This window comes from Miniopterus natalensis, chromosome 7, assembly GCF_054644295.1.
Source record: "Miniopterus natalensis isolate mMinNat1 chromosome 7, mMinNat1.hap1, whole genome shotgun sequence".
NCBI lineage: Eukaryota > Metazoa > Chordata > Mammalia > Chiroptera > Miniopteridae > Miniopterus > Miniopterus natalensis.
The window spans coordinates 41,259,274-41,361,921 of record NC_142087.1 but is presented as its reverse complement, the minus strand read 5'-3'; the positions used below and the strand labels follow the sequence as shown (position 1 = coordinate 41,361,921).

The window sequence follows — 102,648 nt, the reverse complement described above, 5'->3', positions numbered from 1 at the left end:
CAGTCTTTATCAGAACTGAGCAAGCATGGGAAACAATTAGGGGACACAACCATCAAAAAAATTTAAGTGGATTGAAACAAGAAACTGAATGTTTCAATCACTGAGCCCATTCTTAATTTCCATCTTTCCTAAAGTGAATAATCACTTAATATTGTAAATCTGCAAATAACATTTAGCAAATAATGCAGTGAAGGTCTGATGCTATGCCAGCTCAAGTACATAAAAAAAATTTTACGTGGTTATGAATAAGTAAAGCACACACCATTTTCTTCTTTTATTTTCAACTCATGAATAATTTCTGAAACTAATGATGATAAATCCCCTTCTCATCAGAATACCTAAAGAACTAGGCTTAGATTTATAGTTAATCGCGTGAAGAAGTATTTAAATAAGCTGAAGTTAGAAAATGCTACAAATGGCAACTATTGTAAATACATTTCATTTAGGAAAGAGAAAGAGATGAAAGACATTTAGAGTAAACAGTTTAATTTCAGGGAACAAGTACAAGATGGGAAGCAAACAATAATTAAAAGAAAGCCCTGGAAGTGCACAAAGTGAAAGGGAAACTCCTTAGGTTTCCTCGCAGTCAGGTGATGTGAATGTGGACTTCCTTTTTATTTTTCACATGCAATTGAATCTGTACAACCCATGAAGGAGTTAGAAGAATGTATTAGAGCTATAATGCTGACATAGACATTTGCCTAATATCTGTCATTAAGTGTGAAAAGAAAACGAAAGAGCAATATTTACTCATGAACTCTTTTATGGAAGAGCACTTTTAACCAAACCAATATATCACTATGTGTATGTAAATGCATGGGGACCGATGCACACCAAATTGTAAAATGACTTCCTCTCAGAGAAGATTGTGATTGGTGTGGGAAGAAGGAACTTTGATATTTATTCTAGGTATTTGTGTTGAAATTTTTAATAAGAATGCATTTATATATTACTTGCAAATTTATATAAGGAGTACAGTTATATAAATGTTGAGTATATACGCACAACCTCTTCTTTAATGGGTAGAGCTATAGACTAGAAAACATCAAGGTTAAATTCTAATCCAGCCTTAGTGCTGTTTGGAATTTAGACCAAACCCCACCCTTATTAGACATGTAACCTTAGACAAGTTACCAATCTGAACTGATGACTTCAATATCCTCATCAGTACAATAAGAGTAGTAAATTCAGTGATATCATAAGCTCTTTTTGCCTACATGTTTATAAATTTACAATGAGAAGGAAGACTCTTATTTCAGTTTCTGTTCTCTTGGTGAGTTTTTCTCTCTCATTAATAAAAGCTCAGAATCACTTATATAGTTCATAATTTTCCAATCTTATATATACATTCACACCATGCACTTATATGTGCACCTATATCTTTCAGGAGCAGCTCAAGACCAAGGTCACCTTCTGCACCCACTATACCCTTGACTGCAGTATTTAATGAATGAAGTCTTAGTTTTGTTAATAAATGTGAAGAAGTAATGATTAATGTTTATCTTTATTCACCCCTATTCTGTTTCAACCCCAACTGGTATACTTAAATTTACTTCCCTATGAACTACCTCAGTTAACAAAGACCCCACAAGTTAAAGGGCAGGTCTTCAACAAAACTTCCCTCTCTTCAGACTAACTGGTACAAACTTGGGGGGTCCCACAAGCCCCCTAATATTTGATAATTTACTAAAATGACTCTCAGAACTTAGGAAAGTACTACACTTATGATTATAGTTTTATTATCAAGGATACAGCTCAGGAATAGCCAAATAAAGAAACACAAAGGGTGAGGTCTGGTAGAGTCCCAAACACAGAGCTCCTGTGCCCTGTCTTTGTGAAATCAGGGTACATCACCTTCCTGGCATATCAATGTCTTCATCAACTGGGAAGCATCACTAAGTTTTGGTGTCCAAAGTTTTTATTGGGGTTTTATTATTTAAGGATGATTGATTAAATCATTGGACCTGTGATTTTAACTCAAAGATCCAATCCTCTTATCACATGGTTAGTCTTTCTGGTAAACTTCCTGAAGCTGTCTAGGAACCCACCATATGCCCCCCTTATTCACCTAAACTCAGATGTGATCCATGTAGCTCATGAATAACAAAGACTCTTCTATTACTTGGGAAGTTCTAAGGTTTTTAGAAGCTCCATGCCAGGAACTTGGGACAAAAACCAGACAAATTATTACACACAACTCCAAACCTATGGGGGAAAGTACCTGAATTTGAAAAATTCAGCGTTTTTATGTTATCTCTAGAACTGCTACCAGCATAGCATCCTTAGATCATCTATTCCACTGATTAAGTGACTTCCATAAAAATAGTTTATACTTCAAATTTGTAGTTGCTTTATCTCTCTACAATCCTGTTAGGAAGGCCAGCATTGTGATTAAGTGCTATAAGCTCTAGAATTAGATTTTCTGGGGTCAAATCCAGCACTTCACTGTATCTCAGTTCTCAGGCAAATTACCCCTTTGTGCTTCTGTTTCTCCTTCTCCATCAGAGAAATGCAATATAAAAATTACACCCATCTCCTGTGGTGACTACAAGGATCAAAACTGCTAATGCATGCAAAGTGTTTAGAACACTACCTGGGGCTCAATAAATGTTCACTTTTATTGTTTTAATAGAGCTAGTAAATATTGGCTTGTCTTGTCACAAAGAGCTCTACTGTTATCCAAATTATCTTCAAAGTTGAAAATTCTTCCCCAAAAGTAAATATATAATCAATCTCCAAAAATAAGGGAGTTTGAAGGTCTCCTCCAACTCAGAAATATTATAATTGCAAAATTGGCCTCTTACCATCTAAAAGAGTTCTATGTAGCCTAACTGGTTTCACAACGTTATATATCCCCTAATTTCTCCAATGCTGACAACTCCTTGCAAGTGATCATATAAGAATTCTAATGTAATAATTCAGAACTGGTTTTTCAGTATTTTTATTCAATGTGTGAAGAAGGAATGTTGCCAATATATCCCACATAGGCTCCATTTCAGAATCATAGAGCTGAGATAGACAAACATTAAGGATATGCCCAGATCTGCAGTCATCTATTAAAGTGGAATAGAGCTTTCTACTCTTTTCTACAAAGGAAAGTCCACTTCCTCCCCCTGCTTGGGAGCAGAGGATGGAGTCTACCATCTGCCAAACTCATCCTCCATTATTAAACAATTCTCCTCTGTGTTTGTCTTTCACTAATCTTTTTCTTTTTTTTTTTCTTTTCGTGTCTGGACCTGGTTCATAACACTCGATATGACAGATCCTAACTTTTTATTAAAACCATTTAGAATTTCTAGTATCCTACCATCTCTTTGCCTCTGATCTTTTCTTATTATTTTCCCCATAGGCTAGAATCCCACAAGTTAAATCTGGATAGGAGAAAATTAAATTTATTTTTCCACTTCTGTAGATCAATATTTTGAAGATAGAAACAATGCTTTGTTTTGTTTTATCTAGAAAGCTAACATTCAAATGTTCTCCATTTAAACTTTGGGATTTTTTTAATTGCACAAATATAGCATGAGGAGATCTATTTTAACTACATTTTTCATGAAAATTATCTGCTAATTTGTTTAAAGGTCAAATCAGTATAAACCAGTTTAAAGAGGATAATGAAACTTAAGCTTCATTTGTCAAAAAAGTGGTCCAGTTCAAGAATTTGAGAACATTGTGTGCTTGTGGTATTATAGTTTGTGTTCCATTTGGATAATTAACATAGGTCATTAAGAGAAATACTGACCACCCAAACCAATACAAAATAAAATTTAAAAATAAAAGTAAAAATTTTAAGATTATTTAAATTTACATTTCAAATCAGTTCTAAGGCTCTTTATTATTTACTCTGCATACACAGTTTTTCCCCCAATGCTGCTTAGAAACCAAGAAAAACAGGCCTATTTCTCCTCCATCATCTATTTGTTATGAAAAACAAAAAGAAAAAAATGGGAAGGAGCTAGAGAAAGGGCACTTCCTCTTTTGTTAACTTACTTAGCAGTAGTGAAGGTCAGAGATATCCACAGAAATTAGAAATGAAAACCATCTTAGAAGCTGCTCCACCCTGGAATAGCTTTTTAGAGGATCTTATCTCCTGCACCGGATGGAGTGAGCCACCTGAGCTGTCTTCCCCTCACCCAGCGTGGAGGGAATATGTGGCCCCATTTGTCTTTGTGCTGTGGAGTCCCAGCTGAAATGGTGGTTTTTATGTGGTATCACAGATTTTCTTTTATTTTTGGCACACACTGTCAGTCCTCAACATGTGTGTAATATTTTTATTTAACAAGCATTGATATCACCCTCTTAGTAAATATGAACTTGCACTACACAGATTTCATGTATATTTTTAATACAAATGACTTTCTACTTCATAATTTTACTAACACAACAGCTCATGTTCATAAACTATATTTGCATTGCATTCTCAAAGAGGGAGCAAAGCAACTTAAAAAGGAATTGAGTTTATTTTTTTAAAAGTAGAGATTACAAGTTAAAATTTCACTCAAAATTGTTTTTCAAAATAGAGATTACAAAACAGGAAAATGTAAGTGGAGAAGATTTAGGTTAGACACACCTCTAAAACTTGTTAAGACTCTCAAGGAAGCAGTAATAGACATACTTACTTTATATCAACTAATGAGCAAGAATGACAATGACAGAGTTTTCTATTTAATTAAGAAAAATTTTCCATAATGAAATGAACTTCAGCCGAAATAGCAAGTTTCAAATCAGTGCAAGCAGGAGTTGGGTAATCTTTCCATGATATTGTAAGAAGAAATAAAATTTATGGGGTTAATGCCTAACTAGAGAGTCTCTAAGGAATTTCCAACATTTAAGGGTCTGTGATCTGTGCTTATGATAAAGCACAACAAAAACTTTTAAAATGTGAAAATTATCAAAGGGAAAATATCGAGATTTTGCTGTATAGGTTTACAACAGCTTTACCTAAAACACGGCTCCACTGATGAGTTAAACGGTAGTAATATTATATACCGAGTAAGCTGCAGTACACGTTCTATAATTTTAAAGATTGAGGGTGTAGGAGGATGAGCCTTGAGAAAGAATGACAAATTTGTGAAACCTATTTTGTTTCAAAACACAGATACAACAGAGGGACAATAAGACAACAGGAGATTTAAAAATTATGTTTAATGCGCTCAGAGAGAAAAAAAAAGAGCAAATAAAACATTACCTAAATGATAACACATGAATACAGTCCTTCTTTAAAAACTACTAAATGATAATTCCAATCAAAGACAAGGTGAATCAAAATAAAGAACCCCAAAATGAAAAAGCTGTTATAAAATTAGTGGGAAGCTTTGAAATTATTTAAATAAATACAGAACAAAATCTAAAATAACCGGAGGGATTATAGCTACATGTAAAAAGGTGCCCTCCCTGTACCAGGAGAATAGAAGACATGCTTCTCACCAGCGACAGGGAATTTATGGACCAGAAGGCTGAATAAACAAGCCTTACCTTCCCAGTTACTTCAACACCATTTCCCATCCATCGCCCAAACTCCTTTGTCTTGTCAATTCTTCACAAATTTGTTCCTTTGTCTAAAAGATATAAAAGCTCCCTGCTATGGTCACCTCTTCAGGTTTGCATTCTCTTGTGAAGATTTCATGTACATATAAAAAGTGTACATGTAAAAATTCAATAAAATGTGTATGCTCTTCTCCTATTGAACTGTCTTATGTCAGTTTAATTCTTAAGCCCAGCCAGAGATCCAAACAGGGTAGAGGAGAATTTTTCCTCCCCCTACATAAGTAACTCTATGTAAATATGAATTCTTTGCTTTTTTCCTCCCTGGGTCCTTAGGTGTCGGTATTACAAATAAATAATTGCTCAGAATTTTATTAATTTTTTAAAATTATGAGTCTTCAATATGAAAGTTTAACCTTGATTAATTGCAAAATAAATAATTCACTAATAAAAAATCTTCTTAGTTATCTCCTGCAACAAATCATTAGGATTTTCTTAGGCAGGCCGTCCACTTATGGTAGAATATTAAGGTCTCACCATCACAAGACAATGATAACAAACATTAGTCACAGTGAATGAGGCTATTGTTCATAATTTAAAATGAAATTCTTTGTTTAAAGAAAAAAAAGCTTTTATTGGAGACACTTTCAAAATATAAGAATGTGCTCATATAAACAAAAGGAAGCAGAAAAGTGACAAGTGGGCAGAAGACCTAAACCAAGGCTGTCGCCAGGGTCTTCTTAAAAAGGAGACAAATCTAATAAGCCATGGTCAAGACAGTGCCCTGGTCCCATACCCCAGGCATTATGAACCTATGGCTGGCTTACAACACCCACAGAAATTACAAAAATATCTATTGGTTTAAGGGCAAGGAAACACTGACAGAAACCCAGGGAAAGTAATTTCTTCTCATATTTACTTCTAAAGAAATATCTACAATATAAGAGAAAAAAAACAAAAACCATTTCTCCATTGTAGCAAAATAGACTATGACCTTATAACGTGATTAAGTTCACTGGTGCTGATAAGAAAAGAGACACTTAATTATACACTGCTTTTCATCTTCTAAGCACTTTACAGGTACTGTGTTAACTAATTAACGATAGAAAGCCTGATGTTTCTTAGAAAAGACTGTTGTCGCTACTTTTTTTTTCACCTTTTAGATGATCTTTTTATAAATCTTGTAATACCACATGCATGAAACGGGTGATATTTAAACTTTTCAAACTCATGATTATGCTAAGCACTTCGTTTTCCTAGTACTTCAGAGTTAAATTACAAGAGAAAAGAATGTAGGTAAGCTACGTTAAAGAGAGAAACAACTTTACTGGCTCATAAAAACCCCTCTGCTGAGCACCAGTGAGCCCTTAGATAAAAATTTTCCTTAGATATCTGAGTTGGAACAATACCTAGAGAATCATTAGATATCTAGAGCTCACTGTATCTGTATTCTAAAGCTCAGCTCACAGGGTAAGTAACAGGCCTTGTACTACCCCTCGGAGTTCATTCTGGAGCTGCTGAGCTGAGAAGAGTGCACTGGCTCATAAAAGCCCCTCTGCTGAGCACCACTGATAACAGCTGTATCAGCAAGGGTCTGTATTAGAGCGTAATTGGCTTCGTTCTCTTGATTTTGGAAAAAATGCTTTTCCACGTCTTATATCACTAACTGGGTTCCTTCTGCTTAAATGGTTGAGGTTTCTGTACAAATTATGAATAATAATAATTTCTTTGCAAGCTTACAGTAAATATTAAGTAAAATAATGTAAGTAAAATGCCTAGCCGATGGTATAGTACCATAAGATATACAGGATTTGGGGTCAAAAAGACCTGGTTGTGAGTCCTGATTATAGCATTTAGTTAGTAGGAGCCACATATTATGCCTTCCTGACATCTCACAGTATATTTCACAATGCTAAGTATGAAGTAAACATTCATTAAATTTTTGTTCACTGACATTGACTAATAAGCCAGTACAGTAAAATACGCATGTGCATGTACACTTTATTTATCTCCCTCCAGCTGTACAGTAACAGGTTCTAGCAGAGCCTTTGCGCTCTTCCTGGTTAGGTTACCCCTAACGTGACTGGAGTCAGGAAGAAGTCTACACCTTCATTTCTGAAGTACACTTACTCTCAGCTCAGCTCCAGAATGAACTCCGAGGGGTAGTACAAGGCCTGTTACTTACCTTGTGAGCTGAGCTTCAGAAAGCAGATACAGTGAGCTCTAGATATCTAATGATTCTCTAGGTATTGTTCCAACTCAGATACCTAAGGAAAATTTTTTCTAACCTCTGTTTGTATGCCCTTCCAGAACCAATGGATTGCAAAAGCATGGATTATAATTCTAGTAAATAATTTCTTAGAATTGTTTTTTCTTTTTCATTCTTCCAAGTCATCTTTTAATCAAAAGGAGACCTGAGTAATATCCCACTCAGAAAGGAGAGTGAGGAAGGTAAAGGGGGTAAAAGGGGATAAATGGTGATGGGAGGAGACTTGACTTGGGGTGGTGAACACACAATACAATATATAGATGATGTGTATTAGAATTGTACACCTGAAACCTATATAACTTTATTAACCAATGTCACCCCAATAAATTAAATTTAAAAATTAAATTAAAAATAAATAAATAAAATGATGCCTGAACAAACATGCACAAATTCTAATTTGTTCTATCCAGATTTTAAATCCCTCTTGCCTATTTTTAACTCTTATTTATATGCATTTATGACATAAGATAAGTTATATCTATATACATTTAGTGAAGAGAACTTGCAAAATTTATCAAGAATTCTCTAAAGAAAACAGCTCTCATAAAAAGTACAAATTGTCAGCATCTGTCACCATATGATGTAATCATATAAAATCCTTTTCTAGCTCATCCCTATAAGGTACCTCTCTATTACATTATAATGATAAATTGCAAAATGTTTTGCATGACACTTAAACTAATACAGAATTCTAGGGGGAATGTTAGGATACTACCAAAGTTTTCTGATAAGTAGCTACAGCTAAAAGTCAGCCTCACATTCTTAAATCAACTGATTTCTTTCACAATATTTAATTCTGGAAAAACAATTTACAACTGAGCCTAGCTATATATTAAGGTCAACACAAACATGTATCAGAAGTAAATATGCCATTGTGTGTTTGAAGAGAACAGTGAAGTATTCAGCTTGGAGATTTGTTTCAGTCCAGTTAAGACAAAGCCAGTCATGATATTCTACCCTGCAATGCAGCTAACTCCCAATTATCCCTGATGATTGGATGTGAGTAATTAGGGTTCACAGATAAAGCCCAAATTTATATTAGCTAATAGTTAAGTCCCAACCATCCACCACTACTTGAAGGAAGCATTGTCTTTGGGGTAAATACAAATATTGGGTAATTTCTCCCTTAAACGTTTCTTCTATTTCCTTTCACTCAGATTACCATTAAATCACAATTCACTCTTTTTTGTATGATATTTTATTCAATTTATATTCAATTTATTTACTGGATTTGTTTTTCATCACCAGAGCAAACACACTTAAGCTGTCTAGTCCTTAAAACTATAGAATATACATATTTTTATATCTGTAGGATGTTTTCATAAGCAGCTTTCTAATTTCATTCTTCTCAAGCAGCTAGGACGCAGAATAGGTGTCACTCAGTCTAAAGGCAAATTCATTTTTTCCAGTCAGAAAATAAGGAAAAGCAGGAAGCTATAGATGGGATTTCATGGCACTACTGAGCTGCCAGAAGGATTTTCTCTTGTCCAACGCTGACAGGATCTCTAAAAGCAAGTGAGCGTGTGGAGCAAAGACTCATACAGCAATCAGAGGGTAAATATTGAATGGGTGATTAAATGGAGAAGCACATATGCAAAGCACATTTAGAGCCAGGAAATCAAAAAGCAAGGAAGCCCAGAGCACTGGGGTGGATGTGTACTTGGGTGCCCAGACGGGATGGACAAGCACCTGGGCCCGAGCTGAGCCAGGCCCTACAAGAACTGGGAATGTCAGGGTCCTTGCAACCTTCTGCAGCTGGGTATCCCATACCCTAGAGCACACTCACTTCCAGAAAGGCTCCTTTCATCAGCTCTTCCCATAGTTATACAAGAAATACTCTCTCACCTCTTCTACTCGCCATTTTTATAAGACTTCACTGAGATTTGCAAACAGAAACATCTGTACTTACACCCTCTCTGGTATCTCCTTTCTTGTTCTATTTATTGTTAAAGGAATTATTACTCCTTTTTTTTCTCCACAGGATTTTTGTATGTGGGAGAGGGTACATTCTTATGACCACAATAAAGGTGCCAACAGGGTTTTGCCTTCTTTCCATTTACCACATCCCTTACAACGAGTCCCAGAGATCTGACATCAATAGATCCACCTCTTTAAACTTTTTTTTTGGTCTCTTACTGAAAAATCAGAGCCAGAGATAAAGCTAATGAAAAACTACTCAAGAGCTCAAATTATTTGTAAACTATCAAATCAGTAATTGAATATTAAGCATGGTAATTCACATGGGGCATCAAGTACTTCATAGTTTGCCAGCTGCCTCATGCTTGTCTGTGTCTAAGAATTAGAATAACAACTATGTCCTTAGAATATGAGTTATTGGTCATGAACATTTTAAGGCTCTTACATCAAATTATTAATTTGAATTCCAAAACCTTTGACCCAAATTATAATTCCAGTAACAGTAGAAGAGCCTGTTTACCCCACCATCTCTTCACCACATAGAATACTATCGTGGTTGCTTCTAATCTGTGCTAATTTGTTGGGTGAAAATGATAAAATTTTTATTGTTTTAATTTGCATTTCGTTGATGACTAATGAGGATTGATAAACTTCATTCCTATTAGCCACTTGTACTTCCTGTCTGCATATTTTCCATTCACTTCCTTCACTTTAAGTTCAACTGGGTCTTGATGTTTTGCTTGATGTGTATGTGCATTTTATAAATTGAGGATATTAAACTTTTATCACATCATAACAAATACTGTTCTCAACTGCCATCCACTTTCCCATTTTGTTTATGATGCTTTGATATCCTAATTGGGAAAAGAGCTTATTTAGGGAAAGGTTACAAATTCTTTGAGAATCTGATGAGTCTCTCATTAGAAAAATGAACATATGCACACACACATTTGCAAACAATTTTAAAGGGCTTATGGACCTCTTGAATTCCATCTATAGACTCTTTAAATTACATTACCCATTCATTACTCTTTCATCTGGGTCCTAACTACCTCATAACCCGACAAGGTGATAAAAACTCACTGCAACTTCTTACCAATTTGATGTGTGAACATTTAGAGTACATTATATGTAGAATTGTGTTGGGGAAAGGTAGTGTGCAATGGAAGGAAAAACTATTTTAGGAGCCAGGAAACCTAAGTTCTCAATCTAATTCTGTCACTGGCTAAATGAGCTGAGAAAAGCTACTTAATCTTTGTCTCCACATCTCCATCTATAAAGTATACACATATATGTATGTTCACTTACGTGTGTGTGTGTGTGTGTGTGTGTGTGTGAGATGTAGTGGGAGAATTACATTCTCTAAAGTCCTTTCTATTTCTAAAAAGTGCACATATTATGTAGTAAAGTGATGTTCTGTTATACAACACTTTTATTTTGAAGTCATTAAAGACCATACTGCAGAAAAGAAATGTAAACTCCAAACAACACAGCTGTGACTATTCAGCACTCCTTAGTTACAAGTAGTTATACTACCATTTAATGGTGCTATTAAAAATGCATTGTCACCATAGTAATTGCAACATTATAAGACACCAAATTTTTCCCTGAAATACTCATGCTAAGCAGCATACATTATTTTATGTAATAGGTGCTTCCACCTTTCATTTTCTTAACTGAAAACACAAAGCTTTCCTTTGTTTCTTAATTTATTTGTAACCACAGAAAACTATACTTTTAAAGAATCTGCTTTATTAAAAAAACTTTCTGATACATGAAAATATAGAGTATCAGCTGTCAACAATGTCACTATCCTGTAGACTCAGAAACAAAAAATGTTCCCACTCTAGACAAAATTCTAATTCAGTCTCCTCCTCCCACCTTGTCATCTTTTTGTACCTATTTTTTCTCCCTATTTCCCTTTGCCCTTTGACTCTGTTTTTTTACCACCAATCCTTACACTCTGTCACTTGTACATCCTACATCCTATTTCTCCCTAGGTGGTCACTAAGAACCAAAATATGAGTTGATTTGAAAAATGAACTCACAAGGTTATTTGCATTTTAAAAGGGAAATCTTGAAGGCTACAAATATTTCAAGATGATCTTGACCTTCACTAACTCTGTCATACTCTAAGCATCAATCAAGATTAAAGCCAGCTTTCTACCTACTCCAGACCTGAACATAAGCATCTGAATATGTCTGGAGAAAAGGACTCAGTTGACAGGTCTCGGTTAAGTGCAGAGACACTAACTTCAAGGGGCCTTTGGTCCCTCTCTGTGATCCAACTGAATTTCCAAAGTCAATTTCTCGCCCACTCTTCAAAACACACCTACTCCTTTAGCTCCAAATCTAAGACTCCCTACCGCCTTTATATCTTCACACTAAGAAAATTAAAACAATCAGAAGGGAACTTCAAAGCACTCCCCGCCAAAACTTCCCACTTACCTTCAGGCGCGCCCACACATCCTGTCTTCCCTTCTGCCATAGAAGATGAACTCTTCCATGTATCTAGTTCCCTCCTATTTTTATTAGATTTCACCACCTCTTTCCTACTACAGAACATTGTTCTAGAAATTGCCCCACTCTGCCTTGATTCATCCATTTTCCCTTTCTACTAGAGATACATGTGCATTTGTTCATGATTCCACAATTTAGGCTGGGCTCGGGCGGGCCGTTCTTCCGGTGTGTGCACTGACGAGGTCACTCATGTGGCTGCAGTCACCTGGCAGGTCAGCTAGAGCTGTCGATCTAGCATGGTCTCACTTCCCTGTCTAGGATTAGCCAGCACTGTTGGCTGGGGTGTCTCAGCTTTCCATATGGCCTTTTTAGCAGGATGGCTCTGATTTCTAGCATGATGGTGGAGAATTCCAAAAGAAAATGAGCAGAAACCACAAGACATCTTAAGACCTTGCTGAGCAGAGGCACATCGCTTCCACTGCACTGTACTGCCCCCGGTCTTTGCCAGTAACAGGAAATAAGACACTCAGAGGCTCTTTCCCACCCCACTGAGAGCAGAGGGGATTTTATCATTGGCCCAGCATGGGTAAGGCGTCCACCCTAGACCAACCACTGCAGGCAAAAAGATAACAGCTTCCATTACATGACAGTGGAGGTCTAGGACCTAATCTCACTTATATATGGAATCTAATTAACAAAATAAACTGACAAACAAAATAGATCCAGAGCTATGGAAGCATGCAACAGACTGACGAATCTTGGGGGAGGGGGAGAGATTAACCAAAGAACTTATATGCATATATGGAAACCCACAGACACAGACAATAGTGCAGTGAAGGCCTGGGGAGGGGGTGGGAGTGAGGAGGAGGGGGTCAATGGGGAAAACCCCCAGAGAGGGGGGGACATCTGAAATACTTTCAACAACAAAGATAATTTAAAAAATAAAATAGGAGGAGTTTTGACACACACAAAACAACAGTAAACTTTTGCTCCAGACTGCACAGAAAATACTGGAGGGTCTAGGTCTGCATGCCAGCTGGTTCAAGAGTAAGAAATAGTCAACCAACATTCAGTGCTAAAAGCCAAAGATGGAATTACTTCTAATACAAGAAACACTTTAAACCATATACTACTCATTTTCTCTTTAGTCATCAAGTAGAATATTTTGTCATTTCTGTTTTCTATTTTTTTCAATAAGAGAACCTGAGCAGGTGGCAATAGACCAAGGTTCCATATAAGGATATATTAAAAAGTAAATGGAAAAACACAGATTTTTTTCTGGTCCCATCTGGTCTTGATATATGAATGCATCCATATTATTTCTGTTACTTTATTAATACACACAAATGTTCAAAGAAAATTTTAATAACAGATATATGAAACACAAAAAGGCAGGAACCTTGTATCTTTTATGTAATGAAAGAAATTATAAATTGAAATATGGCTGTTTTGCCTATTAGCAGATTTCTATCATATATGATATGAAATCAAACCCATTAGGCTTCATCTAAATTACTGACTCCACATCTTTCTTTTTATTTGACCTTAAAATAGGAAGCAGTGATAGTTTGGGGCAGCTAAATATGAAAAGGAATCCAAACCAATCAATATCCAATTTTAAATGGTGAGATTTACATGTAACAATAACTGTCATATTATACAGGTAACCCTCTAACTTCTAGCTCTACCTGCTGTATGCCCCAGGGCACTTACCTCTGTCAAGAAGCAATTTCATGACCACAAACAATATTTCCAAAAACAGAAGAGTTAGCTATGACTTCTGGGTAGTTGGTGACAAGAAAGATCTCAGTCTTACAATAGGAGGCACCATGGCCACTGCCGGGGTTTTCATTGCTGGTAAATTACCAGGAAAGTGAGAAACCACGAAGCTACCTTCTTTTATACCATCCCTATCAAAAAAGACCCTCTCTTCCATGCCTTGTTACATGTCTATCCAGGAGGATAACCCAGGAGACCAAAGAAAAAATAAGTATACTGCAGAGAAAGAGGGAGACCGTTTAGATACTTTTTTGAGCTGGAGTAATCACACCAAGGCTCATCTTTTCTTATCCCTTTCAAGGGGATGATTGCCTGAGATAAGCCTGGCACTCTTTTCCTCCTAGGTGTTCAAGTGGTAGTTGTCCAGAAAAGATTTTAAACAGAAGGCGTGCTGCCTAAAATAGAGCCCTATCAGCAGTTAAACGGCTTTGTGTTCTAGTCACTTGTATTGTACTTGTTATTGAAATACTCATGTTGCTGATTCAAGCAAAGCTACGTGACACACGAGATAGAAATAGGCCTAAGCAGAGACCTCTCTGAAAGGGGCTGCATACCTACCGGAAGAGATGATCCCATCCAGAATAATATCAGAAGGCTTGGGAGTCTTTGATTGTTGGTTAGTTAACTGATCGGTTGGTTGGCTCAACATTTTAAAACTACAACTAAAAGCAATGTTGAAAGTGACTGAATGCACCTAATGGAGTGTATTACAAAGAATATGGGACTAGATAAGAGACAGACACAGCATATACAGACCCCGTGCCACTAACCTAAAAGTCACCCTGGGGTTCACCACCAGCACCTCTCTGCTGAGGGACTGATAAAAGTGTTAGCCAGGAGCGGCTGAGGGAGTCATGCCTATTCTGACTATGCACAAACCCTTTTTTCTTTCATCATCTAATGTATATAATATACTATTTTTTGGCCATTTAGAACCATGTTCTATCTACGCTGGTCACTTCCTTTCACCAAAGCTGTTGAATTTACTCTGTCAAATTTTCCAAAGTTCAGATTCATAAACTTTATTACTGTTATAGCCTTTACTCAACTGCCCGTAACAACATGCCCCCCCCCCCCCCCCCCCCAGTTCTCACTGCAGGTGATCTTAAGGGCACCACTCCTTCCACACCTGGCAAGAATTAACAATTTCTGGGCTAAGTGCGACCTCAAAGACTCCTTTCTCATTATTCAAAATTAATATCACTTTAGGATTTCTTCCTCTGTTAAACATGCCCATCCTTCACTTTTGCTGTTGAACAATTTCAGACCAACTAATGAGGGCATTAAAAAAGTACACTACAGAATTTATAGATTAAGGAAATCTTATTTAAGATTCACTTAAAGAATTTACTCTTCAAGCTTCTTTTAATTTTCAAATTATTTAATTTACATGCCCCATTTTAGGATCACACTATTATTAAATAAAATTAGTTTGCTACTCTTTCTAAAAATACATTTTAATTCCTTTACAAATATGCTTTGCCTATAGGGTTCTAGAACAAAGTACGTACCCTCAGTGAGAGGTGCACTAGGAAAATGTATGCTCACAACAAAGAAAACAAGAACTCTTGTCCATCTCACCTTGACTCTATCTACCACTTAATAACCACCACCTAAAACTTTGTGGCTTGACTGGATGGTCTTTGTGTCTAACCTAAGTCCATCCTGCACAATTAATTCTACCTTGGTGTCTGTTTCTAGGAGGACCTGGATTAACAATAATTCACGAAAAGTATAAATTAGGAAGGGGGTAAATAATGAGTTTTCTTTGAGCATTTTTCCCTTTTTAGTTTGAAGTTTTTTAAACTTCAGAGAAGTTTAATTACCATGAGCCCTGCTTCCTCATTCTCAAGCACAAAGACATAGGTATGGTGGAAACGAAGAGGACCTTCAATTCAGGCAGACCTGGGTTTGAATCCTAGCTCCATTATTTATCACCAGCCCTGTAAATTAACCGTCACATTAATTACCTTACCTGAATGCTTCATATTTAAAATAGGCCAATGGCACCTAACTCATATGGATATTACAAGCATTAGATCAGTGCCTCAGACACCTACTGTGCCTTCCCTCACATTCTCCTGAAACAACTTTTTACTCCAGCCAATGTGCAGCCTCATGTAGTGTACCAGCTTCATGCAAAATCATCCAACAGCCAAAGAGAGCTACATAATTTAGAAGGCCTAGTGCAATATGAAAACAAAAGGCCCCTTCCTTGTTCAAAATGTATTAAGAATTTCAAGACAATGACATGAGTGAATTAGACCAAGCACAGAGCCTGTGTGGTTGCGCATGTTGCATGTCCATGGAGTTGGTCCTGCTGCTCCTCTCTGCTGTACCAGTCAGCTCTCCCTTTCTGCGCCAGGGCTTCATTACTCTGTGGCACTGGTGCATGGGCAATCTGGAAGACTGAGTTAATTACAACCCACGGGGCAACCCTGCAGCAATGGAGGCTGGGAACCAGTGAATAAATGCCGCCCGCCTCTGTCACCCAGGTGGACAATTCAAGGTGCATTCTACGTGGCTCCTTAGGGGGTCCAGTAGGATCCAGCTTTAGCCGCCTACAGTGGTAAATAGCCTGATGATGAACCCATGAGTCAGCCTTCCCCCTTTCCTTCGCCCACACAAAAGTATGTCTCTGACTCTACTCTCAGGTTTAGACAAAGGCACATTTTTGATAAAGCACTTTGTAAAGACCTGGCTCATCAAAGCTCTCCCTCTCCCTTTCTGAGCTGCAAGAAAAAAGTGACCAGAAAAGAGAAGTGGGTATCAGATTCTGAACACAGTCCAGAAGAAGAAAAGAAAAAAAGAACTTTATGCTCATGGAACTTTACGTTCCATCTTCTCAGTTCACCCCTTTCCCCAACCATCTACCTACCCTTCTTTGCCTCAACACCATAAGCTCACATTCTTTAAAACTCATCTGTTTACTCCTAGATACAAAATTCTAGAAGTTCTATTTATTGATGTCCTGTTTTTCCTGACATTCATTTGGCCTTTATCCTGTAACAATCTCACTGAAAAAGAAGGCACGATCATGACTCAGGCTCTAAATGAGGAAGGAGAACAACATTCATTATTTTACCAATAATACAATAAACTAATTTAAAGGAAGTATAGCACTCTCAAAACACCACTTTAAAAGGATAAAGGACAACTGGATTTTTTTTTTTTTTTTTTTTTTTGCTACCTAAGAACCACATTCAGATAACTATGAAAAATTTATACATTTTATTTGCTTTATATTATATGTTACAGTATTGTACTTTGCTATCCCTAAATAGTATCCTTTCTTTCATATCTGTTATTCATCAGCAGGGTTATTCAATAAGCTCTCTAAGGGGCCATATTAGAGCAGGAAAGCTGTATAAAACAGTAAAATAATCTTGGCTGACCAGGTTGGCTGACCTTCCAATCTGGGTTCTACCTACTAGAAGCCCACCGTAAGGTAAATTTCAGTAAAAACTCAGTAATCCTACAGGGTCCATGCTGATACTACACCACATGTGGGTGTGGAACCAGCCCATTCAGAGTCTCCACCTCTCCTGGCAGTCTCCATGTAGCTTCTTCTCTAAATCTTTAGCTGTAGGACTTCCAATCAGCTAGATTTCAGGTGGTTCTGAATAAGGGTTGTTCTCTAGTTTAGTTGTAATTTTGATGTGGTTGTGGAAGGACTTGAGTACCACATTCATGTACGCTGCTCTATTGACCGGGAGTTTCATCGACATGGTCATTATGGAAATTGGAAATATGCATGCAGAGCCCTGTAACCACATGCCAAGCGAGTAGATGCCTGTCATTCTCCGACTCAGGACTCTTAAAGCTAGGAGGCTCACACTTTTAACACTGCTCACTTAAGGAATGCTGAAGACCCTAAGGCCCATCCATCTTACCCATTCTTGCCACAGTGTACATCTGCTTCATCCAATATAGAAATATGCTGATCTATATCTGTGCATATACCACTTAGTGGTTGCTATACACAACTATGTATATATTATTATATATAATATATATACTATATGTATATAATAATGTATACTATATATTTACCTTAAAGTAAATTTATAAATACATGTATATGTATATATATAACCTTAAGAAAATAATTTACCTTAAAGTCTACTTATGATGAAAAGTAAGGGCCAAGGATACAATTGTTGCAAATATACAACACTGCACTGCAAGGTTAACCAAACAACATTCTAACAGTAATTTATAATTATAAAACAAAACAAAACAAAAGTACCAACTGAAAACAATACCATACTCAAGAATACAGGGATGATACAGAGATAATTTTTTCCCTTAGATACTGTGTTAATTGCAACTATCTACATGAGAGCAAGTGCAATAGGAGTTTTGTAAACTTGCTAAAAACTACACAGTAGCCAGACCCTTTAGCCACAAATGTACTGCATTAGAGTTCTCTAGTTACCTATTAATTTTCCTTTATGACAGCTCAATTTTAGTCAACTTTAATAACTAATTTAATAGATTATTGGTAACTAGCCATAACTCATAATCAAAAAATGAAAGTCTATTGAACATGTCATTTGTCTCTATTTTCCTCATTTGTAAAATAGTAACAATATTTATTCCTACCTCACAGAATTATTTTGAAGATCAAATGATAAAAAATGGTTGTAACAATATTTTATAAACTGTGATGGGATTGATATATTTTGTAAATGTAAATTATTATTATTAAATCCTAAAATGGCCCTGGTTGCAATAGCTATATGCAAACTTGAGCTGCTATGGACAAATAACTGTTGAATTGTTAAAGGTCTCAAAGGATCCCTTGTAAAACTGAGGACTTTTGATAAATATTAATGTTTAGTTGAGTAATTGAAATTCAAGTTATTTATAAAACATTAATTAGAAAATTATATATTGAGGGTGAACTGATTTGTAAAATATGCACATATTTGGTCAATATAAACAAATTTCCTAACAAGTGTGGTTTGCTGGTATATTCAGTCTCTAGTTTCTGATAAACAACTGTTGAGGAAGCAAAAGAGCCAAATTTTCACATCTCCGCTTGGGAAATATGCCCTGTAGATATTTAATAACACATTCTGCTTTTCTGAAATCATTATATTAGTATACACAAACTTACCTTCAGGATCTGTTTTAATTACAAATGTTTCATGCATAAAACATGTGGCATCATTTCAGTATGTTCATTACCCTTTTCCCCATTCTTCAGTTCATAAGGCAAGTTTAACTGTGGTATATTCATCAACTCTTCTTTGGTCTTAAAATTCTGCAGATATTAGTTCAGCTGAAATGTCTAGGAAATAGTCCTCTGGCAGGTTCCCCCTGATTGGGTTCCACTAGAGAGGGCAGCACCAATCAATGTATTGGAAATCACCTAAGCACCAGAGCCACATTCAATCTATGCACCATCCCACAGGGCTCTGATTATGGAAATAGATCCACGTATTTTAGTGATAATATTAGCAGCCACAATTCTTTCTCAAATGAAACCCCAAGCAGTCATGCAGATTAGTACTGGCTTAACATTTTAAAACTTTGTTTCTAATTGGGCTTCAGAGGAAATGATTGCAGCCTCCCTGCTCGTCTCCTTATTTCACGAGGGTAACATGAAGCTTAATTAGACTTATGTTGAGGCTATTTGCTCCTCTGAAGTTTAAGTTTCCACAAATGTTGAATCATTAAATAATTGCAGCAGAAACATTTAAAAAATCCTCTCCCCAAATCAAAAGAGACTGAGAAATCCCAAGCTATCTGACGCTGGAGGGGTTGAAATGTAATTAGTTGGCAGAAACTCTAATATTTATTTGAGATGATGGACAAGGAGTTGATTCTGAGATGAGGAGCCAAAATAAAAAGCCACAGAGTGTGAAAATAAAGAGGTAAACTTGTTTTTAAATAAAGCTAGTTCAGGAGAGAAAAAAACTAAGAAGTTACTAGAATTGGGTGGTGGTATTAAACACTGAGGGCATCACAGGTGATTTTTTATAATAAGGGTTAGGTGCCCTGGGGAGAAAGGGTCTAATAGAATTGGCATTCAAGTGGCTGAAAGGAAAGCAATTTTGACCAGCCACCAAAAAATGGTTTTGAGACCCAGACAAAAAATAAAAACCTTTCTTTCCCAATAAGGAAAGATTAGAGCAGAGAGAAATAGCTGTCATCCTTACACTAGAGCAATTGTTTAGTATGCTTTTCTCCACTCAGACACATATGACAAATGATGTTTCCATTTAAGACACATTCCCGGCAAGCACAACAAAACCTAGTAGGTTTGACATGTGCAACTTTTCACCACATTTCACCTCTCTCTCTGCAACTTTAGCACTGTAATGTGTAACTATCCCATCTTTGTAAGATAAGCACTCTAATGTGCAGGAAAAGTTAAACTTGGGATATACCTCACAAATGATTTAGACGCCTCAGGTTGTTACCATGCTCATGCAGAGTTAAGACAAATTAGGAAGAGCAACTGGAAGTTCCTAGAGAGGGTGAAAGGATCTGTCTACTTGTCAATAAGCTCATGAGAGCACACAGGTTAAAAGAATTTGATATTCCCCCAAGACTCTCTGGATCTGAGCCCTATCACTCACTACCAGTTTTCCATACTAGGAGTCAAGATATCTTTACTGAACTCAGAATAAATAAAATCCAATCCAAATTTTTAAAATTACGACCTATGCATTTTAAATTTGGGGAAACTTTCAAAAATCAGCTCACCCCACCACACACACCAAATATAGAATTTTCTAAACAATGCTCTATGAAGAATAGATGGGGGGGGGAGCTTGATTCTGATTTGGATCTGGTAAAAAATGTCTTTCTACATTATTCACATCTTTCAGGAAGCTTATTTTGTACATATCACCCTTATCTGAGATGCAGTACTTATTGTAGTTACTATTCAGACTGGCATGAAGCCATGTACTCCATGGAAGTTTATTTAATTTTCTGCTTTGTCTTATCTCTCCAATCAGATTGCAAATTCCGGATGATCAGGATTGTGCCCCTCTCAGCCCTTTGGGCAATGCCAGGCACCAAGAAGCCATTGTGTTAAACTCATTTATGATTAATTAATTACACAGATTTAGTCCTAGCTGGTGTGGCTCAGTTGGTTAGAGCATTGTCACATACGCGGAAAGGTGGCAGGTTCAATTCCCAGTCGGGGCACATACCCAGGTTTTGGGTTTGATCCCGGTTGGCGTGAGTAGGGAGGCAACTGATGGAGATATTTGTTTCTTTCTCACATCAATGTTTCTCTCTCTCTCTCTCTCTCTCTCTCTCTCTCTTTCTCTCTTTCTCTCTTCCCCTCTCTCTAAAATCAATTTTTTTAAAAAAAAATCCTTGGGTGAAGATTAAAAAAAACAAGCAAATTTAATGAATTCCTACTTTTCTCCAGCATTATTTTCTTTCCATCTATTATTTCCTGTGGATTTATTTAAATGTTATTACAATTAAAGTAAAACAAAACAAATGATGTGTGTGTGTGTGTAACACCTACAGGCAATTGGCAGATGTCATAAACTGGGAATTAAGAAAAATATGTCTGCCTTTAATCAGATACATCATCAAAAACTGAACATACTTTTAAACTTGGGAGGCAAGTGCTTTTAGCATGGGAATGTTGATGAGCTCTTAGGATAAATAAACCAAAATGCACATCTGAATATAAAGAATCTTTTTGTTCTACATATATTAAACTCCTAATCACATAATTTGTGTTTATTTTAATGTATCATTCTAATGATTTCTTTTTGCATCAACCGTACTATTGAAAGTTATCTTCTTACTTCTAGTGTTACTTCCTTAATGAAAGTTTTTAAGAGAAAATATAAATCAAAGCAAGACAACTTAGAGTAACTTAATTTATAGAGAGACTTGCTTTTACAGCCATATTATTAAATTCAAAATTAAAGTGAGCAGCACCTAATCATATGTCCCTGACTAGTTTTGCAGAAATCCCAACCTAGAAAACAGTACAAAAGCCAGCAACATGATTTCTAATGTTATGCTCACTTATAGGGAAAATTACAATGAGGAAAAGTGGTATCAACAAAAAGCCATGTGTAGACCCCTGGCCAGTAGCTCAGTTACTTAGAGCATTGTCCCTATATACCAAGGTCGCAGGTTTGATTCCCGGTCAGGGCACATACAAGAATCAACCATTGAATATATAAATGAGTGGAATGACAAATCAATGTTTTACTCTCTCTCTCTCCCTCAAAATCAGTAATAACAAAAAGTCATATATAAGTTGCTGAATTCCTCAGAGAACAGAGAAAAATATTAGGAAGTTAGGTCAATGTTTCTCAATTCTCACTGAAAGTAAAAACCTGAGCAACTTTTGAAAAATACCAATGCTTGGGTGCCAGCCCCAGAGATTCCGAATTACTTTGGGAGGATCCCAGGCATCTGCAATTTTAAAAGTTCCTCAGATGATTGTAATATGCTACCAGAGTTGAGAACCATTCAGTTAAAGAATACAGCATTACAAATAAGCTTTCTTTAAAAATCCTTACATTTTCCCTTTGTCTACTTCCAGTGCTAATTCAGGCAGTTTAAACTACCCTTTAAGTGCAGCCTGCTTTATGTAGACTTAAACAATATCAACACATACACACACACAAACCTGTAGGTGTCCCATGAAAACCATCTGTCAAAACTATGCTATGTATAACCAGAGCCAAAATCCTAAAGACTAAGTTTATAAATAATGTTAACTCTTTAACTCTATTGCATCTCCATGGACTCTTTTGGGCTAAAGTTTTGAAGGCTAAGTCAATCTAATTTAAGTGTAAAAAAAAGGGGGACTGGATTTATTAGCTAATAACTGGAAAAGATCATAATAGATCTAGTATTAACCACACTAGATCCAGGGCCCAATGTCACCAAGACTTGCTTTCTCACCGTCTCTCATAATCCTTCCTCCCATTCTCAGCTCTGCTTCTCTCTAGACCGTGGTCTCATGCTCTCTGTCAATGAGTATACCCCAAGTGATAGGAGCCCCAGGTTCACATCTTTGCAGCAGCCTGACTTGAAAGGCAAAAGATGGTCTTTCCTGCCCCTCCTGAAGATAAGTCTCAGGCAATGACTCTGATTGCCCTGAACTGGTTAGCAAGCCCATCCTAAAAATCAAAGTATCACCTATCTACAAATATATCAGTTGACAATCAAATTGAATTTTAAAATATTAATAGGGATGAACATGGGAAAGAAGTAGAGAGAGAAGACCACTCTGAAGAAACCCATGTTTGTCTGGAGCAAAATATACCTTACAGAAGATACAGTGTTTGAATTATAAAAACAGTCAAAGCTCAAATCAAGAATAGACTTTTAACCTGGCAGGCATGGCTCAGCGGTTGAGCACTGATCTAGGATCCAGGAGATCGAGGTTCAATTCCCGGTCAGGGCACGTGCCCGGGTTGCGGGCTCGATCCCCAGTCGGGGGCGTGCAGGAGGCAGCCGACCAATGAGTCTCATCATTGATGTTTCTCTCTCTCTCTCCCCCTCTCCCTTCCTCTCTCTGAAATCAATAAAGATAAATAAATAAATAAATAAATAAATAAATAAATAAATAAATAAATAAATAATTTTTTACAAGAATAGAATTTTATCTTAAAAGGATTAATTTAACTTTTATTCTGAGAGCTAAGAGGCGAAAGATGCTTTAGTAAGATTTGCTTTAGTAAGATTACTTTGGCATGTGGGGATAGATGGAAGAGAATGCATTTTTAAAATAGACACCAATTAGAAAAATATTAAAGTTATCTACATGAAAAGAAATCTAAACTCGCACTAAGGCAAAGACCATGAGAAACATGAAATGGACTCGAGATTTTGAGGTGGTATCTAAAGTAACTAGATCGTGTACGCAGTGCTCAAAACGGAAGAGGGTTCTGGAGGACGCACTGATTTCTGGCTTGGGAAACTTGCAGAAAAGTGATGCTAATACCTAAGAGAATTAGGGAATAGAGGCAAATTGGAAAGAATAGATGATAAATTCAGTTTAATATATTAAACAAAAATTATCTATAGGCTAAAAATGGAGGTCAATTCATACTGTGAATTCAGCTGTAAGATCAACTTTATTTTTTTTTTCCCATTTTTATTGAGTTGTTTTTGGGGGGGGTAATTTTTAAATTTTTGTTTTTGTTTAAAATATTACAGATGTTGTAAGATCAACTTTAATTATTAAGTCCTAATGTTAGATGATTAGTGCATAAATATATCAAGGTTACTACTCAGGACAAGGGTGAGCAGAATGGTAAGCCATATAACATTTTTAATAAATGTGGAGGAGATGCATAAGTAAAGGAGGAACAATGAATCTATCCTACAGGGCTGTTGTGAGGAAAAATAAGACACTGTATGTAGCAGCCCTTTGTAAACTGTAAAGCTTTAGAGACACCTTAATGTATTATATCTGGCAACAAAATTTCAGGTTACTCTGTCAAAGATCTCTCTTCCCTACATTCACCTTCAACTTTTATGGAAACATCTCCAATCCAGCATTAAAAATACATATTGAGTTCCTTCATATATATTTTATGAAGCACTGTGCTAGCAGCTAAAGATCTAAAAAGAATAGTCAAGGGGGAAGGAGAAAATCATATGGGCTCAGCTGTTGCATTGTATTTAATAGAATAGAACAACCTTGGGACATGTTGTATACAAACATAATCAAAATGCTTGACATTTTCTTAACCTAAGCTTTTTTTCTCAGTTTTTTCTCTTTATGTTCTTTCACTTGCTGAATTTCAAGAATGCCAAAAGAGGAAATGTATATTTTATTTAATTAAAAGCATCCAGCCCGGCCAGGCGTGGCTCAGCGGTTGAGCGTCGACCTAGGATCCAGGCGATCGGGGTTCGATTCCCGGTCAGGGCACATGCCCGGGTTGTGGGCTCCATCAATGACTCTCTCATCATTGATGTTTCCATCTCTCTCTCTCCCTCTCCTTTCCTCTCTCTGAAATCAATAGATATATTTTTTAAAAAAAAGCATCCATAGCACTGAACTTGCCATAGAACACTGTGCCCTCAGAGACAATAAACCATCCTTCCCATCAATAATTTTTAAATCATAGTATAATGTAATAATGTAATATCAAACACATAATAGCTCTTAATCATAATAAATGAAAAGGTTGGCATAATCTCCCAAGTCCCTGATTCCTCCATGAGCTGCCTAACTTTCTCAGAGATCCATAATAGCATGCTCCTGACCCTAAGCCCCCATGACTGCGCCTGTTTCAGGTGAACTTGGACAGAGTGTAAAATGGATAACTACTTTCCCAAAACTAGAGTCAGACTCTCTATGTGTGCCTGTTAGTCTTTCCAGTGGTCAAAGGGGAAGTGGCCTGGACCTTTCTGACCAGCCGTATTTGAGAGAAGAGAAGAGAGGGCAATGGAAAGGAAGGGGAGGAAAAAGAAGACGAAAGGAAGAAATCCAAAACAGATGACCACTCCCAATGAAAACCACGTGGAAATAAAACACACTTTCCACCTGTTTATACTTCCCTCTGAAACTTTCCCCTTTCTGCCGCATTCTAGTCGTTTCATGTAAGGACTCCATTGCAGACCAGGGTTCCTTTTCCCTGGAAGGGAGGGAAGGGCAAGCCCGGGTTCCTCGCACCCCCAGAGTCCAGGGTAAGCCACTGAAATACCACGCCAGCCACTTCAATCATGTTTTCTTTTATGAAACTCAGTCCAGAAAAATGATAAAAACCATTTACAATGGGGAAAAATAAATGGCTATTTTTTTTTTTAATCGGCATGCAAAAAATTATTTGGAGCTTCCCATGTGTGCTATGTCCATTAAGCTTTATTTTAGTTTCATTTTTGGTGAGCTAAGAGAACACAAACCTCTCCCTACTGAATGTCCTGAATATCTCTCACACTCAGCTTTAGTGAGTTGAGTTGGGTCCAAATACAGGTGAAGGCTGGCTTTTGGAGATTAATTGCTACCAAGATGATATTAAAGAAAACTCCATATGCAATCCTATCAAAACCATACTTTATCAGAGCTGGAAGGAACTCTGGATTTCATCAACCCCAGTGCTTTGCAAATTGTACTCTGTACTGTAATCGAGGAGTTTGGGAATTACTGAGAAATAAAAGGATAGCTAATGGACAGGACTCTGTTGCTGTCCAATCCCATCCCACCCCTCACTTTCACCTCTGTCTCACCTATGAGGTTTCTACTCAGTTTTTGTTTTATTTAAGAAAAGAGTCCCATTTTTAAATATAAATTTGAAAACTAAATGAACTCTTCATTTTACAGGTAAGGAAAGGCCCAGAGAGATAATCTGCCCAAGCTGCCTAATGGAATGGCAAAAGGAACACAAGTCCTCCCATTCCATAAAATTATACTGCCTCCTTTCCAAAAACGTTTTAACAGAATCGACACACAGAGGCAGAGAGAAACTTTAAACACCTAACATATTGTTTTCTAATTCAAAACCTTCAAATTATTTTATTCTTACAAAATACTAGTTGTGAATAAGAAATCAGATTGAGTCTGTCTGATACAGTTGCCACTAGCCACATGATTTAAATTTTAGTTAATTAAAATAAAATAAAATAAAATGAAACATCCAGTTCCTCAGTCACACTAGCCATATTTCAAGCATTCAGAAGCTACATGTGACTGCTATTTGGACAGACAGATATAGAACAGCTCCATTCCTTCAGAAAGTTCTATTACAAAGTGATGGTGTAGACAGTACTGTCTAAACAAAAAGCATTTGAGTCACATGTCACATTTGCCACCAAGGGACCCTAATCCCCTCAGTTGAGTATTATAATCCCTTCCAAAAGAGCACAGGGCAAGATACACATTTTACTCCACACTTTCTTCTATTGAGCTAAAAATACAAATATATGTCATATAAAAACTTTTATCCTGTCATACTTCTCAGTAAATTATATTCCAGCAGAAAGTTTAGGTAAGGGGAAAATAATTTTTCAACTGTAATTATTAATATTTTCCCTATTATAATTTTCATATGAAGCAAATAAAAATAGCATTGCCAAGGTTTTTTTTAAATAGCATTAGGTGAGAATCGGCAACTCTATACTGATACTTTAAGTTCATTATTAAACATTCCCCACAAGAATCAATCCAAGTAGAGTTGGTTTTTATAACTTAAGAGGAAATTACTAGAGTAAGATATATTTGATGATTATATACTCTTCTGATAATACTCTAAAGGACCATAGAGCATTTGAGAAAATAATATTACCATTAAAAAGATTAAACTTCAGTTTAATGTTAGGCCTGGTCCCAAGGTGAGTCAAAATTGCTTCAGAAATTCTTTGGGAGCATAGTAAAAGATACGTTATTTTAGAGTCAAAAGCATCCTAAAATGGAATTCAATCAAAAAATAAGTATGCTAAGATAAAAATGATATCAGAAACAAAGAAATGGAGCTGGGAAATTTTATAGCAAGGCCTTGTTTCCTGGCATTAACAAGTTTTACTTAAAGGTGAATGTAAAGTTCAACACCTTTATTTTTCTTGCTGGAAGTCTCAAATTATGGTTGTTTCCTTGTTTAATAAGATAGCTAACTATCTGATACTTAAGAATGGGGGATGTCTGTAATAGTGTCAACAATAAGTAAATATTTTTAAAAGAGTTCAGTGTCAGATACTCTAAATGCCCATTTTAGGTAATACCCTTTTTAAAATATTTAGAGCAGGTTTCCTGTGCACTTAGTGGTTATAAGATTGCTTTAATTTAGACTATTTCATTGATTTACTCATTCAGCAAACCTTTATAATATACATACTATGTGTCAGGTACTAGAATAAGTGCTAGAATGCAAAGATAAAGCGGTTATGGTTCTTGCCCTCAAGAAGTTCAGTCTAAGGTACATGCAAAAAAAAAAAAGAAACTAGACCACCAATTTATACTATACACAAGAATAAACTCAAAATGAGGGCCTACTCTCTCTGAAGAATTAAGAACTGGATGCAGCAATTTGCTACTCAGAAGCCTATTCATTTTAGTTTTCAAGTCAAGGCTGAGTATTCAGCAGATACAACACTAGATGCTGAACTCCTGATAAAGACGAGGTTTTCTCAGGCACATCATGACCCAATAAGAAAGGGAGAATATAGAGACAGAGTGAAATAAGAGATGGGTATGAGACAAAATGTTTCTAAACAATACCCATTAGACATACATCAATCATCATGTTGTAAACTTTAAATAGATTATAATTTTATTTGTCAATTATACCTCCATAAAGCTGAAAAAATAAAGCAGTATAGTGTCATTTGAAGCTAAACTGTAATAAGCTAGATATTAGATGTAACAAGTTAGATGTTTTAAACTTTAGATGAACTACCAAAAAAGAAAAGAGGCATAGCTTATAAGCCATAGTAAAGATAAAATGGAATTACAAAAATAATTAATCCAAAACAAGTTGGGTCCTAGAAAAGAGAGGGGAAAAACCACAGATGAATCAAATAGGAAAAAAAAAAGGTAAATAGAATCCCAATCATATCAATAATTACATTAAATATAAATGGTCTAAACCTTCTAGTTAAAAAGAGATTTAAAAAAAATTTTTTTAAAGCAAGAGCCAATAATGTTTTTTCTACAAGATATCCACTTTAAATAGAAAGGCATAGATAAGTTAAAAATAAAATGATGGAAAGAATATCTCATGAAGGCAATAATTAGAAGAAAGTTGGAATGTCTAATAAATATCCATCACACAGAGTAGACATAAAAACAAGCAATATTAGCAGGTATATTTAAAAGTGATAGGTGAATATAATCACCTGAAATGTTTATACATCCAATCAAAATTCATGGAGCAGAAACTGTCAGAAATGAAAGAAGAAGCAGACAAATCAAAAAGTATATTGGAAATATGAGTAATTGATAGAACAAGTAGACAAAAAATCAGTAAGGCTATAGAAGACTTGAGCAACACCATAAACTAATTTGATCTATTTGACTTTTATAGAACATTCCAACCAACAGCAGATGAAAACACCTTTTTTTAAAAATACATATTGACTATTTGCCAAAATAAACCATATTCTCGGTGATAAAACAAATCACAATGAATTTATAAGGTGACTTAAATTTATAATTATAATTGAGTCAAAATGTCAACTGTGGCCTTGACAAGCCATTTCACTTATTATTACTTCTATAAAACAGGATAACAGTATTGCCTTACAAATTTTGTAAGGATTATATTAATTCTTGAATGAAAACTCTTTTTTAAAAAAAATATATCTTTATTGATTTCAGAGAGAGGAAAGGAGAGGGAGAGAGAGATAGAAACACCAATGATGAGAGAGTCATTGATCGGCTGCCTCCTGCACGCCCCCGACTGGGGATCGAGCCCGCAACCCGGGCATGTGCCCTGATCGGGAATCGAACCTGGATTGCCTGGATCCTAGGTCAACGCTCAACAGCTGAGCCATGCCTGGCTGGGCATTGAATGAAAACTCTTAATTAGAGCTGGTATTGTTGATTATGTCACTGTCATTATTCTTAACTTGGATTAAAGACCTCCCAAAGTAGGTCAAAACTGCTTATCAGGTGATTCAAAAGAAACACCTTCAAATATATATGTATATAATATCTTCATTGTTAACCTGATCTCAACCAAGAAATAACTAAAACACAAGAATCCTCATGCATCTATCATCAATGTTTTGACCAATTAATTCTAGTTCTCATGCCAATGTAAATAATATAAACATATTTTAAGTAATATAAAAGTACTTGTTTACAAGTCATTGCAAATAATGTAAAAGCAAAGCTAATCCACTCAAAGTGAACCAGGGAATCTCATTTCCAGCACTGAAGGTCCCTATGCTCACATGTCAGCTCCAATTTTGCAACTAAAAAGTTTTTCCTCAATTTAGAATATTATTGTCTTTAATGTTTCATCCAATCTAGGCACTCAAAAAAAGAAAAGGCTACTTAGATTATATGACAAATGAGAAGGAATGACAAGCAACTACAAAATGCAATAGCTGAAATACTTACAGAAAATGAGAAAATGAATAAAGGTTGAAATTTACTTACAGATGTCATGTCGGTAAGTAATCCTTTGTAATTAAGGCTACACTGTGGAATTTCATGTAATTCAATGAAAGTTATATCCTACAAATGTCTTGGCTATTCAGAGTTGCCATTTTATTAATCCTGTAATAATACCTCTTACTGCAGCTTGAAAGAAACTAACTGGATTATTTTCTCCACTCATCTGCTTCATCAGGACACATGATATTTTTAGCTCTCATTTGGTCTCAAGACATATACCTTATTTCTCAAGATTCTAAATTAATGCTACCTGCAGGTTGGCATTTCATAGATGGCTAGTTAATAAGGGCAACAAGAGCACATACCAACTCATTGGAAAGACCAGGAAAAAAAGGAAAAAAAACCCAAAAGGTACATGTCGATTTCTTTCCATATTTGTACCAGAAGGAACTAAACTTTAGACTAAAAGGAAGCATATTCTGGCTTTATTTATAGCATGTGGCATAATTCCTGGTGGGGATAGCTGTGGATAGTCAACATTAAGGGGTTTAGACTCTTGCCTCGTTGGCTTTGACTTCTAGTTTTGCCACTTACTAGGTGTGTGACCTTGGTAAGTATTTAACATCCTTGACTATCCCTTTCACCATCTGTAAAAAGCAAAGATAATAGCTACTTTTCAGGGCTTATGTGAGACTTAAAAATAATTATGTGGGAAGTGTATCTAACTTTTAAACTAGTTTTTAAAACAACATAAAATACTCTCATGGTGGGAAAACAGTTGAACGGTACTTAGGAGAACAAAATGGCATTTATATTTCTATGTTGAAATAGGTTACCTCTTTGTTGGGCTAAGATACCTACCCATAATTACCTTAAATGTAAATGGACTAAATGTTTCAATCAAAAGACACAGGGTGGCTGAATGGATAAAGAAAAATAAGACCCATGAACATACTGCCTATAAGAGATTCACTTCAGATGGAAAGACACATACATACTGATTAAATTAGTAATCAGAAAACTCCCAGCAAACAGAAGACCAGGACCGGACAGCTTCATAGGTGAATCCTACCAAACATTCAAAGAATTAATACCTTTCCTTCTCAAACGATTCCCAAAATTTGAAGAGGGAAAGCTTCCAAACTCATTCTACAAGGCCAGCATTACCCTAATACCAAAACCAGATGAAAACATTACACAAAAAAGAAAATTACAAGTCCATATCGCTGATGAACAAAGATGCAAAACCCAACAAAATATTAAACCGAATTCAGCAAGATATTAAAAGGATCATACACCATGATCAAGTGGGATTTATCCCAGGGATACAAGGATGGTTCAATATATGCAAATTAATCAACATAATACACCACATAAACAAAATAAAGAACTATCATATGATCATCTTAATAAAGGCAGAAAAAGCATTTGACACAATTTAACATCCATTTACAATGAAAACTCTCAACCAAGTGGGTGTAGAAGGAACATGCCTCAACATAATAAAGGCCATGTATGACAAACCCACAGCTAACATCATGTTCAACAGTGAAGAGCTAAAACCCTTTTTTCTAAGATCAGGGACAAGGACACCCATTTTCATCACTGTTATTCAACACAGTATTGGAAGTCCTAGCCACATCAATCAGATAATAAATAGAACTGAAAGGCATTCAAGAACTAAAAGGAAGAAGAAAAATTGTTACTATTTGTCATTTTAAACAGCAGTATAAGGGGACGTCAGAGAGCATCAAAGGGGCAATCAAAGGGGCAATGTGCTATTGTGACATTGAAGAGGAAGGAAGCTACGTGCAAGAACAGGAGAGCAGCTTTTAGAAGTTGAGAGTTGACCCTTAGCTGACATTCAGCAAAGAAACAAAACTGAATTCTGCTATCAGCCTAAATGGCCTTGAAAATGGACTCTTCTCTAGAACCTCCAGAGCTCAGCATCCCCAAAATCTTGTTTTTAGCCTTGCGAGATCCCAAGCAGTGAACCCAGATGAGACTGCCCAGACTTCTGACCTACAAAATTTTAAGCTAATAATAGGTCTTGCTTTAAAGCCATTATGGTTGTGGGAATTTATTATGGCAGCAATAGAAAACTAATACATGAATGGGTAAGATATGGTATGTCTATACAATTGAATATTATCAGGCAATAAAAAAGATAATTGATACACATCAAAAAAAAAAAGGAAGAATTTTAAAATAATTATGCTGAGTGAGCTAGACAAAAAAATAAATAAAAGAGTACATGCTGTGTGATTTCATCAATGTACAGTTCTAGAAAATGTATATGACTCTACAGTACAAAATGTAGACCAGTGATTGTCTAGAGATAGGATGAGGAGGGATGATTAGGAAAAATATAAAAGGCCATGAGAAAATCTTGGGAGACAATGATCGTTTATTATCTTGTTTGATGGTGGCTTCACAGGTCTACACATAAGTCAAGCTCATCAAACCGTATATTATAAATATGTGTAATTTATTTGCATCAATTATATTTTAATACTGCAATAAAAATAATAAAAATAAGCCTCCTAGATAACTGGAGAAAAAGATGCCCAAATAACACTTTCATTCAAAAATGGAGAACTCACTAGAGAAGCAGGTAAAAATCCTGTTAATTTAGCTTCTGGTTCTGTTAAATTAAGAAAATAAATTGGGTGCACTAATATCTTTCTAGAAAAAAATAATTTTTAAAAGCTTACAATCTAGAATTAACAAAATGCTTCCTTTGTAACTCCTGAACTAGTACATTTTAGCTGCCTACTGTCTAGCAACATCATTACAAGTCACTACATATTGTTAGGAAATAAACCAATATTTAATCAGGAGATGGTTCTTGCCCTCCATTTCTCATATTAGTGATCTCTAAGTAATCTGCTTCTCTGAACATCCGCATCACTTTCTGTCTGTTGCACAGCTTAGTGTTTGATTATATAATGTGGTTTGTTATGCTCTAATGGTTTCTTGCCAGAGCCTTGTCTACTCATTGAATTCAAAGATACATGAAGGCCAAGAGTCAGGTCATTCATTAAGTATTGGCAGTTCCAGGTGTGAGGACATAAATAAAAATTTTTCCTACCTCCCATAATCTACGGAGTGAGAAAAAATACAGACACCTGTAGAATAAACCAATGTCTGCTTACATGATAAATGTAAGGAAAAACCTATCTGGATGATCCATATATGTGAAAAGTGGCTCTAAAAGCAGGAATAAAAATTTTCTTTTAAAAAAAAAGGATCATGAAATAAGAAAGGCTTCCAGAAAAACTATAAATAAAGAGATCACCATGGTGCATAAAATAATTTGCATCCATACTTACCTTAATCTCCCCTTTATAACCACTGGAACAGCCTCCTTTAAGTCCAGGTCTATATTTTGAGAAGAGCTTCCTTAAAACGAAACTTAAAATGGCTAATCTGAAGCAGAAAAATACAGTGGCATGGCTTATCTCAAAGGGTTCAGCAGCCCATCTGATTCTGAGTGATTCTGAGTTGCACTCAGGCTGCCAGTTCCAAATAACGTCACTAAAATCTTTAATGAAAAAGATTGTGTTAATAACCCAAGACTGGTGATATTATATATTGAGAAAGGTATGTTTGAATGATTATACATGAACCACTCTGTTTCCTTCAGGCCACACAATGGATCCTCTGATTAGTAGCTAATGAGTCTATTATTAAGATCTCAGGTTCATTAGCAAACATGGCACAACATAAAGTACCTTCATTTAGGAATCAGAATAGAATCCCAGTCTTGTTTGTCACTGATTAGCCATGTCAGCTAGCCTCTATGAACCTGATCCCTCACTATAATCACAACTTCATAAAATTGCTTGAGGATAAAGTGATATAATTGAAGTAAAAGAACTCTGGTAACCGGAGAACTATGCCAATAATGCTATGGTGTTTCTGGGGTGTGGTAGGCCAGTGGTGTATAATATGAGTCAAAAGAGGTGAACTGTACAGCATCTGCAGGGAAAGGAAGGCCCTTGAAGGTGATAATCCTCTGAAAACCCAATGTTTCACTGAAGCTGAAAACGTAACAATTCACTAAAGATATGTCTCTAGGGTATTAAGCCTGCAAAAGTAAGATTTGGGGACCTAGGATTATTTGGTAAGACAAACACCATATGATTTCACTTATATGTGGAATCTAATGAACCAGAATAAACTAAAAGATGAAATAGAAGCAGACTCAAAGATACAGAGAACAGACTGACAGCTGTTGGCCGGGGTCGGGGGGTCGGGTGGGTGAAGGACTGTGTGAAAAAGGCAAAAGGACTAAGAAAAAAGAAACTCATAGACATAGACAACAGTAAGTAAGAGGGGTGGTGGGAGGTAGAACAGGGTAAAGGGACGATAACTGGTGACAGGAGGAGGCTTAACCTAATTACTTCCCACTTCCAAATACCATCCACCACATTGGGCGTTAGGGTTTCAGCATATGAATTTAGAGGGCCACGGACATTCAGTCCGTAGCTGTCCTGCCTAAGATCAAGTCCGTGACATCTCCAGCAAAGCGTAACAGATCTATTTTGACCAATGTGGGGTACTACACAGCTCAGTCAGGGCGGCTGTATGCAATCAAGAGCGGAAGCCCAAAGCCACATGTGACCTTTATTTTGTTTTTCATACTTGTGTTGGGAGAAAGCCCCAAAAGTCTAAATTCAGGGTCGATTCCAAAGAACTGACAAGTAGCCTTATTCAAATTCATAAGAGCTTTAATAGAAGAAATTTACACACACAGGCAAAGCAGCTGTTCCCAGTGGTGGCCGGCGGGGAATCAGGAATCCCACCCCCCTCCCAGGACAGGGTCTCTCACTTTATAGGGGCATAATAGTGAAAGCATATGGTGGATAGTCACATAGACCACGAGAAAGAACAATGCATTTCTAAGTTAATAGATAACATCAGGAAGTTATCCACACTCTATACATTCATTTAACCCTGGGGCCTGACGTCTATCTTTGGACAGCATTCCTGCTTTCTGGGTAGTCAGCCAAACCTGAGGCTACAGAGTTAAACAGTCACAAAAGGTTCAACAGAGAGTTCAACGTTTCCCAGCCACCTTTACTGCTGGAGATATATTGTATCTCTGAGCTCCCTGACACTTGTTTTTAGGCAGAACTACAATGGAAACTAAAACATCTAAAAAAACTAAAATCTCAAAGCTTCCTCATGTATGAAATCCGGTGCAGGCTAGGAAATCTGATCTCAAGAAAAAGATAAAAAATACGATGCTTAGACAGAAAATCTCTATGGGCAATGTTCAGGTAAACCCCCTGAATTAGAGTACAGATTGTGATAGAGAAACTTTTTGACCTGAAATAAAAAAATATGCAAGGGATCCAAACATTTATTGAGTGCTTAAAATATCCCAAGCACTGTTCTAAGTGACTTACATATATCAACTCATTTTAATACCCACAATTTAATGAGGTATTATTATTGTCCATATCTGTGGATGGAAAGACTAAGGCTTAGAGACGTAAATAACTCGCCCAAAACAAAAATGAGGAGCTAAAAAAGTTGTGGTTCAAACCTTGGCAAGTTGATTTCAGAATGCACTGACTGCTATACTGAATTTACAAGAAAAGCCTTATACACAAAAAAAAGACCCTGCACCTACAGTGACCAAAAGAACTAAAATAAATCAATCAATCAAACTTTGACTAGAGGATACAAATAAAGGCTGAACAATAAGAAGAGTGCAAAAATAAAAGTCTAAAAATCTTGTGAGGATGTTTCCACAAACTATATAAAATCTATAAATACTACAAGAAGCTGAAAAAGAGTTTAAAATAAGGTTGTGAGAAGTTTGCTTTTTCCTTTTAAATAACAATTTAGAATAGCTTTACAAATACACAGGTAAGCCTCTGACACTATACTCACACACTAAAAGAATGAACAAAATTCAAAAATAATATTTTTTGGCAAAATAAGTAAATAAACTGGCAACATTGTCAGATAACCATTTTAACCTAACATTTTACTTGGTAGATAAATGTTTGTAGAAACACTGTAAATGGAATTGTGGATGAAAAAGGGACACATACTAAATCTGACAAGCTCAGGGGAGGCCTGCATGGCAGCCTTACAAACTCAAGAGACCTAAAGTAACTACATACGATGGTCTGAAATTAACTTTTTAACTAAAAGCAGTTTATGGAGGGTAGTCATGTCCTAGGCTAGAATCTTCGTTGACAAAGGTCAATTTTCACCTTAATTAATAATACTGTCTCTTTGCATCCAAGATAACATACCTTTAGAATGTCAAAGTAATTTCCTTTGTCTGGACTCCTAAAAGCACAGGGAGGGCAACAGAGCAGAGACCATAAACCCCCTCATTGTTACCAATTGTTGACTATTAACTATCCTGCACCCACCTATGTAAAGATGTGTGTCTATCATTTTACTTTTTATCCAATCCCAGAGGACTCCCTGCTTTGCTTTCTCCCACCTCCCTAATCTATCACCAATGGATTTCACGTAACACACTTACATCTTCTCTTTTGATTGTAACATATAAAATAAAGTGGAAAACTGCTATTTTCTGGAGCATAAACTCAATCCGTTGAGATTTTGCTTCTTGGCAATTATCAACAGTTTGGCTCAAATAAACTCACAAAACACCTCTACGGGGTTTGAATGTTTCTTACGTGGAGAGCATGCTTTTTGAAAATGCTAAGCGAAAGACGCCAGGCATGTATATTGTGTTGTCTATGATTCCATTTATACGCAATTCTAAAAAAGCAAAAGTAATCATAGAAAACAAATCATTATTTGTCAAGGGCCAAGGCTGGAAGGAGGGGGCTGACTGCAAAGAGTCACATGAGCCCAGCCGGGCGTGGCTCAGCGGTTGAGCATCGGCCTAAGATCCAGGGGATCAGGGTTCGATTTCCGGTCAGGGCACATGCCCAGGTTGCGGGCTGCAGCCAATCAATGACTCTCTCATCATTGATGTTTCTACCTTTCTCCCTCTCCCTTCCTCTCTCTGAAATCAATAAAGATATATTTAAAAAAAAAAAAAAAAGTCACATGAACTTTGAGGGAAAAGGAAATGTTACATATCATAATTATAGTGTAGATAGACCACTATGTACATGTTTTCAAAACTCATTGAAATGTTACACAGAAAACTGGAAAATTTTATTTGAAAATTATACCTCAGTTTTTAAAAAGGTTATACATAATAAATCAGCATACTTTTTAAAGAATCATTTTGTTATTGGAAAGGGGACCTGGCCCTTGGCAGGTCTGCCTAGGGTGAGCCAGTAGTGTGTGGGTTCTTGACTTTGTGCAGGAAAATCTCACGAGTCCAGATGACAATGAGGGAACATTTATTAAAGCTAGGGACAGTAAAACAATTAAGGGCTTAGCATAGAAGAAGCAAAAGGAGAGCCTAGGCGGGGCTGCCCTGGCTCTCTGGGAAGTAGAGAAAAGGGGGCCTTGGGAACCGGTTCAGATTAGCCTGCAACGAGCTCCCCCTGCCCATTGCTGCCCTGGCTGCAAGTCTTGTGGGGTCCCTGTGCGGAAAGAAGAGGGAAAAAGGAATGGAGGCATGGGGGGGGGGGTTCCCCAGAGGGAGAGCCCACTGGGTCCTTTGTCTTGAAGTTTTTATTTCTTAAGAAAGGTCTCAGGGGAGTGTCTCAATAGAGTATTAATCAGCTTTGCAGGTGTGCTCTTTCAGGGTGGGGGTCTCTATCAATTGGTTGGTGCCAGGGCAGGGGTCATTAGTCAATGTATCAGGTCCTGAGGCAGCCCAGGCACCACTTGCCTGGTGGCTTCGCTGCTTATCTGGGCCTAGAGCTGAAATACAACAGAGGCCTACATATTATCTTTAGGGAGGAACACTCAGAGGGTCTAAACTGCATGACCAGAGAGATACGCTAGGAGAGGGTAGATTACCCTGGGGACAAGGTTCTTATTTTCCCAGTTTCACCCCTTGCTAGGCATCTGAGCCTTCCTGCCCTGGTGAGTTTCTGTACCTGGCCCATCTAACACAAACCATTTACTCTCGTGTCCTTGGTTTAGGGAAGATAGGATTTACTAGGTAGCTGTAAACTGCTGTTTAACAATCTGTCTCAGTTTCCCTGTTCCACTTGTCCTGACTTACTGGCTGTCTCAATTTCAGTAAAAAATATATCACTTAGTAAACAAACATTTATTTGTAGAAAATCTGTAAAATACTTTTTCACAATCATAAGCAGTGTTTACTTTTTAACATTTTTATCTTTTCTTATTTTTATTGAATCTACTGGGATGACATTGGTTAACAAAACTATGTTTCAAATGTACAATTCTATAATACATCATCAGTATATTGTATTGTGTGCTCACCGCCCAAAGTCCAGTCCTGTTCCATCACCATTTATCCCCGTTTACCTTCTTCTACCTCCCCCACCCCCCTTTCCCTTTAGTAATCAGCATACTGTTGTCTGGGTCTATGAGTTGTTTTTTTCATTAATCCCTTCACCTTTTTCACACAGACCCTCAACCCCACTACTGCAACTCTGCCCTTTCTATTAGTCTTGACGTGGCTTCTTCTGCAAAATGTTGGCTATAATACTTCTGTTCAGCTAGTTTTCAGTTGGTTATTCAGTTGGTTGATCTATATTTTAGTTGTAATTCTACTTTAGTCCTGGGAGAAGTGAGTGTAGCTTCCACCTATTCTGCTGACACCTTGGATCCACCTCTGACATTTTTATAAAAAATATTTTTAAAATTTTTTCCAGAAAAATAAGCAAACTAACACGTACTTGAAGAGTGACCTTGAACACAATTTAAAATCCTCCAAAAATGTTTCCTAAACTCAGTATAAACTTGGCAGGTTTCTGAATGCTTTTCCCAGAATGTAACAGCATAGCACAGGCTGTATATTTGGGTTGTACAAGGGCCACATAGACCATATAAGTGAGTGACATGGAGCAAGAGGCACTGTCATAAACTGTGCATGGCCCCTCCCAAAAGAACTGCCACCACTGAGTCCTACATATTGACACTAGGAAAGAACACACGCCACAGTGTAGTCAGAGCATCTAAATTTTAAAGAAAAGCAGAAATCTGGACTTTTACGTGAAATTTCCTGATTTTTATAGAATAATGGTTCACATTTTTTATATTACTGTGTGAACCAAACAAAACACATCCATAGGCAAAATTATGACCTCTGGTCCTCAGTGCAGGCTTTGTGACTTTTTCAGTAACAGTCTTGCCATCTTTCTAAAGGCTTACATCTTTATTTGTGATGAGCCTAGGATAATATAAAATACTCGTGCAACTGAAGTAAAAATTCATCTCAAAATTGCATGAAGGCTAGTCACTTCCAGCCATTTTGCTGAACAACCATGTCCTGTTTACATGTCTAAGCATACTTGTTGGTGACGAAAGAAAACAGTCCGTCAGAATAAAGGGAGGGGGAGTAGGAGAAACCTGAAGAAAATTTCAACTTAAAGATCAGAGTCAGCTTCTAGACTCCAGAGCAAGAAAATAATCCACGTGTTGAAATTTGAGAACTTCATTGCCCCAGCTAGTCCAACCTGGCTGTAAATTTCGAGCAAACAATTCCAAACATTCCCCATCTGGCTTGATATAGTCTTTTAAAACCTCTGTCCAAAAAAGAGAAAAAAACATAAAAATTATTATTAAGAAAGGAATCAATATCCTTTTAGCAGTTAAGATTAGAAACGCAAAAATATTTCCCCCCACCAAAACAAGACAGCAAATTAATTTCAAGGATTTCGTCACAGGCTTTACTATTTATAGGTAGAAAGTCATTTGAAATAAGTACCCTTGAGGTTGGGGAAAACACCATGAGAACTTTCAATAGCCCTGATTTATTGGTTTTCATTTGTAGATGAGAAATGAGGATTTTAACACCCACACAGATGACTTTTCAGTTTTCCAATACTGCTGACAGATCTCCTGAGTAAAAACTTAATTTATTTTTAATAAACGTAATCCATGCATGAAAAAGAAGTCTATAGCAACAATACAAAGACAACCAACTTAAAAAACTAAGACAAAATATTAGTCTCTGCAAACATATACTTTAGTGAAAGTGCAATAAATGAAGAGTTGGACACAGAAATATTCAGAACATCTGACTAACAATTAACTATATCCCCTTAGCTCTAACTTGGTAGTACTATGAACAGTCTTTCACTTCCAAATTATAGATCCTTATTTACCTAAAAATTTCACCATATTATTTCCACAGTTAAGTATTCCTTATTCATTGTATTAACATTGAAAATTATATTTTGTTTAAAAAAAAAAGTACCTCATATATATATTGGCTAAATAGCTGTGATCAACACTAACAAAGAAAAGAATACCATGGAAGCTTTTTTTTAAAGCACATGCTCACTTGGATGACAAATATTTAAGTCAATTTAACCTTAATCATGTTGCTAAGTTAGCTATTAACCAATTACAGTAACTGGGTATGAAAACAACAATTCAGGGATGAAAAGTCACTGGACAGGTAAAATATAGTCTTAACTGCATACAATATTGAGCTTGGAAGAAATCTATCAAATTCCCTTTAGTAATAAGACAGGTTCCTTAGGAATACTTGATATAGGGAAAGGGGGGAGGGGGGTGGAAGGGACACCTATAATACTTTCAACAATACATGAAAAACTGTATGTTTTTTTAATGTTCTTCAATTGCTCTCACAGCAAAATATTTATTTGTCTGAAAGTACTGGTCTGTTTATCAAAAGTCAAAGAATTAAAAGTACCTGTCTATAACAACTAAATTCAAATTTGGGCTTTGCCAACTTCTAGGAGATGGTAGCATGAAGACTTTTAGTCCTTTTATTAGTATACAATTAAATGCTTTAATTCAATGCTTTACCAGCCTCAGTTCACTTTTAATGTAGTCTAAGATTATAATGAAACAGGGTTCTCTTTGTTCTTGCTTATTTGTTCAGTTTTTCAGTACAAAGATGTTAGCAACTCTATTTTGGAACATTAAACTGAAGACTAAACTGGAGTCAGACAGTCAAAAATATTTACTATCCTGAGCATCCACTATAATCAGTGCTATGGGATTTAATAAGAAAAACAGATGTCCATGTTTTCTAAGAGTTCACAATCTAATACAAAAAGATTACCAGATACTTAGAGTGGAAAAATACATACAACCCAAACCCATTTATCACCTACTTTCTCAATGTAGCACATTACTGAATGATTTTTTTTTTCTTTCTGGCTGACAAAAATAGAAAATCAAAGAGTAATATCTTATGATGTTAAATGTTCGTTTAATTTCAAAACAAGGCAAAAGAAATAAAGGTAAATTAATAAAAATGTTTTATTCTTACTAATTTTAAATATGAATTAAAAAGCTAATGCAAGATCTTTAAAGTTACATCACAAGAAAAAAATGTTTAACTATGCATGGTAATGGATATTAGCTAGACTTATTGTTGGTGATCATTTCGTAATACAGATGCTCAATGGTTACAATGGTTACAAGATTAACAATGGTTACATCCTGATAACCCATCACAAGTTGAAAATACCATAGGTCAAAAATGCATTTAATACCCCACTGAACATCACAGCTAAACCTAGCCTACCTTAAACATGCTCAGGACACTTACATTAGTCTACAGTTGGGTAAAACCATCTAACACAGTAAATGCATTGTAGGTTTAAAGTGATTGTTTACCCTCATTACTGGGTGGCTGCCTGGGAGCTGTGGTTCACTGCTGCTGCCCAGCATTATGAGAAAGTATAGGACTGCGTATCACTAGCCCAGGAAAAGATCAAAATTCAAAATTCAAAGTATGGTTTCTACTGAATGAATACTGCCTTAGTGCCATTGTAAAGTCAAAAAATTGTTGAGTAGAACTATTTTAAGTTAGGGACCACCTGTACATACATATATTGAATCATTATGTTGTATACTTGAAACTAATATGTCAATTATATCTCAATTAAAAGTAAATGCAAATATATAAATTTAAATATAACTTGTACATACTTAGATAATTACATAATATCTGGCATTAGTGAGGAAGTAATCTATGCATAACCAGTCATCTCCCTTTAGCTCTGGGAGCAAGGAGCTGGGCAGAAGTTGCTCAAACACTACACAGAATCTCATCAAACTATGTTTTACTCTTCAGATAGAAACTGACTGAGGAAAGCAGTAAAAAGGAGTGGAAATTCTTCTACGGTAAAATATAAAAAATAAAGTTTGACTCAACTACTTTTATTTCATAATCTTCCTATTAAATCTTTAAACTTAAGAATATATCTTTGTTAGGTTGTAAGCCATCAGAGCTATTGATGGTTTATCTTTCCATCTAAGGAGGAAACTTCAAAACTTAAAAATAGAGTAAATGTATCATTTGAAATGAATATGCTGCCAATTTGGTCTTTTTTATATTTTGCAGCAGAAATAGCAAATTATAACTTTTTAAAAAAAATCTTGGTGTGTCTAGAAGCAAAAGGAGGGCATTTCATTTTATGAATTTTCAGCTTAAGAACATTTACATGTAAAAGTTCTAAACATTAAATATAGAACATGTATCATCCCAAATCCTAGAGTTATGATCTCAGAGTAAAATATACTGCAGAAATTTGAAAGTTGCTTTCCAGTAGCTTTAATTTGTACAGCTCTACAACTAAAATACATGCACATGCTATCTAATAACATGAACTCAAAAATAAAGGATTACAAATATTTCTTGTCTCCCACTGCTTACCCAAAGCATAAGAATCACATATATGGAATAATGAGAATTTTCCCCCTCAAAAATCTAACTTTTGTTTCTAAATAGTTCTCAATCCTAACATGTGTTTGTGCTGCTCTCTACTGGGAATGTAGAAAAGCTGCATTTCATAAATACAGGCTGTAACACTAGTTTTTATGAGTAGTAATAAAAGACTAACTGCTTTCACTATTTTAAAACTTTAACTCTTAAAATTAATCTTTAAACATAATTTTATTCTACTTAAAAGTAACTGATAGTTTAATTATCATTTAAGAATGAAAGGTTTTGGGTCTTAGCTTTTGGATTTTTAAAAGTAAAAAAATAAGCTCTAAGACAAACACTAAAGTAAGCTTTGGTACTCACTGATTGATAAAATTCAAATGAAAAGAATACAAATTAGATTTTCTCCATCATGTATAACTGGTGTCAAACCATTTTTTCCTCAAAGAACAGTACAATCTCACTTTTCATTTAAGTCACATACTTAATATATTAAAAAATCTATGACAGTCCAAAGTTTAAAGGTAATTATTCACTGAGAATTATTCTAAGTCAAAGAATTAATCATCAGGTAGACATGTGAATATTCCTCAAATGAAGTAACACTATAATGTTTCTTCTACAATTTAAAATAACAGAAAAAGCCGAAGTGCTCTCAATAAAAATTCTTTGGGGAATTTGTATTCACTTTCCTATATATCCTAGCTCATAAACTATATCATTTTCTGCAAAGTAATATGATAGGATGGTAGCCTATAGTCTTCCTGAGTGGCAGCTTGAAAAGTTAGGGGTTTTAAAGCATGGATCACCAAATTAATAAAATATATATTCCTGAAGAAATTATTTGAATAGTAAACTTTGAATATCAAATTCAGTCTCTCTCAAAGATTTACATTCCTTTTTTAAAAACTCTCACTTGAAAAATTTAGCATTCACTGAGCTGCTATTATATGCTTCAGAATTTCAAATACATTATAACCAATCCTCACAAATCTGACAAATTAAATATCATTATTCCGTCTTTAAATAAGGACTCCGAAGTGTAAAATGATTAGAGTAACTCACTCAAGTAACACAGCCAGGATTCAAACTCATGTCAGTCAACCTCCAAAACCGAAACTTTCCACTATTCCTTGCTGCTTAGTTTCATTGAATGATTAACATTATACTGAAGCATTAAGACTAGTAAGAATTACAAGCTGCAGCAATTCCCTTTCCATTGGTTCAGAAAAGCAACACTACCTCAACATAAAATCCTGACAGTCTCTACCAATTATCTATTCTGGTTTTAGAACAAGCAAGAGATAGAACCCTAGTAGTAAAGCAAAACCCCCCACCAGGGGTGGGGAACCTTTTTTCTGCCAAGGGCCATTTGGATATTTATAACATCATTTGAGGACCATACAAAATTATGAACTTAAAAATTAGCTATGAAAAAAGCTCCTAGTTTTATTGAATTTTGAGTCCTTCCCGGCGCTGCCTTGGCAGGGCCAGACCAAGCAATTTTGTAGGCCGTACATGGCCCATGGGCTGGATGTTCCTGACCCATGCCTGAACTATAGTCCTCAGAGGCCTAGCATCAGTCTTAACATTCTGTCCAGGCCAGTGATGGGGCTGCAACCAATAAGGGGAACCTAAAAAATAGTTTGAGGAAAGACTGAGGTAATAAAAAAGACTAATCTATGCAGCATGTTCAGTGGTCTGCAGATCTGTTTCTTGCTTCAACAGTGTTTGTACAGAACAGACCCAGGAACTCGCCTTCTTCCAGCCTGTGACCACCCTCCAACATCCTTTCCAGTTGCAACCTCCAGGACCAGCAAACATAATTTTTTATGGTTAGCTCCTATTGCCAACCAACCATGAGCTCTCAGATTTGTCACAATTACCCCACTAAGGCAGAGGCCTCCATCAGCTTCCCTGGTAACCTGCATCTGTGTACCTCCCACACCTACCTCTCTGGGCTTCTATTTCCACCATAATGATATGGCTCTGGAGGGCATAGGGCTGCTTCTTCTGCAAATTGGCCAAGCCATCTCTTAAAGATGCAAAACCAGTGGGGTGGCAGAACCCTCTTCCAGGACATGCAGATAGCTGTCCACTATCTTGGGAGATAGTGGATGCCATGGAAGCCATCATGGCCCTGGAGAAGAACCTGAACCAGGCCCTTTTGGAATCTGCATGCCCTGGGTTCTGCCAGCACAGATCCCCCCTTCTCTGTGCCTTCCTGGAAAGCTACTTCCTAGATAAAGTAGTAAAACTCACAAGAAGATAGCTCCAGACTAACCTCTACAGGCCTGCCTGCACCCAGGCTGGACTAGGTGAGTATCTCTTCAGAAGGCTCATCCTCAAGCACCACAAGGAGCCTCCTGAGCCTGGTGGCCTTTAAGGCGCCCCTCTGCATTACCCTGGAGTCAGGGCTTCTGTCTGAGCCTCTCCCTGCAGCCACTAGGCAGCTTTTTTAACCAACTAGATAGAACCCTCTCCCAAGACAAGAACCAAAGAAAACAATAAATATTTCAGCAGCACAAAAAAACAAAAACAACTAACTACTCATATATTCTGCTATAAAATTTTAGAATATTAATTAAAATAACATATCTGATTTAATTTTCAAATCTAGGCTATTCAAATACTAAATTCAATTCTTTTTTTCAATTTGGCAGAAGTCATAACAATTATATTTATAAAAACATACCTGCAAGAGGTGGCTTATGTGAGTGAAGAGTACAGGGCACACTGACAATTAACTTATGATCTGGAATGGGGAGCATATTCCTAATAAAAACAGAACAACAAACTAAATTATATTTTACAGAACATTTTTTATATGTAAGCCACAGTTGCCTTAACTTTTTTCACCTTTCAAATAACATCTGAATTTAAAATTAATTTAATCGAAACAATAAAAGAAATCAACAATTTAAGCATTAAGACATTTCTAATAATTTCCTTTTCAACAATGATAATTACACACTAGATAAAACCAAAAATATTATAAAGTTTCATGTGCCATACCATTCATACTTTTCTGGTGTGGGACATTTTCAGATTTTCAAAAACATTAACAATTAAGGAAAATCAATGATTATTTAATAATTTTTTAAAACCTAAAAATTAATACAATATAAATATTAATTTATATAATTTTGAAAAGTCACCATTCCTACCTTAATGGTAAAGCAGTTTTATCTTGAACTCTCCCCAGTATAAGAACTTCATAAGGCTTTTTGTGTGGAGAATCTAATGGGAATACAAACTCTCCTGAATTGGTGATCTGATAGGAAGGAATCAAAAAAACAAAACAGACAAACAAACAAAAAACATACATCTGTAAATATCCCAGAAAGGTTTGTTTTTTCCTACAGTTTCCACCAAAGAAAAAGAAATTATTAAACCTCCAGGCTAGTGCTGTCTAATAAAAACATAACATGAACCACAAATGCCAGCCACATATGAATTTTAAATTTTCTAGTAGCAACATTTAAAAAAGTCAAAAGAATGCAGTGAAATTGATTTTAAATATGTATTTAATCTGACATATCAAAAATATTATCATTTCAATATGCAATCAACTCAAAAAATTTACTGAGATATGTTATATTCTTTTTTCATACTACACCTCCAAAATCCAATATTTTACACTTAACACCACATCTCAGTTTGGACTAGTCGCAGAGTAACTACCATATTGGACACAGCAGCTGTAAGGGACTGAAAATTATTTTAAATATCACTTTACCATCTTGTATACAAAAATCTCTACATTTAATTAACATTTATTCCTGGAAACCATGTCATCATTAACTCATTTATTCAGTCATTCATATATTTACTGGCACTGTGACTAAGTAGATTATAGTATTTTCCTTCATTTATAGGAAACAGTATCATTAAATACTGTCAGAGCTAAAATTAATAATGAAAGAAGCTCATGGATTGATTGATGAGATAGGCAATAGTCCAATCCTTTGGCATTATAAATCCAGAAGTTAATTTTATCATTTCACCCTGGAGTGATCAGACTCTCAAAGATTCACTTAAGCTAATCAAATTCAAAATATAATTCATAATAACACTATCAATTCATTAATTAACCATGGAGGTATATATTTTCATTATCAGAACATTCATATATTTTATCTGTAAAACCTTTACCCCTATCAAAATACCTAAACACAAAATCAGTAAAATCTTTCTATCACCTCTGAGCCCATGAGAGACAGTGCCTCTACCATTGCAGTAAAACCACTGGAAATTCTCATTCTTTGGATGTTCTTTATACTTAATGCAGATTACTCCTTCTGTTATAACAATATATATAATTACCTAATAGTGTTTCATATATATAGGTCTTACAATACCATCTCTCACAACTGATTACTACTACAGTCTTAGTTTGGGGGGGGGGGGGTTGTTTGTTTTTTTAATATATCTTTATTGATTTTAGAGAGAGGAAGGGATAGGGAGAGAGGGAGAGATAGAACCATCAATGATGAGAGAGTCGTCACTGATTGGCTGCCTCCTGCATGCTCCCGACTGGGGATCGAGCCCACAACCCAGGCATGTGCCCTGACTGGGAATCAAATCACGATCTCCTGGATCCTAGGTTGGTGCTCAACCGCTGAGCCACGCCTGACTGGGCTAGTCTTCATTTCTATGTGTTAACATTTTACTGGTTATGATTTCAGAAAGTAACCTTTTCCTGAGTTTGATCCCAGTGTCTGATTATTAAAAGAACTGTCATAATGGGCAGGGTGGAACAAGGTTTTATATTCCTGTCATGGTCCTATACCAAATCAAAAAAGCTAAGCCCAAAATATGTCATGAAAGCAAAGATACAACTAACTGTAAATGTTTGTTTGCCAAGTCCCATAAAATAGTTGCAAATTAACAATGTACATAGCTTTCACAAGATATTCCACAGACTGCAAAGTACAAACAAAGCACATGGAAACAGGTCTCTCCTATGTCTAACATGGATATGCCACCTATGTAAGCATTAGACATTCAACTCATACTAACCTGGCTTATCTTTCTAAAATGTAGGAGCGCTTTTGAAGAACTCATCTTAGACAATGTGTCTTTAAAAGGATGTCCAGTGAACTCTTAATTTTTCTGTATATTTTTATATTCTTATAGCGAGTACAGATATTAAAGATCATTCAACCAATTTGAGAGTTACAATCATTGTTTTCAAAAATAGGCACATCCCGGCTGGGTGTGGCTTGGCGTTTGAGCATCAACCTAGGATCCAGATTGGGGTTCGATTCCCGGTCAGGGCACATGCCTCCTGGGTTGCGGGGTCAAGCTCCAACAGGGGGCAGCCGATCAATGAGTCTCTCATCATTGATGTTTCTATCTCTCTCTCTCCCTCTCTCCCTTCTTCTCTCTGAAATCATTAAAGATATTTTTTTTTTTTAAAAAAAGGCAGAGCAGCACATAAAGCACCGAAGGGCCTAAGGCAAGGTTTAAAGTATGAAAAGTTCTTGGTTCTAGCATCTTCCCACCTCTTCCAAACTGGGTTACTTTGCTATTCTCTCTCCTATCCCCAGCAATATAAGAAAGAAAAAAAGGAAAGAAATCAAAAAGGGTGACTGCCATTGTGGATGTATAAAGAGGAACCGAAGGGTAAGGCTATTTCTATGGTTAGTGATGGACAGATTCTCCAAAGTTTTTGTTTGTTGTTTTTTAAACTACAGACATCAGAACTTTTTAAATGTCATCCTGATATCTCTCTGAGTGACTTACTAAGGCCAGCAATTTGGGACTGTTACAAAAAAGAGAACAAAGTCATAAGAATAAAAAGATAAAAGTATTTAGCAGCAAAGTAAAAGTTTTAATTAGCCCATATTGAAGGAGTAGAGCAGTGACATGTTAAGTATTAAAAAGCAAATGCTACCTTAATATGACTTATATGTCACAAGTTAACTTCTGAACTTACTTTTAACCAGTGCCATTCAGCAACTACCTCCACAGACCACGAAGGATAAAGTTCTTCCTTTACAAAACGTAGGTGCTTCTGTCTATTAGTCACCCAAGTAATAACAAGGCAGTTTGGAGCAGCCAGTTTAGGGATAGGTATTTGTTTTATTTGCAGTGATGATAAATAACTGTACCTAAAAATAAACAGAAAATATATTAGTAAAATTTGCTGCAAAAAACACACAAAAAATAGGTAGGAAGAAGACCTGAATGACACTGACTCCACAAACACAAAGCTCCCATAAGTATTTATTTGTATTACTAAATATGAAGCTACAGTGACATCCAGTGGACACAGTATTACATGCAAGTCAGAAATAACCATTTTTTGTTTTTACTTATTTAAAATTGTGAGGCTGTATTTCTTTGTCACCTCTAAATGCATTACATTTCAGTAATTTTACTAATATGTACAATACGCTTTTTACCATTATTGTTTGGTTTTCATAATCTGTACATTACACAAGGACTCCCTCACTGTGAGTCTTGACACTATCGTCTCAAGATTCTACCGTATTTTCAACCCTCGTTCTATCATCCTCCTTCTTTCTTCCTTCCCAGTCAGTTCCACTGGCCTCTCTAAATCCCTCATGCTTTCATTACAAAAAAATAAGTTAAAATAATTAAAAATTCTAGTCTTGCACCTCCTGGCCATTAATAGTATGAAGTCTAGTTTGTCTTGCTAGAACACTACTTGCTCTACATTACTCAATCAAATAACTGTGGCCCTTTCTCCAACACTCAGTACATACAACAGGGGGAGAAGAGGTCAGCATTCTCCTTTTGTTGTTTCCATAAAATCCCCTTCTCTTTGAGATGTATGCTATCCAGCTATGCTAGCCTCTAATGTTTCTTACAGAACCCATTTCATCTTCACTCTCCATACTCAACGAGGACTTAAGCACTGAGACCCTTCTACCTCAATGAGGTAGATATCTTGCCATTATCCCAGACAATTTCATAGCACAATCTATATAATGTACACACTTCACTATTCTTCCCTTAAATAAATACAATTGCATTCCCCCTACTTCAGTAATCCATTCCACTTGCCATAACCTAGGCCTTGTCATCACTCACACTTGCTCCATCTCTGAAACCAGGACATCTCTGATCTCCAGCCATAATCCCCATCCATCATCTATTCTTTGACCTTATCAAAGCATCCAGTCAATGCCCCATTCCTCTGTTTTACTGAGTCTCAGTTTCTTCCTTCCCCACAGACTACCAATCACTTCATTGCGTTCTCACTAGCCTTAATTTTATTTAATTGGGCTGATTTTGTGTTTTGTTTTTGTTTTTTTAAATATATTTTTATTGATTTCAGAGAGAGGAAGTGAGAGGGAGAAGGAGAGAGAAGCATCAGTGATGAAAGAGTCATTGATCAGCTGCCTCCTGCATGCCCCCTGCTGGGGATCAAGCCGGAAACCAGGGCATGTGCCCTGACCGGGAATCAAGCCTGGGTCTCCTGGATCATAGGTCGATGCTCAACCGCTGAGCAACGCCAGCCACACTGGGCTGATTTTGAAGGGGAAGCATGAAACAGTCATACTTCATTTTCTAGTTCTAATCTCCTGGAAATCACTGAGCAAATTCCATCTTTGTGTTGCAATGGAAAGTATGCAACATCAGCTATGTGGTATTCTTCCCCAAAAAAATTAGCCTGAATCTAATCATGAATAAATAATCAGAAAATTCCAAATTGTGGGATATCTACAAAATTGCAAACTGTGGAACAGACACTTAAAAAAGAGTCAACATATGAAATCTTACAATTTGTGACAGCATGGATGGACCCAGAGGGTGTTATGCTCAGTGAAATAAGTCAGTCAGAGAAAGATTTCACTTATATGTGGAATCTAAAGAATATAAATGAACCAACAACCAAACAAACTCACAGATACAGAGAACAGACTGATGACTGCCAGAAAGGAGAAGGTTTGGGGAAATGGGTGAAATAGGTGAAGAGATTAAGAAGTACAGACTGTTAGCTACAAAGTAGTAATGGGAATGTAAAGTGTAGTATGAAAAATAAAGTCAATAATACTGTGGTAACTCTGTATGGTGCCAGATGGGTACTGGAAGTATCAGACAGAACACTTTGTAGGGTATGTGATTATCTGGCCACTCTGCTGTACACCTGAAACTAATATAAAATAATATTGAATGTAAACTGTAATTGGAAAACTTTTTTTAAAATTTTTTTCTTAAAGATTTTATTTGTAGATGGGTGTAAGGTAGAGTTCATGATTTATTATTTTTCCTTATAGATATTATCTTGAACAAGTGTTATTTTTTTTAAAGGCAAGTATTTCACAGAAGCACAACAATGTCACTTTTGTCATAAATCAGATGATCATATACGTGAGAAACTGTTTCTGAATTCTATTATATTTCATTGTTCCACTTGTTTATCTTGTAATAAGAATGCAATTTTAGTTGTTAAGCTTTTTGAACTGGTCTTGATACTCGGTAGTGTAAGTCTTTCAACTCTGGCGTATGCCTTCAAAATTTCATTGGCTAACAAAAATAAACTCAAAACGGATTAAAGACTTAAATGTAAAGACCTGAAACCATAAAAGTCCTAGAAGAAAACACAGGAAGTAAAATATTTGACATTAGTCTGAGTAACAGCTTTTTGGATACTTCCCCTCAAGCAAGGGAAACAAAAGCAATAATAAACAAATGAGACTTCATAAAACTAAAAAGCTTCTGCATAGTGAAAGAAACCTTCAACAAAACAAAAAGACAACCTACTGAAAGAAAGAATATATTCACAAATATTTCTGATCTGGGTTGATATCCAAAATATTTAAGAAACTCATACAACTCAATAATTAAAAAAATAAGCAATACAACAGAAAAATGGGGAAAGGGCATGAAAAGACATTTCTCCAAAGAAGACATACAGATGGCCAACAGACATATGAAAAGATGGTCAACATTACTAATCATCAGGGAAATGTAAATCAAAACTACAGTAAGATACCACCTCACATGTGTCAAGATGGCTATTATCAAAAAGTCAACAAATAACAAGTGTTGGCGAGGATGCGGAGAAAAGGGAACCCTTGTACACTGTTAGTGGAACTGCAAATTGGTGCAGCTCCTATGGAAAACAGTATAAAGGTTCCTTAAAAAACTAAAAATAGATATACCATACAACCCAGCAATTCCACTTTGGGGCATTTATCCAAAGAAAATGAGAACACTAATTAGAACAGATATATGCATCCCTATATTTATTGCAGCATTATTAACAATAGCCAAGACATGGAAGCAACCTAGGTGTCCATCGATACATGAATAGCTATACACACACACACACACAATGGAGTATTACATAGCAATACAAAGAATGAAATCTTGCCGTTTGCAACAACATGAATGGATCTAGAGGGTATTATGCTAAGTGAAATGTCAGGCAGAGTAAGACAAATACCATAAGGTTTCACTTACATGTGGAATCTAAAAAAGCAAAACAAACAAACTATACAAAACAAAAACAGAGAAACAGAGACCAAAGGGATGGTTATCAGAAGGGAGGGGGTGGAGGGATGAGTGAAGAGGGAAAAGAGAATATAGTCAATAATGTTGCGATTAGTTTGCATGGTGACAGATTACTAGAATTATTGGGGTGATGATACTGTAAGGTAAAAAATGCTGAATCACTATATTGTATACCTGAAACTAATATAACCAATATAAGATTGTACAAAATTAATTTTTTTTAAGTTGCACTGGCTATTTTTGGCCCTTTGCATTTCCATATAAATTACAGAATCACCATGTAAATTTTCACCAGAAATAAAACCTCTTCTGAGATTATGTTTGAGATTGTACAAAACCTAGACAATTCAGGAGAATAGACACTGTTTATATATTCCGTCTTTCAGTGTATATATGTGACATTTTCTTTTATTAAGAGTCTTTTTGCTCAAGGAATATATTTGCTTAGGGAATACTGTAGTAACTAGGTATGATTCCAGATGGGTAACAGACTTATCTGGGTGATCACTTTATAAAGTATATCAATGTCTAATCACTATGTTCTACACCTTAAAGTACTATAATATTATATGTCAACTGTAATTGAAAATAACTTTTTTAAAGATTTTCTTTAATTTTTCTCAAAAATACTTTATAATTTTCAGTGTAGGGGTCACATATCTTTGGTCAGATTATGTCTAGGTAATACATTATTCAAAGCTATAATAAACAAATCACAATTTTTTAAAAAAAGAGTCAATGTCCTAAACATAAAAAATGACTGGGAAACTGTTCTACATTAAATGAATTAAAAAAAAAAAAAATGCAATGAGTGATCCCTAATTAGATATTGGATCTAAACAGCAAAAACATAAAAACATATATAGCCATAAAGAATAGTTTGAGAATAATTAGAGAAATCTGAATATGTAGTGAATGTTAACTTTCTTGTTGGTGATAATGGTATTGTAGTTATGTAGGAGAATGCCCTTGTTTTCAGGAGATGCATGCTAAAGAATTTGTGTGTGAAATTATGATGTCTGCAACATCGGATAAAAAAGCAGAGATGGAGAGAAAGAAAATACACACAAATGTGGTAAAATATAATAACTGATAAATCTAGGGGATACTAATTTGATATTCATGTACTATTCTTTCAACTTTTCTCAGTTTGGAATTTTTTAAATCAAAAGTTGATGGAAAGAAGCAATACAGTAAATTGTTACAATGAGATCATAAACATACACCTGTAAGATAAGTGGGGGGGGGGGGGGGGGACCAAAACTTTCAAAATGTGAGGGGATGAATGAAGGTGGGCAAAGGGGAGGGGGCGCCTGCAATAATGTCAACATTAAAATTTTTAATAAAAAAAGAGAAAATAAATAAATAAAGCATATCACACGAGAAAAAACATGTAGTGTGTAAAACTATCATAAAATACTTTAAATGAAGGAGTCTATTATTCAGAATTACAAAAATCTGTACTCCCAAAATGCTGCTAACAACATCAAACACTTGTCCACTTTTTTAAAACTTTTATAGAATATTCAAGAATAAGACCTAAAAAGCTAGCGCTTTTCTTTAAAAAAAAAAAAAAAAAAAAAAGCAAATGAAATTTAAGCTACATGTATTTAAAAATAAGTCTTGGAGAAAACTGGAATACATTACCAAAGAATATTACAGAATTGGCCTCTCTGATTCTTTTGAATTTAACAGTTACCTATAACAATGAGAAATGACACAGGGGGAAAAAACTGTCTTTTCAACAAATGATGTCATTCCCACCTACATACACACGCACATACACACACTCTAAACAAGGACAATACTACCAGGTAAGATACAGATTACCTCCGGCAGCTTAAGGCAACAATCAGATTGCTAAGGAAATCTATACTATGGCACATATTTCTAAACTTTAGCATTTTATATTAAAGAAGGAAAAAGTGTTGTCCTTTACTGTTACAGAAACATCCCTGAACTGGTTCAGTCAGTAACCTCAGTAATTAATAAATATATTACTTTTAACATACTTACACCTATATATAGCTCTAGTTCAAGAGAATTATCTACTTAAAGAAATTAAAATTTTAAAACTAAAGTGTTTTAGTAGTTTGAGACAACCTATATCAAAAACTAATGTTTTTAGCATATGTAATTAGAATGTACTAAGGACAACAGCTTTTAGAAAATATATCTAATAGAAAACTTATTTATACCTACCTGTTACTTCTTTTAACTGATTTGTTCTGCCATGGTGGATCTATCACAATTACATCATATGTTTTCCTACCTAAGAACAAAAACACAATTTCAGACACTACCTTCATGAAAACTACCTTCACTTTAAAAACTAAACACGTTCTTCAAAACTGAAGTACATTCACTACCTACAAAATATAATGCAATGCAACAGAGGATTTGTGGCATTTGTTTCAACAGAACAACTTATCTGAAAATACTGAGACTCCCCATTTAATTTAGTACCCCTGGGATTTTAACATTTCACCAACTACAATTTTTACAGAGACTGTCCAAAAATAACTACAGCTCACTTAGCTGGACACCAATGATTTTAAATACCCTGTAAATCTTCAGAGCAATATTAATGTGGTCCTTTCAAACCTCAGGGATTATTTGCTTTATATTTTTTAATTTTTATATGAAATGAACTTTCAGTCTTATAACTGATATTTTGCCCTAAGTCTACTAGTGTCCTTTTTTCTGGTCCTGGATCCCAATCAGGATCACACATTGCATTTAGTTGTCATGTCTCCTAAATCTCATCCAATCTGGGAAAGTTCCTTGGTCTTTCTTTGTCTTTTATGATCTTCACACTTTTGAAGGCTATTGGCCAGTTATTTTGTAGAATGTCCCTCAGTTTGGGTGTGGTATTTCCTCATGATTAAATTTTGGTTATTTTTGGCAAGAGTACCAATGAGGTAATGCCATGTCCTTATTAAAACAACACATCAGGAAATACAGATGTAGAAATGTCTCATTACTGGTGATACTACCTTTGATCACTAGGTTAAAGCATAGTCTACCAGGTTTCTCTAGTTTTCCCTTTGTAGTTAGTAAGTGTCTTGCAGGGAAGATATTTTAAGATTGTCCAAATATCCAGTGTCTCATCTTTTCACCCACTATAAATACCATCCAACTAGTATGGTATTTGCCAAATGTAAATTTTCCAGTTCCATCATTCCACCCACATTTATTAATTGGAACTTCACTGTAAGGAAGAGTTGTCCCTTTGCCTCCTTTGATAACCAAATATATTTCTGTAAATGTACAATCCCATAAGTAATCAAAAAAACACAAATTATAACAAGGAAGTAACGGTTTTCAAACTATTAGAGTAACAAAGATAAAAAAGAATGGGGGAAAATGTTCAAACGTATCATGATTTTCTCATTAATTTGTTATCCTATCATTTACCCTGAGGAATTTATGATACTGTGACATGAATAATCACTCATGTGTCAGATGGCTTAATAACAATTAAAAGAAGCTTTTTGTTAATACGCTGTTATTTTAAATTTAAATTTTAATATAAAATGTCCAAATCATAATAAACAGCAGATTCAATTCAACTTGATCAATACCTACATCATACCTGAGAATATTGAGTTGTAATTTATTAAAAACATATAAATCATGGAACTGAATTCCTAATGCAGATTATTTCACTTAGCCTTCAAAACTGCTTCAGAAGTAGCTATAATCATATCCATTTTATAGATTAGGAAACTCAGGCCCAGTTTTGTGACATACCCAAAGACTCACAGTTATTTAAGTTTCAGAATCTAAATTCAAATACTGGTCTGGACTTCAATATTTATTTTCGACTTTATACAGGAAACTACTTAAGAAATTTTATACAATAAACTTGAACACCAGCTTAAAATGTAACCTAAAAGGCTAAGAGTTAATATTCATATGTGAAGTGTTTCTATTTGTTATGAAGAAAAGTAAAGTTATTTGATTAAACTCAGTTGTATCCTGAACTCCTAAGTACGAAGCTTCAGATGATGGATGGATGTCAAACAGTGCAGAGCAGTGTCCTATTTTTCAGAAAGTGGATGAAGAAAGCCACTTTTTAAACCTTCCTGGATTATCTGTGAAGATCCATCCAAACTCAGACCCCTGATCTGTAACTCTATTTGGTCTCTTAGGGACTAGTTTTTGACCCTTTGTTCATAATAAGAATTTAAAACATTTATAAAGGCAAAATTCAGCATTTTAAAATTGAATTTAGAAGCAAAATTACAATGAGAAACTTCAGTGTTTACCCTATCCTCATATAATGTTTATCCCCATTCAACATTCAAACTAGCTCTTGACTTCTGAGGCCACAGAAAAATTATCTTTTTCTAATAATACACATAATAATTACTTACAATTCAGAAGTGGGCGGATACAAGAAATATCAGACAAAAGAAAACTGCTTTTTGGTGGCACCAGGTATTTCTGTCCCATTAGAGTAATCATTTTTGTGAACCTAGAGTTGTTTTCAACAATCCGTGAAAATAAATCCTGCTCTGTAACAGAGATATCATTTTCCATCAATTGTAATGTCAGAAGTTCCATTTCATTCAGAGAAGGGAAATGCTTTGCCATTTCGCATAATTGTGACAAATTGCAGGTATCAAGTGGTAAAGTAATGGGCTCATTACACTTGTCCTGTTTTTCAGAGAGTGGATGAAGAAAGCCACTTTTTAAACCTTCCTGGATTATCTGTGAAGATCCATCCAAAATCAGGCCCCTGATCTGTAAGAGAATTTTTTAAAGAATATTAAAAGGTCACTGACATTAAAACAATTTTCTAAATAATGAAATTTCTACTATGCTTTGAATATGTAAACTTTTATGGATTGAAATCAACATTCTTAATACTTATAGGAAAATAATTTTATACTACAATGAAAAGATAAGAATGTGTGAGTATACCGTAGAACTGCAGTTTCCTAATTGGGGAATGATACAAACCTCATTAGTTCACTGAAAATTAAATAACCAAACAGTATATAAAAGAAAATATATCTTTAAAATAATTATAAAATGAATTTGATAGTAAGTTTCTAGAAGAAAGTGTAATCTCTAATCTATAAAGAGAATTAAATTTAAATCACAAGATTTAATCTTAAATTTTACTAGTGACTTAACTTTACTTTATTTTATTTTTTTAAATATATCTTTATTGATTTCAGAGGGAGGAAAGGAGAGGGAGAGAGAGATAGAAACATCAATGATGAGAGAGTCATTGATCGAGCCCACAACCCGGGCATGTGCCCTGACCGGGAATCAAACCCCAATCGCCTGGATTCTAGGTCGACGCTCAACCGCTGAGCCATGCCTGGCCGGGCACTAGTGACTTAATTTTAAAATAAACACACCTTTGATTTTATAAAATATAGCTTGAATTATTAAAAAAAGAAAAGAGCCCTGGCCAGTGTTGCTCAATAGTAAGAGCACTGGCTCACGTACCAAAGGGTAACAGGTTCGGTTCCCAGTCAAGGGCATGTACCTGGGTTGCAGGTTCCATCCCTGGTGTGGTTGGGACACATGCAGGAGTCAACCAATTGATGTGTCTCTCTCACATTGATGTTTCTCTCTCTCTCTTCCCCTCCTTCCCTTCTTTCCACTCTCTCTAAAAATCAATGGAAAAAAATATCCTGGGGTGAGGATTAACCAAAAAAAAAAAAAAAGGAAAGAAAAGGAAAGCAACTAAAGAGTGAACATATAAACAAAGTTTTGCAGTAATGCAACTACAATAATTATAAAAATAAAAGCCAAGTTCTGCTTTCAGAATAGATGGAGTGCACTTCATCTGAAATTACGTCTAAAAGTTATTTTTTAAAAAGGCCTTCAGAGCAGTGTTCTCTTTAAAAAGGAGAAGCAGATGACTGCTCCAGCTAACTGCCTTGAGAAAGCTCCCAGGCAGCAGCACAGGGAAGGACAGCCATTCAGAGTCCAACAGTCTCTCGGACTTGAAGAGACAGAGCCGGGAGTCTGCAAAGGCCAAGCAGGTGGAGTATGCAGAGTAGGTACCACAGAGGAGGGAGCTGCAGAGAGAGAGGTCTTGAAAGCTACAAAGGGTCAAGTCTCCTGTTCAGTATTGATCAGTATTTGATGAAAGTACCCAATGTCAAGGAAAGGATGAGAAATGATCAAAGGGAACAATCCCCAGAACTCATACAGGTCTAGGAACAGTTAGTGCTCCCACTGGCCAAAATGAAAAATCTTGTAATTCACAGATATTGCCTCAGTAATGGTAAAAAAAGCAAAAACAAACAAAAAACTCTAAAGTCTGCTCCAGTCCTAACTAAAAAAGCTTAAAGGAAGTCTCAAGAGGATAAACCAGTTTCAAAATAACTTTGTCCAAGAACAAAGCTCAAGAATATTTATAGAAACATGAAAATATCAGTATCCAACAAGCTAAAATTGAAATGTCTTACCAAAAAAAAAAAAAAAGCCTGCCAGGAATACAAAGAAGCAGTAAACTGCAACACGTTACAAGAGAAAAAGTCACCTTACTCAGTGGAAGCGCACAGGAATGACACAGATCATACAATTAGTAGGAAAAGGGTAGGTTTATGTGTAGCCCATTTTTAAAAAGATTAGGACAAGAGGATGTTAAGGCACTATAACCATATTCATATGTCCAAAATGTAAGGGGGAAATGAGCAGGTTAAGAGACATGGAAACTATTTTATAAAAAACATCAAATTCAGTGTCTAGAGGAAAAAGCCACAATGCAGAAATGAAAAATACACCAGACCAGATTAATAGCAGATTAGACACTGACGCAGAGATTGATGCACTTAAAAACACTGCAATAAACTTGTCTAAAATAAGGGGAGAGAAAAAATATTTGATGAAGTAATCACCAAAAATTTCTAAATTTGCTGGAGGCTATGAATTCACAGATCCAGAAGCTCAACAAAGGAAAGAGGAGAAGGAGCAGGGGGCAGCGACTACACTAAGGAATATCATAATCACACTGCTGAAAATCAAAGATAAAGAGAAAAATGTTCAAAGTAGCCAGAGACTTCCACCTCCAGCCAAGAGTAAAGTAACAGCAGCTTGCAAGACTCTAGGGCAACAAAGGACAGTGAAAGAAACCGTAAGTAAACCTATGACCGCCCCCACCAGGAGGCCACAGGAAGGTGGAATCAGAGCGGAGCCTGGGAGTCAACAGGAGAGGATCCAGAGCTGAGAATTTGGAGCAGCCAAAACCAACAGAGTTCACAGGACAGAGTACCACAGGTGAAAGAACTGCACAGAGAGAAAACTCCATAGATCGGCAGGTAGTCAAACTAGAGAAATTCCCCTAAGTACGGATCAGTGAAAGCGTGCAAGGGAACTGAGACCAGGAGAACAACCACCCAAAAGGACAGAGAAGAAACAGTGTGGAGCTCACACATGGCCAAGAATAGTGCCTGTTTCCACCACTCAGACTAGAAAACCTCATGATTCACAGGGCAATTTGGGAGACAATTCACCATGAGTCTCTCCATGTGAGCAGAGGCAATGACAGTTTTTGTTCCAGAATAAATTTTTAAAGATACGTGTATAACATGGAAGATGGAAATTATGTCTCCTTCCAGAGCAGAGGGGAGATCTATCTGCTATCCAGGCAGAAGGCTGAACAAATCTGCTTGTAACCCATTTAAAAGATTGGGGTTCCCTAAGCTTGGTTTCTTTGGCCATGAATCAAATCTACTGCATGCACAGCATCCAATGAGGCTACTCGGCATTGTTGCCAGGGGACTTGGAGTAAAAGAAAATCCGTGAACATAAAGCATGTGATTCCTGCTATGCAGGGAACAATAAAATCCTTATTTTAATAAAATCTTAGGTCTGAACTTGCTAATTTGTTAGCTTTCTAATAAGGGAAAAGCTCAGATCTGTGAGTAGTCCTTAACAGGGTATTGGGTAGATCACAGATCATGCATCAGTAAAAGAGGACATTAGCCTTAGGCTAAACACAATTTCAAACTCACTTGCAAAACAACTTACCCAATTAAGACCCAGAAGTTCTAAACAACACTATCAACCAACTTGATCTGACATTCACAGAACACTGCATCCCACAACTATACATTACATATTCAAAAAGACTATACAAGACAAAGGACCTGAAGAGATACTTCTCCAAATAGGACATACAGATGGCCAATAGACATATGAAAAGATGTTCAATGTCACTAATCATCAGAGAAATGCAAATTAAAACCACATTATCACCTCATGCCTGTCAGGATGGCTACCATCAATAAATCAACAAACAAGTGTTGACACGGATGTGGAGAAAAGGAAACCCTCCTGCACTGTTGGTGGGAATGCAGATTTGTGTAGCCACTGTGGAAAGCAGTATGGAGTTACCTCAAAAAATTAAAAATGGAACTGCCTTAAGAACTAGCAATTCCACTTCTGGGAACATATCCAAAGAAACTTGAAACACTAATTCAAAAAATACATGTACCCTATGTTCATGGCATTATTTACAATAGCCAAGACTTCGAAGCAGCCCAAGTGTCCATAAGTAGGTGAGTGGATAAAAAGGCTGTGGTACTTTTACCCAATGGAATACTACACAGCTATAAAAAAGAAGGAAATCTTACCTTTTGTGACAGCATGAATGGACCTGGAGAGTATTATGCTAAGTGAAATAAGCCAGTCAGAGAAAGACAAGTACCACATTATCTCACTTGTATGTGGAATCAAATGAGCAAAATAAACTGACAAAATAGACTCATAGATACCGAGAACAGACTGAGAGCTGCCAGAGGGGAAGGGGGTTGGGGGGCTGGGTGAAAATGGTGAAGGGATTAAGCAAAGAAAAAAACTCACAGACAAACACAACAGTATGGTGATTACAAGAGGGAAAGGAGGGTAGGGGAGATAAATGGGGGGATAAATGGTGATGAAAGGAGACTTGACTTGGGGAGGTGAACATACAATACAATATACGGATGATATACAATTGTACATCTGAAACTTATGTAATTTCATTAAGCAATGTCACCCCAATAAATTCAATAAATAAATAAATAAGTAAAAATCTAATAAATAAGTAAATAAAATACTACACAAAATTATATAAAAACAGTACATGGTACACTCACAAAGAAAACTCATGCTGAACCATAAAACAAGGCTCAATAAATTTAAAAGGAATGAAATCATCAGAGTATATTTTCTTATACCCCAATAGATTTAAGTTAAAAATCATTAACAAGAAGATACTGAGATAAACCCCAAATATTTGGGAATAAAATAGCACTCTTCTAAATAATTCACATAGGTCAAAAATGAAATCATAAGGAAAATTAGAAAATATTTGGAACTGAATGAACGGGAAAATATAAAGCAATGATTCAAGGGAACCTACAGCTTTAAGTGCTTATATTAGAAAAGAAAAAAAGATCTATATTCACTGACCTAAGAGTCCACTTTAAGAAGTGTTAAGGCACTTAATGCTGAATTATACACCTAAAGAAGGTGAAAATGGTAGATTTTCTTCTGTATATTTTACCACAAAAAAGACAGGGGGGAAAATCTAATGTCATTCCATCACATTAATTCAACATGTCCAAAACTGTACTTAACTGTCATGCCTCCTAAGCCAAATTCAAACCCTGTTTCCCACTTCAATCACAGGTGTTCCTTAGAGAGTTTAGCTTAACATATTTGCATACCCTCTGTTTTCTCTTGGTTTTTAACTCCTAGATCTCATTTACCTCTAAGTTCCAGAAATACATTCTCCACATTATTCATGCTTTCTTCTGCCACTCTCTTAATAAGTTGTTTTGGCTATAGACGATAGGCTTTTATAACTTGTAAAATTTATAAACTTAACCAATGTAACAAGTTTGCTTATGTTAAATATGTAAAATAGGAGTATATGAAGTTTTAATAAAAACTGGTTTAAACTGTTCATTACTATAAACGTAATAATAAACTACTCCACTATTAAATTCTAACCCTGATCACATGATTGCTTGATTTTAAAGAACACCTTTATTTATATTGTCTGTTTATTTACAGTACTTCACATTAATCTTATAATGTTATCGAAGAACATTTATTTCACAGCTTACCTTTTCATGGTACTCCATGGCATCCAATTCACCTTGATTGAAAACACACCTTTTACGCTTCTAAAGAGTAAGTTACAGAAAAATTTTATTTCCTGCCATCTATCACAATATTAATATTTTGAAATTTTTTTTAATCACATTTTCCATATTATGCATCTCAGCCTTTAAGAGGTAATAATTGACTATTAAAGTCAAAATCAGTGCAGAGGGTATGGAGAAAGGATACAAAAGCTTTCCCAAGAAATAATTATTGCTTTCACTACAAATTTAATAGGTGATAAAAGGTCACCTCAGCCTTATCTGCTATTAGTAAGAAATAGTGCCAAATGATAAAATGTAGCACAGACATCCACGTGACACAATAAAACTGTGACATTCTATAAACAGTCACCAGTGTCATCTATCAGATGATATATATAACTATTCTGAACTTTCTTCATTTCTGAAAAGAACTATTATCTATGTATTATCACCTAAAAAACTTTCCAATGTACTCTTAATAGTTGTTTATAATTGACCTCAGGGTTGGGTACAAATGAGATATATTAACACTCTTCTATATCTAACAATTCCATAGCAAAGAACACATAAGAGAGTGCAATACAGAGCCAGGGACTCTGTACTTTTTATTGCTGAAACCTCAGTTCTTACAGGGTAGCAAACTCCAAGCAGGCTAACAATAAATGTTTGTTGGCTGGATAAATAAGTGGACTATAAATAAGTGGACTTAAGGTTAAGCTAACTGCACAATTTGCGGTAGCATATCAGAAATAAAGTAAGTTTTGTCAAGATAACATTCATTACATATGCTTACAATTTTCTATATTAAAATGAGAAATTTACCCATCATATGATTCCTTAACATTAAAATATCTAATAAAATACTAAAATACCTAAACATTAGAAGACAATGCCCATACTTGGTAAATAAAGTCCTTTACAACTGTTTATTATCTGCCTGAATTAGTAACAGTAATGACAAATTACCTACATACTATATTACTGAAAGCTCAGAAATATTTTCTGTGCCTGACACATAGAAGATGATCAATAAATATTTGCTGAAAGAGAAAAAACACATGTACAAGAAAAAAATCACGATAATATTAAAATGTCTACTTCAGGTACTTAAAACAATGTAATTAATTATCTCTATTACTTTCCTTATTCTAATTCTCAATGTGCTTCTTATTTAATATCTTTCTTCCTTTTACAATTATAAGATCCATGAGGGCAGGGATTGTATAGCAAAGATTGTTAGCAAATAGTTGAAAATTACTGGAGATAAGCTAAGGCCTTCTTATGCTTTATTGATTCTTATGCTTTATTCTTTATACTTAGTAAATCACAAGATACTTGAGATATTGGAATAATAAATTTCTTTTGTGTTTTTGGTAGAAATATAAAAATTTCTTAAAACTTTCTACCTTCCCAAGAGTAGAAATGGAGATTTCTTTTTTAACACCATTCATTAGATCTTCCTTTCCATTATTTTGTTGGCATTCCTTGTGAATAGCTGAAGTTATATAAGGTTTAGTGATCTCAAACAGTTCAGATCGAAAAATATATTTTTGTATGAACGTTTCACAATTTCCTCCATCATCATTCTCTGGCTTAGTGGGAGAGTCAGAAGCAATAAATTTAGCTGAGGATCCAAAAGAGGACACAGAATCAAGGTGGGCAGAAGTAGGGGGTCCATTCTCACTGCAACAAGGCTCATGATGCTGGTGAACTTGATAGTTTATCTTGTTAATAAAAGAAAGATGATCCAGTAACCATCCTGGTGACAGCTGGTGCACCACAGACATTCTTTCTTTAAAAAAAAACACAAAAAAGACACTGGGAATTAACGATTAGAAGTAAAACCCAACTTTCCTGATCAAGTTCTTAAATGTCCTGTATTTCAATAAAAATATACTTCATACACAAAGGGAGATTTGACGTGCAGGTAAATAAACTTGACATGTACACAGAAGAGAATTTAACATTCATGATATGTAGCAAGTCTAAGGAAAATTACAATGTTTTAATATAAACTTTCAATAACGGGGTTGGTAATTCAAAATGCCCACAACACTCTGTAGGTACCAGGCAGTGCCTGAGTTCAAAGAGAAGCGGCAGTGTCCTGTTTTTAGCACAGCAGTCTATGCCCACTGCACCTCTGACTCGCTCCTACTTCTCTGCTTCATACCAGCCCCGCTCCTAACCACTTCTGTTCCCCGCAGCTTTTCACAGGACACCACCAGGCTAGAGGGTTGGAAAATCCTAGCGAGCAAATTCTGAGCCTAACCTTGGCGTCGGCCACACCAGCGCGATCTTCCGAACCGACGGCGCCCAAGCTCAGCAGCCACTATGGCCTACCTCACCGCTTCGCTGGTCAGAAAGTGCATACCACCTTCCCAGGTTTGCATCATGTAAACAGCAGCCGCCTAAATAGTGGTCATGAATGACACCCCTTTCAGCCCAAATGGGAAAAAAATGCTCCTTTTCTGAGTCCATGGGCGCAGCCATGTTGTTGTACGGACAAAGCGTTACCAGGGCGTCTTAGGGCGCTCGGCCCGCTACTCCGCGACTTAGAGCGTTCGGGTCCTAAGAGCTAAACTTGGGAATCGACCAGGCTCCGTAAGGGACTCACAGTGTCCAGGAGACGCCAGCGTAGCTGGAGAGACGGCGGGACGCGACATACGCAGATTTCCCGCGACGAGCAGCTCCAGGTAAGAGAGGCGCAGGCGCGCGAGCGCAGCGCACGTGATGACGTCAGCATCCGCGGAGAATTTAAAATTCTAACGGCGCCAGTGGGTAGGCGGAGTAGCTGGTGTTTTGGCGGCTCCCGTCCTGTCTTGCTGATAACTGCACAATTTACGGAAATTCGGTTTCTGAATCCTGTCAGAAAACTGGAGGAAAGGTAAATAATTACTTTGGGCTGATTTTGTGGCGGCAGTACTGGTCTGGAGGGAGAAGGCGACAGCTAGCGCGCACAACTTAGATACAGGCCCTGCCGGGCAATGTTTCAGTGTCTGCGGCTGTGGGACGACACCTCGGGCCCGGATCTGCCAGGCGCTCGTTACCCGGAGTCCAGTAAATTTCTGCTGGCAGGGATTCCCCAAGGGAAAAGGGGATGGCCTGGGGGACGCTGATGGGAAGAAGAGAGACTGGAAACCGGAAAGGGGGAAGAATTGATGGGAGCAAGGATAGGAACTGTTTGCTGTGTTTGAGGTACTAGTGTTACATCCGAGTGACCGTGTAAGTATCTGGAAGTCTTCATCTTAAGTCTTAAGAGTACATTTCAAGTATTGATTGGGAGTGAGCATATGGCTTAAAGTGGAAAGTTGCATGATGCAGAAGCGTATATTGAAGAAGAAATACATGGTCAAACCAAGAAACTGACATGAACAAAAAATTCCGAGATGTACTAAATTACAGCAGCCAGAGAGTGAGAGAAAGAAACAGAAGTTAGCCTGTTGATAGCAATGGACCAGCTAACAAAAGACTGCTCAGATTCATCTATGTTTGTGGGAATTTAGTATTAACTCCCAGGGAAAAGATTATTTTAAAGGAACAATGGAATTTGACTGCCTTTCTGTTTGAGGATAAAAGATAATAGTTGGTGCTTAATAGTGCAGCCTGGAAAGATTTTTTATTTATTTATTATTGTTCAGTGTATTACAGATGTCCCTTTTTCTCCCCATTGACCCCTTCCACCCCGCCCAACACCCCTCCTCAGTTCCTCACCATTCCATTGTATGTGTCCTTGGGTTACATATATGCATATAAATTCTTGGGTTAATCTCTCCCTCACTCACCCCTCTACCCCTCTCCTTCCCTCTGAGATTCGTCAGTCTGATTCATGCCTCCATGTCACTGAATCTATTCTGTTGATAAGTTCATTAAGTTGTGTTTTTTTTTAATACCGAATTCATGAATGCAGGTCGTAAGCATGAAGCGCAGTTCAGTTTCTACTGGTGGTGCTGGCCGCCTGTCTATGCAGGAATTAAGATCCCAAGACTTGAATAAACAAGGCCTCTATACCCCTCAAACGTAAGTATCTCATGCCTTATCCTCTTGGACAAAGAAATCTGTAAAGGTGGTTAATACAAAGCTGTATTGAGTAATGTGATGAATCTTGTCTCTTCCCAGTGGCACCTAATTTGGGGTCGATGAAAGCATATTACTAAGATGTTGTACTTTATCTCATTTGTTCCTTAAATCTCAAAGCTATGTCTTTTGCCAGGCAACTCCTAAAATTAATTCCCTTCGGCACTCATTCTCTTTTCCTCCTTTATTCTAGAGCTGCTCCGTTGAGTAGGCTCTGTGCAATAACTTTTCAATTTACTGAGGTGTATTCAACTAGCAAAGTTCTCAAAGGTATTATTTGCTCTAACAATAAGCTGCAGTTTAGTCACAGCCTGTAGAACACCACTTCTCCAAAATATTTTCTCAAGATTCACTGGAAAATGGTGTCCAAAAGAACTTGTAAACTATTTTTTTCCCTATGAGTGATTTTCTTCCAATTAAAAGAAGGCTATTAGTAAACCCCTGTAGAGGTTTGTGAATCCTTCTCTAATACCAAGTGACAAGAAGAAAATTCTGAAATGCTCTAAAATAAAATTACATCTTACTGTGGCATGAGAGCGAGAGAAAGAGACTATTAGCCTGTTGATAGCTGTAGACGAGCCCTGACAGAAGGTTGCTCACATTTCTGTATATCTGTTGTAATTTAGGATTAATTTCCAGGTGGCTATTTCTGTGAATATCCAAAAGAGAATAACCAGGTGCCTCCATTTGTTAATTACGTATAAACTTCTTAATCTGCTGCCCACAGCTAATTCAAAAGAGCAGACGCTTCTCTGGACCTATCCCAGAGCTGGCCCCATTTCATCTTCTACCACCCCTTTTGCCTGTAGCAAATGTAAATTCTTTCAGAATAGCTTACATCTCCCACTCCTCACCCCAACATTTGATGTATAAAACGGCTTAACTCCAGGCCATCAGACATGTTGTCTTTTCATCTAGCCATGCTTCTGGTGGTTCAGACTTCGTGCCCCTGGACCTGGTCTTTTTTGCTAGCAATGGCCTAATAAATCCTTTCTTTTCAAAAGGACTTTCAGCCATGAAATTAACATTTTTTGTTTAATACAAGGTACAAGCTTTGTTTACTAACTGTTCTTAAATTGCCTATATTTACATAGTATGAGCCTCTGCTACTTTTAGAAATTCTTATGAAGTCAGAAAAAAATTTTGTACTGTTTGTTGCATGTTACTTATGCCAAAAGGTTTGTCTTGAATTATATTAGAAGGGAAAAGGCTACCATTGTCAATGTTTTAGGTTTATAATTTAGATAATTTATGTTAAGTGTAGCTGTGTTCTGATAAAGAGTAGGCCTCAAAAAAATTTTAATGTAGCAATCATCCTACTATTGAAAATATTTTTAAGTTTTTCTTTTCCTTTAAAGGTGTTATCCATAAATGTTCATAGTTTAAGATCATTGAAATCATAATGAGATATGGGTTTTCAGCTTTCTTCTTAGCATGTTAGCATTATAATTTATATTAGCCTATTCCATTTATTACAGTTATGATTGCTACTAACAGTTTTCATAATTTTGGATTATTTTTATAGGTAATAGGGAAGAGGTTTAGTTCTGACATATTTCCAAAAGTTTCTTGAACTAATATTTTTTATTATTTTAAAGAGTTTGTTTTCCTTCTTTTCTTAAAGCAAAGAGAAACCAGCCTTTGGAAAGTTGAATATAAACAAACCCACATCTGAAAGAAAAACCTCTGTATTTGGTAAAAGGTAATGATCTTTTTTATTAATTCTAATGAAGGAATTCTTAAGCCGTGCATTGAGCTAAATGTTCTCTGCATACAAAAAATTAAATAACATGGTCCCTTTCAAGAGAAAGTTTAAATCTAGTTTTCCTCTGTTTCAAATGGTTAGAATGGTTATATCTGCTTTAGATGATGCTAAGAGATATATCAGCACAGTCAGACTACTATTTTATTGTTATAAGTGAATAGTTAATTAAAAATTTTATACCTAACTTTCAGATACTGTGGAATCATAACATTTAAAATTAGGAGGAACCATCATCTAGTTAAATATTTTAGTCCCAGACTTTTTTATACACTTAAATATTAACTCCAAAGAGCTTTTATTTGGGGGGCTGTATCTGTTGATATTAATCATATTAGAAATCAAAACTAAGAAAACTTTAAAGTATGTATTCAGTTTAAAATAGCAATAACATAAGTAACATGCTTTTAATTTTTAAATTTTTTTTGGTAAACAACTATTTCATTAAGAAGAGTGTCATTGTTTTACATCTTTGCAAATCTCGTTAATATATGACTTAATAGAATATAGCTAAATTTTCATATCTACTGCATTCAATCTCTTACAATATCATGCATCATATAGCCAGTCTCCAAAAAACTCCCAATGTAAACTCATGATGGAATGAGAATGAAAGGGATAAATAACATTAGTTTTTTATGAAAATAGTTTTGACTTCTCCTGTCTCCTAGATCACACTTTGAGAACCATTGCTAGAGTAGATTATTGGTTGCCTGGCCAGGAGGTGGAGCAGGCTTGACTATTAAGGGGTATAAGACTTTGGGGATGATAGAAATGTTCAATCTTATTGTGGTAGAGATTACACAAGTGTATACGTTGTGAAATCTCATTAAACTGTATATTTTATTCTAAGCATATTGTACCTCAATAAAGTTGCCTTTTTAAATGTTCAACCCCAAAATTGAAAAAATAAACTGTTCCTTTATCTCACCAAAACAAAATATAACTATGTTTTAAGACAAATCTGTTTGTTCAATTGATTTGAAAACATTCAGAGATGAAATATATGTTACTTAGGAAAAGTCTTTGCCATGAAACCAAGTTAAACTGTTTTCCATTTGATGAAAAATCTCACAGCATTTTTATAATGTAACTTTCACCTCAGAGCTAAACTTCAGAGATAATAATAATTATAAACTCTAACATTTGCAGAACATTTTTATAAGCCAGACATTGTTTTAAGTGCTTTATCTATATTAACTCTTTTTATCAATCCTCAGAACTGCTCTCTGAGTAGATAATTGTTATTGTCTCCATTTTATAGATAAGGAAGTTGAACAGAGAATTTAATTTACCCAAAGTCATACAACTAGTGAAAACACAGACTCTGGTTCTAGATCCTATGCTCTTGAACTATAAGTTAAATAATACAGTATTTAGGTTGGTTGGGAAATTCTTTTATGATTCAAAAAGATATTAGTGTAGTTTTGTGTAGAATAAGAGCTGAGTCTATTCATGAATTTCTTTTCTGGGGGGAAAAAATTAAAGGTTAAGCAATAGCAGGATGCAGAAAACTGGTTCTCAAATTAGCAAATTGTGAAGGAAAAAATTAGCTAATTAATCAGGTTAGTGGAGTGAGAAGGGTCCAAGCCAAAGAACTTTAGAACCTGCGCAAACGAGAGCTTGAAAACAGCAAGCAAACTTGTAGGAAGTAATGAAGTTTTGATTAACAGTTCAGATATTACAGCTAAGTTCATTGTATAATCATCCCTAGGTATACTACAGAGATTAGTTCCAGGACCTCCTGCAGTTAACAAAATCTGCATATGTTCAAGTCCCTTATACAAAATGTCCTAGTATTTGCATATAATCCATGCACATTCTCTCGTATACTTTAGATAATCTCTAGATTATTTATAATACCTAATACAATGTAAATCATTGTTATACCGAATTTAGAAAACGATAAGAAAAAAGTCTGTACATGTTCATTACAAACACAACCGTCATAGACCTAACTACATAGTACATGTCATCAACAACATAACTTGTTAATATTTTCTATCCATGGTTGGTTGAATTGTGGGTGTGGAATTCATAGATATGGAGGGCCATCTGTAACTCAGCTTTGTGGCATCTGTCCAATAAAGAAAATTATTGTTCCAAGGATACGTATGTAATAAAACTGCAGTGGTGAGCTAAATTGGGCCACGTAGATAGGCAAAAGGAACCATTATAAAGGTTTAAACAAGGTTTTGTTTTGGGAGAGGGGCTTGGAATGAAGCATATATGTTGTAGCCATTAGTGACTAAAAAATAGCAACATACATATTTATGATAAATTAACAGACACATAATATTGCATGACATAAAAATGTTCATGAATAAAAACATGTACAACCTATTTAACATCTCAAAGGCAGTTTTCCCATAAGAAATAATAGCAAAGGAGCAATCGTGGAGGGGTAAATAAGATGGCAAAAGGACTTGGATTATTGAATAGACAGAAGATCTAGTGAGCTCAAAATGCATATCCTTAGAGGATGGATCTAATGCAAATCACCAGAAGTGTATTTTTCTTTTTTATACTTTACTCTTCATTATTCTTTTTCTCTGCTTTGAAGAAAATCCTGTTTAGTTAAATAAAAATTAAAGAATTATTGACCTTTAATGTTTGATGCTGATGTTAAAATTTAAAATCACCTTGAAATAATTTTGATTTGACCACAGAGGGAAATAATTACGACTGCTTTTTGTTAAATGTTTCCAGAACTAGTGGACCTGGATCCCGGAATAGTCAATTTGGTATATTTTCCTGTTCTGAAAAAATCAAGGACCCAAGACCACTTAATGACAAAGCATTCATTCAACAGTGTATTCGACTACTCTGTGAGGTATTTTATAATTTTAAATACCCTAAATTGTGAGTGTTTCCTTAAGTATTTTCCAATAATTTTTCTATTATAAAATGTTTGACATTTCATAAAAATTATTGTAGTTTCTTACAGAAAATGGTTATGCATATAATGTATCCATGAAATCTCTACAAGCTCCTTCTGTTAAAGACTTCCTAAAGATCTTCACTTTTCTTTATGGCTTCCTGTGTCCTTCATATGAATTTCCTGACACAAAGTTTGAAGAAGAGGTTCCAAGAATCTTTAAAGGGCTTGGGTTTGTATGTTACATTTCTTATTAGTCTAGACAGAATGTTGGAGCACAGAGAAGAATCAAACTCAATAAATTTGTAAAGATTTTGAGTTAAGAGAAATAATATATTTTAAGATGGTCACCGTGGGCATCATATGTAGGGTAACTTGAACAACTATTTGGAGGTTATCACCTAACTACAAGTGATAGATCATAAGACCCTCAACTACTGAAATAACAAGGAATAGGTAGGATGGGCTGGATACTACAGAGTTTATAAAAGCAAAAAAGACAGGATTGAAGGCCTGGTGCAAATGGGGTGAGTTGAAAGTAAAAGGCTGTGTAGAGTAAACATGGGGAGGAATGGATTTGAGGATGAGGATTTGCATACATGTGGTTTATTTGAGGGGACAATCTTTTAGGAGGGAATTCCAGCATGTTGGTGGTAAATCAAGTTCTGCAGCTTAGGAGACACAATTACATATATAGTAATCTGCAGAGAAGAAACCGAAAAATACACAAAATAATTTGAGAGTAAGATGACTAAGGATAGAATCTCAACAGAGATCTTACTTCTAAACAAGTGAAGACTGTTGATGTATACATGGAAGTTTTTTAATATCATTTGTTTAATTTAGACATTTTTTAAAAATTAACTTATTAAGTTAGCTTATTTTCTCTAATTTTTCATAGGTATCCTTTTGCATTATCCAAAAGCTCCATGTATACAGTAGGGGCACCTCATACATGGCCTCACATTGTGGCAGCCTTGGTTTGGCTAATAGACTGCATAAAGGTATTTGATTTCTCATTTTAAAATGTATACATACAACATTTTTCCCCCTCAAAGTATTTCTTTTTCTCTCCTAATCTTGTTTTTGCCAGTTTTCTTAAAGTGTGCATCAGTTTTCATTTTTCAACACATGCTTGATTTTAAATTCTTCAAACTATTAATACGTGATTCCAGAGGTGAGGGATAGGAAGTACCACATTTGCAAGGAGATTCTTTGTTTTCATGATCTTTTACAACTAAAAAAAATTGAGCCAGTAGGAAATTATTTCCCCCATAACATTTTCTTTCTTTCCCTTTTTAAATTAAAATCCATATTTATTGCCAAAAATTTGGAAAACACAGAAAAACATATGCAGAAAGTGTATACCCATATTCCAAAACTCAGAGACAACTTAAAACATTTCCTTGAGATATAGTTTTAAAGGTACGTTTTTGCTGTGAAAATTATGTATATTTTTAAAACTTTTGATGCATATTGACAAATTTCCCTTCAGAAAACTTGCACCAGTGTATAAGCTTACTGATTTCCCCATACCATGATTAAAGCAACTGTTTATATGGTTTGTCATAACTTGTTTGTGGATATTTTAGGCCTATTTTTATATTTCATTATTTGCTCCTGCTATTAATTTGAACCTTTATATATTGAATTTATGTATTAAGCTTATAGATGTTTTTAATAATTGACAACATGATAATTTTCATATTTGCATTTTTTGTTTTTAAACTTGAACATTTTTCATGTCGTTACTGCCTATTTGTGTCTTTTGTCTTTTTTTGTTATTGATTTGTAAACGCCATTTTGTACATCAAAAATAGTCAGATTGGAGAAATTAGCTCTTCTGTATAGGGTGCAAATATTTTTTCCCTCTTTTTCCTCTTGATTTATATGCCGCACTTTGACTGTTCAGAGGTATAAATTCTTATCTAGTCTAATACAGTTTCTTTTTATAGCTTCTGAGTTTTCCTGCCCTGCTTAGTGCTAGAATCCTTAAAACCAATATTGTCCCCCAGCATTCTCTTGCCCATCAGCTAGCTCTTACCTAAATGTAGTCAGGCGCTGGGTGGATGGATTTTGACCCAGTAGACATTCTGGTAAATAGGAATAGAAATCTAATTTGAAATTTAACTCCCATTTGTTAAATAGGAGTAGAAATCTAATACCATTGTCCATTAATACAACTCAAGTTTCAATGAACTTTATATATAGCATTTATGTATTCAATTTGTTTCTCCTCAGTGATACCCATGGACATTGGGTAACCACCTCTCTGCTCCCACCACCAAATACCCCTGTTGTTGCTAAAACACATTACCCTTTTTTGCCTAAGCAGCTCATGCCATTATTTGGTTGAGAGATAGCATTTCCACAGCGATTACAGAGGTGGTGGAATACCCATTGTGGCTTCTATTGGCAAGTGAGCTCTTGAGATGACGCCAAGTCTGTTATATAAGTTGAAATCTCCTCCTTCCTATCTTGGTTTGTAAGAATCAATGAGAGACTCCCTGCTCACGAATCCTGTATTGAGCCCTAGGATAAGAAAACTTAATGAAATATTTTCAGTAGAAAGCACATTCTTCTTTTTATACTCCTAATGCAGTCTTTTTATTAGAAGCGTAATGTTCATTATACTAGATATATATTTACATATTTACATTTTATAGCAATGTGATTTAAATTTTCTAATTTTTTTTCATTTTGAAGAGTTATATTTTTAAAACTAGTTATAAAAACTATTTCAAATGGAATTTCTATGCCTTAAAAAACTTTAGCCATTCTTCTTTTAGCTTATAAATTATAGACATCTGAGTGTTTTGCTATATGTTATTATCTGTAATCACTTTGAAGCTTAAACAATTGTACTTTTGAAAATTTATATTGTAAAATTCAATCTAAATTTTATATTTATACATGCTGAAGGAGTCAGTAGATAACGTTTGAGACCAAAATTGAGTTCATATAAAAGAGAAATAATTATTGGTTTGCCTTTTATGTTTTGGATTTTCAGAGTTGCATTAAAATGTATGTATATGCTCTCAATGGGTTAATAGTGTAAAGGTCATATTTTTTTCTGTAGAATAGAATTAAATATGGAACTCATTCTTTTTTAATCCTAAAGGATTTAGTTACTAAAATATCTAAAGGATTACATTTTAAGGCTCAATAAAATAATCTCTAAAGAGACTTTCAAGCATGAGCAATGTAAAAGCATCTAAAAATGACACTAAAAGCAATTGACACAACATGAGAGCTGTGTGTTTTTCTCATAAACTTAATATGTTGCTTGTGTACTAATTAGTTACATAATGCCATGAAAGAAAGCTCACCTTTATTTGATGATGGCCAGCCTTGGGGAGAAGAAACTGAAGATGGAATTATGTATAATAAGGTACCTTTTATAACCATAAACACTAGAGTTACCTTGATATTATTAACTAAATGTGTAACTATTGAAATTAATATGTTCTTTTGTAGAGCTTTTTTTTTGCTTCCTGAAAAACTTCTAAAATTGATTTTTTTTTAATATTAGTCAATGGATTTACTCTTGGAGTCATATTGTAACTTTCTGAAATTAACTAGGCACCGAAATTTGAAAATGTTAACTAATTAAATAAAAAATGCAAGGCAATTGGAATTAAATCATGACATGTTATTGTTAATGTATACATATAACATTTCTCTTCCTCTCTTATCTCTTAGAACCAAGATATCAATAAGGCAGCATTATTTTAATATAATTCTTTGTCAATACAAATCATAAAGGATTGGGTATTAAAATGTTGTATGTGGCTTTTTCGTTTGTTTCTTTTTTCTTGACCTTTTAAGTTAGGCTTACTGCCACTTAGGTCAATCAGAGTTACCACTTCCAAAAGTTAACAGTCTAAACTGATTCCCAAACCACACTTTATTGGAGCCCAAAATAACCAGCCCCACCCTATTTCCTAAAACACACAAATTCATATATCCTAATAGGGCAAGCAACTCTAAGAAATAAATTTATAATGTTGAGATTAAACATTAATGTCCCTTGCCATATGTAAAAGACCTATCACTATCCAAGTCCCAAAAAGAAAACTCATTATCTGCTCTAATTCTTATCTTCACTTCAGAGCATTTTTTCATAAAAAGAAAGTGGAAATAACTTCAGCCCATCTTTTATTACCACCTGTGAAATAGTTCAAAGATGTATCAACCAACTGACATGATATCATTGCTTTTTTGTTTTTTAAACAAAGAATAACCATGCCCCTTTACTACTTCAGCATTGATGCCTGCTTGAGAAGCAGCTAGAAAAAAAATTCTCCTCTCAGGTTGCAATATGTGTACTGGACTAGATTTATTTGTATCAGATTTTGCCCAAATATAAATACAAGACGTATTAAATATTAAATTTTTGACATTTATTTTAAAGGTTAAACCAGTAAATGTTACTTTTACTATTGTAGCTATTATTTCAGATGGCAATATATAAAGAAGCACTTTGGTAAATAAAATGTGCAATTTTTAATTAGAGAGTTACCAAAGTATTTAACTTCACCAGATTCTGAGCCTCAGCTTTGTGGTACAGAAATGCTTTTTTTTTTAATCTGAAAAATCGAAATTGACCAAGCTTAAGGAAACTGATTCATTTTCATTGAATTCACAAGAGATTTATCTAAAGTAAACTGAAAATTTATTAATTTACCACCAGTGATATACCTTTTCCTGTTACAGGAATACTCATACTGCTGCTTATTCAGAATAACCCTTTCATATCAACCAAGTAATGAGAAGGTTGATTAGTAAGCACAGAATAAGTGCAAAGGGAATTGGTTTGTCTTGAGGGATTTTTACTTCATCTAGGCTATGGAAAATTCTGATTAGCCGTCCTTACCTCCTAATAAAGTATGCATCCTCCGTGACCAAAACAACTCATAACTGAAAAATATAGTGTTGCTTTCTCCTGGATAAATGATAATATAATAAATAGTATTTAGGTCTCTACTAATCATGCCATTTTGAAGCTTGAAGTTGCAGTGAAATTATAGACTTTATTAAGTTCTGGTTTTCACAACTAGACCTTGTCAGTTTAATGGACCTGTATGATTAGTGATTCATTTGCATTTTTCATAAAGTAGATTATCCCTAAATGTAAATAAATTTGTGCATTTTATGTTGAGTTATATTTATTAACAAGCTTCCTTGTTTGAGCTTCTCAAATTCTGAAGGTATGGTTTCTTTTACTGTTTACTAAATATCACTTTTATCCAAATGTAAGTGTATTTTTCATCCTTAGTATTAGAAGTACATAGCAGACTAAGTGCAGCATAATTAATGATATAACCTAGTTTTGTGTCTCATTTATAGGAGTTCATATAGCTACTTAGTTTTCCTGACATTTTTTTTAATTCAAATTAAACTTTCACTTTAAAAAGTGAAACAAAATTAATAGAGCATCATGGCTTTGTTTTTAAATCTGCTTAACCCAATCAGTTGTTTTTGGACTACACCGTAAAATGCTATGAGAGTTTCATGACTGGTGCCGACAGCTTTGAGGAGATGAATGCAGAGTTGCAGTCAAAGCTGAGTAAGTGTTCTCATTCCAAGTGTGCTTGCTTTTGGTCATTTATTTAATTCTGCCCATGGAGTTATAGCTTAGCTTACCATACCCAATGTTTATGTAAGCTACTCACTTTAAATTCATTTGGATGCCTAGTGATTTTTATCTTCATTGTTTCCTTGGTTAAGAGAAGTAATAGTTGAGCAAAAAGAACACTGGTGTTGGAGTCAGACGTGAGGCATTGCTCCTTACTGGCTATGTGACCTTAACAAACTACTTGTTGACAAAGTTTTGTAAGATTAGATGGCCATGTACATAGAGTATCAAATACACTATGAGGAGCACAGAAGATAATCAGCAAGTGTTATTCCTCTTGGAGGATAATATTTCTGTGATATCCTTGCTTTACTATTTGAGAAATTAAAGCACCAATTAGTCAAAAGACCTAAGGTTGCTTTCAAAACTTGTGACAGAGAGTTAATGGTCCATTGTATTTCCAAAGAAAAAATTTTCCACTCGCCAAAATCTAGTGACATTAAGTTTTTACTGGCTAACTCTAATGTTCCAGAGGTATTGTTTTATCATTTTTCTTCCTTTTATTGAAATAGCCTTATATATAAAATGCCAGAATAGTAGTTATGTAAAGCTATTCCTTCAAAGACAATAAAATCAGTCCAAACAGGAGAATATTGCCTTGCCGCTATTAGCTCAAAAGGTGAAAGCAATCCCTTATATTCCCATGGGATGTACCTTCCTGAAGAGTAAGCAGGATAATTTCAGCTTCTCCACATGAGAAAGGGAGCAAAGTAAGTGATGTTTTTAAAAAGGAAAATTCATAGTGATCTAATACAAAAAGCACCTGTTGAGTTGATATTTCTGTTTATAATTAATTACTCATAAATTGTGTTCACTTATTCAAACAATATTTATTTTATACTTGTGTGCCAGCCACCATTTAGTCACTGAGGATACTGTAATGAATAAGTGATAAAAGTCCTACCCTTATGAGCTTACATTCTTTTAGACAATCATAAAATGGACAACTGTGAGGCAATGGTGCTAAGCACTACACAGGACAATGAAGAAGGATAAGGAGATTGAGAGTGTAGTGGAGAAAGGAGAATGGTTTGCTATTTTACAGAGGGTGGGTGTCCTTCCCTGACCGTGTTTTGTGAAAGAGCAATGGGGAAACCTGGGGAACAGTGTTCCAGGAAGATTTGAGATCTTATGAAGTTTTTGGGTTTTGTCTCCAGAGGATTTATTTAATGTAGATGCTTTCAAGCTGGAATCATTAGCAGCAAAAAACAAAGCACTGAATGAACAGATCGCAAGATTGGAACAAGAAAGAGAAAACGAACCGGTTAGTAAACATGCTTAGCTTCAATAAGCTTATACACTTACTTAGCTTTTTTGGACTCTTCGATCTCCTTATTGATTATCAGCTATTTATCAAATTTTTTTAAAAAATATATTAACAAAATAAGCTTCTTAAAAGTTAAAAAAAAGTTATGTGACAGAACTTCCAATGAAAACATGTTTGGTATCTCTGGAGCCTTGTTTTCCCTTGTTATCTATCAGTCTTGGATTAATGATGTTCAGAATGTGATGAAAGAGTCTTACCTATTTACGTAAGACCAAAAAGATATTTTGAACCAGGTCCCTATGTTATATACCTCTAGGGAGCACTATTTACAAGAGGCCTGATTTCTGTAGTTAGTGGAAAAGAAATGGTAATAAAAGGGTTTCTATAATATAGGGTATTCTAGGGACTTTCTAAAAGCTAAATGGTAATATTCAGATATCTAATCTTATTTTGTGTATTATATTATTGAGACACCTAGACTGTTCTGTAAAATATCAGATTTTTAAATGTTTGGCATTTTCATTCTGGCTCTTAACTTTTTCTATCCCAAACTGACTTCTTAAAAAAGTGCATCTTAATTACATAATAACAGTAAAATCCCTTGACTCCCTCTAAAAATGAAAGGAAAACTCTGTTTGCATTTCTCTAAGATGAATTTAAGTAATATTGCTTTACTTTCAAGTAAAGTGTGGAATTATTATTGATGAGAATAACTAATGTAATGTTCTTTTCATTTAAAGAATCGTTTAGAGACATTGAGAAAACTGAAAACTTCCTTACAAGCAGATGTTCAAAAGTATCAGGCATACATGAGCAATTTGGAGTCTCATTCAGCCATTCTTGGGCAGAAATTGAGTGGTCTCGATGAAGATATTTCTAGAATAGGTAAGCACAACTAATACTAAAAGACATCATTCAGACTGGGATGGGGACCTGTGTGGGATTTATCATATATAGAGACAGCTTTGCCACCCATATCTTTTTTCCTTTAATGGTAAATAGCTAAAGCTGGCTACTAAGCTTTCAGTGCTTTCTGTCTTAGTTTTCTGAGGCTGCTGTAACAAATTACCACAAACTCGGTGGCTAAAAACAACAGAAATGTATTCACTCACAGTTCTAAACGCTAGGAGTTTGAAATCTGGCAGGACCAACTTGCTCCAAGGACTGTGGAGAGGAATCCATTCCTTGCCTCTTCCAGCTTCTGGTGTCTGATAGCATTCCTGTACTTGTGGCCATGTCACTACAATCTCTGCCTCCTTTCTCACATTATCTTCTCTGTGTGTCTGTCTCTCTTCTTATATGTGTGTTTCTCTTTGCCTCCTCTATCCAATAAGGACATTTCTGATAGCATTTAGGGCTCACCTAGATAACCCAGGGTGATCTCCTCTTCACAAAATACTGAATCACATCTGCAGAATCCCCTTTTCCAAATAAAGTAATGTTTACAAACTCCACGGATTAGGACTTCATGTTTTTGGGTGGCCATTATTCAACCTACTATATCTTCTAACATGTTTTTCAGGCTCCTGGCTTTTTGCAGCCAAGAGGGACCTAGCCCAAGAACATATACTGCCTGCATATAAATATATATTCTAGCCCAGCCGGCATGTCTCGGTGGTTGAGCATCGATCCATGAACCAAGTGGTCATGGTTTGATTCCTGGTCAGGGCACATACCCAGGTTATAGTCTCTCAATCCCCAGTGTGGGGCGTGCAGGAGGCAGCCGATTGATGATGTTTCTCTCTCATCGATGTTTCTACCTCTCTATCCCTCTCTCTTCCTGTCTTTGAAATCAGTAAAAAATATATATATATTTAAATATATATTCTATTCCTCCTTGTAATTAATAAGCCAGATTCTTCAATCGCTGCTAGCCTCGGTGTGCTATAATTATCTTATCCTCCATCACTACCTCCTCAACTACTCAGCTGTTTAAGCTGACTGAAAATACAACGAAAAGGCAAATACTACAGTTCTTATGAAGCAGAAGCCCAACTAAAGAAAGCTTGTTCATAGCCTGTGTGTTCCTAACCTGGTTTTCATAAACACATTAATCTTAGTCATAAAACACTGAAAATACTATTGTACATGATTTGTCGATACTTCTCTAGCGCTAAAAGGAGAGCAAAGGAAGTTATCTACAAATCGCAGGGCCATTGGATGGCAGTTACAAAATAAATAACTATATGGACCTATTATAGTATTTTCCCACATCTTTACTTGCTTCAGTTTTATTCTTTTTGGATTTTATAGGCTGTGCCTGCCCCAAATAGTTGTGTAGATTATCTTTAGGATATTTGATGTAACTCCTGCTCTATGGAATATTGATCATCTATCAGGAATGATAATTATCAGGTTATTGTCTGAATGGGTGTTTTTCCCCCCAAATAACTCAGATTGTATGTATTAGATTTGCTTTAAACCAGCTCTTTGAATAGTTTACATTTTGTTCCTAATATTCGTTTTCCATAGTGACAAGGAACCATGGACTAATTTCTCTCTTTTTTTTTTCCATCACCATTTATCCCTCCATACCCTCTTCTACCTCCACCCACCCCCACTCCTTCCTGCAGTCACCACACTGTTGTCCATGTCCATGAGTTCTTTATATTTTTTATTTTCCTTTTAACTCAATCCCTCCACCCCATTAATTTCTTATTATAACAGTGTTTGCCATGCGGTAAGTCAGTTCTTTATAATATTAATACTGTATCTTTATTGGTATTTAATCAAGAGAATTTCATACTTCCTACATTTTTGTGAGAATCTTTTTCCAATAATTGCAAAGTCAGCAATCATTTGCCATTCCAGAATGATTTAGTTTGATACAATAATTTAACAACTGTTAACCTAAGATGTTTTTATTCTGAGTACTTTAACTTTCTTGATTATTTAAAGCCATTCATGACCAAAAGTAAATGAGACATAATTAAACTCTACAGACACTGTATATTATGGATTTTTTTTGTGCCGACTCCTGTATAAAATTTTACTTAAGCCAACCATTTATTATGAACTCAAATGCAGAGCTTTCCAGCAACAGGGCTACAAATAGATTATAAAAAAGCCAAGATCCTGACGTCTCCGCCCTCAGGAGTTCCTCTTGACCCCTTTGGTCATGAGCATCGTCATTCATTTACCCCAGCATGCGTAGAAATGCTTTCGTAGTCTGTGTAAGCTATGAGTCACGGAGGGTTAGAAAACAGTTCTATATAACCCCAAATATTTTAAAATTTATAAGTTCTCCTCTTTGCATAATCATTTGCTGTTTGTATGTCCCATATTCTCTTGTTACAATGTACTCATTCTGGATTACAAATTTTGGTAAATAAACAAAGCAAGAGTCAACCACTATGGTTACTCAATATCTGATGAAACCACTGAAATGTCATTATGTGTGGGGTCATATTTTTTTTCATGTAGCACTTTCTGAAAACCATAGCATGGCAGTAGGGAAATACGGTTCACATAAAACTTAGTCATCTTTTAAGAATGTTATTGACAAAGAGGGATCAAACAGAATCCAAAAGAGAAAATGATATACATGAAATAACTTGAAAATTTAGACTCCTCAATCAACTCTACTAAATAATGGCATAATTTCTTTCTAGGAATTGAAGGAATTTAACAAATTTGTTTTGTGTTTTTTGATGCAGAGCTGGAATGTGAAACAATGAAACAGGAGAATACTCGACTACAGAATATTGTTGATAACCAGAAGTACTCAGTTGCAGACATTGAGAGAATAAATCATGAAAGAAATGAATTGCAGCAGACCATTAATAAATTAACCAAGGACCTAGAGGATGAGCAACAACAGTTGTGGAACGAGGAGCTAAAATATGCCAGAGGCAAAGAGGCGGTATGTCATAGCATTTCCAGAGTGGCAGCTCACCAGAGCAGACCTTTGTAAAGGTCTATCCTAATTAAGAACTGAGTGTGTAGAATAAATTGGCTAAAGTGGTAAAATTTTTTAGCATTGACCTTTTACTAAAACACACTCATCCCTTTATGTCAATTCAGTAACAGCAATTTTTCTCAGTCAAATTTAAGGTAGCCTTTATTTTCAAACAGTGAATCAAAAAATAATCTCATCAGGCCATGAAAATAATTTTCACATATCTCATGCCTTTCATTCTAGAAGAGGATATGAGTTACCTCTTAATTTACCTATTCACTACTCAAACATTTATTTAACATCTGCTATGTACCACTCGTCGTGCTGGGCATAGAGGAAATAAAGATAAAAAGACATGGATTCTCCACTTAAGAAACTTCTAATCTAGTTGATATTTTCCTACCGTGAGATCAGACCTTTAATAGGTATTTACATAAGGTACTGAGGAAGCATATAGTATGCCTAACCCAGATGTAGCGTGTATAGTGTGGGGAGATGGTTAAGGTGGTTTTTGAAAAGGCTTCCTTGAAGAGATAGCACCTGAACTGAGTTGAGAAGTGTAAGGAAGAGTTAGCATGGAAAGGGTAGGAGGGAATCAGCAAACAAAGGAGTTTATGGAAACAGAGAGAAAATAGCATGATGCACTCTAGTATCCTAAGTATGTATTAAATGGAGGAAGAAGTATGATAATAGATTGCCTAAACTCTGCAGATTCATTTCTTTAATCAAATATTAAATGCCTACGATATGCCAAGTACTATTCTAGGGTGTGGGGATTCAGCTGCTTTCATAAAGCTTATATACAAGTAGTGGTGATGAACAAATACATGTCATAGAAATTAAAATCCTTAACAAAGTAGTAGCAAGATATTACCTTTGGTTTTCAGTAGTTTGACTATGATGTATGTACCTAAGTTTAGCTTGTTTCATATTTTTTTCTTTATGTTTGCTCTACTTATTGGTTCTATAAAGGAGGGGAGGTGAATTTTCATTAATACCTCAGTGTGGACTCTTACTCCAAATTTTTTATCAAATAAACAGAAGAACAGTAGTCTATTGCTTAGTAATTATAGTCTTATAATTATTCTACAAATTTAGTATAAATAAAGTTTTTTATTCTTTGTATTTTAAAACTCCACTCGTACTACTAAAAATACTAAATTACTAAAATACTAAAAGGTAGTATAATTTTGTGTAAAATTACAGAAATGTTGATTGAAAACCATTTGGAATGGAGCTATTTGATTTTTTTTTTTTTTAACTTTTGTGTGTGTGTGTTCTCATCTTACAGATTGAAACACAGCTGGCAGAGTATCACAAGTTGGCTAGAAAACTAAAACTTATCCCTAAGGGTGCTGAGAATTCCAAAGGTTATGACTTTGAAATTAAGTTTAATCCTGAAGCTGGTGCCAATTGCCTTGTCAAATATAGAGCTCAAGTTTATGTAAGTAATCATGAATATTTCAAAGATTTTCAGATACTATTGCTGTCTGGTTCATGTCTATAAGTAAAAGCTTAAACTTCAGCGTGTCTATAATTCAGGATTAAAATAGAAATAAAACACTGAAAGTTTTTATATTCTTCTTGGTAGTAGAAATTTTCTCTCTATTGTAGTTTACTCTTAGAACTAATGCCTTTTTTTCCTCTCTACCTATTTTATCTGTTTAACTATCTAATTTTTAAAAAGTGCTTTATTAGAAGTATTTACCAGATATGACAACAAGATCAGTTCTTTCCAGAATTGAAAGAAAAGTATCCACAGAGATGGTGAACATGGTACGAATCTTGAAAGATTTATGGTAGTAGTCTGTGGGAGTTTCAGGCACAAGGACACATATGAAAACATGAAATATAATACAATTTAAGTGACTTCAGCAAACAATGATGAGAAAATAATGTCCAAAGACGTAATTTGGGGAAGAAAATTTTTAAATTGCTCTATTGCAACTTCTCAATTATTCACAAATTTCAGTACTTTATTGGCCCCTCAAAAGGTCAATTTTCAAAATACTTAATTTTTAATATAAGAATGTCACTTGTAAAGTTACGCATTTTTTTCTTGAGAATTATTCGTTCCTTCAATAAGTTATTTAGTACATGTGTTCCATATTAGCTAGGTTGGGAATAAAATACCGAAAAAGATACAGTTCCTACTTTCCCAGAGATTACAGTTTATTGGTTGATAGACTTTGGTTAAATAAAACTACATTCATTTTCAGTTTTAAAAAATGCACCCAGTAAGCATTTAGTTTTCTATTGAATTGCTAGGTAGGCAAGCAGCCACGTAGATAGAGTTTACTTACCACTGTTTTGAGTAGTTTAATCTGACTAGTGTAAGTATCAAATCACTGTAGAAAAGATGTTCAGAAAAGAAAGAAACATTTTTCATTTATCTCTGGAAATAGTTTTACATAATAATAGAACTATAAAAATAGAAATAGCATCAAGAAGGTACCATTCCAACTGTTATAAGTATTTGGAAAAAAGTTAAAGAGGACAATTGTATCTTTCAAAACAGAGCAGCCCAAATTAAAACTCACCAATAACTTCAAAAGGGTTACTGAAAACAGTAATGTACAGGGTTTTCTTTTGGAGTGATGAACATGTTTTGGAACTCGAGGTGATGGTTTATGCAACATTGTGAATTACTAAATGCATCTGAATTGTACACTTTAAAAGTTAATTTCATGTTAAATTTATTTCAACTTAATTACTTTATTTATTTATTTATTTGTTTTTTAATATATCTTTATTGATTTCAGAGAGAGGAAGGAAGAGGGAGAGAGAGAGATAGAAACATCAATGATGGGAGAGTCATTGATCGGTGCCTCCTGCATGCCCCACACTGGGGATCGAGCCTGCAACCCGGGCATGTGCCCTGACCGGGAATAGAACCTCGATCACCTGGATCCTAGGTTGATGCTCAACCGCTGAGCCACACCTGGCCGGGCTTCACTTAATTATTTTACCCATTTTAATGTGTAAGTTTTACCTCAATAAAAAATAATAATGAATAATAATAATAATGGAAAGCAGGAAACATAAATATAAGCAGGTAAGAGCTTCAGGGTTTGTGAATATGTGGAGATGCAGAGAGAGGGCAAAGCCCAGGGAGCATGAAAGCTCCGTGCCCCTTCCCAAATACTTTCTCTATGTATCTCTCTCATCTGGCTGTTCCTGAGTTATATCCTTATTTAAATAAACTGGTAAACATTTATCTGTTCTGAACATCCACCTTGCTTTATATACACAGAACATCCTACCCCAATGATCTCTCTATAATAGTACTTTGAGATGTTCCTTGTTTCTTTTGCAGCCTCAGAGTCCTCCATTGTGTGGCTTATTCAGGCAGTACCTGCTCTAGTCTTTGCTACTGCAATAGAATTACAATGAATAGCAAAAAAGAGAAGAAATGAAATACAAGCAGATAACTGTAACACTAAACAGTTAAGAGGATTAAGAGAATGATACATGTGGAGAATATAGCATAACACATACAAATTGTTTCTAAGACTGCATTAAACTAAGTGTACTTACAAAGTGTTTAAACAATAACTGGATTTCCAGAATAGATAAGCAAATCTAGAATTTTACATGTCTTCAAACACAAAATCAAGTTTTATTCTATAATGATAGAAATTACATTAAAAATTAATTTTAGCCCTGGCCAGTGTGGCTCAGTGGTTAGAGTGTTGGCCCACGCACTAAAGGATCTCTGCTTCGAATCCAGGTCAAGGGCACATTGCAGGCTCCATCCCAAGCCCAGGTTGTGGCGCTTGTGGGAGGCAACAAATGGATGTCTCTCTCTTGCATCCGTTTCTCTGTCTCCCCAATTCCCTCCCTTCCACTCTCTAAAAAAAAAATCAATGGAAAAAAATATCCTTGGGTGAGGATTAACAACAAAAAGAATTTAATTTTATATTCTCATTGATGGTATGTTAATTTAGATTCAAAATATCATGGTTTCACTTTTTTTCTCCAAAAGTGGTTCCTCCTATCACATTGTATAGATGCCTCATGAGAGAAACTTACATTTGTAATTACATATGTCATATGTAACGCACATTTCTATTTTATAGGTACCACTCAAGGAACTCTTGAACCAAACTGAAGAAGAAAGTAATAAAGCTCTAAATAAAAAAATGGGATTAGATGATACATTAGAACAAGTAAGTAACAAAACATAATTATTAAAAGCAAAAATAAGATTTTTTTTAAACTTAAAATTACATGTGATGTGTGGTTTCTAATTACTAAGGAATGAATTTTTCATAAAATATGAAAAATGAGAATTGGGAATACCCTTGACTTAGAAACATTTGTAGTAGTTTTTTTAAGTAACTTAAATGTCCTAGACTTCACATATAATTGATAAAGAAGGGATGTATGTAACTGGGTAAGTTTTCCTTTGATTTTAATTAGAATTGCCTTCTTTAACATGAGATAATTTAATAATATTTTTATGCTAAAAGGGGTTTGAGGTGGCTACCTTAAATGTAGTTATGTATCATTTGGGGTTAGAAGCTAATTTGCTGTGATAAGTTAAGAAATTTCTTTTTACCAAATTTTTCATTATGGGCCAAAGAATTCAGGGAAACTCAAGTTTAAATGTCTGTGAAAGTCTGTTTCCAAAAGTAGTTTTCAGAAAGTTCCTGCATCTAAGATACGCCAATATCCCTGAAAGAGAACACTACTATTACATTTAATAACCTTTAGAGTAAGCATTCTTATAGTTGGCTAAGAAAAGTTAAGAAGCTACTCAAATGCAAACAAAAGTTATTGTTAATATGACACTACACAATTAAAAGAAAACCCTAGTTAGTTCAACTCTCTGAGAACTGTTGTGTTCTGGCTAACAGATTTCAAGAAACAATTTTCCTCACCACCGCCATCCATAGTTTCACTCTCTACAGTTTTAGTAACCCGTGATCAAATGCAGTCCAGAAATATTAAGTGGAAAATTCCAGAAATAAACCAATTTCTAAGTTTTAAATTACACGCTGTTCTGAGTTGCGTGATGAAATTTCAAGACATCTTGCTCCATCCGCCCAGGATGTGAATCATCCCTTTGTCCAGCCTATGCACACTTTATCCACTATCCGCCTGTTTAGTTATTTAGTAGCCATCTCAGTTATCAGATCACCTGTTGTAGTAGTGCAGTGCTTGTGTTCAAGTAAGTGTATAGAGGGCTCAGTACCATCTGTGGTTTCAGACATCCACTGGGGATCGTAGAACTTAGCCCACACAGATAAGGGGGGGACTACTGTATGAAAAAAATCCTTTTTTCTCAGAATAGAAGCTTGTTTATTTTTTTATCTGGAAATAAAAGCTCTGGTGTTTCACAAGTGAAGTAAGCCACAAATTTTTTAATATTAACAAATTCTATCAAGACTTACTTTGTATTAGAAAGAATTTTTCCACAGGAAAGAAAAGAAAAATTTGTAGCATGTAAGTGAGAGTTTTGTGATACTGTAACTGTAAGTTGGGATTTCTGTAACATCACAGTAGGGAAAGAAGGTAAGGAATTAAGACTGCTTTAACAGGTATTTCATAGGGTGGTGGTTATCTAAGATGAAGTCTTCTGTAGCCTTCCTCAGTTTGATTGCTCTTTTTTGGGGGGATGGGCACCAAGCCTAGAGTCTGTCAAAAAGGTGAATTCCAAATAATAGGAACCTCATGGCTGACGTCCTTCAAATTTATAGCGAAACTTTTTAAAGGCCGGAAAACTAAGGAGAAGTGGGGATTATAAGATGCCTACTATAGGCTAGTTAACGATCCAAAGATAAAGATAACAGGTTTATATGAAATATAAATTCCCGTTTGGAGAAAAAGACTGACATGCAGTTATGCTAATCATATTTGTATTTTTGCAAACTCATTTGGGCATAGAAAAAAGTGAATTCGAGGGGAAGCAACTTAAATTGTTAAGAAGTTAATGTATTGTAGAAATAGAAGGAAGGGGACAGGTTTAGGAAATGTTAAGGTAGAACCCAAGCATTTCATGGCTGAGTGTAAAACCTGGGAGAGAGAGAAAAACCAACAGTGAGTTTCATTTGCCTAGTGTGGGCAACCTAGAGGAAGAAGAATGAGTCAGGGGTGGCCCACATGGTGCTCGAGGTGTTGAGCTTGCCGTCTGTGGGACAGAGACAGCCAGAAGGAAGCCGAAGTAAACAAGAGAGACTAGATCCAAAAATACACATTTCAGGATCTTTGGCGTATATGTGATAGTTAAACATGTGAGTGATATTTCTTAGGGAGACTACAGGAAAGTGGCAGATGATTGAATCTTGAGAAAGAACAACACTCAAGGGATTGGAAAAAGAAGGAAGTGGACACAGAGAGGAAGTGGACAGAATGGTGGGAGAGCAATCAGAAGAAAATGTGTTATAAAAGCCAAAGTAGGAGACTTCTCAAGAAAGGACTGATCCTAACTAAACTTACTGTGCTACTCATTCCACAATATATACACATATCAAATCATTACGATGCACACCCTAGACTTATACTGTGTTATATGTTAATTATATCTCAAAACTGGAGAAAAAAGAGAGTAATTAGTGTTGTCATATGCTTCAGAGACTAAAGGCTAAACCTATTTTTTCAATTTGACAGTTTGTTTAACCAAGTTAAGATGGCATATGGTAAAATAGCAATGCAAAGTAGTGTAGTTTAAACTGAAATTAGTAAATTAGAATAACAACTAATCAGTCTGAAAAGTACTTTAAAATAATTGCCAGAATCATTTAAGAAAAAACAGGAAATACAAAGGAGAAATGGGTATACTGTAAAGATAGAGGTAATTTATTTAAATTATAAAGTAATACAGTATAAACACAAATCTTTTAAAAAATTCATGTATAAGATTAGTGTAACCCTATCACAACCTGATAAAGACATCACAAAAGAGGAAAATTAAATCAATTACACTTTATGAATGTAAGTGTAAAGTTTAAATATTAACTGAAATTTACTCAGCAGATTTATTTTTGAGAGCCTGCTGTGTATCTGATATTGTTGTAATGGATGTTGGTGATACAGTATCTGCCTTTGTTAGCTCTGTTCAAACGGGAAGGAGGACCTGGAAACACTTTCATCATAACATTTTTGTAGTGTAAAATACAGCATGCTGTGAATTCTCGTAATACACCTATCTGCAGTAAGCACAGCGTTCTTTCTGAAGGAAGTGGTAGCTGAGCTGAATTATGAGTAACAAGTAAGAATTAGCCAGTGGATTACACTGAAAGATACACTCACACACACACATACCACTGAAGGTCCAGAGACCAAAGAGCATAGCATGTTAATGAATTACCATGAGTATAAGTTGGATAAGGGAGAAGCCTGGTGTAACAAGGACCTACTTATGAAGGGGTTATCTGGTTACTGGCTGAATTTTTATTCTCTAGGCAGTGGGGACCATTGAAAATTTTTCAAGCAGGAAATAACACCTGTGTGTTTTAGTCAGCACACACTGTTACCCTTTTGAAGAATAGAGACACACAAGAGACTTCACAGTAACTTGAATGATAAATGGTAAGGACTCAAACTAAGGATGAAGAGATTTAAAGATTGAAACAACATAATATAATGGTCCATTTGGATGTAAAGTTTAAGGAAGAAATTTAAAATGTTCAGGTGTCTAGCTTTGGTATATGCTATTAAAGAAAAATTATTCATGACACTTATTAAAGACCATAAGGCAGACTTTATTCAAACGGGGCTATTACAATGAGGTTTTGTAGTAGGCAAGAGAGATTGGATTCAACTTTAAATGCAACAAAGAAAAGTGGGAATTAATAGCCAAGGAGCAAGAGTTCAGTGGATAGAAAATTACTAAGAGGAAATTCAGGGTTAAGGGAGTTTCTGGCTAAACCACCCTAACAGAGTTCTTACTGAAGGCAAGAATATCCCAGGGGGATAGGAGGTAGGCATGGAGGATGAGGAACCTGATCAGATACTGAGAATAGGGGAATTCTGGTTAAAATTCTTGCTAAAGTTGGACAATACACAGACAAACATGAAACCCAAAAATCAGCCTCATTGAGAAGAGAGTTCAGAAGAGCATAAATAGTTTTGTCAAGGAGAGAATCTTTGTTATTGGTGATGTTCTAGAATACAAGAGAAGAGTATGGAAAAGAGAATTTCAGGATATGCTGAGTTTCAGGTCTCTGGGACACCAAAGTGGAGAATGTCCAATAGACAGTTGGAGTTTGGAGATATATAGATATAGATAGATATTTCTTAGTATGCAGCTGATTAATGCCAGGAGATCTCCCAGCTGTGAGAATGAGAGAGAGCTCTCCCAAGTGAGCAAATGAGAATACATCCAAGATCAGAATCCTGGGAGAACATCTACATCCAAAGTACAATCAGAGAAAGAGAAACTTGAGGAAGAATTAAAAGGACCTCCCAGAACTTAAAGAGAAAACCAGGAGTTTACATGGTCTTAAAAACCAAGGGAGAGTATTTCAGAAGGGAATAATCAGGTGTTACTCAGATGTCAAATAAGATTAAGTCTGAAAGTTGTTCTTTGGCTTTAGTGATTTAAATGGTTACTAGTGACATTTGCAAAAGCAGAAGAGCCAGAAAGCATATTACTGTGGATTGAAGTTTAAATATTAGAAGATGAAAGATACTTTAGTATGAATACACTACTCTTTGTGGACTACAAATTGGACTATTATAAATGTTTATGTCTAAGGAAAGGAGATGAAACAGTAGTTAGAAAGTCGTATATGGGAAAGGTTTTTATTTTTTGTGAGTTTATCTTGTGTTATTTTATGGGGGAGAGTGTGTGGTTTTAAAGATGAGAGGGAGTTCAAGGGTAAAGTTTAAAAAAATATAAGAGCAAAAGGAATTGATGGATATGAATATGGTCCATGAAGAAATATGAAGGCATAGAATCCAGAGAAGAGCTGGAATCTTACTTCTCTTCATGAGGAAAATGGGTGTCCTGTATTCTGAAACTGACTGGAAGGAAGAAGGAAAAGTCTCATACAAATATTTTGGTTGGAAGCAAGAAGTGATGGAATTTCAGCCTACTAGTGGCTCTATCTTATAAACAACTTTAGAGCTCTTTATTGAAGAAAAGAAAGAAACAGAAAAAGACTAGAGGAAGTATGCCAAATAGTAGTTTTTCATTTTAGTTGCAAAATTATCAATGATTGTTATTTTCTTTAATTTTTCCTATGTACCACAATGGCAATGTGTATTTTTGTATAAGGTGTGGAAAGGTTTAATTGGTGATACTTTAATAAAGCTGACATGGAAAATAGAAGCTCCTCAGAAATAAGTAAATATGATCTTTGACTACCCATGAGGGCCCAGTGGAAGTTCTGGTTTTTTGGGTGTCCATTGGTCTTATTGTAGGTGAATTTAATGAAACACTAGCTTAACTTAGTAATTACTTCAGAAGTAAAATATCTTTAGGTTGGAAGCAAAGTTTATAGCTTCAGTAACTCTAGTCTTTAAAATAATTGAAAAGGCAGGTGGTATAGAAAAAGTCCTTGGAGTTAGAACGTCTAGGTTTGAGTTCTGGGCATATGCTTGTTGCATGATCTTTGAGTAAATAGCATTCTTTCCAGCCTACTCTTCTCACTTGTAAAGTAGAAAAGGAATGTCCCTTGCAAGGGACTTTTTTTCCCTCTGTTTTATTTATTTACTTATTTATTTATTTATTTATTTTTAATGTATCTTTCAAGGCACTTTTGATGATTGAATGAGAAGTATGTGCAAGTTTCTTTACCAGTGTAGTCATTTTACCATCCTGTCTTTTGCTAAATAACATTAACTTCACTAAATTTTTCCCAAAACATATGTGTATATATATATAATTTTTTTTAATTTCATGTATATGTAGAATCATCCTTTTGAAGAAAGATGCCAGTTTATACATTTTCTATTTTCTTTTTTTCTGCAGGAAAAACTTTCCCCTTGATTTAGCTGAAAAACATTCTGTATTAATTATCAATGTCAACAGGTATCAACACTTATCAATAGGAAATGAGCTTTAGAAACACATCTTTGGTTTTAGTTTCAACAGATTTTAAAACGCAAGATTAAATTTGGTTACTTTATTATTCTTTGGAAGAATGCACTGACTATAACCAATTAGCAAGTGTTATTCAGTAAAATCAATATGAATAGTTTTCTTTAATATCCCATAAAGTGAACAAAAATGGATGGGTAGGTAACTAAAGTAGATAAAGTCTAAAGAAAACTAGAGAGCAAAAACTATATTATTAATAAGTTAATATAAAAACAGCATATAATATTTATATAATAAATATGAGAGCTTAAAAGCATTCCCACAGCTACTAGTGGAAAAACAGATAATGGAATCCTATTTTACTGAGAAGCCACACTTTTGATTTCTAACTAATGCCCTACTATACCACTTTGCATTTAAACATTAATTACAAGTTTCCTTGAAATTAACTCCTCTTTGGGGAATAATAAATTCTTTTTTAAAATTGAATTTTTGGGGGTGGCATTGGTTGATAAAATTATGCAGGTTTCAGGTATACAGTTCTACACTAAATAAATTCTTAAGACAAATAATAGGTCCACGGCCAAAAGGACTAGAAGAAATAACATAGTTTGGTTAATTGTTAATATAAAAGTTCTATAACTTGTGATTAAAATTTTTTTGATGTATAGTTATCATTTCTCACCCAAAGTTTTATTCCCCAAGTTAAATACAATGATAACAGAAAGCAGGAGAAGTGTAAGAACTCTGAAAGAAGAAATTCAAAAGCTGGATGATCTTTACCAACAAAAAGTTAAGGTAAGAACTTTGCCACAATTTGTATAGGTTAGCCAAAGCTGTGTCATGATTGATTGACTGGGCACATGTTTTGACATCAAACTCAAATATTTAAGCTATATCTTATAACTTGTATTTAGTTTTCTCTTTCAAAATTTATTGTAAGGAGTTATTTTGTTCTTTTAAATGACTGTTCTGGACTTGAGCTATTTCACCATAGAATATGTTTAATTACTCTTAACACTAATCTTTTATTCTTGCATATGTGATTTAGTATCCTTGAAAGACCAAAACATTTTTAAACATAAAGTCTTCTACCTTTTTATGTGGAGTTAGTGTTCAGAACTCTTAAAGTACTTAAACCCCAATAAAGCCTTTTGTGTATGTGATTGCATTTGAAGTGCTATTGCAAACTGACTATTCTGACCAAATTCCAAGATCATTTACATGAAGTCTAAAATGTGGGTAAAATAATAGGATTCATTCCCCACCACCTCTAACCCACCTTCTGGCCAGTATTTTACTTAGGGAAATACTCAGATGACTCTGTTCATTACCACTTGTACAATTTATGTGAAAATTTTAACCACACCAATATTTTTTTACTTAGTTACACCAACAAAATATTAGGAATTGAAAACTTTTCTCTTGATCTGTAGTATATTCAGGATTTATACATTTTTTAAGCAGTGTGACATTTTTAGAAAAATACACCACAATTGTGTTATCTGCATGTGAAATATGAGGCATTTGGTAATAATTTTTTTTGTATGTCCTCTATGACAACCCTTGAGTTTTTTCTTTAGAACACCAAAGTAAAAGACTTTTTTGTATTTCATCTTGAGAAATCTAAGAATTGATGAATTTGGACTACTTCCCTGTACATAATTAATACATGTGTGAAATAATGGTAGCATGAAAGTTATCCACATTTTTATTTATAATAAACTATCTTTGATGCTCATGGAAAAAAATTTAATGAGAGTATCATAAAATGTCCTATCATACAGACTTGAAAATACTGCAGAATGAATTTGATACAGGCCTGTTGAGAAGGTCACATTTATGTTTACAGTATAAGATTCCCAAAGGAGCATTTTAATATCTCTTATATGTAAAGCAGTAAGCATCCTGAGAATACAGATGATGATGCATGATTTTAAAAAATGCTTTCCATAAATTTTTTAAAATCCACCTGGAGTACATAGAATGTGAATATCAAAAATATATCTGACCATGTCTTTTTCCTGATAGGAAGCTGAAGAAGAAGACGACAAATGTGCCAGTGAACTGGAGTCCTTGGAGAAACACAAGCACATGCTGGAGAGTGCTGTTAACGAGGGCCTCAGTGAAGCGATGAATGAATTAGATTCTATCCAGCGGGAGTAAGTTCATTTCACCAAGATTTATGATGTTTATTTTCAGTTTAATTATTTAACATTTCTATAGAACTAGATCTACATTTATTTGCTTTTATCTGTATTGCAGTTATTTGGGGGTTGAGGGAGTGGTGAATAGAACTTAAGCAGAATAGCTTATAACACAAACATGCTTTCCCTAGACAAATACATTCTGCTGCTGTTATAGTTATTGCCCCCTTCATTTTTAGATCTAATTGATAAATGGCTTTTAATCCCTCAAAACAACAAAATTTTAAATCAATTCAAATAACTTTCGCTATTTGTTAGTAAATTTTAATGAAATTTCACTAAGCTTTAATAAACTCCACTAAGCTCATATTTTAAGAAATGGTTTCCAGAAATTAGGTATATATAAACTATAATTATACTATATGCAGTCAGTCTTCGTAATATTCACTACACTATCCAAAATCTGCAATAAAAATCACAGGACTTATGGGAAAATTGTGATTGGGTCCCAGTACTCAAAAACTCTGTTGTTGACACAAATAAAAGCCTGGAACCTAATGAAAATGTTAGCACGATCATAAACATTAAATATTTAAGAAATACATAAATATTATGATAAATATACTTTACCTTAAAAAGATCTGAAGTTTGTGTGGGGAAATGGGTATTCAAAGGGTTGCAGCTTGTGAATTATTGAGAAGAGGTAGAAGGAGGTTATCTGAAATTAAATGGAAAGTTGTAGATGCATGTCACTCATCACAGATGTAATAAACTGAGGGAGCTAGTGTTCCTGTGAGGTATGTGCTTATGTATTTTGTGTTTTATGTATTCCTTTGCATCTGGATTTAGCCAACAGCAGTTTTCCTCATTCACCTAACGTTTTTCAAGGAGGAAATTGGCATAAGCAAATGCAAAATTTTCATTATGTTCAAATTGCTACCTAAAATATCCAGTTGAAACAAATACGTGTTTCCAAATAAGCTTTATAGCAGAACTAACTGGACACTATGTTACATTTCTTAGTTCTTCATTATCAAATTGTACATTGTCAAGTTTTCCCCACTGGTTTTTCCTATAATTTGAAAACTTACATAGGAAAATTTTAGACACACTATGTAATAACTGTAACTAAAAATAGTGACATTTCTGCTTTATAGAATGTTCTGCCTTTGTGTATATAATTCTCTCATGCAGACTATGTAAAATCAATATACTAAGTAGTTAATTCACAGATTCTCTTAAGTGGCCTTTTAATAACTTTAAAAAACCTTACTTTAAGGTTGAAAAGTACAACCCTTAAGAAAATCAGAGTTCTTCATTTCCTTATTTGTCGCCTAGGGATAGGAAACTCAGCTGAAGGTTTTTTGGGCTTGTATTTTTTGTTTAGAGTTTGAATTTGAATGCCTAAAGACAAGACTCCTCTCCCATTCTAGTGTATTTAATGTCGTGCCTCTGAAAACATTTGTAAAGAGGAATTTTTACTATAAATGCTCTTATGTATGATAATCATAGGAAAATATTAGATTAAGAACTAAGTTTACAGTCCTTTTGGAGACTCAGGTAAGACCATTTGCTCCCAAGCTTTGTCTGTTAAAGAATGGGTTATGTTGCTGTTTTGTTTTGTTGCTTGCAAAGGATCTTTGAAATGTTTTTATTTCTGTTTTAATGATTGGAAGCTGGACCTCTGTGAACCATACAGATAACAAGCAGTACATAGCCCAATCACATCCTGGTTTTATTGAATATGAAAAGGAGTGAACTAATTAGAACTGATATATTAAGTTTTTTCCTTAGACAACTCAAATAAGAGTTTTTCGTTTACAGATACCAACTAGTTGTTCAGACCACAACTGAAGAAAGACGAAAAGTGGGAAATAACTTGCAGTGTCTTTTGGAGATGGTTGCTACACATGTAGGGTCTGTGGAAGTAAGTGTGTGAAGGTCTTTTCTACAGTCTAAAAAAAGTTTTTTAAAACTTGGATATATTTGTTTTGTTTCTACATAAATTAAATGATAAATTTTATTTCTATGGGAAATACGATCTAGTATAAGTTTATCAGAAGAATCCTGTCTAGTGGTGTGGTAAGGGGACACTTGTGCATCTTTTAAAGTAATCTGTTTTGTTCACATAAAACAAACAATGATATTATTATATTAACAGTATAGAATGTGGTGCCAAACCCTGTTCTGTGCACTGAAAACACGTTAGTACATTTAAGATTTCATTCAGATGATAGAGTATGTTATTACAGATATTTTTCCTTTCTGTTAATTTCATATAAACACAGAATAAAGTATTTCTGAAATATGAAGTTTACCCTACACTCACTTTTCACTTAGCTTGAAAGTTTAACAATAAAACTATTCCTCCAACCTGCTGTACAGAATTCAGAAGCTAAGATAAATTGCTAAACTCCAAAATTCCTGGATAATTTATTAGGTGATGTATTTCCAGTTAGGAATGGTTTAGGGAAAGAAGACTCATGTCACGTTAATAGGTTTCCATGTATTGAAAGCAAAGCGTATGATATCCTACTTCCCCTCATCTCTCCTGAAAGACATTGAATTTCTTCTTTTCTGCTTGCTAGTGCTCTTCACTGCTTACTAATAAAAACTAAGAAAAGCATCCTGGATAATCATCAGAAAACGTGGTTTCTACCCACTTCTCCTAATTCAGCCCCGTAGTGGTTCTGTAACCTTTAATGAATCCTTTTTCAACCACAGGTCAGAAAATGATTTAAGTGACTGCTTTCTCATTCTCCCAAGGATGGTGTATAATTGTTTTATTCTAGCTTCATAGGAGAAATATTTGTTCATAATATACAATTGTTTGCTTAGATTGAGAAAGTCTGCATGTATGTATCATTTGATTTCTTTTGGTCTGTCTTCATCTGTAAAATGAGAGGATTATACCACATACTTGCCAACATCCTTTGTACCTCTGCCTATTATAGATAACTATTCATCTGACCTTAGTGTTGTTAATCCTGTAGTGATTTATCACTATGGATTTATGTGAAAGCTAACCACAACTAGTAAACTTTTAATCAGTTAATATAAAATTAGATTTGAAACTCTAATGATAGATTACAATTACTTTTTAATTACTTTCTGTATAGTTTAATGTTACTCAAGAAAATCAGACCTAATTCGACAAATATTTCATGAGCACTTATTTTGCACTATGTGAAATTCACAGTTAGTAAAAATATATGAAGCCTAGAAAGTCAGCCAATTATCATTAACACATAATGTGGAGAAATGTTATGAGTGATGAAAGTGTACTAAAGAAAACAGAAAATTGGATCTGAATAAAGTTTTATTGTAACACAGCCACTTCATTTATTTCCATACTATCTATGACTGCTTTCCCACTACAACAGCAGGGCTCAGCAGGTGCAACAAAAACCAACTGGTGTATTTTAGGCCCACAAAGCCTAAAATATTTATTACTTGGCCCTTGACAGGAAAAGGTTGCTAACTCCCATTCTGGACTCGTAACCTCCCTGAGGGGCACAAAATCTTTTTTTTCTTTTGTCTGTTTAGATGTTCCAAAAAATTATTATAAAGCTATAAAAATAATAAAGCTATAATAATTGCGTAGTATTGATACATACAAACCAATCTCTCTAGTTAAGAGTCCAGAAACAGATAGATGAGAATAGACAGGAAACTGATGTATGAGGGAGAGGTAGTATTGTAGAATGGTGGAGAAAAGATTAATTATTCAATTAAATTCAGCTTTATTAAAATTAAGATCTCTATATCAAAAGACAGAGAGAGTAGAAAGACAAGCCACAAAATAGTAGAAGATATTTTTAAAAACAACTAGTAAAGGATTAACATCCAGAAATATATAACCTCTGAAAATAAATATGAAAAGTGGGCAAAAGACTTGAATGGGAATTTCACAAAGACCTAATGTGGCCAATAAACATATAAAAGATTTCCATCTCCCACCCTCAAGAAATTGGCAAAAATTAGTTTGATAATACTAAATGCTAGCAAGAATTGGAGAAATGGGAGTTCTCATTTATACTGCTGAGGTTGTAAATTGATGTAACAGTTTTAGAGAACAGTTTTGCAATCCCTAATAAAACTATGAAGTTTCACTCTTGTTATTTAATTAAAATTTTACACTGCTAGAGTACTTTACTGAGTTAAACAGTATGCCCCCAAAATACATGTCTATCTAAAATCTCATAATGTGACCTTTTTTGGAAATAAAGTCTTTGTGCATATAATTAGTTAAGATGCAGTCATACTAGATTAGGGAAGGCCCTAAATCCAGTGACTGGTATCCTATAAAATATCCATGTGGAAGTGGAGGCAGAAATATAATGATGTATCTACAAACTAAGGAGTGCCAAGGATAACTGGTAGAAGCTGGGAAGAGGCCAAAGATTACCAGGATCTACCAGAAGCTGGGGAGAGGCAAGGAAGGATTCTTCCCTAGGACCTTGAGAGAGAACATAGCCCTGCCAATACCTTGATTTCAGACTTATAGCCTCCAGAACTGTGAGAGAATAAATTTCTGTTGTTGTAAGCCACCTAATTTCTTGTAATTTGTTATGGTATTGTATTTGAAATAGTAAAAACAAATAACCTGGAGTATTAGTTTTCTTCTGGTGCCATAGCAAATTATCACCAATTTAAAGGCTTAAAGCAACACAAATTTACTTATATTTCTGGTAGTCAGAAGTCTAAAAGGGGCTTCTGGGCTGCAATTCTTCTCTAGAGGCCACCTACAGTCATTGGTTTGTAGCCTCTTCATCTTCAAAGCCAATAGCACAGCATCTTCTATCCTCTCTGACTTCCCTTCTCTCCTTAGATCTTCTCTCTCTGACTGTCACACTGCTCATTCTCTTACAAGCACGCTTGTGGTTATGTTGGATCTACCAGGATAACACAGAGTAATCTTTTTCTCGAGATCCTTAACTTAAAACTGCAAAGTTTCTTTTGCCATGTGAGATAACATATTCACAGGTTCTGGAGATTGGGACATGAACATCTTTGGATAGGCTGCTATTCAGCCTACTATGCTTGGGAACAAATAAAAATTCATTAACAGTAAAATGGATAAGTAAGTAAGACATTCATTCAATAGAATACTGTAGAGCAGTACATGAATATACTGTCGCTGTATGCATTAACATGAATGAATTTTAAAATGCTGAATGAAAAAAAATAAGTTATAGAATGTTACATCTAGTATCATTTGATAAATATGAATGTTGAAGCCAGGTACCACTAACTATATTGTTTAGAGATGAACAGATAGATGATAGATTAGATGATGATGATGATGATAGATGATAGATAGATGATGATAGATAGATAGATGATAGATATAGATAGATAGATGATAGATATAGATAGATAGATGATAGATAGATAGATGATAGATAGATAGATAGATAGATAGATAGATAGATAGATAGATAGATAGATAGATAGATAGATATCTGTGTGTGTGTGTGGTAAAAGAGAAAAGAAAAGCATTCAGGAGAGTAGTTGTCTCTCAGGAGTAAAGAGAAGGGGATATGATTAGGAAGGGGCACAAAGGGGCCTACATAGTAGATATGAGTATTTCTTCTCTTATAAATAGAATAGCCTTGCCTGTAAATTTCACAGTTAAGCACTTTAAAAGAAATTAATGGGCCCTGACCAAGTAGCTTAGTTGGTTAGAGTGTGTCCCAGTATGCCAAGATTTTGAGTTTTATCCCTGGTCAGGGTACGTACAAGAATCAACCAATGAGTATTTAAATAAGTGGAACAACAAATCAGTGTTTCTCTTTTTCTCCCTTCCTCTCTAAAAATCAATAAATAAAATTTTTTTAAAAAAAGAAATGTTTTTATATTAACAATTGCTAATTGTTTTCACTAGAAACACCTTGAAGAGCAAATTGCTAAAGCTGATAGAGAGTATGAGGAACATGTGTCTGAAGATCTCTTGGAAAATATTAGAGAGATTGGAGAAAAGTATAAGAAGAAAGCTGCTCTAATTAAGTCTTCTGATGAATGAAGATAAAAATGTTGATTATCTAAACAAGAACTTTATTAACTGTAAATTTTGAAATGTCCTTTGTAGGTTTGAAAAATCTCTAACATATCCTATACCCATTCTTACAGTGAAGTCTCATGACCATATCTTCTCATGCCTGTGAAATATTTTATAGCTTTTATAAATCTAGTTCATTAACTTAAAGTATGTATAACCTGAAATTATGAAAAATTGTTGGTCTGTTGTCTTTAGATGTGAGGACCAGTTATATTATGCACCCAGAATTAATAAAATGTTATCAGTAAAGTGTGTGGGGGTTTTCCTGATTTTTCTGCCTGTCTTCAGATGGTTTGAAAGCCAAGAATCAGCAAACTAAATGGGCCAAATCCAGTCACACCCATTTATTGACATATCGTTTATGACTGCTTTCATACTACAATGACGGAGTTTAGTATATGCAACAGAGACCACCCTATGACCTGTAAAGTCAAAAATGTGTTCTATTCTGGCCCCTTACCAAAAAAGTTGCCAATCCCTGGTATAAACTATACAGGCTTGGTACTGTTCAACTAAAAAACTTTCTTAATGATTCTGGACATGTAGTCCAACCCACTTCTTATTCAGAGCCAAGAAACTAAAATTCTTTCTAGCCTCTTGCCATCTTTACTCTGAAATAAGCAGAATATGGAATGTGAGAATCAGAAGAAATAAAATAATCGAACTCAGCCTCCTCACTTTAGAGATAATTCATTCCTAGAGAAGTTCTGATTTGTCTCAGGTCACAGTGGTAGAGGACACTGTAACTAACTTGAATCCATACAGCCACAGAACCATGAAATCCCTGAATGTGCTGAATGGTGAGGAAGTTGTGTTACAATATGAGATCTTTAGACAGTTCTAAATTGTTAGGAAGCTTCTTAAATTGAACTAACATCTGTCTTCAGTTGGACTTTATATTCCTTAAACTTTATTCCAACTCTAATGCAACTCAGAATAAAGAATGTGATGAAATGTAAACAATATTCTATAAAAACACAAATGGAATTCCAGCAAAGCTTTATGAATGGAGGGCATTCAGCCTGAAAGTGGAGACGGGTCATAGTTGGGAGATATCTAACAGATAGGACAAGATTAATAGTTACCAATGTGTTCAAGAATGTTGACTTCTAACATCCAATAGGACTTCTTCCAATGGTCAGTTATATCTGCGATATCAATATGGTACCAGCCATATGTATTTGTTGTGTACTCAAATGACATATATATGACGAAATAAAAACTAAAAAACTTTGCTACTCCAAACGTGGAATGGAAACAGCATCAGCATCACCTAGGAGCTGGTAACACAGACTTTGCCCCACCCCAAATCTACTGAATCAGAATGGGCACTTTAATAGTATATTGATTTAAATTGTACATACTTGATTTTGAGGGACAACACGGCCACAGGCAGGACCAGAAAGAGGGTGAGAGTAAGTGAGGAAGCTTGTGCGAGGGCAAGTGTGCATGCGAGGGCAAGTGTGCATGTATGAGTATGCGTGAGTGTGTGTGTCTATGCGGGAACTCCAAGCAGGGGGTTCAGGCTCTACTTGGCAAGGGAGCCACCGCCACCACACAAACCTCAGCCTGGGGATTCTCGCTGCTTGGGTTGAGAGCATGTGCCATGCTGGAGGAGGGCTAGCAAGGAGACTACGGGAGCAGCTGCAACGTGGGCCCTGGCCCAGACTCGCCCTGCCACCCCTGACCGAGGACTTACTGCCACTGCTGCTCCCGTGCCACCACCATAGCCCTATGAGCCTAGCCACGCAGCCCCATCGCCAGAGGCAGAGGGAGGCAGGGAGGCAGTTGTACCCTCCCTGGCCCTGTGCCCTGCTAGAATTGAGAACTGGATGGCAACTGAAGAGGCTACAGATCTATGGGAACTCATGGTGAGTAGGTCAGGGACTGAACAGTGGGACCAAGAGGGAGGGTCAGACCACCTGGAGCACAGGGGAGGTGCCCTCTTCCCCACCTGCAGGACAGCTGCTTCTGACCCACCCTGCAGCAACCCAAGGCAATGGGGAACAGCTCTGGGCTGGAAACCTGTCCCCTTGCAGGTGGTGATGAGGCCATGCCAGCAAGCCAGGCAGAGCTGAGGCATTGGAAGAAGAGGAAGTACCCACCCACTCCTACAAGCTCCAGGCACCACCCCCAACACCAATCTGATCAAACCATCCTGGCCAAGAGCAGGATACCCTGGCAGAACTCAGTTCCAAGGGGAAGGAGAACAGCTGAGAACAGGGACACTCAAGGTGTGAGACCCAGCCAGACCCACTCAGACCCAGCCTCTGGGCTAAGGAAGCCCCTCCCACCGGACTACTTGGGGCTCCATCCTATCCTGCCTGAGTCCTGTATTCCAAGGACAAGGAGGGACAGTGACTCACATTGGCCCACCAGAGAACCTCCCAGGAGGCCCAGGATAGACACACCAAGGGACCAGACTCAACAAAATCAGAGCAAATTGCTGATCCAAAGGATTGGGGGTTTTTCCCTTTTTTCTTTCATATCTCATTTCTCTCTCCTTTTATCCCATTCTCTTTTTATCTCTTTTTGTTGTTATTTTTAATTCTGCTTATTTTATTTTTCTCTTTTCTGGTTTTTCTTCTCCTATTCTATATTTTAATATATTTGTTGTTACTTTTAAAATCATAATTATTTTATTTTTTTTCTTTCTTTCTTTTTCCCCCTCTCTAAG

The 102,648-nt window shown here is 35.4% G+C and overlaps 2 protein-coding genes across 5 annotated transcripts; one reads left to right on the top strand and one right to left on the bottom strand.

The window, feature by feature from the left end:
- Nucleotides 1-38,334: 38,334 nt before the first annotated feature.
- Nucleotides 38,335-64,911, bottom strand: METTL4 (methyltransferase 4, N6-adenosine). 3 transcript variants are annotated; one of them, XM_016211494.2, is made up of 9 exons: nt 64,873-64,911; nt 63,665-64,050; nt 62,238-62,297; nt 56,532-56,901; nt 54,355-54,424; nt 48,602-48,776; nt 45,828-45,934; nt 45,356-45,435; nt 38,335-39,538 (listed from the first exon to the last, which is right to left on the bottom strand). In XM_016211494.2, the coding sequence occupies exons 2-9, from the start codon at nt 64,043-64,045 to the stop codon at nt 39,393-39,395; spliced, it is 1,389 nt and encodes a 462-aa protein (XP_016066980.2). In that variant the 5' UTR covers nt 64,046-64,050; nt 64,873-64,911; the 3' UTR covers nt 38,335-39,392. The 3 variants fall into 3 exon arrangements, with proteins under 3 accessions (XP_016066980.2, XP_016066979.2, XP_087675109.1); XM_016211493.2 differs by lacking the exon at nt 64,873-64,911 and adding an exon at nt 64,528-64,836; XM_087818983.1 differs by lacking the exons at nt 38,335-39,538; nt 64,873-64,911 and adding an exon at nt 64,528-64,836 and having other exon boundaries at nt 45,342-45,435.
- A 131-nt stretch (nt 64,912-65,042) lies between these two features.
- Nucleotides 65,043-100,220, top strand: NDC80 (NDC80 kinetochore complex component). 2 transcript variants are annotated; one of them, XM_016211492.2, is made up of 17 exons: nt 65,043-65,142; nt 66,166-66,275; nt 67,957-68,034; nt 70,804-70,927; nt 71,032-71,204; nt 71,874-71,976; nt 74,274-74,363; nt 76,448-76,541; nt 77,768-77,874; nt 78,618-78,762; nt 81,534-81,739; nt 83,067-83,219; nt 85,855-85,944; nt 92,469-92,561; nt 93,795-93,925; nt 95,735-95,837; nt 99,798-100,220. In XM_016211492.2, the coding sequence occupies exons 2-17, from the start codon at nt 66,175-66,177 to the stop codon at nt 99,933-99,935; spliced, it is 1,929 nt and encodes a 642-aa protein (XP_016066978.1). In that variant the 5' UTR covers nt 65,043-65,142; nt 66,166-66,174; the 3' UTR covers nt 99,936-100,220. The 2 variants fall into 2 exon arrangements, with proteins under 2 accessions (XP_016066978.1, XP_087675108.1); XM_087818982.1 differs by lacking the exon at nt 65,043-65,142 and having other exon boundaries at nt 66,160-66,275.
- The last annotated feature ends 2,428 nt before the right edge of the window (nt 100,221-102,648 follow it).

Coding starts and splice junctions, on each gene's coding strand:
- METTL4 (XM_016211494.2), bottom strand. CDS start 64,045: ATGTCTGTGGTGCACCAGCTGTCACCAGGATGGTTACTGGATCATCTT. Junction 62,298..63,664: donor CCATTTCTACTCTTGGGAAG/GTAGAAAGTTTT, acceptor CTTACTCTTTAG/AAGCGTAAAAGGTGTGTTTT. Junction 45,436..45,827: donor AAAACTGCTTTACCATTAAG/GTAGGAATGGTG, acceptor TGTTTTTATTAG/GAATATGCTCCCCATTCCAG.
- NDC80 (XM_087818982.1), top strand. CDS start 66,160: ATGCAGGTCGTAAGCATGAAGCGCAGTTCAGTTTCTACTGGTGGTGCT. Junction 70,928..71,031: donor GTATTCGACTACTCTGTGAG/GTATTTTATAAT, acceptor AAATTATTGTAG/TTTCTTACAGAAAATGGTTA. Junction 93,926..95,734: donor TTAGATTCTATCCAGCGGGA/GTAAGTTCATTT, acceptor TTTCGTTTACAG/ATACCAACTAGTTGTTCAGA.